Source organism: Mytilus trossulus, chromosome 2 (assembly GCF_036588685.1).
Source record: "Mytilus trossulus isolate FHL-02 chromosome 2, PNRI_Mtr1.1.1.hap1, whole genome shotgun sequence".
Taxonomy (NCBI): Eukaryota; Metazoa; Mollusca; class Bivalvia; order Mytilida; family Mytilidae; genus Mytilus; species Mytilus trossulus.
In genome coordinates, this window is record NC_086374.1 from 1,912,884 (window position 1) to 2,049,624 (window position 136,741).

The 136,741-nt window shown below is 31.7% G+C and overlaps 6 protein-coding genes across 11 annotated transcripts in view; 2 read left to right on the top strand and 4 right to left on the bottom strand.

Annotated features, from left to right (window-relative positions):
- Positions 1-9,138: 9,138 nt before the first annotated feature.
- LOC134704852 (perlucin-like protein) lies at positions 9,139-14,867 on the bottom strand. Its single transcript, XM_063563635.1, has 6 exons — positions 14,774-14,867; positions 14,253-14,431; positions 11,610-11,695; positions 10,953-11,034; positions 10,277-10,488; positions 9,139-9,265 (listed from the first exon to the last, which is right to left on the bottom strand). Exons 2-6 carry the CDS (start codon positions 14,398-14,400, stop codon positions 9,257-9,259), a joined length of 537 nt encoding a protein of 178 aa, XP_063419705.1. The 5' UTR covers positions 14,401-14,431; positions 14,774-14,867; the 3' UTR covers positions 9,139-9,256.
- An 8,773-nt stretch (positions 14,868-23,640) lies between these two features.
- LOC134706228 (heat shock 70 kDa protein 12A-like) lies at positions 23,641-30,924 on the bottom strand. Of its 2 annotated transcripts, none has more exons than XM_063564975.1 (5): positions 30,867-30,924; positions 27,311-27,668; positions 26,762-26,989; positions 26,154-26,310; positions 23,641-24,904 (listed from the first exon to the last, which is right to left on the bottom strand). In XM_063564975.1, exons 2-5 carry the CDS (start codon positions 27,644-27,646, stop codon positions 23,832-23,834), a joined length of 1,794 nt encoding a protein of 597 aa, XP_063421045.1. In that variant the 5' UTR covers positions 27,647-27,668; positions 30,867-30,924; the 3' UTR covers positions 23,641-23,831. The 2 variants fall into 2 exon arrangements, with proteins under 2 accessions (XP_063421045.1, XP_063421046.1); XM_063564976.1 differs by having other exon boundaries at positions 30,796-30,899.
- Positions 30,925-45,078: 14,154 nt separating this feature from the next.
- On the top strand, positions 45,079-79,634 carry LOC134706229 (ATP-citrate synthase-like). The gene is made up of 29 exons (XM_063564977.1): positions 45,079-45,214; positions 46,978-47,133; positions 48,177-48,299; positions 49,994-50,056; positions 51,125-51,223; positions 51,688-51,779; positions 53,362-53,441; positions 55,685-55,815; positions 56,244-56,362; positions 58,116-58,252; positions 60,638-60,699; positions 61,574-61,691; positions 62,230-62,375; positions 66,820-67,061; positions 67,639-67,691; positions 68,071-68,186; positions 68,663-68,767; positions 69,284-69,375; positions 69,818-69,922; positions 70,323-70,404; positions 70,919-71,157; positions 73,404-73,497; positions 73,738-73,892; positions 74,563-74,713; positions 75,253-75,396; positions 75,803-75,916; positions 76,232-76,314; positions 76,942-77,018; positions 77,722-79,634. The coding sequence occupies exons 2-29, from the start codon at positions 46,987-46,989 to the stop codon at positions 77,838-77,840; spliced, it is 3,288 nt and encodes a 1,095-aa protein (XP_063421047.1). The 5' UTR covers positions 45,079-45,214; positions 46,978-46,986; the 3' UTR covers positions 77,841-79,634.
- Positions 79,635-83,180: 3,546 nt separating this feature from the next.
- Positions 83,181-108,620, bottom strand: LOC134706230 (natural resistance-associated macrophage protein 2-like). Of its 4 annotated transcripts, none has more exons than XM_063564978.1 (15): positions 108,501-108,620; positions 105,750-105,943; positions 104,265-104,387; positions 103,678-103,843; positions 102,868-102,928; positions 102,121-102,259; positions 101,367-101,522; positions 99,774-99,932; positions 99,188-99,235; positions 98,104-98,136; positions 97,568-97,687; positions 96,071-96,294; positions 94,791-94,947; positions 93,908-93,958; positions 83,181-85,789 (listed from the first exon to the last, which is right to left on the bottom strand). In XM_063564978.1, exons 2-15 carry the CDS (start codon positions 105,924-105,926, stop codon positions 85,685-85,687), a joined length of 1,719 nt encoding a protein of 572 aa, XP_063421048.1. In that variant the 5' UTR covers positions 105,927-105,943; positions 108,501-108,620; the 3' UTR covers positions 83,181-85,684. The 4 variants fall into 4 exon arrangements, with proteins under 4 accessions (XP_063421048.1, XP_063421049.1, XP_063421051.1 ...); XM_063564979.1 differs by having other exon boundaries at positions 108,585-108,609; XM_063564980.1 differs by lacking the exon at positions 83,181-85,789 and adding an exon at positions 89,263-92,561.
- Positions 108,621-108,627: 7 nt separating this feature from the next.
- Positions 108,628-121,090, top strand: LOC134706232 (proteasome activator complex subunit 3-like). The gene is made up of 10 exons (XM_063564982.1): positions 108,628-108,777; positions 111,429-111,461; positions 112,534-112,596; positions 113,013-113,105; positions 113,956-114,025; positions 114,999-115,111; positions 115,505-115,573; positions 116,193-116,315; positions 120,058-120,144; positions 120,767-121,090. The coding sequence occupies exons 1-10, from the start codon at positions 108,724-108,726 to the stop codon at positions 120,848-120,850; spliced, it is 789 nt and encodes a 262-aa protein (XP_063421052.1). The 5' UTR covers positions 108,628-108,723; the 3' UTR covers positions 120,851-121,090.
- Positions 121,091-124,061: 2,971 nt separating this feature from the next.
- The window catches only part of LOC134706233 (leucine-rich repeat flightless-interacting protein 2-like), a 21,089-nt gene continuing 8,409 nt past the window's right edge, over positions 124,062-136,741 (bottom strand). For both annotated transcript variants that reach the window (XM_063564985.1, XM_063564983.1), the window contains 9 exons: positions 136,002-136,100; positions 134,949-135,119; positions 133,565-133,657; positions 132,724-132,874; positions 130,814-130,863; positions 130,200-130,305; positions 129,310-129,389; positions 128,962-129,066; positions 124,062-127,945 (listed from right to left, as the gene is read on the bottom strand). In XM_063564985.1, coding sequence (XP_063421055.1) covers positions 127,838-127,945; positions 128,962-129,066; positions 129,310-129,389; positions 130,200-130,305; positions 130,814-130,863; positions 132,724-132,874; positions 133,565-133,657; positions 134,949-135,119; positions 136,002-136,100 — 963 coding nt within the window. In that variant the 3' untranslated portion in view covers positions 124,062-127,837. The remainder of the gene's footprint in view (positions 127,946-128,961; positions 129,067-129,309; positions 129,390-130,199; positions 130,306-130,813; positions 130,864-132,723; positions 132,875-133,564; positions 133,658-134,948; positions 135,120-136,001; positions 136,101-136,741) is intronic.

Genomic DNA, 136,741 nt, shown 5'->3' on the forward strand with positions numbered 1-136,741 from the left:
GAGATACTAACACGATCATTTAACCTTGTCAAAGATTAATTCAGAAATCTCAACATAAGTTGTTTCAGGTCATATCTTAATGTGTTACTCGAAGAGTATGCCTCAATCAAAGTGAAACGTAAATGAATTTTGCAACATTCTACGAAGAGAAACAAATTGTCCTCAGTTTTGAACAAAGGACAAGTTGACGTAATAGTGGTTCTTAAATTTTCTTTTATATTTCATTATTTTTATATAAACCAAGTTATCAATTAAGTAAACTTACCTTTTCAGTTTATTCTGTTGCTAGAAACGATATGATCGGATTTTATTGAAATATTTTTCCTTTATATATTTTTTTTCTAGGGGAACCATCCCCCTGATTTGGGTTTTTTTGTTGTTTTTTTTCTGTCGTTTATTTTTTAAAAGACATAATTCCAGGAAATGTTTTTATCATAACAATATTGTCGTGATTGTTCAGGTATATTCTTACCTTCACCTACATAACAAAGTATGTTTTATTACTTATAATATACAAACAAAAGTACATTTGTATTGTTTCATAAACGAATTTATAGAGTTAGTACTAAATCTCTGAAGATAGGTTGGTCATTGAAACTTGATAAAGAAACAAGCAAAGGGTTGCTTTAATTGTTTTTGCTTATAATCACAAAAGTCTCTGGCGTTTTAAGTGTGTTTCTTTGTGTCATGTTATGCTACTTCTATTGTAATGATGTGATCCTGCTTTTGTCATAGGTTGCTATTTGTAATTACTGCTGTTTCTCAAACCACGACCCTTTTGGGAAGATATATAATATTCATGGATAATTGATTTTGTTTAAGTACTGGTTCCCAGTTATGATCTTAATTGTTCATCTCGTAGAGATATAACACGGGAAAGTTACCAGTAAATGTGCATATGCATATCAGTCATATTGAAATATATGGTAATCCTTAAGTCAATGTAGGGGTAGTACAACATTTAGAAGTTCGGGACAAGTAAACGTTGAACATATGCCTTATACGTGGTTGATTTTGTTATTTTAATCTGTATTGAAAACTGTAATTCTTAGTGTAATGGTCGAATTAGTTTTTCTCTTATATCCCTATTTTTAGTTTTTGAAATATAAGATATACAAGAAAATGTGTCGCTTTAACATAGTTCTGACTTTTATCTAAACTGATGTAAAACTACTGTCATCTCTTTTTGAAAACGCATTCTGGTTAACCTGTCTTTTCGAGCTTGAACATTAATATATATCAACGTTTAAATGAGCAACAAAGTTTGCTTAAGCTTTCATAACTATGTAGATGGTAACACAGTTATACCTAGAACATATTTTTTTTTTTATCGTTTTCAGGTTTTACAGAATAACATTTTCTATCAAACAACAAGTGAGATATTTGTTTAGCATATCATATATGGTTTATGTATACACATATTAGTGTTTGCAGTATTTGGTCGACGACAGCCGAATTAAAAGGTTGGGTAATAATTTTTTACAAATATTTTAATAAAGTTTGAATTTCTATCGTCTGAATTAATTTTGAATCCAAGCATTACTTTCTATTTCATATACTTGTTCAGTAACGATACTTCCGTTAAATATGAAAAAGATGATGTTAATTAATCATCAATTACATAGGACACTAAAGGACATTGGCCATGTCACAAAGTGTACAATAACATGTCATAAGGGATTGAATCGGTTTTCATTTCTTAGAATTGTTTTCCATCTACAGAAAGATTAGCAGATGACTGAATCTTAAATAATTTCTTCTAAATAGATACATCTCTTGATCCGAAGTTAGAAAACAACATGACTGTCAGTTCATTTTACTGTATTCCTACGCATTGTCGTCGGAATTCCTTTGCTGACGGGTTTTGTAACTAATGAGCTCAAGTTGTGTAGTTTCACTCCTTATTTAGTCTCAGCATCCTGAAAGTCTGCCCTCTGATATTGACAGTTTTTTTATGGATTTCCCCTTTATAAATATGCGTTTGCTTTCGATATTTTTGTTTTATTTTTTTCTTCTACTAATAATATTCTTAAATATGTCTTAATGTTTCTTTTTATCATCTATGTAAGTTAGATGCTTAATGCTTAATAAATACAATAGGAAAGTATTTGTTTTATAAATAGCGTCATCAAGAAAAGTCTCCTAGAGAGAATTCAGTTTATTTCCTCTTTGTCAATTAAGACTCCTAGTGAGGCTCCACTAAATTTACTCTATGTATATAGTTATTAAATTGAAGATGATAAATAATTATAGAGCTATAATTTTTTAATTGATGTGTTTCATCGACAGCTGAAATTCTTAAGGTAGGCATTTTTTTTATATATTTCTCCATTTAACTTCAAATTTATATATTAGTAGATATAGGAAGATGTGGTGTGAGTGCCAATGAGACAACTCTCCATCCAAATAACAATTTAAAAATTAAACCATTATAGGTTAAAGGCATGCTACACTCTGTAACTAGAATAAAGTTGAGCCATATAAGATGGATTTAAGGAAAGTACAAATGCAAAGCTTTAGGATTCAGAGAGATATTTGCATTGTAAATGCTTTTTTTATACGCCCGTCTTTAGACGGAACGTATTATGGTATACCGTTGTCCGTCCGTCTGTCCGTCCGTCTATCCGTCCATCGTCCACACTTCGGACAATAACTCAAAAACACTTTCACAAATTTCTATGAAAATTAAGTGAATTGTTTATATCTATTGACGTAAGCTCCCTTTCGGTTTTTTTTAATTTCAGATTTTTAGTTTTGGATGTATGGGGCTTTATTCATAAAAAAAAGGGGTCCGTCGTCCACACTTCGGACAATAACTCAAAAACACTTTCACCAATTTCCATGAAACTTAAGTGAATTGTTTATATCTATTGACGTAAGCTCCCTTTCGGTTTTTTTTTAATTTCAGATTTTAAGTTTTTGATTTATGGGGCTTTATTCATAAAAAAAAGGGGGGTCCGTCGTCCACACTTCGGACAATAACTCAAAAACACTTTCACCAATTTTCATGAAACATCAGTAGATTGTTTATATCTATTGACGTAAGCTCCCTTTCGTTTTTTTTTTAATTTCTGATTTAAAGTTTTGGATTTATGGGGCTTTTTTCATAAAAAAAAAAGGGGGGGGGTCCGTCGTCCACACTTTGGACAATAACTCAAAAACTGGTGAATTGTTTATATCTATTGATGAAAGCTCCCTTTCAATTTTTAAAAATTTTAGATTTTACATTTCCGTGTTATGAATTTTTATGCTTAAAAAAGGGGAGATTTTCCAATTTTTGGACAATAACTAACACTTTCACAAAATTTTATGCAACTTTGATAAATTGTTTATATCTATTGACATAAGCTCCCTTTCCATTTTTATAAATTTTAGATTTTACGTTTTCTTAAGTAATAAATTTTTATACTTAAAAAGGGGGGATTTTATGCAATTTTGGTGAAACTTTGGTGAATATATTGATGTAACAGTTAAAAGAGCAACGGGCGAATCATGGGCTAAAGCGCAGCCCTTTATTTATTATCAAATCAGAAATATTCTACCATTCAATCAAAAGTATTGATTACATGGGTTTCCTTAAAATTAAGTTATTTTGTTTCTTTAATAAATGGGAAAAAAACAACAGTGAAAATCCTTCTTAGTTCTCGGAAGTATTTTCAGTAAAAGCGCCTCTGACGTACACAATTGTAATCATGGTATCTATGTTGAGTGTATGTACGCTTAATACTAAGGGTCGTCAAGTTGGTTACTTATTCCTTATTCCCTTCTTATAGCGTATTCCTGTTTGTTCCCTATTCGTTACTTAATCGTATTCGTTACTTATTCCTTACTTTTTCGTTACTTATTTGAATCTTAAATGTTTCCCCCTTTTAATATATGTGATAATAGTTGTTAGTGTATCGAGGTACAAATACTCTTTTAGCGCATCGGAATCTGTTTTTGCCCTCGACTGATCCATTTAATAGTATTTATTTCATACTTATTTGTTCCTTGTTCGACGCTTGTACGTTGAACCTTTGATTTGTTTTATGTTCGTGACACTGGTGTTGGTTCTTAATTTGTAGAGGTGAAACTTTGAAAACAACACGTTTAAAAATGTCTAGGTCCGAAGCGCTTTTCTTGATTTACCTTCATCAGGAACGCTCAAAGCAAAACATTTGTAATCCGAATATGTATAAGTACCGAAACCGTTGAGGAGCTATATGTAAAACAATACCAAAAAATGAATAGCCAAATTCATCTTAAGTCAAATTTGCCAGAGGGAGTTGAAACCTAAGTTTCTTAATAATTTCAAAATTTATAAACGGACAATTTTAGTAAAGTTTGTTAAATTTGTCAGTACCATAGTACTGACTACTAAGCTGATGATACCCTCGGGGAATGATAGTCCACCAGCAGAGGTATCGAGCCAGTGAAAACAATAATTTCTTGCGTCCGAAGCGTTTTTCTGGATTTACCTTCATCAGGAAGTTACCTTATTAGCGTATGAAGACTGCATGTTTACAAGTCATTTTATTGACACACATATTGTTTAATACTCTAAGTTAACAAATATGTAAAATAATTGTGATATTATTCATTAAAATAATGACCGTCTAGTTTCTTTACTAACTTAATTTCGTTTAATGTCAGACTACAGAACGACAGCACAGTCACAATTGATATGACAAGAAAGTTTTGATTTAGGAATGGGGATGTGATCTGACAATTATGATAACTTAAAATAAAGGCAGCAGTATACTCCTGTTCAAAAATTATAGATCGATTGAGAGAAAACAGATCCGGGTTCTTATAGACAAAACACTAGGGAAACACATCAACTATAAAGGGAAAAAGGTGGGTTGGATCAGGAATATATATTGACAAATTAAATAACTTGAAATCACACTTATATTGGAACTTTTATAAGACATAATATATCTACATTAAGATATAATTTGTGGTTGTTTTATTAAGCAACCTCGATCGTTATGCAGTCAGACGTTTCTAAAATCAAGAAATCTTGCGAAGAATCGTGAAGTTCGAGATTTTATCAATTTCATACTGTAAAGGCTATCAGATTCATTGACCGTTAGATATACTGTTCCAAGATTTTATGGCTAGCCAATACCATCCGCTTATATGGCAATGTCAAAAAATATATTAAAAAAAACACTGCGAGAACTGATAATAATTTTACGCTTAATTAGCATGTATGACTTTTTTTGACAAAAAGCTACGTTCATTCTAAAGAAAAGAATATAAGTACACATTCATCAAAAATACCAGTGAGATATTCAAATTACAAAGTATGTTATTTTAAATGTATCATTAAACGCTAGAAAAGAGTGCGTTTGATGACAAAGTTGAAATTTAATGACAGAAGTAATCATAATTGATGTAAAAAAAACTTATTTAAAGAATTTTACAAAAAAATCTTTCTCTTCTGTAAATGAGAAATAAGCAACAAACAACATTGTTATGTAATTGTTGTTTGTCAACATAACTGTTTGATTTCTTTTTTTGTCAATAAATCCCAGAGAAACTATACTTATTTAACAAACATAGAAACAAATGAAGTCGTATTAATGATGTTAAAGTAATGTTTGTATAATTATCAATTAACGATGCGCTTTCTTGCTCTAATGAGCAAAAATAATTTCAAACAAAATTTATAACTGTAGTCATTTTCATGTTTGTCAAAATATTGCAGTTTTGTAAGCTTTTTTTTACTGAAATTGTATTGTTTATTTCTTTGTTGAATCATTGCAAAAGTATTTTTACAAATGATGTAAGTTGCATTAATCTAAATTTAATTTTTAGAGTAGCGTGTATTTTATTGTTACTTTATCGAATGTTGTGTCCGTTTGCTGCTTTTATGGTAAAAAAATTATCTATCTACAGAAACATTGTTCTGATAAATCTAGAATAACCATAACAGGATTAACGTGAAGTATATGTTTCTATCTGTTTTCAGGTTACAATGCTAGTTCTTGTTTTAATATGTGTACTGAAAACTGGCATGGTTCGAACACTAGGAAGTGATTTGTTATTAAAAACAACAAACCTGTTTTTGTCCAATCAAAAAAATCACTCACAGATCAATGGTTTAACAAGTATGATCATCGAAGACAAATTTCATTCGGAATTGACCACGGTACAGACTGCATCAAATAGTCACTCACTGACCAATAGTTTAACAAGTGTGATGGTCGAGGACAAAATTCATTCGGAATTGCCACTGTACAGACTGCTTCAAACAATCACTCACTGACCAATAGTTTAACAAGTACAATGGTCGAGGACAAAATGCATTTGGTATTTACCACTGTACAGACTGCTTCAAACAATCACTCACTGACCAATAGTTTAGCAAGTATAATGGCCAAAACAAAATACGCTCGGAATCAACCACTATACTGACTGCGTCATTAGGCATACACTATCCATCTTCAACTCTCACTGTGACCTCGGAAGATGTCACAGTTTCCATAATAGCCAATGATTCAAATAATGAACTAAAAGAGAAAAATGGCAATAGAAGAAACGGAAACAATATGAATGACGTAATTGATTACGTAAAATATGTACAAAACGTGTATGTCTTACCTCCACTCTGCATGACTGGAATAGCTGGAAACACGGTCGTTGGAACAGTTTTATTTAAACAAAGAAGCCTGAATTCGTCTTTTATTTACATGTTTGCAATGGTTGTCTCTGACATATTAAGTTTGATAGCAGACCTGTTCATTTCTGCGGGAACTATAATCGAATGTTATACCACATCTGAAAGTCTACGGAAATATGCAATTGAACTGAGTCATTGGAGCGGAGCGTTAGTGTCGTTTACATTTCGCTGCACGGCTATAAATATTGTGTGCATTCTTTCCGTTGAAAGGTTCATTGCAATATCTTATCCTTTTCATCTCAAATCCGCGTTAACTGTCAGATTTCCTCGTACATTTGTTTCCCTTGCGTTTCTCATTGGTATATTTGCTAATGTAGCAAAACCGATTAATATTAAATTCATGGATATCCAGAAAGGTAATACAAGTGTTTATGGAGCTGTAAGATGAGACTTTTATTTAGCCAATAAGAAGATAATGAATACAGTGGTATTTTCCAAAAGACTGTTCACCGGACCTGTCCAGATTATTATGTTTTGTGTGATGAACGCGCTCATAATACGCGGCATGTTTCGAAGTAGAAAAAACATGGGCGCAATAAAGGAGGTAAATTCAACATTGATAAGTGACAGAAAGCATTTACAGGTCAAGCTTTGCAAACTATTCCTTGTTCTCTGTGCTTGGAACATACTGGCATTTTTACCCAATTCTATTTTATTGATCATTGCAAGGTTTTTCCCAAAGCTTGGACTAAGTAATTTAAGATCGTACACAGCATGGCGTATTGGAGACAGTGGTGATATTCTTCGCGTTATAAATAGTGCTAGTGATTTCATTGTTATTATTCTTATGTCATCGGATATTAGAAAATCTTTTTGTAGTACATTTAAGCGCAAAACTAAGTAACCTAAACAATAACGTTTATCACTTTCAACATCACAGCTCACTCCTTTAACAATAAGACACCAACTATAGCATATCTGGGCATAATAACCCAATTGATGGATTAAAATGCATGATGCATGGAGCTGATCTGAAAACAAATTTCGTATCAAGCTATCAATTGCTCACACTGTTCCAAAGAAAAAGGAAGAGATAAACAAATGTTCATAGATGACGTAGTCTTTTTAAAGAAAAATAGTAAAATAAAATTATATAAATCTGTCTTTTCTCAGATTGAATTTGGTTATGACTTATATGTTCAATGGCTGTTCTTACAGTGTGAAAATCTTGTAGCTAATAACTTCTTCCGTAGACTGTAGATCAAGAGTTCTGCCAGTAGTTTTCTGTATGTTGAGGTTGGTTTTTTTTCTGTATGATAATAAATGTTGTAAAGCAACTCAATATTTTTTTTATTTTTTTTGGCAACACAATAATTTAGATATTTTTTTAGTTAATGTTCTACATAACAAAATACCTGTACATGCTCAGGAATATGACAGTTCATTCGTTTAATGTGTTTGGGATTTTGATTTTGCCTTTGGATTGAAGCCTTTCCGTTTTGATTTTTTTTCAGAATTTTGATAGTTGTAATTTTACTTTTTTCAAAAAACATGTTATGAACCAAAATAAAACAGTGAAGTTCAATTTACAGTTATCATAATCAGCTTATATTTAACGATAGCAATTATTTTTTTAATCTCAGTTCATTTTTTGATACGGTCGATTTTAATTACCGTTGTTTGTCGTACGTAATGCCAATAGCTCACTTATAGAGGTTCGTGTATTTAACTAGCTTAGTTATTTTCCTCTTATGTTTGATGTGTGTCCCTCAGTTTTAGTTTGTAACCCGATTTGTTTTTTCTCAATCCCTTTATGACTTTCTAACAGCAGTCTACTACTGTTGCCTTTGATGTATGATCAAAATAAGGATTCATCAAATAAACAAATACCGAAGTCCAAGTTAATTTCAAAATGTTGGGTCTATAAAATCAAAGATAAGACAATATCAACTAATGGAGCATATAGAAATCAGCAGCTAACACCGGACTTGGTACATACGTTGGTGGGTTAAACCTGGTTTTATAGCTAGCGCAACTTACCACAAGTATGACAGTTGTTTATGATACTTCCATTAAAAACTTGGCCTAGGAACCCATACGGTGACCTATAGTTGTTAATATTTGTGTCATTTTGGTCTTTTGTGGATAGTTGTCTCATTGGCAATTATACCACATATTATTTTTTATAACATATCAAAGTGACTATCATTGGAATCAAGAAGCCAACACTGTATAAATTAATTATTCGTCATAGGCATACAACACAACTGACTTAAAAAAAGGTTCATGTGTTTTCAAAGATAAACTGGTTTTACAGTTGGCTGTTTAGTATCATTTTGTTTGTATCTTTGTAGTTTATATCTTCTGCCATAGAAAGACCAGTTCGTTGTGGTTACCCACTCTGTAACGGCTTTTGGAATTTCTCTGAGTAATAGTGGGCAATTTCAAATATGGTCATGGCAAATTCTCTAGTACAAATATTTTAGATGGAAAAAAATAATCCTAGGCTTCTGTTAATTAATACAACAAAGTAAAAAAAAAATCTTTATTTTTCGTAAATTCATAGTTTGCGCTATACATAATATAGAAAAAAATCATAGGTATAAATTTCAGGTTGCTTCAGTGACAAGTTGTTGTGTGAAAATCGTCTTATTGTCCCTAAAATAGAACAAATAAAGCATAATATGTTATTGTCGTTAATGCAAAACGTTTGACCTTACCTGGGGCAGCATTAAATAAATAGCACAGCATTTGCTATTTCATTCACAAATTTATTTCAAATCAATTTCTTTCATCTGGGAGTATTAATGAACAGTTGCTATTCCATTAGCAAATTGTTTAAATCCACTCATTTTATTTCAAAATGACATTTTAATGATATAAATAATAACTTATTCATTTAGTGCGTTCGAAACCTTTTCTACATAAAAGTTTACCAGGAAAACCAAAACCAGAAAATGACAAAGCCGATGTTTGAACATTTGAACATTCAAGCTTTATGACGAAGAAGATATCAAAATAACATTAGCCATAAGTTTGTCAGGGAAGCCTTAGTTTTGTAACAACTACATGCATCGACTATCGTTAGATAATTAAACATATAGGTAAGTTTAAAGTCATTGCAATAGCAGTTCTGGCTACTAAACTTCTCTGTAAAATGTATATTTATTGTATTTTCGTGTTAAACAAATAATTTTACCAAAGTTCTTAATACTTTATACGAGAAATGATTTTGAAAAAAAAATGTTTTAAGATGCAAAAGCCGATCTAACCTCTTACCCGAAAAAAGCAACAATAGTGATAAATATAGCTGGCAATGCAGTATGGGCTTTACTCATTGTTGAAGGCCGTACGATAGTTTGTAATTTCTGTGTCATTTTGGTCTCTTGTGGAGAGTTGTTTCATTGGCAATCATACCACATCTTTTTTTTTTTTGCTAAACTGTTAAAAAAATCCGTGCTTGATTTTGTCGATTATATGGTTTTGTAAGGTACCACGTACTTTCCCATTGTTTTGATATACCTTGGAGTTATTTGTTATGTTTATTTTTCTTTTAATCGTATTTCACGTCTTCAGATTAATATTATTTAAAGCCTAATGTAGATATTAAGTCTATGCGAATAATTTAAACATAATGAGTCTACTTTGATTTTCTCTAATTAAACTTACAGCCGGTTTTTCACAAATAAAGTTGAAACGCATGTTACATTTATGATCATTCCAGTTGTATGAAATGACCTGATGAATATGGGCGCAGTTTTCCTTTGCATTATTTGGTTCATTTTTAGCCCATGAAGTGAAGGTCAGTTGAGATAAATCGGACACCCATTCCCATTGTCCATGTACCTCACGTGCGCCTATCCATCGTTGTTTATGTGTGACTGGAAACAAAATAATCGCTATCATTATTTCTTCCCATAGTTAAATCGTGCCTTATATAGATAAGTTCAACCTGTGTGTGCTAGTTGATTAGTTTTGCAGTTACTAAAATCAAATTCCAGTTATTCGCAAAATTTCTAATATGTATATGCATGGAATCTATAATTTCGATGAGGGTTGTCAGAAAGAAATGATTTTCCTTTCTGGTTTTTATTTTTACAATATTGAACATATTACATTTTTCCTTTGAAATATATCTATAATCATTTATGACTCAACAAACCAAGAAAGAAAAAGTAAATGAAGTAACATATAAATTACGAATAGTACGTTTCTTATTATCATTATTATTTCTTTCTTTTGAATATTTTTTCTATCTAAATAAAAGCAAAAAACTCAAGCAGAGAAAAAAGTAACTCGTGTAACACTTTAGAAATCAGCAACTTTATATAACTCCTCTACAAACCTCTAGCCTGTCGTTTTATCCAATTATTTTCTGAGGCACTTTCAATTTTTACCAGATTACTGGACTTCTGTCTACATTCACGCTGAAAAACACATTGTTATTTAGATTTAAATTCAGACACACACACAAATATTCAACATATATGTAATATTCTTAAAGGTGCCCATACCACTAAACATGTATAATTCCGTCTATTTCCTATTGTTGACCTACCGAATTAGACTTGATTTGTACTATTATGAGTAACAAGACGTATGCCACAAGTGGAGCAGATTCTACTTACCTTTCTGGAGCACCTTAGATCACGCTCGGTGTCATATTGTTCAGTCTTTAGTTTTCTGTTTTGTGTATTATTGCTTGTCTGTTTGGTTTTTTTTTCAATGATATATTTATGTTACACTTGGCTTCAAAGACAAAAAAAAAATATGAAAACTTTCAATCAATGACGGCAGGAAAGAGGCACACAATTCCCAAGAAATTAAAGAGTTAATAGGTTACTTCATTGAAGCACCTGGTCACGTTTGTTGGATGAGTTATATAAATATGTAATTCTGCTACAATCATGAATCTTTTTTTTTTCTTTAGATCTTTTGCAAGAAGAAGTAAATGTGCACTATTCCAATGAAAAGAAGTTTGTAAGTCATTTTACGTGTTTACCTCAGCATTTATCCAAGTGTTTGAGTTCTTACTGAAAAAGTAACAGCTTCCTTTGTACTTGAGCCATCCTGGTTCACAAGTCTTATCTGTATATGAAAAAGAAAATTCCGTATTACTTTAAACTGAAATATCTAACGTTCATACAAAAACACCAAATTGAATTCTATAATAAATTAGAGGCAACGACAGTTTAACGATGTCCAAATCTATGTATTCATTAACTACATACAAACCATTGTAAAACCACCTGAAGTAAAAACATGTTTTCCGAAAGTGGGAGACCAAGTGCGTCGACAACTCCTGCCGCGCCTGTATCGTTCGCCATCCAAATCCATGGAAACCTGTATTGGTACCTCATGGTTTGTAAAGACACCGAAGAACATTTTAAATATAAGGATATGCTACAAGAGTGATAAATTCAAATGTTCTATAGTTAATTATCACCAGCCGCGTAAGATCACTTATGTGTCATCATGTATTGCTTTATAATATCATACTCTTCTATAGAGAAATCGTTACGCTGCAATACATTGTATGCAGATAAAAATAAGGAGCAGTGATATATGTATCCACCTGAATCCAAACGATTAGGGTGTAAGCCACTTAGGGTCCTAGTGCAGTTTAAACATATATACTCATCTTTCGTTATCCATAACTGTGGAATATTAACTGCAACTCTTATTACTTGTTATGTCTAATATGTGCAATTTAAATTGTTCCCTTTTTGTCCATCTCGGTATTTCTGAAACTTTACAATTGTCGCCCATGTCGTTGAATACTTTAGATATCAAACACGACAAACTTGTTTTTTCTCATATATATTCAAATGTTAGACTTTTAAGGAATCACTTATGTTAATGAAGAGTCGCATGAAGACATGGCGTGCTTACGTGATAAGTTCTTGATGAGTTTCATTCCAAGTCAATATTATTTATCAATCATACACACATATCAAAATTATAAATTACTATTTTCTTGAAAATTTCGTATGTCTCCTTTTTGATTTAAATCGTTAAATTTTAGCCTTTGATGTAATTGGAACTTAAACCAAAGAATTGGAATAAAGTATAGAAAAAAATTGTTTATCCAATTAGGGAGCTCTATCTTTTTTATTTCAGTTAAGCTACATTCAGATTTGAAACACTATAAATTAAAATTGTGTATGTGTGTCAGAATTCACAATACGCTGCTGCGTTTGTTATGACACCGTACGATGACCTTTATGTATTTGATAGAAAAGACATATACTTTAACCCTAGGCTTGATAACTTTATACATTATTAATCAAATATAGTTTTATTAATTAGTTCATTTATTCATAAATAAAAATAAATGCATATAACATTTATGGAATATAAAGAAATAACATCAATCGTAGCGGGTTATTTTAAAAGAGGGACGAAAGACACCACCGGGAGAGTCATACTCAAAAATCGAAAATTAACTGACAAAGCCTGGCTAAAAATGAAAGAGACAAACAGACAAACAAAAGTTCACATGACACAACATAGACAACTAAAGAATAATCAACACAAACCCCTTCAAAATTTAGGGGTGATCTCGGGTGCTCCGGAAGGGTAAGCAGATCCTGCTCCACATGTGGCATCCGTCGTGTTGCTTATGTTATTACACGACGGTACATAGTCTTATTCGGTAGGTCACATTCATGAAAGGGAAGGGGATTTTAGGTACGACGTAAGGAACATATCCGATATCATTTGTGAAACGGTTATTCCATAACGGTCAATCAACTCGTGATGGCGTCCGTAAAATTTACGAAGGGATGATTTCAACTTCACCATTTGGAACTCTTGGTTTAATAGCTTCCTTGTAAGCAGCCAATCCTCTATCAAGAATATCATGAGAGGAAAAACAAGCACGGGAAAATCGTATCAAATGGAAGATATATTCCCTATATGCAGCTGCTGTTTGAATGTTGTTACTTAGGAATGGAAAGTTCACAATTAGAAAGCCCAAATCATCTCTTTTGTGGTAAAGTTTTGTTTTCAACCGACCCTCATTGTCAATTTCTAGATATAAAGTGTGCACAACATTTTTTATGTTATTTCAATAAAGCAGATAAAAAACTAAACCGAGTAAATCATGAAAAAACGTTAATGACATCACGGTCACATGACAAAATTATGTCTATGAGCTGATAAACAAAACAACGTCAGCAATATGGGAGGATCTTTTCATCCAAAATTAGATTATTCGTGCATGAAGAATCATGATGATAAATTATTACCTTGTTACGATAAGATCATCTTTACCTGTTTTTTATCGTTTGTTTACAAATTATCATAATATTGATTATTCTTTCATAAAATGTTATACAACTACTGAGGTAAATGTGTGTTTAATTGACTTTTGCCAAACTGATATTCACCGAGGCCAACGGTGTATGTAATAGAAAATATTTACCAAAACCAATTGAAACTAAAGTTTTTTTTACCAAAATTAAACACGTAAAAGCACGTGACATTTTGCGCGGTGAATATACTTTTCCGCAGGTGACTATGGTTATTTTTTTCAAAAACACATTCATATATAAAAACCTACTAAAGTTTTAGCAATATGGAATAATACTTTGTATTCCCCACTTAAGCATTGCTGTATCATATGTGAATGTTATTTACTTACCTTTCAGCTTGTTTTCCAGTGAAGTGAGTTGTCCTCTTACTTGTTCCAAAGTATCAATTACTGTTTCGTCTACTTTTGAAATACATTGACAGGCGACAAGCGGAAATAATACACACAGCACTAATGTTAGAAATTCTATAGCACCCATGTTACAAATCAGAAAGGTTTGTAAGGTTTATCTAAAAAAAAAAATTGATAAAGTGAAAAACCTAATAATTTACTTATATTTGAATAACATTTGTTTTTTATGCTCCCTAATGCATATTTTGTTTATCCTCTGGTAGAGATGAATAGGGTAGGGTCAGGAAAAGAAAAGCTCATTTCATCCTGTCATAGATTAATAAACTTCTATAAATCAGAAATCTCAACATTTGTTGTCTCATATCATATCTTAATGGGTTCCTCAAAGATTCCACTTCAATCAAACATATTTTTTTATGAATTTTGCAACATTCTACAAAGAGAAAACATAATGCCCGCAGTTTTAAACGAAGAACGAGTTATTAAATAAGTTAGCTTACCTTTTCAGTTTATTCTGTTGCTAGAAATGATATGTAATCGTTTACTTGAAATATTTTCCCTTTATATATATTTGTTGGGGGAACCATCCCCCTGATTTGGGTTTTTTGTTTTTTTTTTTCTGTCTTTTATTTTTCAAAAGACATAATTCCGGGAAATGTTTTTATCATAATAATATTGTCGTGATTGTTCAGGTATGTTCTTATTTTCACCTATATAACAAAGTATGTCTATTACTCATTATATACAAACAAAAGTACATTTGTATTGTTTTATAAACGAATTTATAGAGTAAGTACTAAATCTATGAAAATATATTGGTCAATGAAAGATTTGCTTTAATTTTTATATAACCATAAAGTCTGTTGCGTTTTAAGTGTGTTACTTTGGGTCATGTTAGGCGGCTTCTATTGTAATGATGTAATCCTGCTTTTGTCATAGGTTGCATTTTGTAAATACTGCTGTTTCTCAAACCACGACCCTTTTGGGGAGATAAATAAAATATTCATGGATAATTGATTTTGTTTAAGTACTGGTTCCCAGTTATGATCTTAATGTTTCATCTCGTATAGATATAACATGGGAAAGTTACTAGTAAATATGCATATACATATCAGTCATATTGAAATCTATTGTTATCCTCAAGTCAAGGTAGGGGAAGTACAACATTTAAAAGTTCAGGACATTTAAACGTTGAACATATGCCTTATACGTGGTTGAGTTGGTTGTTTTAATCTGTATTGAAAACTGTAATTCTTAGTGTTATGGTCGAATTAGTTTTTCTCATATATCCCTATTTTTAGTTTTTGAAATATAAGATATACCAGAAAATGTGTCGCTTTAACATAGTTCTGACTTTTATCTAAACTGAAGTAAAACTACAAATAGAAATTTAGTTTTACTTTTAACAAAAGAATACAGAGCTAACTGGATAAAGAGACACATTTCACATTTTCTTGTATATATTTCTTTGATTTGGTTCCAAGTAACATATAAAACAGAGTTTAACGTCTTTATGATAGGAAAGAAATGATAAAATGTTCGATTTAAAAGTTTTCCGCACTGGGACCGAATGTCTTCAGTTTTTACTAATATAAGTGATTTGGATCAAAGCACAATGTTGAATACTGTTTTATTGACATGTTTACCTATTATATATTTTTGTTTTGTTCGTGCATCGTTGTCAATGCAATGAAATTATATGCAACTGTTATACAAGTAAGAGGTTTAGTTAGCTATACAACCAGGTTCAATCCACCATTTTCTACATATGAAAATGCTTTTAACAAGTCAGGAATGTGACAGTTGTTTACTATTCGTTTGATGTGTTTGATGTTTTGATTTTGCCATTCGATTAGGAATGAATTATTCTCGGGGTTCAGTATTTTTGTGATTTTATTTTTTGCTATTCTATGTCATCTCTTTTTGAAAACGCATTCTGGTTAACCTGTTTTTTACGAACTTGTACATAAATATATATCAACGTTTAAATGAGCACCAACGTTTGCTTAAGCTTTCAAAACTATGTAGCTGGTAACGCAGTTATACCTAAAATATATTTTTTTTATCGTTTTCAGGTTTTACAGAAAAACATTTTCTCTCAAACAACAAGTGAGATATTTGTTTAGCATATCATATATGGTTTATTTATACACCTTTTAGTGTTTGCAGTATTTGGTCGACGACAGCCGAATAAAAATGTTTGGAAATAATTTTTTACAAATATTTTAATAAATTTTGAATTTCTATCTTCTGAATTAATTTTGAATCTTAGCATTTCTTTCTATTTCATATACTTGTTCAGTAAAGATACTTCCATTAAATATGAAAAAGGAGGATGTTAATTAATCATCAATTACACAGAACACTAAAGGACATTGCCCATGTCACTTAGTGTACAAATATCATGTCATAAGTGACTGAATCGGATTTCGTTTCTTAGAATTGTTTTCCATCTTCAGAGAAAGATTAGCAGATGACTGAATCTTAAATAATTTCTTCTAAAACGTTATATCTCATGATCCAAAGTTAGAAAACAACATGACTGTCAGTTCATTTTACCCTATTCCTACGCATTGTCGTCGGAATTCCTTTGCTGATGGGTTTTGTAACTAATGAGCTCAAGTTGTGTAGTTTCACTCCTTATTTAGTCTCAGCATCCTGAAAGTCTACCCTCTGATATTGTCAGTTTTTAAGGAATTTATGAATTTGCGTTTGCTTTCGGTATCTTTGTTTACTTTTTTCCTTCTATTAATAATTTTCTGAAATATGTCTTAATGTTTCCTTTTATCATCTATATAAGTTAGATGCTTAATGCTTAATAAATACAATAGGAAATTATTTGTTGTATAAATAGCGTCATCAAAGAAAGTCTCCTAGAGAGAATTCAGTTGATTTCCTGTTTGTCAATTAAGACTCCTGGTGAGGCTCCACTAAATTTACTCTATGTATTTAGTTATTAAATTTAAGATGATAAATAATTATAGATCTATAGTTTTTTAACTGAAGTCTTAGGTGTTTAAGGTAGGCATTGTAATTTTATATTTCTCTATTTAACTTCAAATATATATATTAAGCATACTATACTCTTTAACCAGAATAAAGTTGAGCCATATAAGATGGATTTAAGGAAAGTACAAATGCACAACTTTAGGATTCAGAAAGATATTTGCATTGTAAATACTCTTTTTTATTATTAAATCAGAAATATTCTACCATTCAATCAAAGTATTGATTACATGGATTTCCTTAAAGTTAAGTTATTTTGTTTCTCTTTTCTCTAATAAATTGGGAAAAAACAACAGTAAAAATCCTTCAAAGTTCTCGGAAGTATTTTCAGTAATAGCGCCTCTCACGTACACAATTCTAATCATGTTATCTATGTTGAGTGTATGTATCGCTTAATACTAAGGGTCGTCAAGTTGGTTACTTATTCCTTATTCCCTTCTTATAGCGTATTCCTGGTTGTTCCCTATTCATTACTTAATCGTATTCGTTACTCATTCCTTATTCCTTACCTTTTCGTTACTTATTTGAATCTTAAATGTTTCCCCCTTTTAATATATGTGGTAATAGTTGTTAGTGTATCGAGGTACAAATACTCTTTTAGCGTTTCGGAATCTGTTTTTGCCCTCGACTGATCAATTTAATAGTATTTATTTCATACTAGTACCTTGTTCGACGCTTGTACTTTGAACCTTTGATTTGCTTTATGTTCGTGACACTGGTGTTGGTTCCTAATTTGTAGAGGTGAAAACTTTGAAAAAAACACGTTTAAAAATTTATAGGTCCGAAGTGCTTTTTTGGATTTACCTTCATCAGGAACGCTCAAAGCAAAACATTTCTAATCTGAATATGTATAAGTACCGAAACCGTTGAAGAGCTATACGTCAAAAATACCAAAAAATTAATAGCTAAATTCATCTTAAGTCAAATTTGCCAGAGAGAGTTGAAACCTAAGTTTCATAATAATTTCAAAATTTATAAACGGTCAATTTTAGTAAAGTTTGTTCAATCATGTCAGTACTATAGTACTGACTACTGAGCTGGTGATACCCTCGGGGAATGATAGTCCACCAGCAGAGGTATCGAACCAGTAAAAATTGAAAACAACATGTTTAATAATTTCTTGCGGCCGAAGCGCTTTTCTGGATTAACCTCCATCAGGAAGTTACCTTATTAGCTTATGAAGACTGCATATTAACAAGTCAATTTTATTGACACGCATATTGTTAAATACTCTAAGTTAACAAATATGTAAAACAATTGTGATATTATTCATTAAAATAATGACCGTCTAGTTTCTTTACTAACTTTATATCGTTTAATGCCAGACTACAGAGCGACAGCACAGTCATGATTGATATGACAAGAAAGTTTTGATTTAGGAATGGTGATGTGATCTGTCAATTATGAAAACTTAAAATAAAGGCAGCAGTATACTCCTGTTCAAAAATTATAAATCGATTCAAAGATAACATAACCGGGTTCTTATAGACAAAACACTAGGGAAACACATCAACTATACAAGGCAAATACACTGAAGTTCAAAAACAACGCTAACATAGATATAGGAAGATGTGGTGTGAGTGCCAATGAGACAACTCTCCATCCAAATAACAATTTAAAAATTAAACCATTATAGGTTAAAGTACGGCCTTCAACACGGAGCCTTGGCTCACACCAAACAACAAGCTATACACATACATATAAACAACTGTCATATTCCTGACTTGAAACATGCCATTTTAAGATAAATGGTTGGTTGGACCAGGAACATATATTGTCGAATCAAATAACTTGAAATCACACTTATATTGGAACTTTTATAAGACACAATATATCTACTTTAAGATAAAATGTGTGGTTGTTTTATTTAACAACCTTGATCATTATGCAGTCAGACGTTTCAATTATCAATAATTCTTGCGAAGTTTCGTGAAGTTCGAGATTTCATCAATTTCATACTGTAAAGGCTATCAGATTCAATGACCGTTAAATATACTGTTCCAAGATTTTATGGCTAGCCAAACCATCCGCGTATATGGCAATGTTAAAAAATATCGCTAAACTGACAACACTACGTGAACTGATAATAATTTGACGCTTAATTAGTATGTATAACCTTCTTTTTACAAAAATCTACGTTAATTCTAAAGAATAGAATATAAGTACACATTCATCATTTAGAATACCAGTTAGATATCCAAATTACAAATATAGAAAAGAAGATGTGGTATGATTGCCAATGAGACAACTATCCACAAAAGACCAAAATGACAGTAAGTTATTTAAAATGTATCATTAAACGCTAGAACAGAGATCGTTTGTCGACAATGTTGAAATTTAATAACAGAAGTAATCATAATTAATGTAAAGAAACACTTTTTAAAAGAATTAAAAATAATAATCTTTCTCTACTGTAAGTGAGAAATAATCAACAAACAACATTGCGCTGTAATTGGTAAAATTGTTGTTTGTCAACATAGCTGTTTGATTTTCTTTTTTTGTCAATAATTCCCAGAGAAACTATACTAATTTAACAAACATAGAGACTAATGAAGTCGTATTAATGATGTTTAAGTAATGTTTGCATAATTATCAATTAACGATGCGCTTCCTTGCTATAATGAGCCAAAAACAAATCAAACAAAATTTATTACTGTCGTCATTTTCATGTTTGTCAAAATATTGCAGATTTGTAAGCTTTTTTAAAATTACTGAAACGGTATTGTTTTTTCTTTTCTTTGTAGAATCATTGCAAAAGTCTTTTACAAATTCTATAAGTTGCATTAATCTAAATTTGATTTTTAGAGTAGCGTGTGTTTTAGTGTTACTTTATCGAATGGTGTTTCCGTTTGCTGCTTTTATGGTAAAAAATATATACAAAAACAAAGTTCTGTAAATCTAGAATAACAATAACAGGATTAACTTGAAGTATCTGTTTCTATTCATTTACAGGTTACAATGCTAATTCTTATTTTGATATGCGTAACAGACATGGTTCCAACACAGGGAAGCGATTCTTTACTTGAAACAACAAACCTGGTTTTATCCAATCAAAACAATCACTCACTGATCAATGGTTACACAAGTATGATGATCGAAGATAAAATTCATTCGGAATTGACTACGGTACTGACTGCATCAATTAATCACTCACTGATCAATGGTTACACAAGTATGATGATCGAAGATAAAATTCATTCGGAATTGACTACGGTACAGACTGCATCAATTAATCACTCACTGATCAATGGTTACACAAGTATGATGATCGAGGACAAAACTCATTCGGAATTGACCACGGTACTGACTGCATCAAATAATCACTCACTGACCAATATTTTAGCAAGTATAATGGTCAAGGACAAAATTCATTCGGAATTTACCACTGTACAGACTGCTTCAAACAATCACACACTAATCAATAGTTTAGCAAGTATAATGGCCGAGGACAAAATATTTTTGGAATCAACCACTATACTGACTGCGTCAACGGACATACTCTATCCATCTTCAACTCTCACTGTTACCTTGGAAGATGTCACAATTTCCTTAATAGCCAATGATTCAAATAATGAACTAAAAGAGAAAAATAGCAATAGAAAAAACGGAAACAATATGAATGACATTATTGATTACGTAAAATATGTACAAAACGTGTATGTCTTACCTCCACTCTGCATGACTGGAATAGCGGGTAACACAGTTGTTGGAACTGTTTTATTTAAACAAAGAAGCCTGAATTTGTCTTTTATTTACATGTTCGCTATGGTTGTCGCTGACATATTAAGTTTGATAGCAGACCTGTTCATTTCTGCGGGAACTATAATCGAACGTTATACCACATCTGAAAGTCTGCGGAAATATGCAATTGAACTGAGTCATTGGAGCGGAGCGTTAGTGTCGTTTACATTTCGCTGCACGGCTATAAATATTGTGTGCATTTCTTCCGTAGAAAGGTTCATTGCAATATCTTATCCATTTCATCTCAAATCTGCGTTAACCGTCAGATTTCCTCGTACGTTTGTATCCATTGCGTTTCTCGTTGGTATTTTTGCTAATATAGCAAAACCAATTAATATTAAATTCATGGATATCTAGAAAGGCAATACAAGTGTTTATGGAGCTGTAAGATCGGACTTTTATTTAGCCAATAAGAAGATAATGAATACAGTGGTATTTTCCCAAAGACTGTTCACCGGACCTGTCCAGATTATTATGTTTTGTGTGATGAACGCTCTCATAATACGCGGCATGTTTCGAAGTAGAAAAAACATGGGCGCTAAAAGGCGGTAAATTCAGCATTGATAAGTGACAGAAAGCATTTACAGGTCAAGCTTTGCAAACTATTCCTTGTTCTCTGTGCTTGGAACATTCTAGCATTTTTACCAAATTCTATTTTATTGATTATTTCAAGGTTTTTTCCCAAAGCTTGGATTAAGTAATTTTATATCGTACACAGCATGGCTTATTGGCGACAGTGGTGATATTCTTCGCGTTATAAATAGTGCTAGTGATTTCATTGTTATTATTCTTATGTCATCGGATATTAGAAAATCTTTTTGTAGTGCATTTAAGCGAAAAACGAAGTAATCAAAACAATAACGTTAATCACTTTCAACATTACAGCTCACTCCTTTAACAATAAGACACCATCTATAGCATATCTGGGCCTACTAACCCAATTGATGGATTAAAATGCATGATGCGTGGAGCTGATCTGAAAACGAATTTCGTATTAAGCTATTAATTGCTCACACTGTTCCAAAGAAAAAGGAAGAGATATACAAATGTTCAGAGATGTCGTAGTGTTTTGGGAGAAAAAATGGCAAAAAAAGTGTATAACGTCCATTAAAATCTGTCTTTTCTCATTTTGAATTTGGGTATGACTTATATGTTCAATGGTTGTTCTTACAATGTGAAAGTCTTTTAGCTAATAACTTCTTCCGTAGACTGTAGATCAAGAGTTCTGCCAGTAGTTTTATGTGTGTTGAGGTTGTTTTTCTTCTGTATGATAATAAATGTTGTAAAGCAACACAAAACAATAATACGGTAGTGTTGTCATTTTACTTTTTTCAAATAACATGTTATGAACCAAAATATAACAGTGAATTTCAATTTTACAGTTATCATAATCAGCTTATATTCAACGATAGCATTTTTTATCTCAGTAATGTTTTTGATATGGTAGATTATAATTAACGTTGTTTGTCGTGCGTAAGTCCAATAGCTCACTTATAGAGGTTCGTGTATTAAACTAGCTTAGTTGCTTTCCTTTTATATTTGATGTGTTTCTTCAGTTTTAGTTTGTAACCCGGGTTAGTTTTTTCTCAATCTTTTTATGACTTTCTAACAGCGGTCTACTACTTTTGCCTTCATTTAACCTCTCAACATGTTGTGTGTCTGTAAAATATCGGGAACTTAAATGCTTCTTTTTTTGGAGTTAAATTAAGCATTTCTTCTGGTAGTTTGTTTTTCTTTGCATTATTTTAACGTTGTTACGGAGATTACATTCTTGTATAGATGTTTGATTTTAAACGGAAATAATATAACCTATGATGCATGTTTGTTTCGCTCTCATATTTCTGTTAATCTAATGGAAGTGTATGCGACTTTCATACACATGAAAGGTTTAGATAACTATAAATAAAGGCAAAAGTAGTATACAGCTTTTCAAAATTCATAAATCGATAGAGGAAAAACCAAATCCGTGTTACAAACTAAAACTGAGTGAAACACATCAAATATAAGAGGAGAACAAAGACACGACAGAAACACAGCACTAAAATGCAACACACACAGAAAAACAGGTTAAATCCACCAGTTTTTACATAAGAAAATGCGTTTACCAAATCAGGAATATGACAGTTGTTTTCCATTCATTTGATGTGTTTGAGCTTTTGGTTTTGCCATTTGATATGTAACTTGTAGTTTTCAATTTTCTTTGGTATTTTTGTTATTTTACTATATTCATCTTTTGGAATCTTTCAGTAAATTACAACTAGGAAATCGTTAAAATCAATTAGGGAACAACAAACTTAAGATCTAAGATTATTCAGAATAATAAATATATCCTTCTTGGTATTAGAAAATCCCGAGACACGATCCATGTACACAATTGGCAATAAACTCTCGTAGCCATGTACAGTTTAGAAAGAAATGTTTTGACTGAACCAGAATTTAAAATCGCAGATATCCCACTTTAGTATCGTCAACAATAGTTTATGTTCCAGTTATTTGCTTAAAAGTTATGAGACGTGTAACATTGTATCTGCATCCCACATAATCCAAACCAGACTTCCTTTACAAGGGGTTCGTGCTTTCGGAAATTCTGGCATACTCACAAACGTATTACAAATAACACTCAACATATAACAAGCTTTACTGTAAAATAACATGAGCATTTTTCCTAAAATATAAATTAAAAAAATCTTAACAGGTTTTAATCATTTTTTGTCCATTTTTATAAGATAATTTCATTACCAAGAATATGTATACGTTTTCAGGGGGAAATCCTCTTTCCGTCAACGTTTTGTAAAACTGATAGATTATATTTCATTTCATTAGGCATTCAAAGGTAGCTTCAGCTTTCCGATTTGTGTCTTCTTCAGAGGCTGTTACCTGTAGTTCTGTGTACCCAAAATGCATTTCTACTTTAATACGCCTACTCTTACCACGTTCAACGTCCGGAATAGGAACAGTTAATATTCCTAAACGACTAACACCTTTATCGATGGTGTATATTGGGTTTACGTTTTCAGACTGATACACTTCAACCGTTGCCTCAGTGTCAGTTGACCTAGTCGGACTACACAACATCGTATACGTAGTTTTCCCAACTGTAAGAGGGTCACCTTTCCTTGCCATTGTTTTGAATATGTCGCTGCATATTTCTCGTCCTTCAATTAAACATTTAAGCATTGCTGGATGTCTCCGGTCGTCATATGGCATGTTTACAGTTATGCCATATGTTCGCGGACAAATGCGCTCACTGATTAGTTCCGGATTGTGTCCAAACATAACTGCTCCTTTTAGAACAGCTAAAACTGCATCTTGTGGACTAATAATTACGAGATTTGAAAATTCCCTTTTTACTCGTTCAACTAATATTGGTGAATCAGAAAAGCCTCCAACCATTAGTATAGAGTCTATATGTCTTCTCTGTCGCTTAGATGTTGCTAACAGATCTCTAACATGTGAAATTATCGAATCAATTGATTTTGCAAAGAACTGTTTAATGATTTTATGCTCATATCGAAGCTTTTCATTGGAAACAGTGACTGTTTTGCTATGAACTGATTTCTTTAGGTCTTCTTGTATGGAGTCAGATTTGCGAATATCACAGTATGTACGAAATAGAGATGCAGGATATGGAATAGTTGTCTTTGTTTTTTGTGATTCTTTAGTACCTCTTTTCTTTGCTTCAAACTTTCTTTTGATTTCTAAGATATCTTCTGGACATTCTTTAGTGTACGTTTCCCATACATCCTTACCAAATAAATCCTTTAAAAAACTTTCATACTCTTGATCAACATAAGTTCCTCCCCAAGGACCTCCGCTTGGTTCGCTTAGTTCTTTAAGGACAGAATCATTTTGTACTTCATATGTCGTCACATCAATGGTTCCACCTGCAATGGTTAGACAACTAAATTATCTGTGGTATTATACAATAAGATCGTTGAAAATAAGAGTAATTGACATATGGAAATTGGCTCCTTATTACTAAAATACAGAGAAAGCTTTTACTGTTGGTATTGATAAAATAAAGAATATAGCAATAACGAAAGGTATTTTAAAATTGGCTTTTGAAATCCATTAGAGGTATTAGCTACGAAGAATAGCTGTCAAAATACTAATAAGCTACGAAACATAGCTGATAAATTATTTACTTACAAGTAAATAATTCGATCTCATTGAATCCGTATTCATATGACCTTCAATGTAACCCCTTATCTGTAGATAGGTTAAGCCTGCATTTATATATTTAAACGTAAAGAATGTTAAAATACTGAACATTGCACATGGTCGCTATTTATATTCATATCTATATTCACATCGGGTTATATTTCCGTCGGAAATTTTCAAGGGTCATTTCGACGGTTAATAATATGACGTCTAGACAAAAATACACACCAAATGCTGATATATATATCATTGAGACCATGCATTGTTAATTGATTATTTTGAACCTCTTTGTGATATGAATATAACTTTAAATATGCTTTTAATCAAATTTGAGAATTTTAGTTCAAATCGGTGAACATGAATTCGACATCTAATGCTCTCGTAAAACGTCATTTGATTAAACAACTCAACCGGCACACCGAACGGACGGACTCTCGTCTCAAATATTTGACAACTGTATATAGAGTATTTACCACAACTTTAATAATATTATATTTGCAACATCCTCTTTTGCAATATGATTTATATTTTTAAGTAGCAATTTTATTCCGGATTGATTTCATTTTTATCTTGTTGTGAACTACACATCGATGTGCTTAATCAAAATAAAAAGTTAGTAAATCTCATTTTATATCAGGTATGGAAAAGGGTTTATATTAGATTAATAAGCCCGTTATTTTTTCATTTGAATTGTTCTGAATTTGTGATTTCGAGGTCTGTTCCAGTTGACAATGCAGTATTGGTTTTGCTCATTGTTGAAGGATGTATGCCACGGTGACCTATAATTGTTAATGTCTGTGTCATTTTGGTCTCTTGTGGACAGTTGTCTCATTGGCAATCATACCAGATCTTCTTTTTTATATTTATAGAGGTGGTACGATTGTCAATGCGGCAACTCTCCGCAAAAGACCAAATGATACTTAGTAGCCACGCTTAAAAGGAATAGTTATATTTAAATAAAACAATAAATACCTCCACAGTCTAGAACCAAGAACTGATGACCTGGTTCAAAAGATTGAAGACTACATCCCTCTGTTCCTTCTTTTCTCTGCACAGTTGCCTCTTTGCAATAAATGGCGGCCGCTTCCGGTTCATAAGCAAGAGTCAGGAGGTCTTCGTTTATACCAGCCTTAAATATATTGCAAGGAGATGTGGTATGATTTCGAATTTGCGACTTGAAACTTGCATTTCTCTCTTTTTTAAATCAACTTAGAATTTAAAAAAAAATCTATTTACACTTAGACGCACCCAAGTGATTTGATTATCACGAGTGTTTTGCCTTACAGGCAGACAGGACTCAATACAAGTGTGTAACCCAAATTGAATTTTAAAAAGATAACAACACTGTGCATGATTTTCATGATTTTAACAAAATATAAGATCTTGTAATTTTGGTATATATAATTTCTCATGGAAGAAAAGAAATAACATTTCAAACATAGATCCACACAGGAATGGTCATTGACCGATACGTTACAAATAAAGAAAAAAATATTGAGTTTGAGCTTTAAAAGCAAAACCAAAATGGAACCAGATTCAATAGTTTCTTGTGTTCAAATTATGAAGTATATATATATTACCTCCTTTGCTGCTTCCCTCATGAATTGTTTTGCGTTGTCTTTCCAAATCGCCGGTACTGTTAAGACCCAGTGAATATCACTTTCATTCAATTTGAAATTGGCTACTTTGCAGGACTGTAGAAAATGGTTTTTCAAAAATCCAATTGACTCCGAGAAAACTTTAAGCGCTTTCATCCCTTTACCGGTAACGTCTTCTAAAATCAGGTCTCTTGATATTCTGTTTTTTCTCTAAAAATAAACACTTTTTTTTATACCTCACCGTAAAAAACGGATTTAGCTCATAGTTGAAGGTCGTTTGGTGATTTATTGTTCACATCTTTTTCCTTTGGTCTGTAAAACAAGCATACCAAATATATCATATAAAGTATATAACGGTTAAGTCTAGTTTTCGAATCAGTAATGGTCAAATAAATTTACTCCTTAAGAAGAATTAACATACATTCCATTTTGTGTAAATAGTGATTAATTCTTATAATAAAGGAGGCTAACATTGAAAATATAAAACTATCACTTAAAGTTAAGTTATCATTCAAACAATTTAGCACTAACTCTTGATATTGGAAGCTGTAGGACAGACTCATCTTGAAACAACTTCATTTTAAACCTTGAGAAATAACTGTATCCATCGGCATCTCCTCCCTCTAGGAGCTCGGAATATGTTCTTTCTGCATCGTATCCAAAACTATCAAGTTTTCCATCCTCGTCAAACAATATAGCTGTTGGTGCCTTTGCTGTTATAAGTCCGTCTCCTGACTGCCAGTTTTCGTTACTGTATATCTTTGTGTGATCTTTCTTGTATTCATCACGAAATGAATAAGCATATCCAGAATATGTTGTTCCAAAGTCTATAGCTACAACGACTAACGCGTTTTGTTTTCTTCCCATATCAACTTCAAAAACATAACTTCTGCAAGAGATGATATCAAGAGAGTTCACCATTAAACATGTATTTCACGATGTAATGGTATGAATTGGATATGAAATATGGATGATAGTTGACGTTAGAACTAAAAAATGAAAACAACACGTTAAATATTTTCTTGCATCCGAAGCGCTTTTCTGGATTTACCTTCATCCGAAACGCTCTAAGCCACACATTTGAAATCCGAAGATGTATAAGTACCGAAACCGTTGAAGAGCTATATTTCAAAAGTACCCAAAATAAATAGCCAAATTCATCTAAAGCCAGCTTTGCCTGAGGGAATTGAAACCTTAGTTTCTTAATAATTTCAAAATTTATAAACGGACAATTTTAGTAAAGTTTGTTAATTCATGTCAGTACTACGGGGCGCCGAATGGGACTCTTGTGGTTTTGTACAAAATTCAATTCTGTCATAACAAAATCATTTTTGTCTTACAAAACTATGTGCTACAGACTTGTTTTGTGAGAACTTCAATGTTGTGATGACAAAATTCATTTGTGTAGACAAAATTCATTTTTTTCATGACAAAATTCATTTTTTTCATGACAAAATTCATTTTTGTAGACAAAATTCATTTTTGTAGACAAAATTCATATTTGTCATGACAAAAGTCAATTTTATCTAAAAGGTATGCAAATATGAGGTATGCAAATATGTTTGCATACAAAATTGACTTTTGTTACCTGATATGGAAATTAAATCACAAAAGTCAATTGTGTGAGACAAAATTGACTTTTGTGAGACAAAATTGACTTTTGTTACCTGATATGGAAATTAAATCACAAAAGTCAATTGTGTGAGACAAAATTGACTTTTGTGAGACAAAATTAACTTTTGTGAGACAAAATTGACTTAAATTGAGACAAAATTTAATTTTGTCAATTTTGTTGAGACAAAATTCAATTTTGTGAGACAAAATTTAATTTTGTCAATTTTGTTGAGACAAAAGTCAATTTTGTTGAGACAAAAGTCAATTTTGTTGAGACAAAAGTCAATTTTGTCAATTTTGTTGAGACAAAAGTCATTTTTGTTACGACAAAATTCAATTTTGTAACGACAAAATTCAATATTGTACCAACAAAATTGACTTTTATGAGACAAAATTGACTTTCGTGAGACAAAAATCAATTTTGTTGAGACAAAATTCAATTTTGTCAATTTTGTTGAGACAAAAGTCAATTTTGTCAATTTTGTTCAGACAATTTTGTCAATTTTGTCTCACAAAAGTCAATTTTGTCTCACATTGGTCAATTTTGTCTCACAAAAGTCAATTTTGTCAATTTTGTTGATCACATTGGTCAATTTTGTCAATTTTGTTGATCACATTGGTCAATTTTGTCTCACAAAAGTCAATTTTGTCAATTTTGTCTCACAAAAGTCAATTTTGTCAATTTTGTCTCACAAAAGTCAATTTTGTCAATTTTGTTGAGACAAAAGTCAATTTTGGCAATTTTGTCTCACAAATGTCAATTTTGTCAATTTTGTCTCACAACAGTCAATTTTGTGTAACAAAAGTCGATTTTGTATGCAAATTAGTTCACAGAAACCAAACTAAACTAATTTGAATACAAAATTGACTTTTGTCGCCCAATTTTCAAATTAGGTAGCGAAAGTCAAGTCTGTGTAACAAAAATGAATTTTGTCATGACAAAAGTGACTTTTGTCCGCTGATATACAAAATTTTAAATTTGTAGTATGATACAAATTTTGCTAAACTGAACTCATTTTTGTTGAACAAAAGTCACTTTTGTCCGTACAAAATTGAATTTTGAGTACAAAACCACAAGAGTCCCATTCGGCGCCCCGTAAGTACTGAAGTACTGACTACTGAGCTGATGATACCCTCGACTATACCCGACTACTGAGCTGATGATACTCTCGACTATACCCGACTTCTGAGATGATGATACCCTCGACAATACCCGACTACTGAGCTGATGATACCCTCGACTATATCCGACTACTGAGCTGATGATACCCTCGACTATACCCGACTACTGAGCTTATGATACCCTCGACTATACCCGACTACTGAGATGATGATACCCTCAACTATACCCGACTACTGAGCTGGTGATACCCTCGACTATACCCGACTACTGAGCTGATGATACCCTCGACTATACCCGTCTACTGATCTGGTGATACCCTCGACTATACCCGTGTACTGATCTGGTGATACCCTCGACTATACCCGACTACTGAGCTGATGATACCCTCGACTATACCCGACTACTGAGCTGATGATACCCTCGACTATACCCGACTACTGAGCTGGTGATACCCTGGACTATACCCGACTACTGAACTGATGATACCCTCAACTATACCCGACTACTGAGCTGATGATACCCTCAACTATACCAGTCTACCGAGATGGTGATACCCTCGACTATTCCCGACTACTGAGCTGATGATGCCTGCTAAAATTTTCTTACAATAGACTGTATCTCAAAGACAGTAGAACAACGATATCTATAGAAGTCTTCAACAATGTATGTGCGCTTAATTGACCCAAGTCTAATCAAAGTTGAGAATCAACTCATAAAATTTCGTTTTTTATTTCAGCTTCCGATCTAAGTACGCTACTAGTTATATACTATTTGACTGGCTATACATTATAATAAGTTATCGTAGTAAAGCATTTTAAAAAGCATAACTTTTAAAATGTATGAATAAACCCTTGGGTGCTTTAGATAAATGAAATGATTTTGATAGATGAAATGATTTTGATAGTCGTTTCAACTAGGTTGACATTTAACACTTTTCAATATCAACACTATACCTCCAGACAATGTTAGCCAACAGAAGCTCTCTCACTTATTGAAATGGTTCTCCTAAGAAAAAAAATGCAATAAGCGTCATAAATAAAGAAAAAATCGAAACCGCCCCCGCCGTATTGTTTATCAATTATTGCAATCAACAATGAGTGTTCGTTTATTTGCTGTACAAACCTAACTAAATCTCTGAATTCTCTCAATAGTTTAAAATGTTCAACACGATTTCTACCAATGTAATAAAAACGAAAGTCGAAAGTTGACCACTTGTTATCTCGAAATAACACATTTGATATGCATTATGTTACCTTATCTTACCTTAATAAAAACTTACGCTCAAGTTATGTCTGTTAAGAATGAAGTCATGCAAAAAGTTCAATAAAAATCATAAAAATATCATAATACCTGAATGAAAGGATTTACTTCCTTCATTTTGTTATCTTTAACCTTTAGGGATTATCCCCCTTTGAGAGAAAAGTAAGTAATTCACTAAATAAATACCAATAAAAATATATAATTACATGTAGTACAGTATAAGCATCCGCTCAGATGTAATTTGGACATTAACGAACTACCACAACAGATGTACGTTGTGCATGCAATATTTTACTCTTAAATGAGAACACAAAAAAAGAATTAAGCCCAAAAACAAATATAAATATATGACGTACTTGTTGTAATCATAAGGGTATTTTTCTTTGGTAAAAACAATAACCTTCTCAATAGTAGCGGTGATTAGTATTATTGAGCAACGTCAACGGTTAGCATAATCATGATTTGTATGATAAAAGTAGTAGGGAAAGTGGGGGTTCTGGCGACTTAACCGTATGGGGAAAAGATAGCCTCCTGAGAGGTAGCCTCCCTCGGGGGGGGGGGGGGGGGCAATCCTCTTAGGTATTTTGACATTAATTAATTAAATTAATTAATTTCTGTGAAGATAAGATCTTTATAAAGTCTCAACTTGTACGATTCGCTTGTGTATGTTACCACGTTTACATTTTAATGTTTTACTGAAAAATTATTACACCAGGGTTTTCGATATCACAAACTAGTCAAAACATTTACTAAATTTTATCATCGGTATAAGGACATCATTCGTAAATATAGCTCAACATGCAGACTTCTTATACGTTCAAATATTTTACATCCATTTTTTTATGGAAATAGTCTTTATAAAGCACAAACATATCAGTATTCACCTCAGAAACTAACAAAACCTTTAAATAGACTTATCAAGAAGGGACATAGTTACGATACTGTTGTCAGGTCATTAAAGATTGCATATTTTGGCGTTAATATTGATTCACTTATAGGGTCTTTGCATCGGAACTAAACACATTGATTCAAAAACCAGTTGTTGGCATGACACGGATTATCTTCTTCTCATCGAGCTTCTCATATATGTTATGATGGTATGATACTAAACCCGTAACGGGAAGGATTGTGCCTGATATTCATATGATGAAATCATAATCTTTCAATCAGTATAATTGAAGTCTGGAGCTGGCATGTCAGTTAACTGCTAGTAGTCTGTTGTTATTTATGTATTATTGTCATTTTGTTTATTTTCTTTGGTTACATCTTCTGACATCGACTAGGAATGCTCTTGAATTGAATTTTAAATGTGCGTATTGTTATGCGTTTACTTTTCTACATTGGCTAGAGGTATAGGGGGAGGGTTGAGATCGCATAAACATGTTTAACCCCGACGTATTTTTGCGCCTGTCCCGTCAAGAGCCTCTGGCCTATGTTAGTCTTGTATTATTTTAATTTTAGTTTCTTGTGTACAATTTGGAAATTAGGATGGCGTTCGTTATCGCTGAAATATATTTTTTAGGGGCCAGCTGAAGGACGCCTCCGAGTGCGGGAAATATCTCGCTACATTGAAGACCTGTTGGTGACCTTCTGCTGTTGTTTTTTCTATGGTCGGGTTGTTGTCTCTTTGACACATTCCCCATTTCCATTCTCAATTTTATATGTCCATTGGTTGTATTGTCCTGGCAGTGCATCGATTGGCTATGTCGATGAGTTGTATTGTCCCGACAGTACATCGATAGGTTATGTCAATGAGTTGTATTGTCATGGCACTGTATCGATTGGCTCTGTCGACTACTTGTATTGTCATGGCAGTGTATCTATCGGCTCTTTCGATTGGTAACGTCAATTGGTTTATATTGTCTAGGCAGTGCACCGATTGGCTCTGTCTATTTGGTTTATTGTCATGGCGGTTTATCGATTGGCTCTATCTTTTGGTTGCTTTGTCATGTCACTGTATTGATTTGCTCTGTCGATTGGTTGTATTTGGTTGTATCGTCCTAGCACTTTTATTTTGTTGTATTGTCCTTGCAGTATATCGAGAGGCCCTGTTGATTGGTTGTATTGTCCTGGCAGTTCATCAGTTGGCTCTGTCGACTGGTTGTATTGTCTTGGCAGTGCACCGATTGGTTCTGTCGACTGGTGGTATTGTCATGGCACTGTATCGAATGGCTCTGTCGAATGGTTGTATTGTCGTGGCAGTGTATCGATTGGCTCTGTCGACTGGTTGTATTGTCGTGGCACTGTATCGATTGGCTCTGTCGAATGGTTGTATTGTCGTGGCAGTGTATCGATTGGCTCTGTCGACTGGTTGTATTGTCGTGGCACTGTATCGATTGGCTCTGTCGAATGGTTGTATTGTCGTGGCAGTGTATCGATTGGCTCTGTCGACTGGTTGTATTGTCGTGGCACTGTATCGATTGGCTCTGTCGACTGGTTGTATTGTCGTTGCAGTGTATCGATTGGCTCTGTCGACTGGTTGTATTGTCGTGGCAGTGTATCGATTGGCTCTGTCGAATGGTTGTATTGTCGTGGCAGTGTATCGATTGGCTCTGTCGACTGGTGGTATTGTCGTGGCACTGTATCGATTGGCTCTGTCGAATGGTTGTATTGTCGTGGCAGTGTATCGATTGGCTCTGTCGACTGGTTGTATTGTCCTGGCGGTGTATCGATTGGCTCTGTCGACTGGTGGTATTGTCCTGGCGGTGTATCGATTGGCTCTGTCGACTGGTTGTATTGTCCTGGCAGTGCATCGATTGGTTATGTCTACTGGTTGTATTGTCCTGGCAGTGTGTCGATTGGTTGATTTGGTTGTATTGTCCTTGCAGTGCCTCGTTTTGCTATGTCGATTGGTTGTGTTGTCTTTGCACTGTGTCAATTGGCTCTGTCGACTGGTGGTATTGTCCTGGTACTGTATCGATTGGCTCTGTCGATTGGTTGTATTGTCTTGGCAGTGCACCGATTGGCTCTGTTTATTGGTGTTATTGTCCTGGCAGTGTATCGATTGGCTCTGTCTTTTGGTTGTATTGTCCTGGCAGTGTATCGATTGGATTGATTGGCTCTGTCGATTGGTTGTATTGTCCTGGCGGTGTATCGATTTGCTCTGTCGACTGGTTGTATTGTCATGGCACTGTATCGATTGGCTCTGTCGACTGGTGGTATTTTCCTGGCAGTGTATCGATTGGCTCTGTCGACTGGTTGTATTGTCATGGCACTGTATCGATTGGCTCTGTCGACTGGTAGTATTGTCCCGGCAGTGTATCGATTGGCTCTGTCGACTGGTTGTATTGTCCTGGCAGTGTATCGATTGGTTATGTCTATTGGTTGTATTGTCCTGGCAGTGTATCGATTGGCTCTGTCGACTGGTTGTATTGTCCTGGCAGTGTATCGATTGGCTCTGTCGACTGGTTGTTTTGTCTTGGCACTGTATCGATTGGTTATGTCTATTGGTTGTATTGTCCTGGCAGTGTATCGATTGGCTCTGTCGACTGGTTGTATTGTCATGGCACTGTATCGATTGGCTCTGTCGACTGGTTGTATTGTCCTGGCAGTGTATCGATTGGCTCTGTCGACTGGTTGTATTGTCATTGCACTGTATCGATTGGCTCTGTCGACTCGTGGTATTGTCCTGGCAGTGTATCGATTGGCTCTGTCGACTGGTTGTATTGGCATGGCACTGTATCGTTTGGCTCTGTCGACTGGTGGTATTGTCCCGGCAGTGTATCGATTAGCTCTGTCGACTGGTTGTATTGTCTTGGCAGTGCATCGATTGGCTCTGTCGACTGGTTGTATTGTCATGGCAGTGTATCTATTGGCTCTGTCAATTGGTTGTATAGTCCTGCAGTAAATCGATTGGTTATGTCAATTGGTTATATTATCTTGGCAGTGCCTCGATGGGCTCTGTCGATTATTTTTATTGTCATGGCGGTTTATCGATTGGTTCTATCTATTGGTTGCTTTGTCATGGCACTGTATCGATTTGCTCTGTCGATTGGTTGTACTGATTGTCCTAGCAGTGCATCGATCGATTTTATTGTCCTAGCAGTGCATAGATTGGCTATGTTATCCCTAGTTTTGTTTGAAAGGTCTTTGTCTTGCTTTATCTATAGTCGTAAGTGTTGTTTTTTATGCTTTTAATATTTTTTCAATGTCATTGTAGGTGTTATTTATGCAAGCAACAGTCTCGTCTATTCTTTGTTTCTCAAATAAATCGGGATTGTCTGAGTTATTTCACAGTAGTAACTCTAGGGTAAGGCCCTGACCAAGCATAACAAATAAAATATTCTCATTGGTTTGACGTCATTTGAGAGTTTCTCGAGTTTAACCCTGTCTCGGTGAGGGTTGGAACCAGAGTACTTACGAGTGGTTCAAGTAAAATCGCATTGTTGAAACCCGAGTTAGTAAAGTAAACTCGAGAGTTTCAAGTGAATTCGGCCAGTGTATATTTAGTTGAGACAAACGACCATTGGTTTTTCCGTTTGAATGGTTTTACACAGTCATGTTTTAGTCCTTTATAACTGCTTGATGTTCGGTGTGAGCAAAGGCTCCGAGTTGAAGACCGTACTTTGACCTATAATGGTTTACATGTACAAATTGTACTTGGACAGTGCGTTATCTCATTAGCACTCATACCACATCTTCTTACATCTACTAACTAACTCTGCGAGAATATCCAGGATTGTCGCAGATCCTCCCTTTTTAAACATCCGCGCATTAATAATATTCTTATTAAAAAAAGTAAAATCACAAAAAAAAAACGAACTCCGAAGAATTTCAAAACGCAAAGTAACTAATCGAATGAAAAAATCAAAAGCTCAAACCCATCAAACGAATGGATAACAACTCTTACTGTCATATTCCTGACTTGGTACAGGCATTTTCTTATGTAAATAATGGTTGCTTTAACCTGGTTTCAAAGCTAGCTAAACCACGAACTTGTATGACAGTCACATCAAATTCCATCATGTATATTGACAACGATGTGTGAACTAAATAAACAGACACAATAGGTAAAAAAAAGTCACAAATAGGGCTACAAAAGCAACACAAATCCCACCAAAACTGGGGGTGATATATTAGGGGCTTCGGAAGGGTAAGTATATCCTTCTCCACACGTGGCACCCGTCGTGTGTCTCCTCAATGTTATTACAAAGCCGGTAAATAGTCTATTTCGGTAGGTCACATTCGTGAAAACTCATTGATCAGCTCTAGCTGTAATTTGTTGTATATATTCTGGTAATGATGAAGTAAACCTCTTCTAAGTATTTTGGTTCACAATATGAATAAAAATTTCTTATTGCTGTACAATAATTACATCATATAATGAAAAATTATTTAGACAGAAATGAAAAATAAAAAAGGGGGACTGTAGTCTACAAATTGTGGTACAAGTATGATTTTACCGTTACGGATTGACTTTACCTGTGGAACATCCATAATATTTACATGCCTGAAAGAATACTTAGATTTTTTGACACTCATCAAATGTTGTAAGCCCACAGGAGCTATACATAATCTTGAAATTTTCTAGAGTCATTATTCTTATCCGTCTCAGATCTGTAATGAAGCCACTTTAGCTTTAAGTAAGAGGTACTCGTAGGAGCTGTTAAAATCCTCGTATACAAAATGGAGTGCTCTTTCCTGTACCCTTATCCATTTTTTTGGCATTTAAAAAAAAAAAAAAATGGCAGTGCAAAAATGCCAAGCCAAAGGCGGTCGTACCAGAAGCGCCCGGGAAAAGAAAAAGCGCCCGGGAGAATAGAATATAATAAATGCTTTCCTGAAAAAAAAATCATTGCTTGTTTTGTCCTTAATAGAAAAGGGGATATTTACGATGCTACATCTAAATTAGTGTGTAGATAGTTTAGTTGTTCTTTTACATTTTAGATTTCAAAATTGTATTTAAGTAAGTAAGTAAATAAACAAGTGTATACGTATAGAATAATCACAAAGGATATTTTTTCTCCATCAAAACTTAAAATTCGTTATTTTAACAGCTGTGCCCTCGAAGGTCTAATATTTGCAACTGGATGGTGAACACTTTTCCAAGTTTTGTATTTTATTAAACACACTTGAATAGTCCATTTCCCAATTACCGATTTCATTCTGTTATTTCACAAAAAATATTTATCTGTGAAAAATAAGTTGTTTTTGCATTTTTCATTTTGATATCGTTTTTGAAAAACATGTATTTTGATGTCTAACATAAATGATTTTATAAATCTTTAGGATAAACTGATCCATTATTATCTGTCTTTCGAAATAGTTAGTATTCATATATTATTGTTAAAATCAGAGACATATAATTGTATATGTCTCTGTTAAAATTAAACATTCATTCTCAAGTTGTTTTGTGCTTATAATACAAATGTCTATTTACTGAATTTTGCAAAATACTTGTTTGAAATAAAAAAAAAAACCAGCAACAATGTGCATAACTTATATAATCGACACAAAATTGTCTCATACCAATACAAAATCTATATATTTTCCCCGGGCGCTTTTTCTTTTCCTCGGGGGCTTTTTCTTTACCCGGGCGCTTTTTCGTAGAACCCACCAAAGGGCAAGAATTTAAATAACTAAGAATAAAAGTAGGAAAAATAGTCAGTTTACCAAGTCCATCAAAAACTGAGCCTATACGCTTTAGAACATGTTAATGGCTGTGAGGTCCTCCTACAAATTCAGCTGATAGGAACATCATTATTTTAACTGATATTCAATTTCAATGCCTAAGAAAAAAAATGAAATTTGTCAGGCTTTGCTAGCATTTTATTCATCCCGAGACTCAAATTATCTAAATTTTATAAATGTCGCCAATATTTTTAAAAGCATGGCACCGTCTGCACCGACAACATTAATTTTAATAGGCCGAGTTTGTTTTAGGCCGAGTTAACCAGCAGCGTGCAAATGAAATAACTTCCGGTTTTGTTTCCTCGCTCCCTTCGAAGGTAGTGTGTTAATTTGTGATATTTTGCTTTGACAGTTGATACGAGTACGATAAAAAGTATTGTCACAGGTATATGATGCATTGCGTTTGTATGTTTAGTCCTTAAAAATCCACTATGTCGCCGTCAGCTAAAATTCGTAGCGGTTATCGGTAAAAATAATCTAAACTATCAACCGCGTTCTCTCGAGATATAGTTTTTCTCATTCCATTCATAAATCGCAAAAAGAAAAACCACTACTGACCTACCTTTTAAGTGATCGCACTGTAATAATCCTGACCTTCACATTTTCCAGAATGTTTTCCATTGTAATTCCGCCATCTTCGTTTCTATGAGGATCATTTGTTTACATGTGAAATTCGTCATTTACGCAGTTTCCTGAAATGTTCTTTTCATTGATGTGATACGGTTTCCCGCGCTTTATGCAAATGTTATGAAATTGAACTCCAGGGGAACACTTCCGGAAAAAACAATGGCGGATTCCACCATTGAAAATAGTCTTGGAAAATGTGAAGGTCAGGATTATCACAGTGCAATCACTTAAAAGGTAGGTCAGTGGTGGTTTTTCTTTTTGCGATTTATGAATGGAATGTGAAAAACTATATCTCGAGTGAACGTGGTTGATAGTTTAGATTATTTTAATTGATAACCGCTACGAATTTCAGCTGACGGCGACTATAAACGCCTGTAATTTGGACAAATTGCACTTCCGGCGCGTTGTTGGCGACGCACGAATGCCGGGTGGTGTGATATCGTATGATCATTGGAAGTTTTTATTACCTGATTTGCAGTTTTATTTATCTGCATATTTTTAGTAATTGGTTAACCTAAAAGATATTCCAGTCGCACGGGTGAGGCTCAACTTTTTTTTTTTAAAGCTGCATATATATATGCATATTTTAGACATTAGCAGTTTTAGTACTCGTTAGTCATTTAATACTGAGTTTAGTTTAGTTTAAACATATTTATTTATAGTGGATTGGGAAACAAGTTTTACAACTTATATTAATCCCTTTCCACTTTGCGGGTGCGAGTGCTGCCTTGTAGCGGCATTAGCCTACTCTTTTTCGACTGAGTTTAGCTACTGTATCAAAGAAGAACAAGCTTTATTTTTTATACGACAGCAAACATTTTTTGCGTTCATTATGATGTTGTCGTTGTATGATGTAGTCATCTGCGTCTTCGTTTGGAGACACATTTGGTGTCTGGGCAATAACTTTAGTTTAAGAGTTTAATGGATCTCTAATCTAAAGACTCTATGAAATTTTATAAAAAGGTTCAATACCTCAAAAGGTTGGGGATGATGGTCTATCAGGTTTAGAAATTAGGGCCCAAAGGGACCCAACACAAGCATTTATCTAGTGTCAGGACAATAAGTTGTGTATAAGTATTTCAATAGGGCTCTTCAACCATGAAGGTTGGGATATATTTTAAGGGTTATGGGACAAACCGTCTAGGAATAGAGGACCAAAAATAAGCATTTTTGTAGTTTCAAGACAATAAATTGAATATTCACTTTTACTACCAACTGATAAATTAAAGCAATCTTTACCATTCAGTATTTACAAGCACTTTGATTACCCTTCTGGGGTTATGCCTCTTTACAAGTGGATAAATTGAAGATTTTTTTCGTATCTGTTCTCTTAACTTAAGTTTGTCTCAACTAAATTTAATGAAATGTGTATATTTTTGAGAGTATATATTTTCAACATAGTGAATTACTCAAAAGCAAAAAAAAATTTTTTTAAGTTCATAAGACCACATTCATTCTGTGACAGAAACCTATGCTGTGTCAACTATTTAATCACAATACAAATTCAGAGCTGTATCCAGCTTGAATGTTGTGTTCATACTTGCCCCAACCGTTTAGAGTTCAATCTCTGTGCTCGTATAAAGCTGCGCCCTGGGGAGCGTCTGGTTTAACTGTGTAAAAATGCCTAGACCATGCCAGGAATATGCCAGTTGTTATCCATTTGTTTTATGTGCATAGATGCCAACCATTATGATTTTCTGTAATTTTTATGAATTTGCGCTCAAAACTTTGCTAATGTGGTCAATAGTCTATTAGGTATGGATTCCCCATTTGCTGCCGTTCAATTTTGTAAAACTCAAATTTTTATCATTGCTTTTCCAGTCTGGTATTTAGAAAACACCAATGTACAAAATGATGTAATGCTTCCGGTTTCTCAGGAGTTATCGACTTATCGTTTGGTAACTACATGTAACTCACTTCTGAAGAGGCATACAACCATTTTGGTTTTCTCTACTTCTCCTTGACAAAACAAAAATGTCCAAGTCCGGTCCGTCTGCACGTAACACTTTATTGCACACCAATTTGCAACCATTCGACAGTAATTTATTTGGTAAATATAAAAAAGAAGATGTGGTATGATTGCCAATGAGATTACTATCAACAAAAGACCAAAATGATACAAACATTAACCACTTTAGGTCACCGTACGGCCTTCAACGCACATTTTTGAATGATTACTGCTGAAAATTTGATAGATTCTTACTGATTGTGTCAAAAGGGGATTGGCATCTATGCATGTTTGAACTTTTGATTCTACCATTTGCCTCATTAGGGTCTTAGCATGACGAGGGATTTGCCGATTTTTTTTTCAAGTGTGACATGTTGATGTCGTATAATAAAACATGAAAATGGGAACAAAGTCTGGTGGGATATGGAAAATTACAAAATGTGACACCCATTTGGTTATGGATTTTCTGTTTTGAATAGTCCTTTATATACCAGGCCACTCACAGAAAACGGAGATATTGAATCCGGGTCCGTTCGCCCTGGTAGCTTTAATTTTGGCCCTAATACCTGTCGCTCTGAGTCAATTCACCATTATTTTTTATTTTTTTATTGTTGCAAAATGTTCATTATTTGAACCAGAGACATATATACACTTTGGTTACATCTTCTGACATCAGACTCGGACTTCTCTTGAACTGAATTTTAATGTGCATATTGTTATGCTTTTACTTTTCTACACTGGTTAGAGGTATAGGGGGAGGGTTGAGATCTCACAAACATGTTTAACCCCGCCGCATTTTTGCGCCTGTCCCAAGTCAGGAGCCTCTGGCCTTTGTTAGTCTTGTATTATTTAAATTTTAGTTTCTTGTGTACAATTTGGAAATTAGTATGGCGTTCATTATCACTGAACTAGTATATATTTGTTTAGGGGCCAGCTGAAGGACGCCTCCGGGTGCGGGAATTTCTCGCTACATTGAAGACCTGATGGTGACCTTCTGCTGTTGTGTTTTTTTTATTTTGGTCGGGTTGTTGTCTCTTTGACACATTCCCCATTTCCATTCTCAATTTTACACTTGTATATAAACATCTCTGTTTGAACATAGTATCTTAAAATTTGATGAAAAAAATCACAGAATATTTGTATAGCCTGCAACCAAATAATTAATTTCCTTTGCTCTGGGTAATTACAGCTGTGTATCATCGTACAGCAGATATAGGTACTAACCTATGATAATTTTTAACCAGATTTTTGGGACAAAAATGTCGGTTATTGATTTGGGGATGTAAGGCGGGCGGTCTGGTGGCCGGGCAGTTTGGCAGTCAGTAATGGTTCTTGTGATATTGCCAGGACACAAATAAATGTTAATAAATCTGGTTTGCGGTCGTTGTGACAGCCTCTTGTTGTTTTTAAAAGAGATTTGGTCATAGGTTGATGATTACAGATGTCTCATTATTTTCCAAAAACAAGAACGATTGCTTAAAACATGTGCAAATACTTGTCAAAGAAGTTGGCGCTTGTCTTGTCCGATTTAATTCTATATTCATTGCAACTCTTTTTATGATAGAATGCCACTGTGTGTATAATAAGTATAGCTGTTTCAATAATTGGCATTGTCTTAGAGGCATGATTTTTTTTATTAGTTGTTAGTGGCTTTGAACTAGCTGTCAGATAACTGTGAGTACTCTCGGATCTATTTATTGTGTCTTTTTGTGTTGAGATGTTTAAGTATCGGGCCACGTCCATTTGTATTTTTTGTCTATCTGATGCTTTGGATTTCAAATTTTTTGGCCACGAGCATCACTGAAGAGACATGTATTGTCGAAATGCGCATCTGGTGCAACAAAATTGGTACCGTTGATTTTATTACTACCACTGGGTCGATGCCTCTGCTGGTGGACTATTAGTCCCCGAGGGTATCACCTGCCCAGTAGCCAGTACTTCGGTACTGGCATGAAAATACGGATTTTTGTGTTATTAAAATTTGCTGTTACAAAATATTAAAAATTATTATAAATTAAGGAATGTATCTCCCTCATGCAAAGCTCTGATTCCTTTCACGAATTTGGCTATACTTTTTGGACCTTTTGGATTATAGCTCTTCATCTTTTATATAAGCTTTGGATTTCAAATTTTTTGGCCACGAGCATCACTGAAGAGACATGTATTGTCGAAATGCGCATCTGGTGCAACAAAATTGGTACCGTTGATTTTATTACTACCACTGGGTCGATGCCTCTGCTGGTGGACTATTAGTCCCCGAGGGTATCACCTGCCCAGTAGCCAGTACTTCGGTACTGGCATGAAAATACGGATTTTTGTGTTATTAAAATTTGCTGTTACAAAATATTAAAAATTATTATAAATTAAGGAATGTATCTCCCTCATGCAAAGCTCTGATTCCTTTCACGAATTTGGCTATACTTTTTGGACCTTTTGGATTATAGCTCTTCATCTTTTATATAAGCTTTGGATTTCAAATTTTTTGGCCACGAGCATCACTGAAGAGACATGTATTGTCGAAATGCGCATCTGGTGCAACAAAATTGGTACCGTTGATTTTATTACTACCACTGGGTCGATGCCTCTGCTGGTGGACTATTAGTCCCCGAGGGTATCACCTGCCCAGTAGCCAGTACTTCGGTACTGGCATGAAAATACGGATTTTTGTGTTATTAAAATTTGCTGTTACAAAATATTAAAAATTATTATAAATTAAGGAATGTATCTCCCTCATGCAAAGCTCTGATTCCTTTCACGAATTTGGCTATACTTTTTGGACCTTTTGGATTATAGCTCTTCATCTTTTATATAAGCTTTGGATTTCAAATTTTTTGGCCACGAGCATCACTGAAGAGACATGTATTGTCGAAATGCGCATCTGGTGCAACAAAATTGGTACCGTTGATTTTATTACTACCACTGGGTCGATGCCTCTGCTGGTGGACTATGAGTCCCCGAGGGTATCACCTGCCAAGTAGCCAGTACTTCGGTACTGGCATGAAAATACGGATTTTTGTGTTATTAAAATTTGCTGTTACAAAATATTAAAAATTATTATAAATTAAGGAATGTATCTCCCTCATGCAAAGCTCTGATTCCTTTCACGAATTTGGCTATACTTTTTGGACCTTTTGGATTATAGCTCTTCATCTTTTATATAAGCTTTGGATTTCAAATTTTTTGGCCACGAGCATCACTGAAGAGACATGTATTGTCGAAATGCGCATCTGGTGCAACAAAATTGGTACCGTTGATTTTATTAAGCCTTTTTCAACTGATTTTTATAGTTCGTTCTTATGTGGTACTGTTATACCACTGTCCCAGGTTAGGGGGAGGGTTGGGATCCCGCTAACATGTTTAACCCCGCCACATTATTTATGTATGTGCCTGTCCCAAGTCAGGCGCCTGTAATTCAGTGTTTGTCGTTTGTTTATGTGTTACATATTTGTTTTTAGTTCATTTTTTTACATAAATATGGCCGTTAGTTTTCTCGTTTGAATTGTTTTACATAGTCTTATCGGGGCCTTTTATAGCTGACTATGCGGTATGGGCTTTGCTCATTGTTGAAGGCCGTACGGTGACCTATAGTTGTTAATGTTTGTGTTATTTTGGTCTTTTGTGGATAGTTGTCTCATTGGCAATCATACCACATCTTCTTTTTTATATTGAAACCTTTCATACATATATATTTTTCGATATTTTATTCCGAAAAGAAGCCTTGTGTACGATGTTTAGCTGACCACATAAATCCTTCTGTACGGTGCATAGTTAAGTTGCTGTACACCGTACACAAACACATTATTTTTATACTCGTTTATTACCCAAAAAGATTTAAGGAATGAGTAATGACAGGTAGGTTTGTGATTGGTAGCTACTACTTTTGCCCTGTATTAGCTTTCTTTCAGATAAAACATGTAAACGTCATGACAACTGTTTCGAAATAGAAGTTGGTGTTGACATTCATTTCTATTTGCGCATTTACAGATAAATTGTTCTAATAAAATATCAAAGATGTTTATAAATAGGAAAAAATCAATGCGAAAATCATTTGGAGCAGGAATTTCAAATGTGTAGCAATGTACATTGAATATTGTTAAAGGAGCACAAAAATTTCATTACCGTGTAAGGTCAAAATCGATCATGCCCACTTGGTTAGTACCTATATGATATATCCGCTGTACTTGTGTTTAATGATAAACCTCTATGAAATTATACCGCAAGTTTCCATACTACAAAGGGATGGTTATGGGGGGGTAATGGCTCAAATCATTAAGCAATTAGGTGCATAATAGGGGGAAAACAAGAGTTTATCTGGTTTAAGGACAATTTAAACAATTTAAAAGCAGTGTATAAATGCAATTAAAATTTAAAAAACTGTTATATATGTTTGATTACTTGATTACCTCCCTTATACTGCTTGTTTTCAAAAGTTTTAAGAAGAAATCTTCAATTGCACAGTATTGTGCAATAGATTTGTTAGATCTTTATTTTGTCCACATTTATTTTGTGACAAAAACCTATATTATGTCAAAAATTTGATCACAAACCAAATTCAGACAGTATCAAGTTTTAATATTGTGACCAAATTTGCACCACCTGTTCAGGGTTCGGCCACTGTGGTCGTATAAGGCTGTGCACTGCGGAGCACCTGGTTCTCATTGTTGAAGGCCGTACAGTGACACAAAGATGTTAATTTCTGTATCATTTGTTCTTTTGTGGAAGGTGGTCTCATTGGCAATCTGAATCATACCACATCTTCTTTTTTATAAATAAGCAACTGAAAAATTCACATTCAGATATTCATTTTTTTTTATGATGGTCTTTGCTAAATGATCATTGTTTTTATGTTATTTGTATTTAAACACAACAGTAATTTGATAAGGTCATCTGCAAACAAAAGACTTCCTATATATATATTTAGAATTTAATATTTTCAGGGGTTTTGAATCTTTATTATCAATTATCATTTACAAATAATTATTGATCCTAAGTAAATGATTACAGACCCACCCCTAGGATTTGCAGAACCTCATTAATGATCTAGATATTGACCCTTATCAGCTGATTGCTAGTATCCAGCAGCTGTATATTGATGAATGAGATAGTAGGGATTGATTTCCTGTATTGATCCCTAATGGATTTGTTAAGTGTGAAATGACATTTCTGGTTAACTGAACAGTCTGACTCTCTAAGTAGACTTTTTGTTAGGATTTCCACCAACATTTACAGACAGGTATGAAATGACCTAAAGCTCTAATTACATTTTAAATAGCATTAAAAGGATGCATATAAGTAACATTCTTTTCTTAGTAATTCTTTGTTATTTAAATGTATTTTGATTGTTTTGTTACAGATATCATACATTGTATAATCATATGTACATATCATACAATCTTTACTGGGGTTATAAGTATCAACATAGGGATATATTGATTGTTGGTTTCTTCAGTTATTAAGTGGAAGAAAGCTTTGTATTTCAATGTCTTAGAACTTAGAATAAAATATTCCGTTGTGAGACTGCTTTTACAATATCAAACAATCTCAATTCAAATATTTACAAATGATCAAAAAGATTGATACTTAAGATGAAATAAAGACTTTTTAGTTATATATGCAGAAGTCACTTTTTTTCATTTTTATGCTCCATTTATTTTTTCTGGTCTGTGCATCCAGCTGTTCATTGGTTCGTCTGTCTGTCTGTTCCACTTCAGGTTAAAGTTTTTGGTCAAGGTAATTTTTGATGAAGTTGAAGTCCAATCAACTTGAAACTTAGCAAACATGTTCCCTATCAAGTTCAATGAAGTCACTAAAAGTTTGTTTAAATACCAAAGTTTTATTACTTATTTGTTTTGATTACTAAATAGATCTAGTTATCACAACTGGACAGAAGTTTAAACTTTGGATAAAAAAGAAAAAACATTTTCAAAAATATATCAATAATTATGCATGAGTGATTTTATAGTAATTTTACATCAAACTATTTGAATAGCCAAGGACATATATCATGTATATTAGTTATATTATAATGTCCTTGGAAAAAGTCATATTTCTTTATCATTTGATAATTTGATCAAACCAAGGACAAGGTATACGTAGTAGACTATACAGATTGATGTATTAATTATCATGCTTATTTGACAAGGTTAAATAACAATAAAAATGTAAGTGTCCCTGACCAGATGAATACCTGATTTATACCTGATTTATAGATGTTCAACGTCTACATGTACTTTCTATGATAACTATTACAGATAGGTGTAGGTAAGACAATCTCAGGTGTTTTATCGTATACGACAGAAAGTATCAGTCGTATAAGTTGAAGGTCTGTAATTTTTCAAGTAGCATTAATGGAAGATTTTACATCTTTTTTGTTTTATTTTCTTTCCTAAAGTTTGAATTTACATTGTATAACTGATTTTTGTTTACATATTGACAAAAATCGTTGATCATGTTTATTAGGTAATTTCCTAATATTTTTTAACATATTACTGTGATATTGGTTGGTGTAAAATATTAATCTGTGTTAGGACTGATTGTATTTTGTAATATAACAAATATGAATGTCAGTTACATATTGATTTAGGAATTGATTTATTTCCAGGAAGAAAACTTTCTGTCTATACCATGTACTGATAACAATGTTTTGTTAACATACCAAATTCTTATGGTGTGCAATGGCTAACAACTTTTTGCTAGCAATAAACTTTTCACAAGTTGATTTCTTAAGTCAAATAAGACGTTGAAAGGACTTTAGGATATAATTAGTTATAATCAATGGTGGAGACTTCAGTGAATATTTAACCTTTATCTTTAAAACTACTTCCAAGAAAATATAAAGAATATTATATATACATGTACATTTCAATTTACTATTTAAATGTTACATATAAATGCATTGTTATAGGATAGTTGATACCAGGAACTTTAAAGTATTTGTGTTGAGTTTGGAATATTGAATATGGAGGTTATTTAACTTACATCCCCATTATTTTCCAGCAGTAAAGAATGTCTGCCAAAGCTATAAGTGAAGCCAAGGGGAAGGAGCTACTCAACAAATTCCTCAATGGATCTGTAAAGAACAAGTTTGCTGTAGTTAAAGAAGATACTGACTTAGAATTACTGACATCACAACATTCATGGCTAGAATCTGAGGTTTGTCCAGAATTTATGTCTAAAAAGTTTAAATTGTATCAATGGAATCTGAATGTTATATAAATACTAAGTGGGCATCAATCGAATCTGTTACAGTAGCTGGGGCAAATGACAACACTTCCAAAAGTAACTGCTTGTGTTTCTTTTACTTTGTTAATAACTGCTGGCATACTAAATGTAAAAAGAATCCCTGTCATTACCATCTTCAGTTGTATAATGTAAAATGATGACATACACGTGCCATTTATGTAAGCATAAGAAATCGACCACAGGCCATGTAACTTAATGTAAATTAGGTTTGTGATTACCTTTCTGTCACCATTAAATTTTAATTAAAATGATAAATTGTAATAATTAGTTTATGTAACTCTTATATATGTGTAAGTGGAAATTACTTTGTTGCATAAGAATATACTGTGATGTTATAAAAAAGGGGCAAAATGAAAAGGGATCTCCAGCTTCTGCGAGCAAATCAGTTACATGTAGCTAAAACAAAACACATGGGCCTTGACTTTTCTCTATCAATAAGTCAGAATTGCATCAATGTTAACTTTTTTTCCTTACATGTTTATTTAATCTCATTATGATAGTTTGCATTTAATGTCAGTTTGGAAATAAAAAATTCTTGTTCCTAAATTCCAAACAAAAATTATGTCGTTTTCTTCTCATGTTTCAAATGTGCATTCATACGTGCAATATATTTATTAATACATTTTTAAATTGACTCTGTGTCAAAAATTCTTGAAAAAATAAATGTAAGATTTCTTTTGTATTACAATGTGTATACCCTTAAATAGGTCACTTAAAAAAGAAGGCCGTTTAAAGAACCAAGAAAATACTACCTTTTCTTTGATTGTTTTGTATTTATGGAACATTGTTGACACATACTGATATATAAGACTGCTTTTTGATTTATTTGTATTTCTTACAAATATTTCAAAGAACAAAATACAAAAAAATGTCATTATTGTTTATAGTTTAACTTATAATTATTATCATGATAACATCGTCATTGTGTTATAAAGGTAAAATAACTTTTTCAGAAGCTTGTATGTAAACCAGATCAATTGATCAAACGTAGAGGGAAACTTGGTTTGATTAAAGCAGGAGCTGATATTAATGGAATAAAAGAATGGCTGGGCAACAAACTAGGCAAAGAATTTCATGTAAGGCATAAACATTTAGTGTAGGGTTGTCTAAGACATTCCTTATATTTAAAGGAACTACTTCATCAGTCTTGTTGAAGAGCACCACTCCAATTGGGGAGGTCGTGGGTGTGATCTTGACCTGATCAAACCAAAGACTAAAAAATTGGTATCTCCTGTCTCTGCTAAGCACCAGTATATAGGTATGGGCTGGACAAAATAATTTGTCCAGGTAAATTGACATGTCTTTCTGTGGTCTGTTTTCTTGAGAACTAGCAAGACTGTGCAGTATGAATTTTGCTCATTGTTGAGGGCGGTATGCTGACCTTGAAAATATGACACTGCATGATGAGTCTAGCTCAAAGCAGAGTTATCATTCATATCATGTTAACATCTTCTTATCCTAAATGCATTAGAGATTTAAAAAAGAAAGTCTAGAAGATTGATGACATAGACATGAAGTATAAAAGGAGCCTATGGCTATGTTTGGTGTGTCTGGATGATTATTTACCACTTAAAGTATTGATTAGTCAGTTTGATTAAATATTATATAAGAACATCAATTTGTTGAAATAAAGATTTAATGACCAACATAAGGGATGTCAACTTCTTTCCTTGTTTGATTCTCAAACAAATGACATTGATTTCTGTATATAATCAATTCAGTACCTTAAGCTGGAACTCAAATACAATATATTGAGTATATATCACAGCACCTGCCAAATTTTTCCTTATTTCAAAACATTTTATCCTAAATAAAACCAATTATTTAAGAGTTGTAAAAAGGTTGTGAGCAGTGAAGGAAAAGTAAAATGTATTGATTAATCCTATAATGACTAGAACTTATCAGACATTCTTGTTACAGCTAACTACACTACAAACCTACACACATTGATCCAGTTAATGAAGCCAAAGATTTCTTACTTTCATCTAAAAATCTATAATTGGTGAAATATAAAATTAAAGACATATTTTAGATTTCCGATACAAGCAGTTAAGTTTGTTTCGGATAGCATTGATTTTGTACCATACTGGTTATTACTGTTTAACAAGGATGATTAATTGTTTAGAATCTGTGTAATTACTGATCCAGAGACAAAGATTAAACTTATCCTTCCAGAGTATTGGTTGGCATCTTACTGGAAACTTTCAATTACACTGTAATTTCTTCAGACCTTATATGTAATAAAATTATAATGTAATTTTAACATCTCACACTAGCTTCAGTTTCACAACATTAAGTACTGTTGTATATTTAAAGCAACATACCAATAGATCAATCTAAGTTAGATTACTATACATAATGTAAAATCAACATAGTTGTTAACTTCTACTCATTTGGTTCCTGACAGGGAGTTGTCTCATTGACAATCATACCACATCTTCTTTTTATACACACCATTGAACACAGCCTTCAACAAAGAGCAAAAACCAATACACCATAGTCAGCTATAAAAGGCCCCAAAATGACAAATGAAAAAGACTTATTTAAAAATTGACCCATGTACTCAATTTTATATGAGATTTTTGGGTATGTGAGCGTGCTAACTAAAGATTCTTAATAAATTACCATCAGTTATTAGCTAGGATACTTTGATAAGACTCAGCAGCTACAAAGTAAATAGTGTTTTTTTTTGTTTTGTTTTTTTTTTTCATTTAAAAATTCTAATTATATTTATATTCATTTTGTAATTTTAAGTTAATTTTCTTTATAGATTGGAGCTTGCAAAGGAAGACTAAAGAATTTCATCATAGAACCATTTGTACAACATCAACAGGTAAAAATGTCAACAATATTTCTAGGAAAATTTATAATTATCAGTAAATATGCTAGTGCAGTCATAACCTAAAAAAAAATATCTTCTGCATAATATGATAATAGTTTCAGCTATTCAAATACACAGCAGAGTTTTCTTATTCTGTAGGTATATATTTTACATATTTTATACATGTAGCAAGAAACCAAGTAAAACATGTGTTACATAATTAAGACACAGGTGTGAAATATATTGCATTTGTACGTGTATTAATATTCCAGTAAAGATATTCAGAATAAACTTGTTGAAAAAAATTACATTTTAAAAAAAAATTGACTTTTAAACAACCAGCATCGCATTTTAGCAGAGTTTGAAACTTTTTTTCCTTGTTTTTGTGTCCCAATTAAGGGCATTTTGTTTTTCAGTGTGTGTGTCCCTTCGTCCTTCCATTCATTTGTCCATCCATCTGTCCCACAATTGGTCATGGTTGTTTTTGATGAAGTTGAAGTCCAATCAACTTGAAACTTAGTACACATATAAAAAAAGAAGATGTGGTATAATTGCCAATGAGACAACTCTCCTCAAGAGACTAAAATGACACAGAAATTAACAACTATAGATCACTGTACGGCCTTCGACAATGAGCAAAGCCCATACCACATAGTAAGCTATAAAAGGCCCTGAAATGACAATGTAAAACAATTCAAACGAGAAAACAAACAGCCTTATTAACGTTAAAAAGATTAATGAGAAACAAATATGTAACACATAAACAAACCACAACCACTGAATTACAGGCTCCTGACTTGGGACAGACATACATAATGTGGCAGGGTTAAATGTTCCCTATGGTTAGAGTATTTTACCACAATTTCACTGTCCATTGAAAACACAAAATGATACAGCAAGTGGGGCATCCTTGTACTATGGACACATTCTTGTTTTTTTAATGTATTTGAATAGAATTATAGCATATATGTTCACTCTTATTCTTTCTCACATAAAACAGATAATTGTTTCAGTTGAATCAGAGGCTCTTGTGAGCATCAGATACTTGAATTATATCTGACATATTCTTGTATTTTACAGAATGAAGAGTTTTATATATGTATCTATTCCCATCGTACGGCAGACACCATCTTGTTTCACCATGAAGGAGGAATTGATATTGGTGATGTTGATGCTAAGGTGAGTGGTACTACAATAAGGTATGATATTTCACCATGAAGGAGGAATTGATATTGGTGATGTTGATGCTAAGGTAAGTGGTACTACAATAAGGTATGATAAATATAGATTGTCATCGTTTTTCGCTAAATTCAGTGAATATTTGCAGTTCAGGTTTTATTTATATTTTTGAGGACAGATAAATCTTCAGATTAATATGAATAATAGATGAGGGATAAGGGTCACCAGGGTAGCATACCTACTATAATACAGACATCCAAACAATATTAAATACATGTTTATATAACACTTTAAATGCAAGAGAGCTTTCAGGTTAAGTTGAGCATGTATAATATGAGTGCACACAAAAAAGATATTGTATGATTGCATGATTGTATAATAAAATGAATGGATGTTAATTTTATAAACAGGTTCTTAAAATAAATTTGAGAGCTTTAATGATAGAATATTTTATGTCATAACAGGCTGTTAAGTTAGAAGTACCAGTAGGAAGCGATCTAACGGAGGATAAAATTAAATCTACACTACTGACCAAGGCCCCAGATAACAGTAAAGAGTAAGTATAATGTAAAGGCATCCTATAATGTTAGGGCTGTATTATCACTGTTATTATTAAAGAATAAGACAACAGAGACTAAATTATGTAGAAGTAAACAATTAGCAAAACCCATACCAAAAAGTAAGCCATAAAAGACCAGAAAAGACAAATATAAAACAATTTAATTTAGAAACTAATGACCTTACTTATAAACACAATTAATGAAAGGTCATTGATTTTGATAAAGTTGGATCCATACATCAAAATTCTGGAACAATATACTGGTATTATAGGTGAAGTGCAATATAATGTCTGTACCGTAGATACTCGCCTATTAGTCGATCCGACTATAAGTCGGATGCCCTTTTCAGCTCCAAATTCTGAGGATTTAGTCTTGACCCTCGTATAAGTCGGACGAAATTGGGACATTTTTTTTGCAGCTGACAGTTACTGAACGCCGGTAAAAACCAATGCAAGTACAGGAATAATATTCATTTTCAGCATGAATGTTCGTTTGATTTGAATTTAGTTGATGTTGATATTGATAATTTATATAGCTTTTAATAATAAAGATGTATTTATTCCTGTTGTTTTGTTCACTGTTTGATTACAGATTGGCCATGTGTTGTTTACGTAATGCATCAATGATTTTGTAGGGTATGACTAACAACCTATTGTTTGAGAAAAGCGAACATAAACCAATATGAACCTAACAAAAATTAAAGTCAATCAATATTTTTTCCAGCACACATAACTCAGTGTTAAAAAAGCATGTAGACTTCATAATTCTTTTTATATTGTGATGATTAAAAGATTAAAAATATTAAGTGAAGCTAATCAACTTTATATTGAAATAACTCCCAACTCATTAGTGTCATCTGTTCACCTATCACTGATATTTTTCACACCTTTAGTGAATACAACTCTTTGTCTCTTAATTAGGGGTTATCAATGGATTATATTGGCTTGCCAATTAAATTTGTAATCTTTGTGTTTACCCGAGACATTTTAATGAATAATATTTTGATCTTAGGAATGACTATCAAAATTATTTTTTTATTATTGTATGATTTATAAGTATTGAATTGATATCATTATATCACAACAATGACACAATAACTCCACTGAATACATCCTTTTACATAGTTGGTACATTGTAATCTCGTTTACATTTTTGGTTCTTGGTTCTTTCTTTTGGGTTTATGCACAAACCATTTGACCATGAAAATCAATACACAAACCGGAAATAGTCGGCAATTCAACACAAATTGTCAGAAAAAGGTTAACAGAGAACAAATAAAACACAAAGACAGTATTGTAGTCATTTATTTTCGCCAAAAACTTTCAATTTAGGGATTTATGTAGGTTTGGTAATCACAAACGTAGTTTTGACCAGGAAATTCACTCCTGACCACTTTTCTTGAGCTTGGATTTTTCCTCTGGTCTCTAGATCTCGCTTATAAGTCGGTACCCCTCTCTGGGTTCTGAATTTTACTCCCAAACTTCCGACCTATAAGCGAGTATCTACGGTAGTTAAGAAGTATTTGGATATTAATTTTTCTAAAGAAATGAATAATTTAGTTTTTTTCTTTATTTTCAGATGTTTAACCAAGTTTATCGTATCATTATACACAGCATATAGAGATCTACATTTTACTTACTTAGAAATAAATCCACTTGGTAAGATTATTATAGATATATCGAGCAGGGTTTAATTTTTGTGTTTTTTGGAGGGTTATATACACTATATTCAGTTTTTATACGACCGCAAATTTTTCAAAATTTTCGTCGTATATTGCTATCACGTTGGCGTCGTCGTCGGCGTCCGAATACTTTTAGGTTCGCAATCTAACTTTAGTAAAAGTGAATAGAAATCTATGAAATTTTAACACCAGGTTTATGACCATAAAAGGATGGTTGGTATTGATTTTGGGAGTTTGGGTCCTAACATTTTAGGAATTAGGGGCCAAAAAGGGACCAAATAAGCATTTTCTTGCTTTTCGCACTATAACTTTAGTTTAAGTTAAAAGAAATCTATGAAATTTTGACACAAGGTTTGTGACCACAAAAGAAAGGTTGGGATTGATTTTGGGAGTTTTGGTTTCAACAGTTTAGGAATTAGGGGCCAAAAAAGGGCCCAAATAAGCATTATTCTTGGTTTTTGCACAATGACTTTAGGTTAAGTAAATAGAAATCAATGAAATTTAAACACAATGTTTATGACCACAAAAGGAAGATTGGTATTGATTTTGGGAGTTTAGGTCCCAACAGTTTAGGAATTAGGGGCCAAAAAGGGACCCAAATAAGCATTTTTCTTGGTTTTCGCACCATAACGTTAGTATAAGTAAATAGAAATCTATGAAATTTAAACACAAGGTTTATGACCATTAAAGGAAGGTTGGTATTGATTTTGGGAGTTTTGGTCCCAACAGTTTAGGAAAAAGGGGCCCAAAGGGTCCAAAATTAAACTTTGTTTGATTCCATCAAAATTGAATAATTGGGGTTCTTTGATATGCCGAATCTTACTGTGTATGTAGATTCTTAACTTTTGGTCATGTTTTCAAATTGGTCTACATTAAGGTCCAAAGGGTCCAAAATTAAACTTAGTTTGATTTTGACAAAAATGAATCGGTTGGGTTCTTTGATATGTTGAATCTAAAAATGTACTTAGATTCTTGATTATTGGCCCAGTTTTCAAGTTGGTCCAAATCTGGGTCCAAAATTAAACTTTATTTGATTTCATCAAAAATTGAATAAATGGGGTTCTTTGATATGCCAAATCTAACTGTGTATGTAGATTCTTCATTTTTGGTCCCGTTTTCAAATTGGCCTACATTAAGGTCCAAAGGGTCCAAAATTAAACTAAGTTTGATTTTAACAAAAATTAAAATCTTGGGCCTCTTTGATATGCCGAATCTAAACATGTACTTAGATTTTTGATTATGGGCCTAGTTTTCAATTTGGACCAAATCAGGATCTAAAATTATTATATTCAGTATTGTGCAATAGCAAGTCTTTTCAATTGCACAGTATTGTGCAATGGCAAGAAATATCTAATTTCACAATATTGTGAAATAGCAATTTTTTTTTTAATTAGAGTTATCTTTCTTTGTCCAGAATAGTAAGCAAGAAATATCTTATTGCAAGAATTTTTTTTAATTGGAGTTGTCTTTCTTTGTCCAGAATCAACTTAAATCTTTGTTATATACAATATACAATGTATATTTACTTTTTACTACCAACTGATAAATTTAAATAATCTTTACCATTCAGTGATAACAAGCAGTTTTTTTACATCTTAATATTTAATGATGTATTTAAATGAGTAGTTATTGTTGCAAACTCCATTAGAATATTTAATTGAGATTAGTTTTGGATAAGGGAAAGGGGGATGTGATTAAAAAATTGGGTTCAATTTTTCTCATTTGAAATTTCATAAATAAAAAGAAAATTTCTTCAAACATTTTTTTGAGAGGATTAATATTCAACAGCATAGTGAATTGCTCTAAGAGAAAACACAAAATTTAAGTTCATTAGAACACATTCATTCTATGTCAGAAACCTATGCTGAGTCAACTATTAAATCACAATCCAAATTTAGAGCTGAATCCAGTTTGAATGTTGTGTCCATACTTGCCCCAACCGTTCAGGGTTCAACCTCTGCGGTCGTATAAAGCTACGCTCTGCGGAGCATCTGGTTAAAATACTCATTTACATCTAAAGCTCTGAATGTTCCAAAGACTAAAAACTAAAGAAATTGGGAATCCACCTTACAAAAATAATAATGAGTTGCTTTCAACACCATTTCACCTAAAGGGGAAGACATGGCTAAATAGAACCACACATTAAGCCTTGATAGACACATGAATATTTAGCTGGGTTTGAAATTGTATTTTAAGCATAGATTTTTAATTTATTTTCAGTTTTCACTGGAGGAAAGATCTATATTCTTGACTTAGCGGCTAAAATTGACCAGTGTGCAGAATATTTATGTAAAGCCAAATGGGGAGAAGTAGAATTCCCTCCTCCTTTTGGTAGAGATGCACTTCCTGAGGTAAGCAAAAATGAGAAAATTAAAAACGTAATTATTTTTTAAAACAATGAACTATATTCTAAAGTAATAAAGAGAAATAGAATTTCAACTATTTGATGAGATGCACAACTTACATTGGGTAAATTTGTATTATGTAGTAAGGATCACCTACATAATACAAGTATATATATAGCTTACAACTTTTGTTTCCTTTACAATACTAAGAGGTATAGATTCACATTCACTTTCTGAGGTTAGGTACAATAATGAGAACAAAAACTTTTCTATATATAAGAAATTTTATACGAACATAAAGTTAATAATGTTTAATTTTCTTTAACATTTAAATTTTCACAAAAAGTGAAAGATGGAGTAAGGTAGTCTTAAAACTAAATTGTAGATTGTTCTGCTATTTTAAAATGATGTCTCCTCTATATTTTATTTTTTAGGAGGCCTATATAGCCGAGTTAGATGCCAAAAGTGGGGCTTCATTAAAGTTGACAATTCTGAATAAATCTGGAAGGATCTGGACAATGGTTGCTGGGGGTGGAGCTTCAGTAATTTATGCGTAAGTAATATCTGGACAATGGTTGCTGGGGGTGGAGCTTCAGTAACTTATGCGTAAGTAATATTTTACAGGCACTTGTCTCAAAAAATATTTCCTATATACCTTTATATAACACAAGGTACTTGACTAAATTTTTGAATAATGACACCCAGTCCCAAATTCATGTTATTTTGTTTATTTCTCGGTTGTCAAACCTACTTACACTTAATATGCCGTAAATCTAAATTGATTTATCTACACAATGGTATATGACACGACTATCATTGTTGTCGGGATCATTAGTAGCAGGCCTCGGAAGTCGGTCAACGAGATATTTTTTTACATTCGTCTTGATTTTTGGCAACACACAGTCCGCATGTAATTTTATACTGGTTTCTCATTGGTCAATCGTCTAGCTAAAAATAAATGTGGGAAATTTTGGTCAATTTATAGCTCTACATTAGTGTCGTTGTGTACACGTGAGTTTCATAACAAACGTATTTGGGTTTGTTTCACATAATCTGTAAAGAATTTACAATAAAGGTAATAATTCTTAGTCAGAGGGAAGCTGACAGTTTTTATTTTAATAATTTTTTATAATAATTCAATCACTGCGGGCTGGGTGTTGCCAAAAAATGAGACGAATGCAAAAAAACATCCCGTTGACCGACTTCTGAGGCCTGCTACTAATGATCCCGACAACAATGATAGTCGTGTCATATACCATTGTGTAGATAAGTCAATTTAGATTTACGGCATATTAAATTTAAGTCGGTTTGACAACCGAGAAATAAAAAAATAACGTGAATTTGGGACTGGGTGTCATTATTCAAAAATTTAGTTAAGTACCTTGTGTTATATTAAGGTATATAAGAAAAAAAAATTTGAGACAAGTGCCTGTGTTATTTATGCGTAAGTAATATCTGGACAATGGTTGCTGGGGGTGGAGCTTCAGTAATTTATGCGTAAGTAATATCTGGACAATGGTTGCTGAGGTTGGAGCTTCAGTAATTTATGCGTAAGTAATATCTGGACAATGGTTGCTGGGGATGGAGCTTCAGTAATTTATGCGTAAGTAATATCTGGACAATGGTTGCTGGGGGTGGAGCTTCAGTTATTTATGCGTAAGTAATATCTGGACAATGGTTGCTGGGGTGGAGCTTCAGTTATTTATGCGTAAGTTATATCTGGACAATGGTGGATGGGGATGGAGCTTCAGTTATTTATGCGTAAGTTATATCTGGACAATGGTGGATGGGGGTGGAGCTTCAGTTATTTATGCGTAAGTTTCTCTACAAATTTTATCAATAAGTTGTGACTACAAAAGAAGTTTCAAAAAAGCAAAAGTGAAAATATAAGAAGTAATTAAATGTCAGAGTTTAAATATGATGTAAAATTACTCCAGTTCATTGTATGAAGAAAAAAGATACATCAATGAGACGGCTATCCCAAAGTAAGGAAAACAAATGAAGTATGTCACGGAGGAAGCAACACTACAGTAAAAGAAAAGCAAAATTATATGTCAATAAGATAACATTGTAACTACATAAAAAGAAAAGAAATCTAGTTCTCAACATACAGACTAAAATAAAGTGTTTATATAACCTATAAAAACACTTTTGATTCCAAACAAGTTGTGAATTTATTGTGGACTACATAGTGCATCAAACATTTTTTTCACAATAAAAATAGATTAGCAAATGTTTTATGAAATCCCAAAACTGACAACGTTTGATGCCATAAAAACTGATATGCTTTCCATATTTATTTTCAGTGATACAATATGTGATCTAGGAGGAACATCAGAGTTAGCAAACTATGGAGAATATTCCGGTGCACCCAGTGAACAACAAACTTATGAATATGCTAATACATTACTTGGTTTAATGACAGAACAAATCCATCCCGACGGTTAGTATATAACACCCAGTGAACAACAAACTTATGAATATGCTAATACATTACTGGGTCTAATGGCAGAACAAATCCATCCCGACGGTTAGTTTATAACACCCAGTGAACAACAAATTTATGAATATGCTAATACATTACTGGGTCTAATGACAGAACAAATCCATCCTGATGGTTATTATATAACACCCAGTGAACAACAAACTTATGAATATGCTAATACATTACTGGGTCTAATGAAAGAACAAATCCATCCTGATGGTTATTATATAACACCCAGTGAACAACAAACTTATGAATATGCTAATACATTACTGGGTCTAATGACAGAACAAATCCATCCTGATGGTTAGTATATAACACCCAGTGAACAACAAACTTATGAATATGCTAATACATTACTGGGTCTAATGACAGAACAAATCCATCCCGATGGTTAGTATATAACACCCAGTGAACAACAAACTTATGAATATGCTAATACATTACTGGGTCTAATGACAGAACAAATCCATCCTGACGGTTAGTATATAACACCCAGTGAACAACAAACTTATGAATATGCTAATACATTACTGGGTCTAATGACAGAACAAATCCATCCTGATGGTTAGTATATAACACCCAGTGAACAACAAACTTATGAATATGCTAATACATTACTGGGTCTAATGACAGAACAAATCCATCCTGACAGTTGGTATATAACACCCAGTGAACAACAAACTTATGAATATGCTAATACATTACTCGGTCTAATGACAGAACAAATCCATCCTGATGGTTAATATATAACACCCAGTGAACAACAAACTTATGAATATGCTAATACATTACTGGGTCTAATGGCAGAACAAATCCATCCTGATGGTTAGTATATAACACCCAGTGAACAACAAACTTATGAATATGCTAATACATTACTGGGTCTTATGACAGAACAAATCCATCCCGATGGTTAGTATATAACACCCAGTGAACAACAAACTTATGAATATGCTAATACATTACTGGGTCTAATGACAGAACAAATCCATCCTGATGTTTAGTGTATAACACCCAGTGAACAAACATATGAATACACTGGCATGTAACTTGGTCTAATAATAATTAGTAACAATGAGCAAAAAACTATACATTGTCAAACAATAACCTGTAATGCTTAGCGAACAGCAATACATATCCATATGCTGGCATGTTACTTGATGTAGGGAAAGAAAAAATCCATCCTGTTAGTTTGTAAGCATAGATATTAACACCTAGAAAACAACAATATCATACCTGTCAACTCACCCGTTTTTTGCAGGTGACACCCGTTATTTTCACCTCTCACCTGGGAGTTTTTCTTTACCCGGCGGGTCCCGGGAATTTCTAACATTACCCGTTTCACCCGGATTTCTGACCGGAATTGTTTCCGGTATTTAGAAGTAATACGACCTTCGGTTTTATCGGTCTTTTTCAATGTAACCAAAAGTCAAAATGTAGGACTTGTTTACCTGAGCTACGTAACGATATTTTCAACAAGCTACAAGATGAGTTCAGTGACTATCAGTTGACTCCATTAGATGAACTTCCACTTTGCACTTCCCCTGAAACTGACATTGGTACATTTTGGGGAGAAATGTCCAAGTTGCATGACATTTTTCTTAACAAGCCAAGATTTTTTGTTTTGTCAAAACTTGCTAAAACATTACTGGTTTTGCCAAACAGCAATGCAGACAGTGAGAGGGCATTTTCTTTAGTAAAGAAAATAGCTACAGAGTTTAGGGCTGATCTTAATAAGGATACACTGTGTGCTCTTCTTTCTTGTAAAATGAATACACATTTGCATTGCTATGAACTGAAACCAAGTGCAGTTCTTTTAAAGAATGCCAAGTCTGCTACTATGGAATATAACAATAGTCTGAAATAAACTTGTATACATGTTCTAACTGTTTTATATACATATTGACTATATAAATTATATGTAAACATATTTTTGTTCTTCAATTGAGCCCGCAAAATGTCGTACGCGTTATGACCTGAGATTTTTTTTCTCAATGCAGGTCATGACCTGACTTTTCATTTTCAGAGGTTGACAGGTATGAATATATGAATATATACCAACACAGAACTTGGTCTAACAACAATATACTGTGGATTCATTTATTTTCGTGGGTACCAATTTTCGTGGATTCAGGAAAACTTGCATGTTCGTGGTTATTTAACTTTTTGGTTTCATCGAAGTCTGCATACTAGCCTATGGAACATTTGTCATTCGTTAAAAATTAAATTTCGTGGTTTACCTGCACCCACGAAATCCACGAAAATTGGTATCCAACGAATAATAATGAATCCACAGTAGATTTGCTGTATACATGATGATATTTATGACTTTTTTTACAGGTAAAATATTAATAGTAGGAGGAGGAATAGCTAACTTTACCAATGTAGCTGCAACATTTAAGGTAAAACATTTGTATGACCCCACCATAACGGAATTGGCATTAAGTTTTTCCTTGTCCGTCTGTATGTCCATACATACATACATACCAAAATGTCTCTACCAAATGTTAAGAAACTTTAACACAATGCTTATTAATACATAACACAGATCATGTTTGAATTTTTGTGGTATCCCTTTTCCCATTCTTGAGTTATGCTCCTATACAAATGTAAAAAATTGATGATTTTTTTGGTTTCCATTCTCTTATGTTACTTTGCCTCAACCTTATGTTTTGAAACTTGTACACAATGCTATAAATAAATGATAAGAAATGTATATACAATTCTTATTACCACAAACCTCAGATCAGGTACAAATTTGGTAGCGTCACTTTTAAAGTTCTTGAGCAATGTCCCTTTATAACTTTATATGCAAGTGGTTGCATCATATGTGTCCATGTGACACATTCCCTGTTTATTACTATTGTATCAGCAAATAATCGGATTGATGACAAACCCTAATCAAGGAAACAGAAAAGTGAGGAAAAATCCCCAGCTAATAATGAACATGATCACCCCCAGCTACAATAGAGTGTTTCTTCATTATAGAACATGAATTTTTAATCTTTTACAATTTAAAGTGCAAAAAAAAACTTTTAAGTAGGTGTGACTATAAGGATATCTGTGGTATACCTCAATGAGAAAGCAACCAAACAAGGCAAACAAACAGACATCTAATTACATGTATGTGTAAAGATACCGGAAACACAAATATTTTATTATGGTATACAAGTTTTGTTTAGCTATCGGTACCATGTTTATTTATATTAATATTCTACATTCATTAATTTCTGGAATAATTCTATGTTATTTTGACTATGTTGTACTTTGTTGTAGGGTATTGTTAGAGCTTTGAGAGAATACCAACAGAAGTTAATAGAAGGAAAGGTTGCTATATATGTACGAAGGGCAGGACCTAATTACCAGGAAGGATTAAGAATAATGAGAGAATTAGGTAATCAATGATATGTTTATAGATTTAGTTAAAAAAAAATACCATGAATTTTTGTAAAAATATGAAAAAGAAGAAGTGCACATCCAAATAGAAACAGATATTTAGAAAAGTATTGTCATAAAGTAACCCCATTCACATGATGTTAAATGGTATCTAATATATTATCTAGTCCAATGAAAAACATAACAGAGATCCAGGTGTAAAATGCATGTATTGGTTATTCCTTACAAGTCATAAGAACTTCAGCTCCAGTCTAAACAAAACTGACTGCCATACAATTTTTAAAAGATGTATGAAATGTAGCAACTGACTTGAACAAGTAAACATTTAAGTATCCTTTTTAGTTACACTAAGAAATACAAAACAATTGTAAATTTGAAAAAATAATTGATTAATGTATATTAATAGATTTGTATATAGATATAATATTAAAAAATGTCTTCCCCTCTGTAATGCATGCCTCTTCAGAAGAGGAGAGATATTTGTATTAATGTATGACTTCTGCGACCTCTAGGTAATATTTTGTGTTTTTGATAAGGTAACACCTTGGGAGTACCAATCCACGTGTTTGGACCTGAGACTCACATGACATCAATAGTCAGTATGGCATTAGGGAAGAAAGAAATTCCACAATCACCAAAACAGATGCACACTACAGCTAACTTCTTATTGCCAACTGGAGGGGTTAGTAATTATACCCCCGCTTTAAAAAAAGGGGAGGGGGGTATACTGTTTTACCTCTGTCAGTCCGTCCGTCCGTCAGTCCGTCCCATGAATATTTTTCGTCGCATTTTTCTCAGGAACTACCATACAAGGATTTTCTGTAATTTGGTTTCAGGGTTTATCTAAGTCAGCTATACCATGTGATGCATTTTCAGATTGATCACTAGACAACTTCCTGTTACCGAACACTTGTATGAATTTACACATGATAGCCAAGTTGAAAATTTTCGTCACATTTTTCTCAGGAACTACAATACCAGGATTTCTGAAATTTGGTTTCAGGATTTATATAAGTCAGCTATACTGTGTGATGCGTTTTCAGATTCATCACTCGACAACTTCCTGTTTACCGAACACTTGCATATTTTTACACTATTAATATTATCCACTTGCGGCGGGGGTATCATCAGTGAGCAGTAGCTTGCAGTTTGACTTGTTATACATATCTAGATACATTCAGTTTTGTTGTGTTTGTGTTTTATTTAACATTAGATTTTAATAGGCTCTCCAATTCATAAATAAATAATATCTACATAAAATTGAGAATGGAAATGGGGAATGTGTCAAAGAGACAACAACCCGACCAAAATGAAAAAACACAACAGCAGAAGGTCACCAACAGGTCTTCAATGTAGCGAGAAATTCCCGCACCCGGAGGCGTCCTTCAGCTGGCCCCTAAACAAATATATACTAGTTCAGTGATAATGAACGCCATACTAATTTCCAAATTGTACACAAGAAACTAAAATTTAAATAATACAAGACTAACAAAGGCCAGAGGCTCCTGACTTGGGACAGGCGCAAAAATGCGGCGGGGTTAAACATGTTTGTGAGATCTCAACCCTCCCCCTATACCTCTAACCAGTGTAGAAAAGTAAAAGCATAACAATACGCACATTAAAATTCAGTTCAAGAGAAGTCCGAGTCTGATGTCAGAAGATGTAACCAAAGAAAATAAACAAAATGACAATAATACATAAATAACAACAGACTACTAGCAGTTAACTGACATGCCAGCTCCAGACTTCAATTAAACTGACTGAAAGATTATGATTTCATCATATGAACATCAGGCACAATCCTTCCCGTAAGGGGTTTAGTATCATACCATCATAACATATATGAGAAGAACATAACCCGTGTCATGCCAACAACTGTTTTTAGAATAAATGTGTTTAGTTCCGACGCAAAGATCTTATCAGTGACTCAATATTAACGCCAAAATATGCAATCTTTAATGACTTGACAACAGTATCGTAATTATATCCCTTCTTAATAAGTCTATTCAAAGGTTTTGTAAGTTTATGAGGTGAATACTGACACCTTTGTGCTTTATAAAGAATATTTCCATAAAAAATTGGATGTGAAATACCTGAACGTATAAAAAGTCTGCATGTTGAGCTATATTTACGAATGATGTCTTTATACCGATGATAAAATTTAGTAAATGTTTTGACTAGTTTGTGATATCGAAAACCCTGGTGTAATAATTTTTCAGTAATACATAAATTTCTCTCGTTAAAATCTAAAACATTGTTACATACACGAGCGAATCGTACAAGTTGAGATATATAAACACCGTAAGATGGTGACAAGGGAACGTCACCATCTAAAAACGGATAATTAACGATAGGAAATGAAAAATCATCCCTTTTATCATAAATTTTAGTATTCAGCTTTCCGTTAGTGATATAGATATCAAGATCGAGGAAAGGGCAGTGGTCATTGTTAGTATTAGCTTTATTTAAAGTGAGTTCACCAGGATAAATTTCATTAATATACATACTGAAGTCGTCATTATTGAGAGCCAAAATATCATCCAAATATCTAAAAGTATTATTAAATTTGTTTATCAGATGTTGTTTTGATGGGTCTTTGCTTATTTTTGTCATAAATTGTAACATTGATGAAAGTTATCTGATTCTAACAGTGTGAGTTTTAAATGATATATATGGATACGACTTCAAACTTTTCAGAAAATTTCAGGAGTACATGATTATTTATCGCATAAACAGAGAATTTTAAAGTATTTCTTATAGCTCCTACATGTCACTTTTGAAGAATAAACATAATTTTAATCCTGGAGTCTATGATGAGTTATTCCAAGGAGAGTAACTAATAAGTCAAGTTAACACTACAGTTATAGAAAATTTACCAAGAATTTAAAAACACTTTTGTTGTTAATGAAAGGCCTCAGATAGGCATATCAACTATGCCACCTTATATATAATAGATATGATAAAAGTACAATTGCCACTTTATGATATTTTGACATGTTTCAGGTAGTACAGGTAAATACATGTTGTTGTCTCCACTTTATATTCCGTATGCTTCAACAGCATTACTAACAGTCAAATGTGTTACTAAATATACATGTAGATACACCAACAGTCAAATCTGTTACTAAATATAGATGTAGATACACCAACAGTATAAAGTGTCAACACATAATACACATGATAAAAAGTAACAATGAGGTGTAAAGATATATTGTCACTAAACCATAGGATACACAAAATTAACAGTAAAGTGTCATATGTTTAGCACCAACAGTCACTTCTCAACGTGGTGGTATTGGTGGAGATCCATTAATTGCTAAAAAAAAAAAATTTGTTAAAAAGAACATCTCTAGATTCTGTTGTTTGTCTGTTGGACGCTGTTGTGTTATTGTACAGTTTTCAATTTATATAAAGCTTGTCTCGGACAATCAGCACTTTTTTGCCCTCTATTCTTGCTTTTTTCATAACTGGATAGAGTGACAATAAGGAGTCAAAATCACATGATAACAGTTCCAGAAAAAGTAAAGATCACAAGATCCACAAAATTAATGGTTATAAGTGCTATAGTTAGGTGTTTAAAATCACATAAAAAAAATAAACAGTAATAGTTTGGAGTAAAAATCACATGATACTCAAACAAACAGTTATAGTAAGGAGTTATAATTACAAAAAACACAAGTCAGTTATATCTAGGAGTAAAGATAAAAAAAATATGCACAATTTACCTAAATATGATATTATAAACAAAAAATTTCTCATATTTATTCATGATATGGTGATTTTAAAAAAAATATCTTAAAATTCTTTGTTTTTATGACATTTTTAATCCAAGGGAAAAAAATCTGATTTATTATCATCATTTATATATATCATTATTTAATTAGTTTGATTATTTTAAAATTTGCTGCTTATTTTCAAATAAGTTTTTTTTGGGTGTATTTGGTGTTTATATACATTGATGGTTATAACAAATATATAAACCTGTTTCAGACACCAATGGTTAATAGGAGTATAAGTTCGGTATGTCATTTGAGTGGGAATGTTGTCACTTTACTTTATTTATACATCTTTTACATCCATTTTTGCTTTTTATATCATTACTACTACTGGGCATCATATATTTAAAAGTTGTCATTGCAAAAGCCTTTTTAAAAGCCCATTGCAGTTGAAAAATTTTCAATGTTTTAAATTTGCTTTACCATGCTGAATCATTTTAATTTTTTATAGTTTGATTTTTCTCAAACTTTATAAGCCATATTAAAACTATAAAAATATAGCCCAACATTTCAAGTATATGCTATTTGATTTATACAATGTTGTACATGATAGTTATTTATTTTAGACTGAAAAGTGTAACTGAAATATTCTTCTCTTCTTGTTGTTTTGTAAATCTGAGTGTATTAAGCATGACCTTGTCTGTATCAACATGACCTTGTGATTTAATGACCTTGAAGTCAGTTTTATATTGGATGTTTGTAACTTGAAAGTGTGAGCATGTTTGTTTTAGTTGTAGTCTGTAAATGTGTAAAATCACCTCAAATCTCCCACTAGAAATGTTTTTTAAGTTCATGTCTGGTAAATTTTATATTATTGCGTGATACTTTCTCCATGAAGTAGTTTGAAATGAATAAACATAGTTATGTACTATTTCTTAGTTTGATATGAACCCTATGACACAAAACAAAAGACATATATATTGCTGTTTCCATTCATAATGTCTGTTTATATTTTTGCCATCAGTTAATGAATTCCACAGATGAGATATTTTATGTATATTAAAAAGAAGATGTGGTATGATTGCCAATGAGACAACTCTCAACAAGAGACAAAATGACACAGTAATTAACAAGTTATGCTTATTTGGTGTAAAAATTCATAAGGAATGTTTATTAAAAATAATAATAATACATAATGTATTGAAAATTCACTTTACATACCTGCTTTACCTTTACAGTTCGTGTTTTAATAGAAAATATGTTAATCAGGAGTTACACTGTAAGAGATATGTGAAAAGGATTATGTTATCCCCTGACATTAACATTTAACCTTTAATCTTAGTATAAATGTGAAAATGGTGTTGTATGTGATGTTATATAAGTAACATATATTTCGTGTATTTTGTATAGTCACCAAGTTCCAGTAGAAGAGAATCATTATCTGAAGTAAGAACCCCCTCAAAGACTAGTTCCTTGTCACAAGTTGTTACTGGTGATGAGTCGGGTACCAGGGTAGCCAGAACATTGTTTACAAACAGAACAAAATGTATAATATGGGGAATGCAACAGAGAGCAGTCCAAGGGATGTTAGATTTTGATTATGTCTGTTCCAGAAAAGATCCCTCTGTTGTAGCTATGATTTATCCTTTCACGTATGTATTGAAACTCACATATAAAAATGTTCTGGCGTTTGCTTTCATGGTATTTTAAATAAACAGTATGCTCAAGCATCACAATTGCAGATCAAGGTTTTTCAGGTGTTCAGCAATATGTATTGGATTTTAAGGTTAGCTTTCTGTTTGTTTACTCTACAACTGAATTATTGAGAGAGAAAAACTACTGCATTGTTTAATTTTTTTCAGCATAACTGCCTTTTCTTCCTAAGAAACATGTTTGTTGATCACATAATCTTCAGAATGCAAAATCTCTTACAGTCTCATTCAAATTAAACTTCATCTGTATGTGTTTGATTTCAGAGTTACTCCCCCTTTGTAACATAGACAATCTTCTCTTACACTATTAATACAAAATGCACATGTATTTGTTGAATGGAATACAATATCTTGAGATATGATGCACTTTGGCATCTTAACTTTTCAATGAAATGTTCAGACAAAAATAATGGAAACAAACTTATTTTCTGGTAAAAAAAAATCTTTTTTTTTCTGATAAAATTGCAATGCACATGTTTTCTGTGATTTAAAAGAATAAGTTTATATTTGATTTTAGTGGTGATCACAAACAGAAGTTTTATTGGGGACATAAAGAAATATTGATACCAGGTAAATATTGGTAAAATATAGTACTGTTGTGAATGCTAGTAAGTGCGGAACAGGTACTGTTAAAATGTAAGTAAATGTAGTATTGTTGCATTACTATTAGTACACTTTATGGTTTTACTGTTTGACAACTTAATGTAATGATAGGCACATTTCTATTATTTTTTTGCAAAATGAACTTATTGTATTACCCCAAAACAGGACAATTGATCTGGTCCCAATGAAATTATTAGATAAAACATTCTATAGTGTTTCAAGAATGCTTCGAAAAATGTGTGAAGATACATTCAATATGATAATAGGGAGATAATAAAACAAATATCCTCTATGTATGAGGACCAGTTTAGTTCATTTGATACAAATGTTATTTTATTTATTTCAGTATACAAGAGTATGAGTGATGCTATGGGGAAACACCCCACTGCAGATGTGTTAGTCAGTTTTGCTTCATTAAGATCTGCCTATGACAGTACTGTGGAAGTTATGTCATATCGGCAGGTAAGTTAAAATAAAGGTTAATTACCTGGTTGACTTAACAGTAAGCAGGTAACTGTACTGCCTTCAACAATGAGCAAAATCCATATGACATAGCTATAAAAGGCATCGAAATGGCAAATGTTAATAATTCAAACAAGAAAACTAACGGGCTGATTAATGTACAAAGCAATAATCATATATGATATACAGCAACAAGCAACCACTCAATATAAGCTTCTGACTTGAGACCAGAACAAAGAATGTTGCAGAATTTAACATATCAGCGTGTGGTCAACCCTCCACCTAACCTGGGACAGTGGTGTAACAGCGCATCATAACAACAAACTGAGAAGGACTTTACCCATCTGATTGATATAAAACAAGAGCATACTAGAGAGAGTTCCCTTTTAAATTTATACACTTTTAATTCTAAATTAAGATGTTTATATGTCAACACTTTATGTTAAATTTCCTATAATTTTACAATATCATTACAGATAAAAACAATAGCAATAATAGCTGAAGGTATTCCTGAAAATCTAACAAGACAGTTAATCAAGATTGCTGACGAGAGAGGTGTATCGATCATTGGTCCTGCAACTGTAAGTTTTCAGTGTAGATATTATTGTGTAATTCAGAATTATGGGCAGGATAGCAATTTTCCTGGATTTCATGAGTATAGGTAAGCCATGAATTTAGGCTTTCAATGAAGTACACATTTTCTCAAGGCTTGAATATAGACTGACAGGTCAACAAAGTAAATCTAAATACATGTCTTCCTTAATTCATGAAAATAGTAAATAACAAATAATGAATGAATACATACATGTAATAGATTTTAAAAATCTGTTTAAAAAATAACAGTATTATTGCTGCTGATTTTAATAACTCATTGATTTTTTTGTCTGATTTTTTCTTCTTCAGACAATTGAAGATATTCATTATATATTTAGCATTGAAATAATGCAAAAAGGTATATTGCCAGTTTGAAGGAGACTATTGTATTTTCTACTTTCTTTATTTACTCCTGGAGTAAAATCACATGTTGATTATTTTAAAAATTCTCAGCTAAACCTTGTTTTTCAGTATGATACATGTTTTATATCTCAATTCCACAGGTTGGTGGTGTTAAGCCTGGATGTTTTAAGATTGGTAATACAGGAGGGATGTTGGACAATATTCTTGCTTCTAAACTTTATAGACCTGGCAGGTAAGTTGAAACAAAACTAATTGCTATTTATCTGGTTAACTTACTGTTTGACGCAATGTATACATGAAACAATACTCTCAATTCAGAAATTATTGCAGTGCCAAAAATGCAACAATTTAAACATGCATTATGCATTTTCATATGAATTATTCAGGATTTTTGGCAAAAATTGAATTTGTATTTTAGTTTAAAATAAATGACAAAACTTGCTGTAATTTCTGAATTTACAGTACTTTACATGGTTTATCCTTCTGAAAATGAATCTTAGATATTGATACGTTCTAGAGTTAAGCTTCAGAAATGTGACAGTTTCGTTTTCTTTGTCTAATCAATTATATTGATTTTTTACTGTACTAAAACCTTCTACAAAAGGGATAATAAAAATGTGTTTAAAATCTCATATATGGATCATCTGTATTAAATCAAACTTTTATATTTTTAGTGTTTCCTATGTGTCAAGATCTGGTGGAATGTCCAATGAGTTAAATAACATTATATCACTGAATACTAATGGTGTGTTTGAAGGTGTAGCCATTGGCGGCGATAGGTAAGTCATGTATATCTATAAAAATATGATATGTAAAGCTAGGAGCATTATATCACTGAATACTAATGGTGTGTTTGAAGGTGTAGCTATTGGCGGAGATAGGTAAGTCAAAAATGTTATTATATTCTGATGTCACAAGTCTTTATAAATATGAAAATAGTCTATTATAATGTAAGTTTAAAGTTTATTAAATTTGAAACTTTTTTCTTTGATATATGCTATAGAAAATGTTAAATATTTCTAACAGTATTGAATTTCTGACTTAACAAAATTAATATTCATTTAATATATTATTTAACCTGCTAAAGAAACTATAAAAAATGCTTTCAATTAATTCACATTTTCACATAAATGAAAATAGCATTATATCAGTATTTTTTCATGCTTTTCTTGTTTACAGATATCCAGGAACAGTATTTTTGGACCATATTATGAGATACCAGAATGAAGAAGATGTCAAAATGATCGTTGTTTTAGGAGAGGTATGTCAGTATACAGTTATCATTGGAAAATGCTGAACATTTTAATAGAAAGTTAACTTTGTTGGCTTACTTTCAATAGGGATAAAGGGATATATGAGGAAGCAACCTAGCAACACCAATATCATCTCTGAAGTGAAGACAGTATGAGATTAAAATCAATGAGACAGCCAACTAAACACACTAATGGATAACAAAATTATCTAGGAATATTGATGAAATCATAAAACATTGAAAGTGATATCATATAAAAAAGAAGATGTGGTATGATTGCCAATGAGACAACTGTCCACAAGAGACCAAAATGACACAAACATTAACAATTATAGGTCACAGAACGGCCTTCAGTCTATTTAATGTATGCCCACAATTAGCCATAATTTTTAAGTCTGATCAGATATTATTACCTCCAACAGAAAAAGTTAAATTGTATAAACCTGATATAAATCAGAAGGTATAATTTTGTAAAGAAGTTAGATCTATAAAACATTAATGATATGGTGGTTTTTATTGCTAGGTTGGAGGTACAGAGGAATACAGAATTATCCAGGCTATCAAAGATGGTCAGATAACTAAACCTATAGTGGCATGGTGTATAGGAACATGTGCTAAAATGTTTACATCTGAGGTACAGTTTGGTCACGCTGGGGCATGTGCTAACGCGGAGGCAGAGACAGCCGTGGAGAAAAACAAAGCTTTGAAAGAAGTAGGATGTCATGTACCAACTAGCTTTGATGAATTAGGACAAGTTATTGGGTAGGTTTATGTATATAAGGGCCAGTCTTCTTTTTATACGACCGCAAATTTTGAAAAAAATTTCGTCGTATATTGCTATCACGTTGGCGTCGTCGTCGTCGTCGTCGTCGTCGTCGTCGTCGTCGTCCGAATACTTTTAGTTTTCGCACTCTAACTTTAGTAAAAGTGAATAGAAATCTATGAAATTTTAACACAAGGTTTATGACCATAAAAGGAAGGCTGGTATTGATTTTGGGAGTTTTGGTCCCAATATTTTAGGAATTAGGGGCCAAAAAGGGCCCAAATAAGCATTTTCTTGGTTTTCGCACTATAACTTTAGTTTAAGTTAATAGAAATCTATGAAATTTTGACACAAGGTTTATGACCACAAAAGATAGGTTGGGATTGATTTTGGGAGTTTTGGTTTCAACAGTTTAGGAATTAGGGGCCAAAAAAGGGCCCAAATAAGCATTTATCTTGGTTTTCGCACAATAACTTTAGTTAAAGTAAATAGAAATCAATGAAATTTAAACACAATGTTTATGACCACAAAAGGAAGGTTGGTATTGATTTTGGGAGTTTCGGTCCCAACAGTTTAGGAATTAGGGGCCAAAAAGGGACCCAAATAAGCATTTTTCTTGGTTTTCCCACCATAGCGTTAGTATAAGTGAATAGAAATCTATGAAATTTAAACACAAGGTTTATGACTATAAAAGGAAGGTTGGTATTGATTTTGGGAGTTTTGGTCCCAACAGTTAAGGAAAAAGGGGCCCAAAGGGTCCAAAATTAAACTTTGTTTGATTTCATCAAAATTGAATAATTGGGGTTCTTTAATATGTCGAATCTAATTGTGTATGTAGATTCTTAATTTTTGGTCCCGTTTTCAAATTGGTCTACATTAAGGTCCAAAGGGTCCAAAATTAAACTTAGTTTGATTTTAACAAAAATTGAAACCTTGGGGTTCTTTGATATGCTGAATCTAAAAATGTACTTAGATTTTTGATTATTGGCCCAGTTTTCAAGTTGGCCCAAATCGGGGTCCAAAATTAAACATTGTTTGATTTCATCAAAAATTGAATAATTGGGGTTCTTTGATATGCCAAATCTAACTGTGTATGTAGATTCTTAATTTTTGGTCCAGTTTTAAAATTGGTCTAAATTAAAGTGCAAAGGGTCCAAAATTAAACTAAGTTTGATTTTAACAAAAATCAAATTCTTGGGCCTCTTTGATATGCTGAATCTAAACATGTACTTAGATTTTTGATTATAGGCCCAGTTTTCAAGTTGGTCTAAATCAGGATCTAAAATTATTATATTAAGTATTGTGCAATATCAAGTCTTTTCAATTGCACAGTATTGTGCAATGGCAAGAAATACCTAATTTCACAATATTGTGAAATAGAAATTTTTTTTTTAATTAAGAGTTATCTTTCTTTGTCCAGTAAAGTAAGCAAGAAATATCTGCAAGATTTTTTTTTAATGGAGTTATCTTTCTTAGTCCAGAATCAACTTAAATCTTTGTTATATACAATATACAATGTATATTCACTTTTTACTACCAACTGATAAATTTAAATAATCTTTACCATTCAGTGATAACAAGCAGTTTTTTTACATCTTAATATTTTATGATGTATTTAAATGAGTAGTAATTGTTGCAAACTCCATTAGAATATTTTAATTGAAATTAGTTTTGGAATAAGGGAAAGGGGGATGTGATTAAAAAATTGGGTTCAATTTTTCTCATTTGAAATTTCATAAATAAAAAGAAAATTTCTTCAAACATTTTTTTGAGAGGATTAATATTCAACAGCATAGTGAATTGCTCTAAGAGAAAACAAAAATTTTAAGTTCATTTGAATACATTCATTCTGTGTCAGAAACCTATGCTGTGTCAACTATTTAATCACAATCCAAATTTAGAGCGGAATCCAGCTTGAATGTTGTGTCCATACTTGCCCCAACTGTTCAGGGTTCAACCTCTGCGGTCGTATAAAGCTACGCCCTGCGGAGCATCTGGTTTATCTGAATAAAGGAGATACATGTCTAGTTCTTGGTTGTCAAGAATCTAAAGTAGTCAATTTAGACTATACTGCCAGCAACACTAAATTCTCTCTCAGTATAAAAAATCCTTAAATACTAACATTCAAAAAAATTATATTCACTGTATGAGTTGAAAATTGAATTTGAATTGAAAGACACTATATAGATATATGATCACATTCCTACTCATTTGAAATTGAATTGGTTTTACTTATTTTTTACAGCGATTTATATAAGAAATTGGTTAGTGATGGTGTCATAGTCCCACAGGAAGAGGTCCCTCCTCCTACAGTGCCTATGGATTTCACCTGGGCAAGGGTAAGCATAGAATTTCTTTATAGACAGTTAATTCACAAGCCTTCCTACAATTTATTTTTGATTTTACTTTTGCAAGTGTAAGCATAAAGTGTGTCTCTATAGATAGATAATATGCAACCCCTGGACATTTACTATCCATCAATTAAGCATCATTCAATCAATCAATCATTAATCAATCAATCAATCATTCAAAATGTAACATATTCAGTTAGGTAAAATCTTAACATGTGTATTGTTTAGGAATTGGGATTGATCCGAAAGCCAGCTTCCTTTATGACGAGTATATGTGACGAGAGAGGACAGGAACTGTTGTATGCTGGGATACCTATAACAGATATATTTAAAGAGGACATGGGTATCGGTGGAGTGTTGAGTCTGCTTTGGTTCCAGAGAAGGCAAGTAAACACAGATTGTAATAAAATTATAAAGAGCTATCTAAATGAATTTAAATCACAGATCATATTCTTAAGAAGAAAAAAAATGTCTTCAACATTATCTTTTAGTTTTCATGGATTTTGAGGTCAGCCTCTACCAACATGTGCATGTGTTTCCCTTGAACGTTATCCCAGGATCTGTTTCATTAATTTGTACATGCTGTTGATCTTTAATTTACAATTAATCCCATAATTAAAATAGACCACCATGACCTATTTTGACACTACTGTGACTGACATTTTAAACAAACTTGGTGAAATAGTAAATATCATTTTCAAGATTGTCAAAGATTGCATACAGATATCTTTTTGTGGATAGTTGTCTCATTGGCAATCATACCACATCTTATTTTTTATATGCCCTAGTTTGAAGTGGGAAGCTATAATGCATTTGCTTGAAGTAGTGAGCTATCTTTCTTTCAAGATGCTATAACAAATGAGACCATCTTTTAGAAAGTTGCTTCCATGGTCTGTTTGTGAAAAGGTCAACATCCTCCCAAAAAATGGATAATAAATTGACTTGTTTTTATGCTTTGTTGTGGTTTATATAGAAAATTTCATCCTCTAATAATAAATTGGTTTGCATTCTGGCAGAAGTGATTTAAAGTGTTTACTTGTATTTGTATGACAGACTTCCACGATATGCTACAAAGTTTATAGAGATGTGTCTGATGGTAACAGCTGATCATGGTCCGGCAGTGTCTGGTGCCCATAATACCATTGTATGTGCTCGAGCTGGTAAAGATCTGGTTTCCAGTCTGGCATCTGGATTGTTGACAATTGTAAGTTTGGAATAAGAGTAGATCTGCATTTGAATTTAAAGTGTAATTATGAGAGGAAATTTAGATGATTGCACTGAAACCGCTTATCATATTTTTATCTTTGGTAACTTTGTAAAATTTAAAACCCTTTAGATGATGAAATTACCAGTACCTTTTTTACTGAACCATCTGGGCCTATTTTACAACTAATGTTTCTTCATTGGTGTTTGAGTCCAAAACGTTTGAAAATCAAAACACTTCTATTCCTACAATTGTCGATGAGATGATAACACCTAAATGCTAATATTACGTTCCTCAAGTGGTTTGAATAAACGGCTGTGGTAAAATAGGAATGTATTGTGTGTTAGATGATTTGCAAAGTCATGATTTCTTTTGGCTGCTCCAATCATATTCCCATATTGTATACTTTTTATGAACGAATGGCTCATATTAATATATCAACATAAAGAGCCAACCTGGGGTGAATTCAATATAAATTCAAGCCCCATAGATTTTTTTTCTAAAATGACCAAAGGTATAGCTATTCAGTATCTTTATAGGGAGATAGATTTGGAGGGGCGTTAGATGCAGCAGCCAAGCAGTTTAGTGATGCATATGAAAGTAAACTTATTCCAATGGAGTTTGTCAACCAGATGAGAAAAGAAGGCAAACTTATAATGGGTATAGGACATAGAGTCAAGTCGGTAAGTAAAACAGTAAAATGAAATTAAGTCTAACTTTGCTTTTAACGTTTCAAATCAAGAAAGACATAAAAAAGAGACAAATATGGTTTATTGGTATTTGTTTTTGGATGTAGTTTTTGCCAATTTAGGATTTAATAGACATTTATGATTGAATATTTGGAATAAGTGACGATATAAACTCATCAAAGAGATTTAATTTTGTATATATGCCAGAAGCATGTTTTGTCTACAAAAGACTCATCAGATAATGCATTGAATAAGGCCTTTTCTGTACGTAAAAATGAAAGTTTTATTTATACATAGTGAAGTTCATTCAGTTGCACTTTTATCATTATAATCTGAACTTACAAAATTTAAAATACTAGGCATAATTACCATAGATACATGATTGACTTAATATTTCTAGATCAATAATCCTGACAAGAGAGTGGTGATATTAAGAGATTACGCTCAGAAGAATTTCCCCTCAACACCAATGTTAGACTACGCTAGTGAAGTAGAGAAAATAACGACATCTAAGGTACGTATACACTGGGACTATTATACTAATAGTTGGTCTAATAGTCCCATGTATACACTTTATTCAGTTAGAGGACAACAAATTCAAAATGTGCAAAAATAAATAATATTTTCGTAAAAGATAATGAATATTCCTTGGCAATTACAAAAAACATTGATGCTGTTACACTTACAATTAGTACTGTTGTGAAAAACTCCTTTATAAGTTGTTTTAATATAATATATAGACGTTTTGGTTACACATTGGTATTTGTTAAAACATTGATGTACTATTTTTTTTCAACAGTAATATACCATGTTTATGATTTATTTGCAGAAACCCAACTTGATATTGAATGTTGATGGATTCATTGGAGTTGCATTTGTAGATCTGTTAAATAATTGTGGCTGTTTTACAAGGTAACTTACTCATATTTCTGGAGATAACAGTTGGTGGTTCTGAAGGGTTATAAGCTTAACTTCTGATATGGTAGATTTTGAAGATACTGATGATCCAATATCAGAAAGCCTTTGTTGATTGTTTAATAAGTTGTGACCTATTTACCAGAGAAGTGTTTGGATTTTTTTATCATTGTGTAGAAAGGTGTGGGGGTATACTTTGCACATCATCAAGTTTAACTTCTTGTTAAACTTTTACAACCCTTCTTTTTAGCAGTCCTGGTCCAAAGAGCCAGTGGAGCTTAACACATCACTTTGCATCTATCATAGTCTTATATTTTGTTTTACAAAATTCTTCATCTAACTCAGTAGCCAATTGAAACCAAATAAGAAATGATCAGCAAGACAACGTCTAAAAATATGTTAACAATATGGAAATTGGCAGGCAATTTCTTCCATGAGTTATTGCCCTAAATCAAGGATTTTCACCAATTTTCTTGTGTAAAATAATAAAAGATAAGAAAAAAACTATACTGAATAAATTGATCAGAAATATGGGATACATCAAAAAGATTGAGTCCAGAAATAAATAACTAGTCTACAATGAAAAGTTTTGTTTTAAATCTGATTATAAATCTTTTTTTACAGAGAGGAATCAAAAGACTTTGTAGATATAGGCGCTTTGAATGGATTATTTGTATTAGGAAGAAGCATGGGATTTATAGGTATATTTACTTTTTAAATTTCATTTGATTAGGCATTTAAGTCATTACATAGGATACAATATGATTGATAATTTACATCCTTAAATACTGTAATATGTATCTGACTGAAGCTTTGAAGGCCTTGAGGACCTTTGATTAACATTATGTGGGTAATAGATATTTCAAAAAATCAACAACTACAAAAAATCAATTGCATAATAAAAAATGGCTAGAACATGATCTCTTGCTAAAAAACACATTGTAATTAACCAGGATGAAGTATCAAGGGGAAGCAATCTTGTACAAGGTGTTATCAGTTATGTACAATGAGAGTTACCTCCCATTGAACACAATTATTATGTAGATCAGTGACTATCGACTTAGTTTAGAATTCTATTCATCAATTAACTGCTTATCTTCATATGGTTGCCACAGATGTAGATTTGGTTGCTATTTTGTCGCTTTTAAAGAGAAGACTTATAAATCAAATTTGTAGACAGTTTAAAGGACGGAAATTAGTAGACATTGTTTTGTTACTGTGTTTGGGCTATGTTAATTATAATTCAATTATCATTGCATCTTTAAAACTTCCATAAGCATCCAGTGCATAATTTACAGGCATTTATTTTGATGTATGAGTTGCAGACATTTTTATAAACACAATCATAGGCAGATAAACTGTCAAAGTGAATTCTTAAACATCTATAAATATTTTGTTTTTCAGGTCATTTCTTGGACCAGAAGAGATTAAAGCAAGGTTTGTACAGACATCCGTGGGATGATATATCTTATATCATGCCAGAAACAACAGGACTGATGGGGACAGACACGGACAATGTATAATTATCATATCTTAGGTTTATCAAACATTACTTAAATTATGCTGGTCTTTATTTTGATTTTGTACAATGTGGTTTTTATTAAAATTGTTACTGTCTATTATATCAGAAGGATAAGAATATATGTTATTATAAATGATAATTTATGTTAGTTTTAAGTTTTTTTGTGATGGCTTGATAGGACCAATACAAAACTAGAATTTTCAATTTATACTCAAAAAGTATAAGATATATTAGAGATTTATAGTCAACTGAGAATCTCATAATTTATTTTATATCAAAACATGTAACTATGGTAACATTCCTCACATTTCTTATAAATGTTGATTACTAATAAAAAAGACATAATCATACATTTACAAGTGATCTTCTTAATTTTATTTAGATTAGTTACTTTGTTAAAGATAGTATAAGATTCATTTGAGTTGAATACATTTGTTATTTTTGTATTTTTTATTATTGCAAAATATCAAGAATGATTGTATTTCCCAAACCAACTTGTTATAATACATTGATAAATAACTTGTTTGATTCGTTATTAGTTGTACTATGCAAATTTGTTTGTTATTGATGTCATCATTTGACACATAAGTCTTTTAGTCTTATATAAGGTTGTAAAAGTCACATGGATATAAAGGGAAAATAATCATTATTACCATAATACATGTTATAGCCTATATGAACAACAACAAAAAGTTCTTAATTTTCCCTTATTCTTACCCCATTTATACCTTTCCAGAATTAACATTAAGTTCTGTTTGATCTCCTTTCTTCATTGGTCAAAATTGAAAGATGAAGTAAAATTTTCTTCTTGTGATGTCACAAAAAGAATAAACCATTCCATTTGATTTCATATATAAAGAACACTTCTTTTCACGATTCATTAAAAGATAACGATAAAATTTGTCTTCATATAGTCTAAAATCCAATGCCGCCACCAAAACTTGTGCAATATGATATTTCTCCACACTTGTTAGATAGATTTTATAGATTTGAAAAAAACTAAACAAGCCTAGTGTTTTAGATAAAAAAAACTATTTTTAGAAGAGAAATATAGTATTTTAGGAGTTGTTCTAGGTATTACAAAGCAAGTAAATAATTACTGCTCTTCTCTGTATTGGTATATTGAGTAGTATCCTTAACCTTTTAACATAAACTAACTTATTCAATTATACTTTACTCACAATTGTCCATGACCTTTGACATAAAAGTGCTGACTAATTAAATCATCAAACTCATTATCATATTCGGCCTGAAAGTGTTGAAACCATTAAAGTGTGCCATAACTGTAATAACTGGGGTTATACTATTTATTGATAATGATAAAACTGCTGCCTATGTAACAATCATGTGAATAAAAGAAAAATACAATTAATAGGCTAAAATATTTAGGTCACTAAGGTTTGTTTGATTCCTTAATAAACCACACAATGAAGTTTTAGATAAAACATATCTACTGGTTTTAAGATTTGTGTAAAGATGTTTTAGAGATAGAATTTGTGATCACATTCAAAACGTTTAAATATTTGTGTAAAGTTGTTTTAGAGATAGAATTTGTGATCAAATTCAAAACGTTTAAATATTTGTGTAAAGTTGTTTTAGAGTTAGAATTTGTGATCACATTATTTGTCTTTATATAACTTGTCTCTCGTATTAGAACTGTACAATCTGTTATTGTCTATGTTTTGTAGAAGTTATGTTGTTAAGGTTTCAGTGAAATCAAGTATTTATACAAGATGTATTTATGTGGTTGACCTTGTATATTGGGTTTAAATAAAATATACAATAGTGGGCTCCATTTTATTGACTTAGTTTCTTTTAGCCATTGTTTTCATCTCAAGAATGTAAACACAAGAGTTGAAAAAAAAACAATGGATATTTTTTGTCATAGACAAAATATCACCATATGTAATGTGTTATCACCTCCAAAACACTGTTATAACATAATAAATCAAAAGGCTTAGACCACAAATGTTGTCCCTTGATTTTCGTTGTCCACGAATATAGTCCCTAGTGTTGACATTGGGTTACTTGCCAATATTTTTAATACCCTTTTCAAATTTATTTCTCCATGTTTTATGCCTCAAATTGCAAGTAGGGGGGTGAAATTACACTGTAAAAAAATTTGGGTCCAGAATTTAACAGGAAAGTAGTGATTTGGTCCAGTTAAAAAAAGGTTAAAAATAAGCACTTGGGAAGCTGTCAAAAGATTTCAAGACGTCCTAAATATAGAATTGTCTGTATTTTGAGTTAGAGCCAAAAACGTTATTTATAATTTTGATATAATTTGTACAACACACTGTGAAAATTTCATTGAGAAAGGGCAGGTGAGATTTTTTTAATTTTCATTTATGTTCTAAAAGAAATGCATTACGAAATAATTGTGGTCTCGGACCAAAAGAATAACAAAATTTTGAAAACTCAGAAAACACAAAGCAACCATGCAGTAGTTCACTACTGGAGATGTTTAACGACCTTGACTACCTGATCTGATAAGCCAATCACAAAACAAGACAGGATAACTCTTAAAAGCAATGGCAACCTTACAATGAATTATGAAACAAGAACAGATAACTTAGAATAAACAAACACAAACACTCAGTGAAGCAAAAAACAGATATCTCAGATAGAATAATGGCAACAATTCATTGAATCACAAAACAAAAACAGATAGCTCAGATAGAATAATGGCAACAATCCAATGAATCGCAAAACAAAAACAGATAGCTCAGATAGAATAATGGCAACAATTCATTGAATCACAAAACAAAAACAGATAGCTCAGATAGAATAATGGCAACAATCCAATGAATCACAAAACAAAAACAGATAGCTCAGATAGAATAATGGCAACAATTCATTGAATCACAAAACAAAAACAGATAGCTCAGATAGAATAATGGCAACAATTCAATGAATCACAAAACAAAAACAGATAGCTCAGATAGAATAATGGCAACAATCCAATGAATCACAAAACAAAAACGATAGCTCAGATAGAATAATGGCAACAATTCAATGAATCGCAAAACAATGAAAGAAAAATCAGAAAAAAGGTAACCATGCAGAGAATCACAAGAACAGATAAATGAGACTAAAGCCTCAGTAGGCAGTACAATCACATTAAAGCGTCAGTAATAATGAATTCTTCAGAATTTTTCATGACAAACTACATGAATATATAATAAGAGTGCACACACTGAAATGTCTTGCCTTCTTTACTAATCATTGATATTATGTTGATAGTCCTAAATATAAGGCTTTTATTACAACTGTCACCCAAACTCAACATTAACCAAGAAAACTTAAAACATTGATCAATGAACCATGAAAATGAGGTCAAGGTCAGATGAACCATGCCAGGCAGACATATACAGCTAACAATTCTTCCATACAACAAATATATTTGACATATTGCTTATAAATTAAGAAAAACAGACTAAAATGCAAAAACTTACACTTAGTAATGAACCGTAAAAATGAGGTCAAGGTCAAATAAAACCTGTGCGACAGACATTAAGATCATAAAATATTTTCATACACCAAATATAAGTGACCTATTGCAATTGGTATTAGAAAAAAAGATCAAAACTCGCAAACTTAACTTTGACTACTGAACCATGAAAATGAGGTCAAGGTCAAATGACACCTGTCAGCTAGACATGTACACCTTACAATTATTCCATACACCAAATATAGTAGACCTATTGCATATAGTATAAGAAAAAAAGACCTAAACACAAAAACTTAACTATAACCACTGAATCATGAAAATGAGGTCAAGGTTAGATGACACCTGCCAATTTGAGGTAAAGGTCGAGTGAAAACTGTGACAGGCATGAGGACCTTGCAAGGTACGCACATACCAAATGTATTTATCCTATTACTAAGAGAATTTAACATTACAAAAAATCTTTACTTTTTTTCTAGTAGTCACTGAACCATGAAAATGAGGTCAATGACATTGGACATGTGACTGACGGAAACTTCATAACATGAGGCATCTATATACAAAGTATAAAGCATCCAGGTCTACCAACTTCTAAAATATAAATCTTTTTAGAAGTTAACTAAAGATGCCGCAACTGGATCACTATCCCTATGTCGAACATTCTGCAACAAAAAATGCAGGCTCGACAAAAACTACAAGCTCCATTTGGTTAATTAGCTAAATTGCAATCTTATTGTTTATTAGTAGAAGAAAAAAACACTTTATTTGAAGGGATGAGTGTCATAGTGATGATTATTAAGTCTTCTGACTATTTATGTTCAACATTCCCAAAAAACATTTTCAAATGATGGTGAAATTGGACATATGATTTAAAAGATGTCTGGAAACCAAATTTGTCCAATATCAGTTTACCAATTCCTCTGACTGATCTTTTACATAGTGACCTAAACATTAATCTGGGTCTTCTCTTCTTGATCATTATCAAACCAAGCTTGGTATCGCATGGACCAGTGTTTCAAAAGTAGCTCCTTTGTATTTAATACATTCTCAACATCATTACAGATCTGAACTTGCGGTCATAAAACTTTCATGCACTATTTTTGTACTCAGACTCGAGAATCAACCAATCGAAATGCTGGATTTCATGTTTCAAGCATGATTTGTGTGCTCAAAGCACTTAGCAAAGTTTTATGACCTTTTATGATCTTCCCTTATTTGTCATTATCAAACAAATTTCTTTTAAGATATTGATCATGACTTGAAAGATTTTATCCTGAAATAAATCCTGTCTTGTGTGTGTCACCTTTTCTACATGTTAATCATTGTTGTTGGCCACTGATGGACTTATTTTATATGTTCAAGGGCAATAACTGAAAAGCCTTTTTTCTTGTTTTTTTAAACTTGGGTCATAATATCCTACTGTAATAAGAAATGTAGGCTTGAGAGCACTTTAAATGCAGTTTCCATTACAACTTACAGTTCCAAGGATCATAACTCCTTTTAATATAATAGATTTTGTAGCTTGTCACAAGACAGAAGACCTGTAATTCAGTGGTGGTTGTTTGTGGCTATATACTGTCACATATTTGATTTTTGTTAATCATTTTGTACATAAATTAGGTTGTTGGTTTTCTTATTTGAATTGTTATTTCTGGGCCTTTATATAGCTGACTATACTGCATAGGCTTTGCTCATTGTTGAAGGCCAAACAGTAAAGTAAAATTATTACAAACAATTATTCAACTTCGTTACCAAAATTTATTTTGCAGACACATCAGAACGTCACAATATATTGGCAATAATTTAAATGTGCAAGTCCACGAGCAGTAATTCCATGTTGTCTTCATATTGTCTGGCTTCAATATGGGTATTAAAGATAACGCAAAAAAACACTTAAGATATACCAAAACAAAATATAATTTTATTTCTTAGAAATATTTTAACAAGTAACATTTGTGAATATGGTATAACATAAAAGTTATAAAAGTAAAGACACTTTACTTGTAAATATATAGTATATCATGTATATTAATTAATAAGAGAAATTAAAATGCTAGTTTTACAAATTTATCAAATTGAATAAAAATAAAATATATTTAAGTTTATACCTTTAGTCTGATAATAAGAAAAGTTTGACCTCTTGACAAAAGAATAACTTATATGCCATGTTTCTACCACCTAAATCTACTTATGCACCTTTTCTAATTATTGCCTAAAAAGCAGATTCTGTTCATGTGTAATAAGTGTGGACACAAAAACTTGTCTATCCTAAATATTTAGTTGGATAAACATATTTGTCTAATACAATCACCAAACCATATTTATTTTATTCCACAACAATATTGCACTCACTGTAAACAATTACCTTTCTATCATAAAGCTATCTCAGTGACAGTCCCTGTTTATTAATAACAAAAGCCCAATGAATCCTTGGGTACATAAACTGCATTTAAAACATGTAACTTCATTGTGAAGAGTTAAATACAGTAACATCATAATATTGCCCAATTTTAATTTCATAGACTAAAATTCATTAAAATATGTTTACCAATGTAAATTATCCAAGATTTCTCCCAAAAACTCATTTAAAAAGACGTGATTTATTGTTATATGTTGTACTGTATTTTTTTTAGAGAAGACTTAAATAAACTAAATTTGTGATGTCACTTATATTCAATATCCCCTGTTTTAGTGATTGCAATCCCTCCTATGTACAATTTTTTTTCCTTTTTTTATAGTCTCACTACATAAAATTACATTAACAGGTCAATTTGTCACCTTACAAACACAGTTATATAATAAAATATCATGGCTAAGTTAACTGTAAAGTAATTAAAGCCAATGTCAGAAGGTACGTTATGAGCCCTTATAGAGGTGTCTTTACGCAAAATTGGTAAGTCTCTGCGTTTCATTTATAAACTTTATACATTTTACTAAAAGCACTTGAATATTAAAAAGAAGTCAAGCATTTTGATATTTCATAACGATCTGTCATGGGTCAAGGTATATATATACAAACAATATGTAACATCACTATTTTGTATATTTTTCTTTTAAATCTTTTTTTGAGATTAAAGGCCTGTTACCAATAATATATTTTTTTTCTCAACAACTGAGAAAAAGGATGTACGAGGTCATGAGCCTGTGTTATTGAAGGTGCGTAGGAAAACAGCAATAAACAGATTATCATAGATCTTCAAACTCTAGCATGTTTCTTGGCTGATATCAGGTTATCACCTTTCACAAGATTATAGCTAAGAAACATAATTTTGTTTGGAAGACAGAAAGTCACTTCATCTTCGGCAAAAAAATATTTTCTAAAGTTTTTAGCCGTAATGTAAGTAATGTCTTAGTGATGCAAGCAATAACATTATACACTTTTACTTATTACTTTAAAGTGTCTGATGCCCTTTATTTTTTGACCCCTTATCATTAAATATCTAATAAAATTCATTGCCACTCGTTTGCTTTATACTTATTTAGAGGACAATAATAAACAACTTTTATAAATCCCCTTAAAAAAAAAATTTTGATGTAACATTTGGAAAAAAAAGGTAAATTGCTTTATATTTGGTCTTGCTGCAGTAACACTCATAAATATATAGTATAAATATGTACAACATACAAAAGACTGAAGTAATAATATCACTGTGTTAAGGACAAATCTAATGGTTCTATCAAAAAAAAAATTAACCAAAAACTAAACTTGCAAAAGTTGTCATGAATTTTATCATTTTTAAAAACATCAATTTAAATGATTACCTCACACACTATCAGTGTTTTTTTCTAATTTGATATATTGTAACACAAAAAATCAAACATTTATAAAAGTATTTGGGTTGGGTTTTGAGAAAGATAATTTAGTTTTTGAAAACTCTGACACATACACTTTTATAAATAAACAGTATAGCCCTGAATCTGGTGAATATGCACTTCATTTTAAATAGTTCACATAATTTGTTTTTAAAATAAATCACAAAGATATAGAGTATAAAAAAAATCTCAATGATTACAAAAAATATAAATTGGTACAACAATATCTGAATATTCATAAGAAAGTAGTAATACAAATTGATTAAAGAAATAAAATTGATTTGAGTATTTTACTTTCAGTTCACACAGTTATAACTTATCTAATTTCAATGTAGTTGTCTTCTTCCATGAAAAATTGTGCTCATTTTAAAGTATGCCATCTGACCGACAATTTAATTCATGACTGTATGTGAAAAATAACAAACAGACATTAATTAAAGTTATCATGAAAGACATTAAATCATAAGTTGAATAGATTTTACTATTCCTAAGTACCTAGAAATCTGTACTGTTCTATAGCAATAAGAAATCCTGATTGTTGACAGATATGTGGTATCTTTGAAAGATCACTGGCTATAGTTATTTCATTCCTGTATATTCAGCCCTCTTTCCCCACTAAGTTCAAAGTCCACTTCATCTTGGAATTCTTCATATGTATCATTTGGCACTGTTCTTAAGAATGACGGGCACTGCAACAGAAAAATGTTATGTAAGATTAATTAATTGATTCTTATTGCTTAAAATGTCCAGAGACAAACTTCTTTGTGTATTCAGGTTCTGCAAAGAGGGTCAATCGAGATGTATAGATGAAATTGAAAAAAACTGTAGATTACATAGGACACAATAAGGCACCTACCATGGGAAGGAATAGAAGGGACCCTTTCATGGGTTATTGTAAGCTATATGAATTGCTTTGCTCTAACCTAATTTAAGGTAATATGTGTGCATGTGGTATTTTTAGATATTGATTAATTTAAAATGGGTGTACTGTAAGTCAGTTCGATATACACCCATGCTTTTCAGTAAATTTTTTAAATTACTTGTATGAAATTATAACAATTATAAATATATAGACACGACTCTTGAGGTGTATCTAGATTGTCAGAAGTTATAAAATACAGATAATGAATTTTTGCAAACATTGTATAGGACATTGTTTAGCAAAGCAATAGTGCAAATTGCAAACCAGATGCTCCGCAGGGCGTAGCTTTATACGACCGCAGAGGTTGAACCCTGAACGGTTGGGGCAAGTATGGACACAACATTCAAGCTGGATTCAGCTCTAAATTTGGATTGTGATTAAATAGTTGACACAGCATAGGTTTCTGACACAGAATGAATGTGTTCTAATGAACTTAAAATTTTTGTTTTCTCTTAGAGCAATTCACTATGCTGTTGAATATTAATCCTCTCAAAAATATGTTTGAAGAAATTTTCTTTTTATTTATGAAATTTCAAATGAGAAAAATTGAACCCAATTTTTTAATCACATCCCCCTTTCCCTTATTCCAAAACTAATCTCAATTAAAATATTCTAATGGAGTTTGCAACAATAACTACTCATTTAAATACATCATAAAATATTAAGATGTAAAAAAACTGCTTGTTATCACTGAATGGTAAAGATCATTTAAATTTATCAGTTGGTAGTAAAAAGTGAATATACATTGTATATTGTATATAACAAAAATTTAAGTTGATTCTGGACAAAGAAAGATAACTCCAATTAAAAAAAATTCTTGCAATAAGATATTTCTTGCTTACTATTCTGGACAAAGAAAGATAACTCTAATTAAAAAAAAATTTGCTATTTCACAATATTGTGAAATTAGATATTTCTTGCTATTGCACAATACTGTGCAATTGAAAAGACTTGCTATTGCACAATACTTAATATAATAATTTTAGATCCTGATTTGGACCAACTTGAAAACTGGGCCCATAATCAAAAATCTAAGTACATGTTTAGATTCAGCATATCAAAGAGGCCCAAGAATTTAATTTTTGTTAAAATCAAACTTAGTTTAATTATGGACCCTTTGGACCTTAATGTAGGCCAATTTGAAAACGGGACCAAAAATGAAGAATCTACATACACAGTTAGATTTGGCATATCAACGAACCCCATTTATTCAATTTTTGATGAAATCAAATAAAGTTTAATTTTGGACCCAGATTTGGACCAACTCGAAAACTGGGCCAATAATCAAGAATCTAAGTACATTTTTAGATTCAACATATCAAAGAACCCAACCGATTCATTGTTTGTCAAAATCAAACTAAGTTTAATTTTGGACCCTTTGGACCTTAATGTAGACCAATTTGAAAACATGACTAAAAGTTAAGAATCTACATACACAGTTAGATTCGGCATATCAAAGAACCCCAATAATTCAATTTTGATGAAATCAAACAAAGTTTAATTTTGGACCCTTTGGGCCCCTTTTTCCTAAACTGTTGGGACCAAAACTCCCAAAATCAATACCAACCTTCCTTTTATGGTCATAAACCTTGTGTTTAAATTTCATAGATTTCTATTTACTTATACTAACGTTATGGTGCGAAAACCAAGAAAAATGCTTATTTGGGTCCCTTTTTGGCCCCTAATTCCTAAACTGTTGGGACCTAAACTCCCAAAATCAATACCAACCTTCCTTTTGTGGTCATAAACATTGTGTTTAAATTTCATTGATTTCTATTTACTTAAACCAAAGTTATTGTGCGAAAACCAAGAATAATGCTTATTTGGGCCCTTTTTTGGCCCCTAATTCCTAAACTGTTGAAACCAAAACTCCCAAAATCTATCCCAACCTTCCTTTTATGGTCATATACCTTGTGTTAAAATTTCATAGATTTCTATTCACTTTTACTAAAGTTAGAGTGCGAAAACTAAAAGTATTCGGACGCCGCTGACGACGACGCAGACGACGACGCCAACGTGATAGCAATATACGACGAAAAATTTTTCAAAATTTGCGGTCGTATAATAAAAAAGCAAATAAACACACATTAATAATAGATATTTCAATATTGAATTTATCTGAGAAATATATGCATAAAAATGTGAACATGAATTAATGACAGTTAATTGAAACTGAAATACACATAGTTAATTTTCCAGCATTTGATGTCTTATCCTGACCGAGAAAAGTCTGTAATTCTTTATCTCATTAAAGCCAGTAGCTGTTGCTTTATCTCAGTTGCATCATAAAGCAACCAATCAGAAAATTCTTTATCTCATTAAAGCCAGTAGCTGTTGCTTTATCTCAGTTGCATCATAAAGCAACCAATCAGAAAATTCTTTATCTCATTAAAGCCAGTAGCTGTTGCTTTATCTCAGTTGCATCATAAAGCAACAAATCAGAATCTATCATGTGATTAGTTATTAATTCAAGATGGCATGTATATTGACTGAAACTAATAGCTCTGCACCCTGATGCAAAGCAACCAGGAGGTAAAACATTAAAAGGAAAGAGATCTTTCTTTGTTAGCCAAAATCTGTTATATAAAAATTAACCTTCATTTTGTCAACAGTGACAACATCAAATTTGAAAAGGGTTGGTTTACAAGTAATTGCACAGAAATGTCATAAAGTGCTATTTTCTAATTAAATAATGTGCACCGTAACTCTTGACAGGTAAAATTGAAAATCTTCAATACCAAAATCTACCTCCATTTGTCAACAGTAAAATGAGAAAGGCATTGTCCAAATGATTCACAAGTTATTTCTATGAAACAGATGGCAGCCACCCCCCAAATAACATATAAAAGAGAGAAAGCTATGTATTGTTTTGTTGTCACACCACCATCCCAAATTGATGATTAACTTGTATAATCTCATCAAATAGTTAAGGTATACATGCCCCAGACTGCATTTGAGTGTTGATGTTGGCCTCATGTTTTATTGTTTTTTTCATGTTTATTTTTCATTTTATTTTGAAGAAGCGTTTGAAAGATTTTCTTACTATATGATCCTAATTGTTGAAGAAAGGTAGATGTTTGTCCTCTGATTTTATTTGTTTGGAGAAAGGTGTCATTTTTAATTATTTCAGTTATGGATGAAAACAGATGATGCATTTCTTATTACCAATCTTTTATTTCAAATTGTAAAGAGATACTCAGATAGCTATTATATAGACTAAAGACTATAAAAATTGACAAATAGCAATGAAAGACTTTTATTTTGGCATCACCAGTAGAATTTCACATAATCTGTTAATGAAGGTAACACTCTAACAGTCTAAGAAATAAGACAACAATATATGAGTACATGTATATGATATGATAATTCAACATTAAATGTGAAATAACCTTTAATTTTAAATCAGTTAATATTCATTTATTATATGGTCCGAGAACACAATTAATTTGTAGTGCATTTCTTTTAGAACATAAATGAAAATTAAAAAAATCCCACCTGCGCTTTCTCAATGAAATTTTCACAGTGTGTTGGACTACTTTTGGGACAAATTATATCAAAATTATAGAAAACTTCATCGCCTCTAACTCAAAATATGGACAATTTTGTGTTTAGGGTGTCTTGAAATCTTTTGACAGCTTCCGAAGTGCTAATTTTTAACCTTTTTCAGCTGGACCAAATCACTACTTTCCTGTAAAATTCTGGACCCAAATTTTTTACAGTGTAATTTCACCCCCCTACTTACAATTTGAGGCATTAAACATGGAGAAATAAATTTTGAAGCGGTATAAAAATTAATGGCAAGTAACCCACTGTTAACACTAGGGACTATATTCGTGAACAACGAAAATCAAGGGACGACAATTGTGGTCTTGGACCATATTGTCTACATTATTGCTTTCCATATTCCTCATGAGTTTCAGTAAATCATCCAAAAGTTAAACTTTACATCCAACACATTCAGCAAAAAGAAAAATTCACATTAAAGACGACTTACTTTACCTACAAACATACATGAGCACAATTTAAAAAAAAGCTTTAACCTGAAACAGGACAGATGGAATGATGAACAGACAAATGAACAAACGTATGAATAGACCCACAGACCGAAAAACATAATGCCCCTATGTGGGGGCAAAAAAATCAAAGGCTAAAAGAAGTAGGTTCAATAAAGCCAAAAATTAGTTATTTTCAGATAAAAATTAAAACTTAAAATTTAATTACCATTACCACAATGGATAATAGCCATATTTTATATAGGTTCCGTAATAAGTCAATCACAATTTACATTCAGAATTTGATTTTCCCTGACATTCAATGAAAAAATGTTCAATTTCCTTTGGGTTTATGGACTGAAAACATATGTGTTGACAAGAAAGAGCTTTTAATTTTGTGTTTGTTATAACAAATTTCCTTTAATACTTAGTTTGTTAAACCCTGTGCTATAGGTTTTGGGGCCTAAATTGGGTTGACTCTAAAAATGATTTTGTTAACTTTCACAAAAATCTCTATTTTTTGCAAATTCAGAACTAATAGACATCCATCACAGATATCACATTCGGGTCTAATCAGGTTGGAAGCCTCTAGATATCTTTAATTTAAAAGGGGAATATAAAAATAAAAACGTTGAAACCATTAAGCTTGTACAATTTAAGCTGAAGATACAAATATTTTATATCTTAGAGAATAAAACTAATTTCCAGTCAAATGAAAATGATAACAAATTATTACATAAATGTATAAATTTTTAAATGCAAAAAAAATGCACAAGCTGTCAAAAATATGTCAATACAAAAAAGCAGATCTAATAAGTATACATTTACAAAACAAAGCATGAAACTATGTAAATATGTCTATTAAAGGTGTCTATATATGTGTATTGCACTTAGTCTATGAAAATATTTTAAATACAAATATCATTAATATAATACACAGTGAAAGTTAACCACTTGTTTAAACTAGTAACTTAGCATCTAATTCCATAACAACTACTCTTACAATAATTCTTAATAACAATAGGTGTACTCTGCAAAATAGTATACCCTGCTGAAAGTATCAAAACAAATGCCACAAAGAAGAGATCTTTCCCTCTAATGTTGATATCAATAAGTTCAAGAAAATAATAACAGATAAATTCATTTTATAGAACTCACATTGTGTTATTATATAGATTTGCTTTATAATATGTGCATAGAATAACAATCATTTTTTTTCCCGAAATATTATTTTCCACTGCTGATTTCAGGCTGGAAAAAATATCTAAAACCTGTTCAGCTGATAAAGTATTTGTACTTTTCAATATAAATTTATCAATCTAATAAAAGTTATTTTAATATAAATAATATATGTATAAATATCATTGCATTACATTACATTGTAATAAATATAATATATAAATATCATAACATTACTATCTTGATATCATCCTTTAATTATCTATAACAAATGGCACAATATAAGTAAAACTGGTATCCATCAAAAGTATAAATAGATACATATAAATCATGCATATCTCAGAAAAATATCATAGTTGTATTTATGTATTTATGTATTAGAACACAATTTTTCAGAAAAATATTTGTCGCAATTTATGGTTTGATTTAAACAAACCACATTTTGAATTATGATGAATAGTCTAAGTTTTTTGGTTTATTATTGGTCATAATTTTGCTGTCAGTTGTTCACTTTGTCCCAAAAAATCAATAAAGAGTGGTTCTACAATTATCTGTACCCTACATATTTCTAATGCCCAATTCAAAGTTTACATAATAAATCTCGATATTTTGTGGGAAAAAAATCTCAAAAGAACTACTTTAGTACATTTTGTAAATAAATTAACTTGAGAATGCTTGTTACATGTACATTAAACATTTCTTCTTTGAGTTTTATCATCGTCATGTCAACATATAATATCACAAAAGCGTGCTTTCAAACAAAAATCATATTTCTTATCTAGAGTTAAAAAAATCAATGAACAATTGTAAACTAATGTTCCAAACATCAAATGTCTAATTGGCGTCCATTTTTTAAAGCCATGTTTTTTCTTTTTTTTTCTCAGTTGCTGAACAATGCTGAAAACTTCTTTTGACCTTCAGATCTTCCAAAGGTCAACTTATTGTAATAACAGAGAAATATAATATCCAACACATCATCTTTAGAACTTCAAATAGTCATCTTGTTGTACATAATGCCATAGAAATATCACACGTAAAATATCATCTTTGGGTCTTTGGATTATCTGACGGTCATCTTATTGTAAGGTCATAGAAAATATCACAAAATAAAACATTTGTATTTTCTTGGATCTTTAAAACATCTTTTCTTTCAACAGATGTATCAGACAAAATGACAAATTCAAAAGTAAAGCCATCGATCTTAGAACTATTCAAACACACTGTTATCACAAGTAGAGTACTGGTATCTTCCTTGTATCTTCTCATAATAATAAAGTATCATAGCAAATATCAGAATGTAGAATATTGTAGATCTGAGCTAGATTCCGAGAGAAGGAGTTGGTATCGTGGATAAAATCTGCGTAGTAGCTGTAGGATAGAAAAGGTATAACAGGGTAAGGTTATTTGCAGGGGTGTTTTGGAAGAGTGAAGGATTATTAGGGATTCAATATTCTATAGAAACAATATATAAGTCCCTGGGAGTGATAGTTGTTTTTAATAAACTTCTGTATGTCTCTAGAAGATGCCCCTGCTTGCATATAACGTTATAAACGGGCATAACTTGAGAAATGTATAAGAGACAATATTCAAATTTTGTTATAATAAGTATGTGTATAAGTTTCATTTGGGTGTGGCAAATAAAGTTGAAGAACAGAAACCAATTTCGTACATATGGACAGACGTTTATGCTGTGGCATAAAAACTCATGGCCATGGACAGAACACATTGCATAAGCATTGTATAAAAGATAGACAGGTTATTTATGGTCAGTCATGTTCAAATTATACTTGAAGGAAATCTTTAGTAACTGATAAATTGAATGCATAGGCAAAATATATCTCTAAAAACATAAGAAAGAGGACGGAAACAAAAATAAAGCATTTTTTCCATTTGTAAAGGGCCATATCTCTGGAACGGTTGAAGTGACTCAAACAAAATTCAAAATTAATCTGTATTTTATGGTAAAAAGCATTGTGTTTAAGTTTCATAACATTTAGTAAAGTCAAACTCATGTTAGAGAACAGAAACAACGTATGTATAGACGGACAGCAGTACAGATGGACCAGGATAAAACTCAATGACCCCCTCCTCTACTGTGCATGTATAAAAATAGTTTGAATGTTTCATAAGTCCTTGTAAGGAAACAAGACCAAGTGCCATTTTCAAATCAATCAAGAAACTCATAAACCACTAAATGAAATTTGACCTCCAATTTGTCATCAGTAACAACATATAAAAATTTGATAAGAATTTGTTGAACTTTTCAAAAGTTAATGAACAGAATTGACATAAAGTGTCATATTCTATTCAATCCCGATCAAATCTCTCTATTCTCAAAAAGTGTAAAAGAGAAAATCAAATATTGAACTAAACATCCATTTGTCTGATAACAGAAACAAACTTTTAAAATTGGGCAAGCATTAAATAACTCCATTTTCATATTTGTAAAAACAATGTATCTGCAAATCAACTCAAACAAAATCAAAAGATAAAAGTGTATACAGATCTATACAAAAAAGAACCATGCCTGGTACCATTCTAGTATTCCAAAATTACAAACATTGGTAATACTATCTTCAAGGACTAATACTAATTCTAAATAATATAATACATGCGATTCTCCTTTTAATATGTTAAACCTTTCCCATGTAGTGATGATGGACATTAAACTGTGATTTATATAAAAATATTTATGTGATATTTTATTTACTTACCGGTATTCTAGAAAATATTTCTATTTCCATGGTAACAAAACAATGCCATACCTGAAATAATTAAAAGCAATACAAATGTTTTATATAAAAACAAGTCAAGGTAATATTGTATGTATGATTTCCAATGAAACCAATATCCCTAAACATGCTAATAACAAAAGGACCATCAAATCAAATGTATAAATGGCTTCAAAAATTTCAGTATTCAGAAAGCTCGGCAAAAGGCATTGAATATAACACTACGGAGTATCAGATTTAGTATATCATTCATAGGGTCTTTGTATTGGAAAACAAGAATGTGTCCATAGTACACAGATGCCCCACTCGCACTATCATTATCTATGTTTAGTGGATCGTGAAATTGGGGTCAAAACTCTAATTTGGCATTAAAATTAGAAAGACCATATCATAGGGCACATGTGTAGTAAGTTTCAAGTTGATTGGACTTTAACTTCATCAAAACTACCTCGACAAAAAACTTTAACATGAAGTTGTACTCATCCTTAGTACTTTATTCAATACCTAGAGGTGTAGGGGGCGGTATCATAAAACATGTTAAATCCCTCTGCGTTTTGTGTCTGCCCCAAGTCAGGAACCTCTGGCCTTTGCTTTTTATGTTAAACTTGGTTTATTTGTTTAATTGAGTTTATTGTTGCATTATTTTCACTGAACTAGTACACGGTTTTTGAAGTGAGAGACCCATTCGTGGCTATGTGATGGTCTTTGGTCAGATTGTTCTATTTGACAAATTCCCTGTTTCCATTATTTATTTTATCAACCAAAAAGGTTGAGTCACTTTTCCCAAAATAAATATGTTTGTGGTACATGTCTTTTTCAATCAATAAATGAAACTAACTCTAAAAATAATTTTTAGATTACTTACCAGATACAAAACAAATCCAAAATAGAGGAGTATAAGTACAGCTACACCAAGGTATATAGCCCAATGGTGCGGTAACTCTTGTATATACACTGCCACAAAATACATATTTATTCCTATCACAACTAATGCCAAAACACCAGATATTATCTTCATTACTCTACAAAATATAATGAAATTAGTCATAGAAAATAATTCCTATCACAACTCACAACGTCACAAAGGTTACAAAGATACGTGTCTGTATGGATAACCTCTCTTACAAATATTTACTTTATTTTACTTTTACCATACACTTGATATCCCCCACTTACAGAAGTGCATTAAAAGAAAACAAAATCATTTTAGGCCTTCTTTCATACTTCAAACCATAGTGTATATTCAGAACATTAGACAGTAAAAAGGTTCTGTAAAAGCATCACATATTCTATCAATGTTAATTTCTTTAAATTAAACACCAATGTTGGTTTTTTTCTAATTAAAAATAAATACCATCTTGTCACTTAATTTACAACTAAACAAAACAATCAAATGACATATGGGCAAAACAGAAGAATAGTGAGAGTAAAGCCCCCAAATTCAAACTTGATCTGTGTTAGGTGGTAATAAACATTATTTAAAACGTTTCATAACATTTGGTAGAGGCAAAGTAAAGTTAAAGTGGGGAAACTGTAAATTTGCTTTAATTTATTTATTTATAAAGGGGTATAACTGGAGAACAGCAAAAGTGATGCCACACATAAACTTGACCTGTTGTTGGTGGTAATAAGCATTATGTGAAAGTTACAGAACATTTGGTTGTGGCAAAGGAAAATGCAAATTTGTCAATTTTTCCACCTTTAAAGGGACATAACTCGAGACAGTAAAAATGATTCGAATAAGTTTAATAAAATTTGGTTGAGGAAAAGTAAAGTTAGAGAAAACAAAAACTAATTTTGGGATGCACTGACAGACAACAGACAGACAGACAGACAGACAGATGGACAATTCAATCCTCTCTTCATGTGTTCAAATATATATTTGTACTTGAATAAGTTTCCTAAAATTTGGTTGAGGAAAAGTAACAAACAAACATACAAACAGACAGATGGACAACCTAATGCCCTCTTTATGTGTTTCAAATACTTGTATTTCATTTTATTTTCTGTATTTTGTTTACTTAGCTATAAAACATCAATTTACACTATTGTAAATTTCTATAATATGTATAATTTGTACCGAAGTATCTACATTAAATATTCATATATTTAGAATCACCAGTATTTTCACCTCTTTATACTTACATCCCATTTTTAAAATCTCCCATGATATTTGAAGAGCTTGTGAAAGCTAGAATTGGTATCAGTGCGAACGGTAACTGTAGACTCATCAGTACGTTGAGGAGATCATTCATACCACTTAACTGTTCTATACCCTCGTATATAGATATAAATATCGTTGGAGCAATGGCGATACTTCTAGTCAATAAAACTCTCTGCCATCTTTTCCATTTTAAATTTAGGAAACCCTGAAAATACATACAGAAGAAATTTTTTATAAAGTGTCAAACCTAAAAATAACCTTTAGTATTGTGTGGATAGATGTTTAACTGGCAATAGTCCATTTGCCAATTACCGATTTGATTGTATTATTACACACTTTTTAGACAAATTACTTCCCTTTGTCAATCGTAGACTGGTTCCATACCAGACAAGATTCCCTTTTGCCAATGCAAATCATGATGAATTGAAAGTGATGTATTGGCGGTAACTAATTTTTCATGAAAAATAATTTCTGATGTCAAAAGCTAAACAAATTAATGTAATTAAAAGATTTAAAAATGTTATAGATTACGCAAATAAGGCACAGGTAAATTTGATCTGTCTGCTAGCTCTTAATTGTAAATAAAAAATAGTGTCTGTCATAAGGGAGACAACCAAATTAGGGATCTCTAATTACAGGGTCAATTCAGGAATTGGCAAATAGCCTATTACACCACATCTTATTAATATCATAGGTATACTGCAAACCAGAAGTAGATAAGTGAATATAAACTTTGTATCTAATATCTAATATGGTCTGATTTGTAGTTGCTGAAAAAAAATGTGACAAGAAAACCTGCAATTTTTTATCAATAGCTTCAACTTTCTTATGACATCATTTATTACTTGTTACCCCTATATAATTACATTGTATGTATGTTTCATTATAATACGTTATTCTGATTGGCTAATTGCACATCACATGTTATTCCGTAAGCAGTTGCATGAGACAATAACATTTCATTCATGATGACACGAGGTCCCACAATAAAGTGCACAGGTGAATTTAAAAATTTAACTTCATGAAAATCGTGTTTTTATAATCATAGCTAAAAAAGGTAATTATAAGTATTGAATGCTTCTTTTTGTAACTTTATAGGGTTGTAAAAGCGTTGACCGTGCGTACATTTTTAGAATGAAGCGCTTCCTCGCTTCATACAAAATGTTCTTCAGTCAACGCTTTTACACCCCAATAAATTTACAAAAAGAAGCATTCAATTTTTAATTGTTATAAACTACAAAAATGTTCATGATGAATGATTTTTTGGAAGCAATCATCAGATACATTTGAATGAATTAAAAATATACAGATTTTCATCAGTATAAGGTTGAGAACAAAAGCTTTAGATACAAAAAGCTATACCAAAATTCTCTATAAATAATTAGTAAGACTTCTCCTCTGACCTGTTCAATCAAGGTCAAGGTAATAACTACAACAAACAAAACATGTCCGTCTTCTTTTAACGTATGTATACTTACCTCCATAACAAACTGTCCTGTGTAGGTTCCTGTCATAGTAGAACTTTGACCTGCTGCTAAAATTCCTACTGCCCATATATACATTGCTGCTATCCCAAACTGACATCCTAAAAACACACCCTAAAATCGAGAAGTGTGTTGACTAAAAGTGCAAACTACTCATATGAATAAGTATGAACATATTTTGGTTGTTTTAAATTTTCATGGTGTTTTTTTGTAAGGGTATCTTTCTGCATGATTTCTCCATTTCCTACAATCTGACACTAAAAATTGGTATTCTCTCATGTATTTTGACTCATGGCTACCCTCTATCAATTTTCTTGAAAGTTCATTTCATGGTGTTCATAAATTCTGCCACACAGCTGATAAAGATTTTATTTTCTTAATACGTTAGGTTTATGCTAGCCTAACATTATTTTAATTTACACAACCTTTGCTAATATCGAGTACTAAAAAACATTGCAGAGAAAATTTAAAAACTTTTAAAGGGACAAGCTGTCATTGCTGAAATGGTAAAGATAATAACTTATACATACCCCTCTATAAATATCAACTTGGACCTCTGTTACCTACAAATGGATGAAATATTTATAGCTGAAGTTTCATCTTATATAGTATACTCTACATAACTAATCTATACATTAGCTTTAAATAAAGAACACAATAGAAACAGAAAGAGAATGTTGTTCAGGGTGGTTGTTAACATCCATGTCATTTGGTCTATGGTGGAAAGATGTCTCATCTTCAGTCATAGCATCTTGTTTTTATTTTAATAATGTGGATTCATTAATATTCGTTGGATACCAATTTTCGTGGATTTCGTGGGAAAAGGTGAACAACGATTTTAAATGATCAACAAATAACATCTATTCATTAGGCCTTGTATACAGAGATTGGCAAAACCACGAAATCTAATATCCACGAATATACAAGTTTTCAGCATTCCACGAAAATTGATACCCACGAAAATAAATGAATCCACAGTACCTGACCTTTCCCTTATCAATAGATGACACAACACTTCTTTAATGTAAACAAATCTTGATGATAATAGTTTTGAAAGGATGTATTTTTGGAAATGGTTAATATACCTACATGAATTGTGCATGCTAAATATATCTAACATTATTTATACAAGAGGTAGCGTTCACTAAACCAAAGGTTTTATGCTGCTATTTTGTTTGAGCTTGTCATAAGTTCATTGGCAATTTTTCACTCCCAGGAGATATATAAAAAAAATATTCCTGTTGGCAAAAATTCAGAAAAAGACACTTCTATGGACAAAAACATTGCTAATTAATTAAAAGATGCTAGACCATGACATAAAGGGCAGCCTTTCAATTGATTGTCAAAGAAATACATAACCTTATAGAAAATATCATTGTCTATGTTGTTCCTACCAAAGAATTAAGCAAAAAACTTAATATGTAAAATTCAAGTTGAAACATTGAAATAACATAAGGTAATGTTTTCCAATCAATCAAGGCCCATATCTTCTAAACAGCAAACTTCAAAATCCTCAATACCAAACTTAACGGCATCCAACATATCAAAATTTGTAAATGATGAACTTTTTGGTATTCAAGACAATAAACAACTTATATCATTGTTCATACTTACATTAAATAAATATGCATAAGGATTCCCTTCTTCTAAACATTTATTGTACTGAAAGTAAAATTTTAATTTATCAATCCTTTAATATTAGCTACAAATATACATCTTATACATTTTTTCTCTTTCATTTTTTTACATAAATAAGGCAGTTAGTTTTCTCGCTTGAATTTTTTACATTGTCTTATCAGGGCCTTTTATAGCTGACTATATGCAGTATGGGCTTTGCTCATTGTTGAAAGCCGTACGGTGACCTATAATTGGTAATGTTTGTGTCATTTTGGTCTTTTATGGATAGTTGTCTCATTGGCAATCATACCACATCTTCTTTTTTATATCTTATATTATAATTGTCATATTCTTTTAACTTTCAGGGGTACCATTGACACTGACTTGTGGATCTTTCGCTTTTATGCATAAAACATAATAATAAATCTAAATCTATCAATGTTTAAAAGTTAGTTTGTTAAATTTTACTTTTGAAATTATGCTTATATTTCATATTCTATTCTATAAAAATTTGTAAAAAAGCTTAAGAAATTACTAAACTTGAGTTTCTTGTCGTAGAGTAAGTAGGACAACTAATACTCACTATATCTTCAGGACGGCGGCCATAGAATCCTTCAGCAAAAACCGACGTAACAAAGACATTAATGATGAATGAGACAAGTAAGGCGATGGCAGCTTCTATAAAGAAATATTTGTTGGCTTCACTCACTTCTTCTTTCTTCGTCCTATCTACATCTCTAGACTGAAATTATAACAAAATAAAATAATCTTCTTTCTTTGTCCTATCTACATCTCTAGACTGAAATTATAACAAAATAAAATAATCTTCTTTCTTTGTCCTATCTACATCTCTAGACTGAAATTATAACAAAATAAAATAATCAGCCATTCCTTACTCAACTGGTTTACCTACTTTGATTGAAAAGTAGACTATAACTGAAGAATTCATATGAAAATTATGCCATCACAACCTAATTTCTATATATTGATGTTGTTCATAAAGCTGGTAGATATAAATAAGATCCATGTGAATTTATTGATCCTTTTTTTTCTTAAAAATATTAAAGGTTATTAATTTCACATTGAAGCAAAATCTTTAAATATTGTATTTGACAAAATGAAACAAAACTAAATATATATATATATATATATAGATATTAGGAAGATGTGGTATGAGTGCCAATGAGACAACTCTCGATCCAAGTCACAATTTATAAAAGTAAACCATTAAAGGTCAAGGTATGGCCTTCAACATGCAGCCTTGGCTCAAACTGAACAACAAGCTATAAAGGGCCTAAAAAATTACTAGTGTAAAACCATTCAAATGGGAAGACCAACAGTCTAATCTATATAAAAATCTGTATACATAATGTACAGTTATGAGTACTCTTTATTGTTATAGCTGCTTAATTACATTTTCCATTGCACACGGCCATACATTTCTGAGATTGTTTATGACGTCTTTAAACTAACTCCATTGGATGTGTATGGATTGATTCTGTAGTTTGGAAAAACATGACTTATCTTTTTGTGCTTCTTACTCTTCTTTGGACTCCAAAGTTTGGAGTTAAGCAATTTGCAGCTGACTTTTAATTTGTTCATATATTTTACTTTTCCACCTAAATCCTCATTTGAATTGTTTTTCTATTTTTCAGATCAGGGCATTTTACAGCTGACTATATGATATGGGTTATTCTCATTGTTGAAGGGCAGATGGTAATCTATAATTCCTTATATCCACATCTTCTGATCTCTGGTTGATAATTGTCTTATTGGCAATCACATTACATCTTCTTATTTTATATGAAGTTTTACATATGCAACTAAAAGTTTATTAGACATGTGCAAATTCGTTACACTGAATTAATTATAAAAACGTATGGAAAATTACAAAGATTTATAGGCCTAAAATGAACGCGCCAAAGTGATTTTTGTTTACCCAAAGGTAAATTATTTACTTCTGATATATATCAGTCTGTACAAGTATATCCTATTTACATGAGAGAGAAGTGGTTTCCATAAAGATAAATGCTCCATTATTTGTCTATTTTAAATGCCCAAAATTTACAACCACAACCAATATGATTTGTGTTGAAAATTTATCCTTTGAACTATATATGTAAGTGAGTATTGAGATAATTGAAGTTCTGTTTACCTGTAATCAAGTACAACCTACCTTGACAAGAGCAGAATGAAGGTATATATTATGTGGCATGATTATAGCACCAATGATCCCTACAGCTTGTAATATTTGTTTAGGTCCACAATCTGCACAGCCGGGTACAAAAAGTCCCTTTAATAGTGCAGGCTGGTCTGGAGCAACCACCACATACTGAAACAGAAATCATTAACAAATCATAGAAGTTCTTCAGCTTATTACATGTGTTTAGATCCACAATCTGCACAGCCGGGTACAAAAAGTCCCTTTAATAGTGCAGGCTGGTCTGGAGCAACCAACACATACTGAAACAGAAATCATTAACAAATCATAGAAGTTCTACACCTTATTACATGTGTTTAGATCCACAATCTGCACAGCCAGGTAAAAAAAGTCCCTTTAATAGTGAAGGCCAGTCTAGGGAATGATGCATGATGGAAATTTATATATCTTACAATCAATACCATACACCAAATATATTAGCCCAATTGCTTGAAGTACATGTATCTGAGATATGGAGCTACAAAATCTTGTCATTGAAAAATGGAGCATGAAAATCAGGTCAAACTCAAATGAACTCTCACAGATGGACAGGTCCATCCTACAATCACTCAATATGCCAAATATAGTTCCTCATTTTACTATGCATGGTAATCACTTTGTTAAATTTATTACTATCCAATTTAATAATTGACAACTGAGCTAGACTTAAGTCACTTATCCTATTCACTAATTTAAGTATATATATAAGAACAATACTTTTGAAACATACCTCATAACCAAAAGTTACTGCCATCACTGTAATGAGGAATGTGAAGAAAAATTCTAATTTACGTAATCCAAATTTGTCCAAAAACAGGAATGTAAAAGTGTCAAAAATTGTGATCAATACACCAGCATACAATGGTATTCTAAAACATACAAAAAACATGGTCATGATAACAATTCAATACAATTTTATCTTTGCACAATATTGTTTTAAAGCATCAAAATAAAAAAACATCCAAAACCACCCAATGATAACTTTAGTATTTTTAAACCTATAAGTTGACAATCTTTCATATGATAAACCATTAATATTTCTATTCAAATCATTTTGACAAAATGTGTCTCTGTCAAAAAGAATGTAAAATTGAATAATAGATAATGTAGAAATGGCTTCAAAAGAGATAATTTTGGGGTTCTTCAGTGTAGGGTAATTGCACCTTTACTTTCTTTTTTTTTATATTAATGATTTTCCCTTGTTTCTTTTTTGAACTGGGTGGTTTTGTGCACTTGCATGGAGACATATAAATGGACATGGATGTCACATTTGTGGACACCAGATTTACTCTTAATACTGCCTCAACCTTTTGTGCAAAAGTAAAACTGCCATTGATGATTTGAGACAAATATTTGATGAAGTGAAAAACTATTACTAACTTTAAGTGAGAAAAAAGTATTCAAACATTTTGTATTGAACTGATTCAGTCTGAATATATTAATATGCTTTGATAGTGATGCAAATTCTATAACTTACTTTCCATTAGACAGTAAATAAAATGCAATGGCTGTTCCTATAACTTCTTGCATATCAGAACCTAAAACAAATTAAGATTGAAAAGTTTTACATATTCTGTGGTTCAAAATTGTTGGATAAATGATGTCAGACAATAGGAGAGCTCTGTTGGGAAATCAACTACTTTTTCTATTAATCATGAACTCTAGATTCATTATTATTTGTGGGATATCAATTTTCAAAGAGTCTATGGGTTAAGGTGCATCACAAATTTATATATTCAACAAATTTCAATTTTCTATAGGCTAGCATGCAAACATCGACAAATCCACAAAATCACATATCTTTGAAAGCCTTTTTTCTTCAATCCACAAAAATTGTTATCCATAATAATAAACGAATTAACAGTAAACAGGGGCGTTTACCTTCTTCAATTTCAAAATAAAATTAGAATAATCCCTCTGCTTAAATTTTTTCTATATAATGGACAAGAAACATTAAATCTCACCATTATGATTTTTTTTACACCAGAAATCGTGCAATTTAAACTTTACAATCTTCGATCTGTTACTTGGATGAGGTGTAATTTCTAAGATGGGAGATAATTCAAAGTATTCAATTTGGGTTCTTGATTAAAATCATATTCAAGGATTGCATTTGTAATTACCTCAGGTCATGTCGATACCACTTAAAACTTATTTCTCTTTCAATCAATCAAAAATATAAAGCAATAAACAGTGGCTATGAAATCATTGAAACTTTGACTGGAAGAGTAGGTCATAAGATGGCTTGAAAGACATCTTTCAGCAGTAATATAATATAAAACTTTACCTATAATAGCTATCTCTATCATTACCCATAAGATAATACGAGGAACTTTAGCATATTTTTTATAGCAAATTTCTGCCAAGTGAAAGCCTGTCACAACTCCTAATCTGGCAGAAAGTCGTTGCATCAACAATCCCAGAAATGTAGCAGACATCAGCACCCATAAAAGCTATATAAAAAAAGAAATATTAGGATATAAATATGCTTATTTTTAAAATCTACTTGAAAAGTTATTAAAAGGGTTTTAAGACATATCAAAAAAAATCACAATTTTAAAGGGAAGTCAATGGATTAGGCAAATTAAATTTGAAATGATTTATAAGTGGTGAAAGATGTCCAATGCACAAATTTCAACTGTCTGTCTATTAATTGCTGGATACTTCAAAGTTCATGATAAATATTTGAGCAAAATAATAGCAACTTTGAATTATGTTCTTAAATCATTAACAGTCAATTTCAAATCTTTCCAGCAGTTTGAACCAATTGTCAAAGAACTACAAGGGAAACTGGTCTTCATATAAAATTATAAACAAATTGTGTGAGTCTAGAGAAGAAAGGATGATCATCCAAGGGAGATAATCATAACTTACTTTAAATCTAGCAACAGAACCAGCTTGTAAATCTGATTCTATATTTCCAGGGTCAAGATATGCTATACTCATTAGGAAACCAGGTCCTGTGAAAGCCCATAACTTTCTAAAGCTAAAACGTGTCTACAAAAAAGCATACAAAATATTAGATGGTAATTTTCTTTGCTGGTGTCAGACGTTTGACATTCCAAATGATGTCTAAATAATTCAGTATGTATAATCTTATATATAATGTACCCAGCCTTCTCAGCATATAATCATTTAAGTTGTTCCAGAAATGTAACTCTAATGGAAATTTTTATCTTTTCTAATTTGTGCTGACCATATCTATGATCTGCAAATACCTAGTCAAAAATGTTATAATTACTTAGATGAAGATGTTTCAACAAGATAAATAAAGTAAAAGCAAGATCAAAAACTGTCTTTAATTTGAATATAAGTGTGTTCATGACTTATATCCTACTAACTTAAAATAAAATTGATTTCAATTTTTTTATTACATATTTTAAAAATATGTTATTATGAATATGCATCAGACACAAAGAAATTAAAATCAATCAAATGTTTTGAACATATAACCATGATAACACAATTGCTGTAGTTTGAAAAAATTAAAACAATCAATCTTAAAAAATCAAGCATATAGACTTTTGAAATCAATGGCAAAACTCTTCAAATCTGTTTACTTTATACATACAACTTCTAATGGAAAATATTCAATAAGTCTGAACAGATTTCTATTGATTGCCTTTAGATTTTTGCCAATGACTGCTTGAGATTGAACATTTTTAATTTTTAGATATATTTGATTTTCTCTTACCTGAGGGACACCAGGTGTTGGGATTTTCTCTTACCTGAGGAACACCAGGTGTTGGGATTTTCTCGTACCTAAGGAACATCAGGTTTTGGGATTTTCCCTCACCTGTGGAACATCAGATATTGGGATTTTCTCTTACCTGTGGAACATCAGATATTGGGATTTCTCTTACCTGAGGAACATCAGGTATTGGGATTTTCTCTTACCTGAGCCAGAGGAACACCAGGCTTTGGGATTTTCTCGTACCTAAGGAACATCAGGTTTTGGGATTTTCTCTTACCTAAGGAACATCAGGTATTGAGATTTCTTTTACCTGAGGAACATCAGGTATTGGGATTTTTTCTTACCTCAGGAACATCTGATATTGGGATTTCTCTTACCTGAGGAACATGGGGTATTGGGATTTTCTCTTAGCTGAGGAACATCAGGTATCAGGTCATAAAACATTCGAGCATGATTTTTGTACTCAGACTCGAAAATTAACCAATCAAATTGCTGGATTTCATGTTTCGAGCAGGATTTTTGTGCTCCGAGCACTGAGCAAAGTTTTTAGCTGCGGAACTGTAGCTCATAGGTTCTTATGTTATTTTTTGACTATTTGCGAACCATAGGTCTAATAACATAAGGACCTATGAGCTTCAAGGCCTGGTATAGGAATTTTCTCTTACCTGAGGAACATCAGGTATTGGGATTTTCTGGTCAAAGTATGTTGATGCCACAGAACTAAAATGTTGTTTCTCCTCTTCTCCATCCTGTGGAACATCTCCAATGCCAGAATCATTCTTCTCCATTACATCTCCATTCCCAGGATCAGTCCTCTCAATCACATCTGATGAATCTGCCATTATCTATTACATCAGATCTAAATTAGAAGAAAAAACATGTTATCCCCTACTGTATTCAGTTATTAAAGTTTGAATTTTGGCATGGTAGCAAAAAGCATAAATTTTGTAGCCTTGGAATAAAATATAGTTCTATACAAAGTTGAAATTAAAGTAGCCCACAACAATTTAAGGGGCCATTGGCGAGTGGGCCCTGCTAATTGCAATCCATGGACTATTACATCTGCATCCATAGAAAAATTTAAAACTATATATGGATGATAGTTAAAACATATTTATTTATAGTGGATTGGGAAACAAGTTTTGCAACTTATATTAATCCCTTTCCACTTTGAGGGTGCAAGTGCTGCCTTGTAGCGGCATTAGCCTACTCTTTTTCGAATTCTACAAGGGTGTCTTTAATGTGCAAGAGATATGGCTCTTTCTTAACACGGGTCAGCCATTTATCGTCCCCTTCCGAAGGACTATCATCGTTTCCTCAAGACCATACTCGCAAATGGTGTCAAGGGAGAGCCGAAAATTGAGGTCCTGAAATTTTTATCTCAAACGGGAATAGAACCAGGAACCTTTGAGTTAGTAGTCCAATGCACTATTATAAACCACTACACCACGGCTCTCTATAATGCCCCCTTCTGGTCTGAGAACACAATTAATTCGTAGTGCATTTCTTTTAGAACATAAATGAAAATTTAAAAAATCCCACCTGTGCTTTCTCAATGAAACTTTTACAGTGTGTTGTACTACTTTTGGGACAAATTATATCAAAATTATAGAAAACTTCGTCTCTAACTCAAAATATGGACAATTTTTTCTTTAGGGCATCTTGAAATCTTTTGACAGCTTCGGAAGTGCTATTTTTAAACCTTTTTCACCTGGACCAAATCACTACTTTCCTTTAAAATTCTGGACTTAAATTTTTTTAGTGTAATTTTACCCCCCTTCTTACAATTTGAGGCATTAAACATGGAGAAATAAATTTGGAAGGGGTATAAAAATTAATGGCAAGTAACCCACTGTTAACACTAGGGACTATATTCGTGAACAACGAAAATCAAGGGACGACAATTGTGGTCTCGGACCTTCTGCTCTGCCTTATGCACCAGTATAGTTCCACAAACTTTAGATTTGACAAACAGTGCATTTGAAGTATGCCTTCAATCTCTTGTTTTAGAGGTTTTCATATACATCCGAGAAATATACAGTAATAACTGGAGCTGAAAAGCTAACACATATAAAACAAGTTTATCTTTCAGACATGTGGTCATTATTACAATTAAAAGTAATAAATTATAAATGGATTACAATTACAAAAAAGCTTCAATTAAAATAAAATATTATTACCTTTGTACAGAGTAATTATTTACAATAACTTAGAAATGTAAATTACTACTGTTAATTTTGAACTGTAATAAAATACAATTACAAGTACTTTAGAAATGTATTTATCAATCAATTTATCAAATTTAACAATTACTTTTTGTAACTTAATTAATTACAATTACAATGGCTTTTGAAACTGAATTAATTACAATTTCTCTTTCAATTTAATTAATTACAACTACTTTTGCAACTCAATCAATTACAATTTAGAATTACAATTATTTTTGCAATGACCATGATGACAGTGTGTAAATAATTACTTTAGAAATGTAGTGTAATTAATTACAATTTCAATTACTTCAGAAATTATTTTCTGTATACAAAACTGATTGTTATTAATGATAATCTGTAGCACAGATTGTATTGTGTACTGTAGTGATATCCGGTAATAGATGGACATTTCATTAAACAAGTGTCTGTTGTTGATATGCAATACAAATGCTGCACACACAAATAAAATCATATATGAAAGTCAAAATAATGAAAATAAAAATTCACGTGTATCAATATATAAATAACACATAGCTGAGAGGGTGATAGAGCAGATTGGTACCCCGAGAAAACATTGTCAACCGCGGCGAAGCCAAGGTTGACAATGCCTTTTCGAGGGGTTCCAATCTGCTCTATCACCCTCTCAGCTATGTGCTATTTAATTTATTATACTGAATGTCCTGTCATTATTGGCTTTTACAGATTACTTTTATTTTAAAATAGTTTGTATGACGTCACGTTCATAACAACGTTACGGTCATTAGAAAACAAAAAAAAAGTCAAGCAAGATGTTTTATTTTATTTATTTTAACAGTTGATAATAAAATCTGAGCCAAAACGTAGAACTTAAGCATTGTATTTAATTCCTTGATGTAAATTCAATTCATTGTTCTATGAATTATCGATTTCTGATTGGTCTAAACGAGAGGGTAACATTAAAAAAAATTGTCACCCGCTCAGCCATGTGATAGAGTAAAATGACACCCTCGTCTTAGCCAATCAAAATATGGCATTTTAGCGTGAAGTATAATAAAAACTATTAATACATTAATGACAAATACACTCCGTTTAAACCTAGTGAACTAGACAACTAATGTCCTAATGACTGACAGTCATGACACGACACTCAAAGTCAAAATAAAAAGGTTTATAAATTGCATGATATTCTGTAATTTGTCTTTAAATACCATTAAAACATAACAATACCTGAATAGCTGAATTTAAAATCACTATATTACATTTTGTCGAGATTTTTACTAGGAAGCAGCGCCAGTTAAATACAGGATCTACCTTTGAACATGCAGACGGGCACCTGATCGGGTGATTAATAATTACCTCCCCTTGATTGACTCTTTTAAGAGAAGGCCGAAAAAGACTTTAACTTCTGGGACCGCATTGGGCGCTCAGAAAACATATTTCTCATAACAAAATGCCAACTGATGGTAAAAAATCTGCAAAACAAAGGGAAGAATTGGACAAAAAGGTTGTATTAATTTGGCAACTTTCAATATTTTATAACATTTGTTCAAATTAGTGGACAGTTTGATCAAATTATTTAAATTTCTGTCTACAAACTGAACAGCTGAAGCTTTATAATTTCATCATTTATAGGGTAAGATGACTTTTGCTACTAAGTGACCCTTGCCACTGCCACAACACTAAAAATTCTAAAGATCCCACTCAATTTGACTATGTTTTTAGTTTTCAAAAGATCAAATTCAGTGATCTGGAAGGATTTTTCTCTAGATGCATGTGGGCCCTGGTCAGGGCCCCAAAAAATTAAAAAAATGGGCCAATTTTAGAATTAGGCCATGTACTAGTTGTTGAATAAGTGCACCATAGATTTATAGCGGAAAAAAAATGGAAAATGTATAGCAAAGAGGTACTTATCATGCAAACTTATTTATGTCGGTTAAAAGCTCATTAGAGCTTATGTTTGTCTATGTTTTATATACCATGCAGACTCTAAATAAAGCTTATTTATTTATTTATATTATTTATTTACTTGCCCCAAACTTGGTATGACTATGAGCATACCTGTAGCCAGGGGGGTTCGGACGAACACCCCTTGAAAACTAATAAGCACTGTTAAAGTCGATGTTCTGTTTGAATTGTGACTGTTAATAAAGCCGAGTTTGTGAGTCAAACGAACTCCCCTTTGGAAATTCCTGGCTACGGGCCTGATGAGTGTATACATGTATGTATACTTCTCTTTTCAACTTTTATTCTATTAATTATTATTACGAAAAGTAACTTAGTAAGTCTAGATCATGGAGCAGAATCTGATTACGCTTCCCAAGCACCTGAGATTACCCCCAGCTTTTGGTTAGGTTCTATAGCTAAGTCTTTAGTTTTCTATGTTGTGTCATGTGTACTTATGTAAAAGCCAGTTTCTTGAGGCTTTCAGTAATAAAGAGCTTAAACTTCTGACAAGAATCTGTAACTTTTATCCAGTAACGAAGTTCAATAATGGTAATGTAATAATTACATTTTTTGTAAAACTAATGTTCGTAATTCATTATCATGCAAACTTATTTAGCTGCATTCACATGTATCTGATCACAAAAATATATAATGTGGATACCATAGCAATTACTTGTCTCAATTACAGTTATACCAATTTGACTTTAAGTTATTATAGTACATGTTCTCATATGCTGTCTCATACCAAAGTCTATTGAGCAATACTTGTGTTGGTAATATAAACTACACAAAACGTAAGCTGCATGCTTGTTAAATCAAAAAGCAACTAATCACAAAAAGTAACAATAAAAGCAAGTATTAAAAATTAAAGCTAAGCGAAACAAAAATACAAATACACTTAGCTTACCTCACATATCGTGCAAGTGGCACATTTCCATATAACCATTATATAGCACACTACATTTTTAGTATTAACCCTTTCGCCGATGAGTCCCGGTTTACCGGGATTCACGCTTCAGACGGCTGACGATGAGTCCCATTTTACCGGGATCGGAATACCTCTTTTATGTTTCCCGCTCAAAACAGTGCAAGCATGAGTTATCTTTCTTTGATGAATACCCGGATGAAAGTGTAAACATGGCGGTTCCGTTTGTTGAAAACCGTGCCAAAATCAGAGGAAATTTACGGAATTTATGAGAATTTGAAATGAGGGGGAAAAATTTTTTGAAAGAATATGGAAGAATTGAAGCCAAACTAGTATTCTTTTTTGACATGAAACGTCGTTTTATGTTGTTGTGAAATGACAGAATTCAGTTGAGTTTTAGATAATTAGCTATCAACTTTAATCAAATGTTAAGATTTAGAAGATACAGATCTCTTCCATTGGTCCAAATTGAATCCTAAACTAAGGAAATGAAATTACATAAACAACAATTGATTTCAATATTGTCAACCTTTCTACATGTTCTAGCTGTTCTCTTTTTCATTCTTCATTTGAAAACTATCAAAAGATACCCTTTCCAAAAACATAATTAAATAGAAACAAGGGCCGTCTTTCCCCTCAGAGCTATTCAGCTCTTTGATTATTTTTAGCCATGTATTTGTCAGTTTATTTTCTTTCTATGTGTTTGACTGTCCTTCTGGTATCTTTTGCCCCTCTTTAAGACTTTTAAGAATGACATTCATGAAATGTAATTCACTCAGAAATTATACATTTTAGTTGTCTATCGAAGAAGTTATTATAGTAGATATATATATAGATAAATATTGTAAAAAACATTTTGTTCCATTAATTTGGTAAAAGTCATAAAATTCATTAATATTTTTTGGTTGTGACTAAAATCTTTACTTTCAGACACATTTGACATGACCAAATACCGACTGTAAACATACATTTTTATATGTAGCCTTATAGGACACACAAAACTACCAGCCAAAATTGTAACTTAGACTGGACCTGTCTGTCTCTTTTCTGTATAACCAAATTGCCTACATGAGGCCAAGAAAATATATGTCTGCTTAAGGTTACATCCTTTAAAAATAGTATGATAGGGTAAGTAGGTAGGTATTTCCATTTTATTTTTGTTTCCATATGTGTAATGAGTTTTATCAGGTACATGTATTAATCCTTTAATATACAAGTTTAAAGGCTATTTACCCTGTGTTGGATGCAAGTTTGTCAATATATAATGTTTGAATTTTTTTTTGTAGGTTGAAGATTTTAAGGAGAAATTTAAAACAGATGTGAGTACAGAAGGAAAGAATGGTCGAAAAGCAAAACATGAACAATATAAGTTTATAGTATAATCTACTGTCCAGTAATTCTTATTATGAAAATAAGAAAAATAGTGTATGCTTGCAAATGAGACCAAATAATGTATAATATAGCATATAAAGCATTTATAGATATGATCTGAGGTATATATGCCTTCAATAATTTGCAAAACCCACACCACATAGCAAGCTTTTAAAGGCCCTGAAATGACAAATGTAAAATTATTCAAGCAAAAAGCTAACAGCCTAGATTACGTACTTAAAAAATTAATAATGATGAATAAAAAACAAATTTGATATAGATTGTCTTTGTAAAATGACAAATGCTGAATTGGAGGTAATTTTACCTTCACTAAATAGCAAACTTTTCACACGCATATATATATATACAGCATGTTGTGAGTTTAAACAAAGAATGAATTACATTAGATTCAACTACATGTACTTAAATCGGTTGAAAAAGGCATAATTCATCAGATCGATACACAGCAAAAAACAACTAACAAAAACGCAACCTTCAACTCTTTAAATTGTCAAAATACTTGCTGAACATCTAAAAACGAGGTTATTTTGCTTAAAGACTCAAAGTATAGACCTTAGAGTACTCACAGTTACTAAAAGCTAGCTCAAAGCCAATAACTAATGATCAGAAGTCTAAACACTAAATGTATCATAGATCATGTATATATATCTTTATGTATTGCATATATGTAAGTGAATTGATCTCTAAATTCTCTTAAAGATTCAAAATAGAAATAAGAAGATGTGGTATGATTGGCAACAAGGCAACTCTCCAACCAGCATTCCGGATTCATATTATTCAATTTTACCAACACTAGTCTAGTTGAAAATTACATTAATTAGGAGATCAAACTGATGAAAATTAATCATGCATGAAATCAATTTAATAAGGTTCTTTGTAACTAACAAGAATTATTGTATAAATGAGTAAGCAAAAATAATTGTATATCAATATGTTGACTTACAATGTACATTGATAACTTGATATGGTTACTAATGTTAATAACCTGATATGTTATAGGGAGATCATCTTGTACATCATGTCTTCCCAAGCAAAATATTAGAACTTGAAGATATATATCAGGTAAGAAATTAATATAAGAACTTTTTAATTGCATTCATAGTTTGAATCAGATGTTGGCACTAAAATTGTGGTAGATATTAGTCTTTAACTCAGTTTGACAGCTTCAGATATTCTTTAGTTTGACAGCTTCAGATATTCTTTAGTTTGACCTTATGTTGTCTGTTCTATGGTCAGGTTGTTGTCTCTTTGACACATTCCCCATTTCAATTCTCAATTTTATTATAAACTGGACATTTCCATATTGACTATATTTGCAGATGATACTTTTGTTTTTGGACCTTACAGGCATAAGCTGATTTTAATGATATGTAACATGTTTGTTAGATACAGTACAGTCGTCAATAGCGATATGTCTTACAATGTATACCAATCAACTTAGTCATTGTTATTTTGTAATACTTTATTTCTGTTTGCAGTCTTTACATGTAAAAGATGCTGCTACTTACCACACAGATTTAAATATACCTGTTCCTGATCCAGTTCTCTTCTACAACAATGATACATCAGAGGTTTGTGTTTACTATAAAATAACTAGATATCTGGACAATACACAGACTGATAGGAACTGCTATATAGAGGTAGATACTTCAAAGTGAAGTAGCAGGATTTAAGGGCAAAAAATGCATGTTTTCAATGGTGAATAAAAGAGTATTTTGTGTTTTGAAGAAAGTTTGACAAACAAACAATCTAGTATTTGCAGGAGTTCTTTTACATCCTACAGAATGTTTTTCTGTCCTTACACGCGGCATAGTCAGATAATGAAAATTGTTAAGGGGATCGACCCAAATTTTAAAAGGAATACACTTGCTATTATATTTCATTTATAAATATTAAAATATCTATAAATATTAGTCTTTATAATTTAGGTAAAAGGCACGATATCAATAAATGATTCTTGTTCAACATATATGAATAATCATCAGAATCCATGCAATAATCTTTTTATTGTATTGCTAGTCTCACAAAAATGACATAAGTACCAAGTTAACCTACCAATGATATAGTTTCACACCATAAGACAATACCATAGAATAAAATATGTTAGCTTAAGATGACAATGTATATTGAAATGTTATATACAATATATAAAAGACCGCTGAAAACCCTGCATACTATCTGGTATCCACTTAAGGGAACTCTACCAGCACTAAACATAAGAGGCGTTGGTTCAGTAGCTCTTTTTTTTATCTCTTATTATATAAAAGAGTAAAATCATTGATAATTGATAATGATATCCTACTAGTAATTTCCTTTAATTTCCAGTATTAACTTTTTTTAATGAGAAAACTGTTTAGAATTCCATTTATCAAGTAACAATTCAGCAGAATATTTATTTTATCTGTTGTTTTTCTTTCTCAGCCTTCTCAGCCAGACCGTAAAAGAAAGAAGTTAGAACACAATAATGATGATAAAGTAGAAGATATAGCAGGTAATGTAACGAAAAACTAATTAGGCAAAACATATTTTATATATTTACAGTGATGTCCCTTCCCTGTCTAAATATAATGAATTGTTATAAAGGACCACTTTCAACAGATTCTAGATTCTGTTTTACTTTTTATCATGATTAATGCCCAATAAGAGAACAATTGATGAATTATTACTTTAAAACACAAGATAGCCTCCAAAAATCATCTGAAATTTGGCAATTCTGTCAAAGACCACTATCCCCAAGGCTATATAAAAATTTATGATTTACATTTTTATTTTTATGCCCCACTTAGGTGTTTTTGGTCAGTTTGTTCATCTGTCTGTTTGTCTGTACCGCTTCAGGATAGTTTTTGGTCAAAGTAGTTTTTGATTAAGTTGAAGTCTAATCAATTTGAAACTTAGTACAAATTTTCAGTATGTTATGATCTTTCTAATTTTAATGCCAAATTAGAGTTTTGACCTCAATTACATGAGGAAGGGTAGGAGGGGTCCTGATCCCAAATCCTGGGCTTAAAACCCATAATCCTGAGGTTCTTAATTTAAATGAATTTAAATCTCGAAATCCCAAAATTTGAAAAGAGAATTCCGAAAGGGTCAATCCCAAAATCCTGAGCTTAAAACCAACCGATCCTGGAGTCCCGATAAAGGTCCTATTTCCCCTCTTTCATGGTCCACTGAACATGATAATAATAGTGTGAGTGAGGCATCCCTGTACTATGGACACATTCTTCTTGTTATTTATTTTAACCAAACTAAATAGCATCTTTCACTTTGAAGATGATAAACATAAAAAAGCACAAGTTCTAAATTGTAAACATTCACAGTTTATTCATGCATAGAAAATAATGATATGTTAAAAGAAACCTTTACTATAAATGCTTTCATTTTTCCATATACCATCAAAGTATGAACCATTTTAGGATGATGTGTTCGTTTATTATAACTTGTGAAAAATAATTGAATTATTTTAGGTACAAAAGTTCAGATTTTACCTAATGGACCAGTTCCTTGTAATAAAAGATTAGCAGTGTTAGCAGATCAAATAAAGCCTTATATACAAGAACTCATTGACCATGCTAACATTGTAAGTACTAGATGCAGTCTTCTCATATCTAAGGGGGTAGATAGCTATTTTATTGCAGGAGAAGTAACTCTTTATTCAATGATTTTTAATGTTTCGTGTTTCGGAAAATGATTTAACAAATTGATTGAATTGTTTTAAGTCATTTGAAAAACATATAATTGCCATTACCAAACAGATACTTTACCTTCAGAGATCAACAATTAAATATTTACAAATTAGTTACTTGATTTGTATTTAATGCTGACTTTGAAATTTTAAATGTCGTCATTCTTAACTATTAGAAATAACCTTTTTAAGCTGAAAATAAAATCAATGGAAACAAGGTGAAATTTATTTTATTTTCATTATTTTTTTTATTGACATTATTTATTTGATTTACAATATTTATTTTAGTTGAAGATGTGGATTACACTGTTGATACCTAAGATAGAAGATGGCAACAATTTTGGTGTATCAGTGCAGGTATGTTAACTTGTTGTCAGTCAAAATAGCTATAATTATTGTTGGAATTCTTTTCTGAGGCATCAGCCTTACCAACCAAGAGAAACCATATATATTTTAATACAGAAAATGCTTTTTCACAATGAAGAATGAACACACCATTTTGATTATAAGAAATTTTTACCTAATTTTTTGGTTGATAGAAAAATATAATTGTCAATGCTCTATTAAAGAGAAAATGTGTTTTGACATTACACCATACTTGAAATTTTCTCTTCCATCCATATCAAAACCAATGACAAATGTTTTAGAAAATAGTTGTTAAAAGATTTGTGCACCGGCACCTTCTTTCAAAAATGGAAATTATTTTACATTCAAAGATTTTCAAAAAGATGTTGCACAACTCTCCATCTTTAATAATGAAATAAAAATCTTAATAGAATGTTGTGGAAATAAAAAAAATAAACATGGAACACTACGACTAATCATATTCATAGAAAACTTATTTTTTATAAAAGAAAAAATAACAAACAATTCTATAATATATTCCTAAGTCAACAGTTTATTAATAGTCCAGATGTCATTGCTGAATAAATATTATTACCTGTTTAATTTATTTGTACATTTACTTGTATTTTAGGAAGACACTCTTGGTGAAGCTAGACAAGTAGAAAGTGAAGCAGCATCATATTTAGACCAAATCTCTAGATATTATATAACTAGAGCTAAATTAGTATCTAAAGTAGCAAAGTACCCTCATCTTGTAAGTACTGTAAACCACCATGACTTCTGAATCTCTAGATATTATATAACTAGAGCTAAATTAGTAACTAAAGTAGCAAAGTACCCTCATCTTGTAAGTACTGTAATCCACCATGACTTCTGAATCTCTAGATATTATATAATTAGAGCTAAATTAGTATCTAAAGTAGCAAAGTACCCTCATCTTGTAAGTACTGTAATCCACCATGACTTCTGAATCTCTAGATATTATATAACTAGAGCTAATTTAGTATTTAAAGTAGCAAAGTACCCCCATCTTGTAAGTACTGTAATCCACCATGACTTCTGAATCTCTAGATATCATATAACTAGAGCTAAATTAGTATCTAAAGTAGCAAAGTACCCTCATCTTGTAAGTACTGTAATCCACCATGACTTCTGAATCTCTAGATATTATATAACTAGAGCTAAATTAGTATCTAAAGTAGCAAAGTACCCTCATCTTGTAAGTACTGTAATCCACCATGACTTCTGAATCTCTAGATATTATATAACTAGAGCTAAATTAGTATCTAAAGTAGCAAAGTACCCCCATCTTGTAAGTACTGTAATCCACCATGACTTCTGAATCTCTAGATATTATATAACTAGAGCTAAATTAGTATCTAAAGTAGCAAAGTACCCCCATCTTGTAAGTACTGTAATCCACCATGACTTCTGAATCTCTAGATATCATATAACTAGAGCTAAATTAGTATCTAAAGTAGCAAAGTACCCTCATCTTGTAAGTACTGTAATCCACCATGACTTCTGAATCTCTAGATATTATATAACTAGAGCTAAATTAGTATCTAAAGTAGCAAAGTACCCTCATCTTGTAAGTACTGTAATCCACCATGACTTCTGAATCTCTAGATATTATATAACTAGAGCTAAATTAGTATCTAAAGTAGCAAAGTACCCCCATCTTGTAAGTACTGTAATCCACCATGACTTCTGAATCTCTAGATATTATATAACTAGAGCTAAATTAGTATCTAAAGTAGCAAAGTACCCCCATCTTGTAAGTACTGTAATCCACCATGACTTCTGAATCTCTAGATATTATATAACTAGAGCTAAATTAGTATCTAAAGTAGCAAAGTACCCTCATCTTGTAAGTACTGTAATCCACCATGACTTCTGAATCTCTAGATATTATATAACTAGAGCTAAATTAGTATCTAAAGTAGCAAAGTACCCCCATCTTGTAAGTACTGTAATCCACCATGACTTCTGAATCTCTAGATATTATATAACTAGAGCTAAATTAGTATCTAAAGTAGCAAAGTACCCTCATCTTGTAAGTACTGTAATCCACCATGACTTCTGAATCTCTAGATATTATATAACTAGAGCTAAATTAGTATCTAAAGTAGCAAAGTACCCCCATCTTGTAAGTACTGTAATCCACCATGACTTCTGAATCTCTAGATATTATATAACTAGAGCTAAATTAGTATATAAAGTAGCAAAGTACCCCCATCTTGTAAGTACTGTAATCCACCATGACTTCTGAATCTCTAGATATTATATAACTAGAGCTAAATTAGTATATAAAGTAGCAAAGTACCCCCATCTTGTAAGTACTGTAATCCACCATGACTTCTGAATCTCTAGATATTATATAACTAGAGCTAAATTAGTATCTAAAGTATCAAAGTACCCTCATCTTGTAAGTACTGTAATCCACCATGACTTCTGAATCTCTAGATATTATATAACTAGAGCTAAATTAGTATCTAAAGTAGCAAAGTACCCCCATCTTGTAAGTACTGTAATCCACCATGACTTCTGAATCTCTAGATATTATATAACTAGAGCTAAATTAGTATCTAAAGTAGCAAAGTACCCTCATCTTGTAAGTACTGTAATCCACCATGACTTCTGAATCTCTAGATATTATATAACTAGAGCTAAATTAGTATCTAAAGTAGCAAAGTACCCCCATCTTGTAAGTACTGTAATCCACCATGACTTCTGAATCTCTAGATATTATATAACTAGAGCTAAATTAGTATCTAAAGTAGCAAAGTACCCTCATCTTGTAAGTACTGTAATCCACCATGACTTCTGAATCTCTAGATATTATATAACTAGAGCTAAATTAGTATCTAAAGTAGCAAAGTACCCCCATCTTGTAAGTACTGTAATCCACCATGACTTCTGAATCTCTAGATATTATATAACTAGAGCTAAATTAGTATCTAAAGTAGCAAAGTACCCTCATCTTGTAAGTACTGTAATCCACCATGACTTCTGAATCTCTAGATATTATATAACTAGAGCTAAATTAGTATCTAAAGTAGCAAAGTACCCCCATCTTGTAAGTACTGTAATCCACCATGACTTCTGAATCTCTAGATATTATATAACTAGAGCTAAATTAGTATCTAAAGTAGCAAAGTACCCCCATCTTGTAAGTACTGTAATCCACCATGACTTCTGAATCTCTAGATATTATATAACTAGAGCTAAATTAGTATCTAAAGTAGCAAAGTACCCCCATCTTGTAAGTACTGTAATCCACCATGACTTCTGAATCTCTAGATATTATATAACTAGAGCTAAATTAGTATCTAAAGTAGCAAAGTACCCCCATCTTGTAAGTACTTTTATGGGTTCTGTATTCTGAACTTATTTCATTACAAATTTTTTTCTGGGCTTAGATTTAGAAAATGGTAGCAAGATGTACTGGATTCTGGAAGAGATATTAAAATGACTCCTTCCAGAACTTATTTTATCCATATCAAGAAAAATTTACAAAAGGAAGCTATATAACAGAAATAAAGTCATTCATCTAATCTATAATACTAAAATTACGAGGTCCAATTTGTCAGCCATCATCACGTAAAAACAACGAATCAAAGAATTTGACTTTATATATAACTAATATAGTACAAAGATGTAGATTATAAATTACACAACTCCAGTTCCTTTTGTTTTCCACGTAATTAATATTGCCAATAATTAAGAAGTTCCGGATCAAGTCCGATACTGATACCCATAGTATATTCACCTGTTACCTATTACCTTATTTGTATGTTCCGCATTTGACAGGCGCACCACCAAACAGTGTATTCAGGATTAATATGCTATATCCACAGGGTTGAAACTACTAAATCGTCAAATTTTAATCAGTTTAGACTTTCTAAGATAACAATACAAATACTAAAATCTGGACTTAAAATAAGGCGTATAGGTACAGTTTTCAATTTGTTAGCAGGCATGACTTAAAACAGCGAAACAAAGAATTCAACTTTATTTAGAACTAATATATGACAATGCTGTTGATTAAAAAATACTCCATTCCAGGACCTTTTGTTTTTCAAATAATTAATATTACCAATAATTGATTAGTTCCAGTTCGACGGGTTCAAACAGAAAGATTTGAAAACAGAGAAAATTGTGTATCGTATAATCAACATAACTTTATCAGATAAAAAAACTAATACTAAGATAAGGCTTGCACATAGTTATATAATTTAATTCAGTCAGGGACCCGCGATACCACAGGTGTGTTCCAGTATAATTGATTTAGATTTACAGGGTATAATTGTTAAACAAACAAAAAAAGCATGCAACATGATGGGATATGATTTACTGGATTTTATTTAGAAAGATTTTAAGACAACATGTTGACATCTTGATGTCTTGCTTATTTTTTCATTGAGTTGAACTTGAAACTTTTTAATTCATGTGATAAATACAATGGTTTCATGGTTAATTTTTGTTTTATGTAGGATGATTACAGACAATCCGTGAGAGAGCTTGATGAGAAGGAATTTATCAGCATACGACTCATTTCCTGTGAATTACGTAACCATTACGTAAGTAATTCTCTCGTGTTTTCTTCCTCATTTGATCATTAGCAGTTTCTATCACACTGTTTTGTGTTTGTTTGTTGTTCCTTCAAAAAATCAAAACTATTATAGCAACAGTTCATTATCAAACAACTATTAAATTGTTTCTGTTAGAAAAAAAAAATGTAAAGGGAAATAACTTGTATATAGGTGTGACCATGCTTTTATAAATCATGTTGCACTAGATTAAAACATGTGCTAACTCTTTAAAAAAATAAAAAAATATCACTAGGAACACCATCAGTCTCAAGAGTTGTAAATAATTCTAAAATTGGAAACTGTCTGTACTTTGAAAAAAAAAGTAGAATTGGAACAGATGTTTTCTTTAATCAATTGTGTCTCATATTTACCATGAGCCAGCTAACCAACAGTTTACAATAATATACTGTAATTTTAGAAATTATTGAATGCATTTATTTTGTGATTAATGAAGAATGAACAAAGATGCAAGACTGCTTTAATTATTTCAATTTCATGAAAATCTGTAGAATATGAGTTCTTATTACTGAGATACTCACATAGTCGCTAAGTTCCCATTAATGTAAATAATTTCTGAATTTACAATAATTGACTATATTTTTCTTTGTAGGCAAGTCTACATGATATTATATTGAAGAATATGGAAAAGATCAAGAAACCAAAAAATGATAATGCACATCAAAACTTGTACTAAATATTTATTGATTTAGATTGGTGCAGGACATTTCTCTACAGTTGAATTGTTGTTGTTTATTTTACTAAAATATGTTATTTAAAAACATCCAGACAGAATTTTCGAAGAAACAAAACCCCTAAAATATAGTGCTATGGAAATGAAGATGGAAGTAAAAAAATTATATTCAATGATTTTAAGCTTAAAAACAGAAACAGAAATAAATATGTATATTAAAGAAAATACTAGTTGAAAATGAAAGTATTTACTTTTTAGTAACTTTAAGTATTATATACAAAAAAAAAACCTGAAATGGCATTTATTTTTTATGTGTCAAAATGTGGAAAATTTGGAAAATAGAAAATTTACTTGCACTGAATATATGTAACTCATGAGTAATTTAAGAAACCAGTATGAAAATTAATGTTTTACCGTTAAAACTTGTTATATCTTCAAATCCAATATAAATATCAAAGATAATGATATATTTTGCAGTGGTAGAATTTATTCCAGTTTCAAATACGTAAACATTGAAAGACATACAAGATTTGAAGTTTTTAAGAAAGCATATCAAATTATAATGGTTGTCAGTAATTAAGAGTTAATTTTGTGCTTTGATTTAAACATTTAACATTTGGGGGCAAGTTTGAGAATGTTGAAAACAATTGTAACTGTAGCCTCTGATTGCAAGGATGCATTTAATGTTTTCAACTCAGCATTAGGTGTATATGTGTAACATAGTGTACACTATCATTATTACATTGGTAATTGCCATGATATAAACACAGAAATGTGATAGTTTCTACTCATATAAATTCAACAAATATACAAAATTTTAAAAGCAAAACATGTTTGAATAAATCTGTTCAGAATTCTTTAAGAAATTAGCAGAAAAATAATTAAATAATATAATTCATACAAATATTTAACATTTTCATGGTCTCTTTAAATAGAAGTAACTTGTACATTTGTTTCTATAAATTCATTGTTGACTGAGGAAGAAGTTAATTGATATTATTCAGGGCATTCTTATACATTAAAAAAAGATCTTAAAGATGAATGTGTTTTAATACAATGATACAAAACTCAACATATTATATAAAATTAATTCGAGCAAAAATACAGCGTTTGAATTCCACTAAGGAATAGAGATAATTAGATTTAATGATACTGTATGGTTTAATTTACTAACTTTTGTTCTGGTGTTCAATTCTAGTCAATTATTTGCAAGAGCTTTTAAAAAGAATGTTTAGATAAAGATTGTGCAGGTAGAGTTTCTATAAATCTATATTATAGTTACCTGTAACACCTGCATGATTTAAGATGTTGTAAACAAACCAGTAATAACCATTTTGGTATGATTGCATTTATCTTCTGAATACACAATGGATTAGTGTAATGTGAGAAAATGTACACACTTAACCTCTCCAAAACCTAGGTATGAAATCATTGTCTGTTCATTTCATTGAATCTTCAAAGTGCTATTTATATCTTGAATGTTTCAAGATATTCTAGATTTGTATGGTGTTTTGAATATTTCATTTCATAATAAAAATAAGTCTTACTGTAAAATATTGGTTAAATACTTGAGAGTTTAAGTCTTCCAAATTAATTCATTCTATAACTGCAATATTATCTCAACTGTTCCAAAATTTTATGCTACATACAGTTTTTCAATGAGGAAATAATCTGTTTACATCTGTGCAACACACCATATTTTAAAGTTTTTAGTGCTATGACAGAAATTTTTATCTGTGTTATATACATTTTCAGTTCATTGCTTGATATTATCATTTTCATCTACCAGGCTGTCATCTTGTTTATAGTTCATTATGTTATACCAATAAAGTTGTTGCAAAAAAATTGAAGTTGATGTTAGATTCCTTGAAATAAAACTGATTTAAGTATGTGTCAATGACACAGCAACCAATCAAAACAAGCCAAAACATGTTTAGAATCTATGTACAGTTGTAATTTCCTCATCTACATTAAAAGGTTGTAAATGAATTAAACAGACAAAATAATATCTGTGAACAACACCTTATTCTATTAGAAGTAAAGACATCAGTATGGAGATAGCCGCTGTTCGAGTTAATGGCTGACTATGCATATAAACATAAGAGAGGTTCAACTTACTTTTTGTGTTCCCGCTTCATAGTGAAGGGGGATTTTAAAAGTGTTACCCTCTCATCTGTCTGTCGCAAACATCCACCAAGGTTACCATTATATAATTTAAGTTTGCCTTGACAAAATGTTTTAAAAATAACTTGCAGTATAAACTGCTTTTTACCAAAAAAACACAGTTCAAGTCTGAAATTGGGTAAAGTCACTTTTATCGTCAAGAGTTATGCCCCTTTATAAACATGAACCTTGCTGTATTTTAAGTTTTTTAACTTCAGTTTGCCTCATAGAATGGGTTTTACAAAATGTTGAAGGCTGTACATTGACTTATAGTGGTGATAATCAATAAAATGATGGCAAGTAGCAAGGTCAACTGAGCATTGAAACTAAATCTGATTGAAGACTTCAATCACATATATACATACAGGACTAATTATCTTTCAATCTTGTTTGATTTGTACTTTTTATTATCAATTTACAGTGAAAGGCACCTGGTCTTTTTCCTCCTCATGTTATTTCATTGTTATTGTGCCTCGAAATGATCTGATGTCGAACCCTTCTGATAATTATAGTGGGTTCTTATGGTGTGTTTTTCATCACTTTCCCACATTATGCCTGTGTCAAGTCTGGAGCCTGTAGTCATTTGATGTTGTCATTACTTCTCCAGTAATAATCATGCCATTTGGTTTCACATTTGGTCTTCCTAAGGCCTTTCATAGCTTACTTATCTTTATTAGGCTGTACAAGAGTAACTGGTAGATTTTACATCATTGTTCTTTGGTCTTTCATGTATAAATGTATCAATGGCAATCATACACAATCTTCTCATTCAGCAACATGACGGGTGCCACATGCGGAGCTGGATCTGCTTACCCTTCTGGAGCACCTGAGATCACCCCTAGTTTTTGGTAGGGTTCGTGTTGTTTATTCTTTAGTTTTCTATGTTGTGTCATGTGCACTATTGTTTGTCTTTTTCATTTTCAGCCATGGCATTGTCAGTTTGTTTTAGATTTATGAGTTTGACTGCCCCTTTGGTATCTTTCGTTCCTCTTTTATTTATAACTATGGAAAATACTTGATATCCCTCCTAATAATAACCATCAACACAACGTTTGATAAATATTTTTATTTTTATCTTATGCATTGCACTTCTGCATTCATAACATATAAATCATTTGTCTATTGAAGCAATGGACATGGAATTCAGGAGGCATACAATCCAGAAACATACAATCCTTTCTTTAATGATTAAGGTGATTATACATGATTAAACACTGGAAACAGATGAGCATACAATCATAGCATAATCATGATTGTAGTGATTAACCACAAGAAAGCAATTGATAACATGGCATAGAAAAAATGAAGCCTATTTTAATCATTTAACAGCATTATAGGGTTACCATAAGAAGCTGATCTATGATCTGACAATACATTGTATCTTTTCATTATAATTATTTAATACTTTAACTTTTCCATTATGTTACCTTTCATAGTATTAAAATATTCATCAATATTTGTTACGAAACAATTGTTGAAAAGTATTAAATGTTAACTCACAAGTTTTGTCTTGAATTCATTTCACAGTTGAATAGGAATGTAAAAACGTTTTGTGCCAATGTAACTTAGAGTACCAAATTATCAAATAGGTGTGCATAGGCATACAATATAGAACTAACTCGAAGCATAGCAAGTACAAGCAAATACTATCGCTTAAGTTTATACAGTTAAAATCACAAAAGTAATTCTTTTCATATTGTTGAAGAGCTAAAAAAAAAAGTCACTCAAATCAAACAGTTAGTATCATGAGGAATCAATAAAATAAGCAATTTCATTCTAATTGGGTCATTTATGTTTTAAGAGCTACACAGTTTAAGAGAAAAGACAACTCACAAGACAACTGATTAAAAAACGAAAATAGACGAAATATTGTGAACAACCTGTTTGGATCTGTGAATGCTTTAATATGTGTTTTCTTATCATTACAATGAGGTGATAACCATGCAGTACTCTCAACTCCTTATACAACAAGTCTGTCACATGAATTTTAATAATCAGAATACCTTCAACACTCTATTGTCTCTTCAAAGTATATAATATACATAGTAATGTTTTACTATAGCTTTGGGACCAGTATTTTACCACCTTTATCATTGATAACAAAATCTTGATATTTCAACAACTGTTCAATATGACATATAGCGTGTATATGAAAGTTGTATATTATAATTGATGGTAAGGAAGAATCATATCACACAGTCACACAAACACATAACAATCCTACATAAATACATAGTACAAGATACAACTCTCTTACAAAACATTTTCTCCTTAAAAGTTAAATCATCTGTGCTGTCGAAAGTTGTCATCTTTTAATCAAACTGATTTTATATGTAAAATACAGTTTATAAAACAAGACTTCTATTCTGTTTTATGGTCAAATCTTTTTCATATCTCGAAATCTTAACAAATCTTCAAATGTTCAATTCTTCAAACAAACAAAAAGCACACACATTCTTCTCATCTTTGCCTTATTTCTCAAAATCATTTCAGATTTTAAATTATACCACTTTCGTAGAAAATAACAGTCTACATATATTCTAAACTTATCAGTCATTTTACCAACTAATCCCTTCTATTAGTACAAACCTATCAAGTTCTAACTTGGAAAAAATTATGCTAAATAACATTATGAGACAAAAGTACTGAAAAACTAGTCTTTTCACACATGACATTCATTCTATAAATAGGGAAAGGAAGTCAAGCTCACAAATAGACATGGGGCAACATTTAATATATTTATAGCACCAAATATTAATGTGTAATAATTATATATCTAGGTTTAACAAAAACTCTATCCTATGATTTGATGTTGATCTTAGTAACCTCAATGGTGACAGATGTAGAGATAGTTTTCATGTAGGAACTGTTTAAGTTATTTAACTTATCAATTTTCAGAAATAATTCAATTATTCCTGGAAATTTAGAAATTACAGAAGTTTTTCATAGAAATATATTAATTCGTAATCCTACAATGAGCTTGTAGCTTTATAAAGTAATTACAATTGAGCTTCTAATATTTCTTTTGATAAAAACCAATTGCATTGATAGATCTTTAAAATAAAACTCTCCCCGACAGTAATCCTTCAACATAATGAAGATAACCCTCTTATTCCTGACCTACCATTTTTGAAACTCATAAATAATACAAAACAAAACAATATGAAATGCACCAATTATTGTCTTGTAATTAACAATAGAAAAACAATTTTGTTCCATAACACAGCAAGAGGCAAACATTATATGAAGAATCTGCTTACATCTGTACATAATGTTTAAATAAACAATACAAATTTTACATCTATGGAATATATGTCTTATAATAATACACCTTATAGTTTAATGCCATTGACAGTGATCAATAAATACTGAAATGGATCTTCATTAGTTATCCATTTCTTTGAACCAGTTTCAAACGGTAAATGTAAATTTTTCTGAGTTGTTGGTTATCACAATTATCTCCTTACATAAAATTGGCAGACACAGGTTTGAATGAAACAGGACTAAAAGCAAGAAATAAAAGAAGATGATAATTTTACAATAATTGTTTAGGTCCTCCTTCTCCTTATTTCTAATTAAATTTTTGAATCATTATAATCATTTGTCTAATCAATATCATTATGCAGTTTTGAGAAAAACTACTTATATTAAATAAGTACTGATCAAAATTAAAATCTAATGCTTCAATTCAAATTTCTTCATTCTTCTTGTGGCATTGAAATATCTCATTCAAATCTGCCTTACAATGTCAGTTGTTCAAATATTAAAGTGTAAAAAAAAATATTTTCCCAGAATTACTGTAGTTTTGCTTCCAAGTAGCATGGTTAATTTATCTCCCCATAAATAATTTCGCTTGGTGATTGAACACTAAATTCTTCTGCCGTTATAACAATCTTTGGTCCAGCAGTACCACATTATCACACTAATATCTGAGCATTAACACACTATGATATGTCTAAATAATAAGGCCATTAACACATCAAAAACGGTCTTCTAGAAATCTACATCAAATGCTAAACATATTTTCTACACCATTTATAAAATGTGCATTTAACAGGTTTACCTCAATTGTTTTGCCAAACAGATTAAAAATACATTAATTGACTTAATGTTTATGTCAATTGAAAATCAAATGTTATTTTATATTGTAGAAGATGAGATTTATTCTTCCCTTTCTGTAAATGAATTGTTAATCAAAGCTATCAAAACGTTTGCTCAATTTTGTTTTATTTATCATCCAAATGAATTATTTCATTCAATAAAGTTATGTGGCAAGTGAAGGCAGTATTGCAAACTTCCATTTAGTAAACTGATATAATGAAATAATAGTTTTCTTATACTTTTTTTTATAATGTGCAACTCCTCCAATGAATTAAAATGAAACCCTTTCTATAGAAATTACAATGAAATAGCTAGGAAAGCAAAGTAAATAGTTAGTTCAGTAAGTAAATGGTGTGTATAATTCCTATCATGAAATCTAGAAACATTAAGTCATTATAGAAAGCTTTGAAATATCATGAACTTATAAAAATCATGGCCATATAATTCCAGGCTTTGAATGCCAATATTATCTCTTTTGCACCAATTGTTATTTTTTTCACAACATGGAAGTCCAATATGTAACATGAATTTATAAAATTCACAATGAGACAAAAATATTATGGATCACAGGAGAATCATTAAAAAGATTTAAAAATTAAATATACAAGGCTTTAAAAGCATCAGCATCTCTATAAAAACAATGGACTGATCCAAATATAACTTGGACCCATCCTCGTCACTGGCTGTGGCTGACTTTTGGAGGTACAGCAATGATAACAGATGCTGTTATTGGTTCACTAACGCACTTCTGGCCGCTACTTTTCTATCTAGTCTGTTTTGTAAATGTCTATTTGAATTTGTTAATTCCTCTACACGATTTTGACATTCTCTCAACTAAAATAAAAGAAAATATTTTAATAAAAGACAATTCATTGCAAGTTCAAACATTAAATTACATATCATTTATCAGATACATTTAATGTCCATGGAAATTCAATTTTCATGATATTCATAATTTCATACAGTGTTCTTCTGTAGAAATGAAGACATGAATGAGTGTCCTTGTTTTAGTTGTACCCTTTATACAGATAGATATGTAATTTTCTATAGAATTACAATTTCTAAGGGCATAACTCCTTTCAAAATAGTTCTTTGTCACTGATATTAGAAATTGATTAAAACATTGCCTGTATATTAAAACCTATGATTTAAATTTCATAAAAAATCTTACAAGAGTTGTACAGGTGGTAAATTCTACAGGACTGGACAGAAATGCAAAGACACCTTTTTTTTTATGTCCCCCACAACAAGTAATATTATTAATTCATATGATTTAACTAATTTGATTCCTTCAGGGGTAGACAAATATTAAACTAAATTTGAAGGTAAATAGAAAATGGCAGGTAGCAAAAAGCATACTGCAGTTATTTTTAGAATTTATAAAAAAAAACAATATACTTTGAGACGTCATGTAATTAATTTCATGATAAGTTTTTATTTATTGATTATTTAAAAAATATACATAAGATATGCACAAAAAAAACACATAATAAATAAATGAAATAACTTCTTTTATGTTGTTATTGTCTAGGGGACAATAAGATATCTATTCCAAAACTATCAAATGGTCGAATATATTATACTGACACTTTTGATACAAATATGGTCAGAAATTAATAATATAACAATTCTAGCCTTTATATGAGGTCAATACAGGATATATTGACCCAAAGAAGTATCTCAACCTCAGTCTTTGTCCTCAGTCAATAATCTTCTTTCAGGTCAATATATCCTTGTATCGACCTCATACAAAGGCTATAATTGTATAATGTGGACAACAGAAATTTTATCAAAATACTGAAATCTTTTAATTAAGCCTATAAATTATTGTTTTCAAATAAAACTTTTACCTCTCTTTGCAGTTTTCTTCGTTCTGTTTTTAATTCATCCTCCAGTTTTTCATAATCTTCTGCCTCAGTTTTATATCTTTTAACTTGAGAATCTAATCTGTTTACCTTTAATTGTAAATGAAATATTGTAATATTTCATAGAGCATTATTACACAAGTATCATTCCAATGTTAAATGTGACACTTAATTTGTTCAGGTTTATAATGTCCATTATCGTTATGAATATCAAATTTATGTTGTTATGAAGTATAATGTCAAAATATATTAAGACTTAAAAGTGTGCATGATTTCCAAATTATAACGGCGTGCATAATGAGAATAAATACAAATGTATATTTAATAACTCACAGTTCCTTCTAAATTAGTCATATCTTGTTCAGCTTTCTGTAATTTTAATTTATATTCATGAATCTGTTTACTGGCCTCTCCTGAAATTTCAGAATATCATTTAATTAATCATGCAAACTTATTTTATAACTGAAAATAAAAGCAATGTATGTTAAACCAAATTTTCAACTTTTTATCTTATTAACATATATATGTTCTGTATATTTAATCAGGTGAATAAATTCTCAGGCTGTCACCATTGACAAAAATATTCAGGATATTGGTATTCAGAGAATGACTTAAAACAGAAATTCAAAGTACCTAATGAAAACTATACAGAGGACAATACCTATTGTACTTACTCAATGGGACAGCTCAACTGGCAAAAAATTATATTGCAAAATGAAGAACAGCTGATTCTGGTAAAAGGTTTTATTTCTCAATTTTGCAATAAATTCTAAACTACTGTAAATTCATAAATTATTGCGTGCATTTAATTTTGAGATTTTGTCATTTTAGACTTAAATGCGATTTTAATTTTTACGATTTTGAGAAAAATCCTGTTAAATTCGTATAAAATATTTCAAAATGTGAGTTTTAATTATTTCGTTTACAACTCAGTCGCATTTTTCGCAATAATAAAAACCTCACATTAATATTTGAATTTACAGTAGTCTATTTAAAGTGTATTTATTATTCTCTCAAGACTATGAAGTCTTAATTATGCAAATGAGAATTTCTGGCTGTATCTTTTTTTATGGGGAATGTGTGAAACTAGACAGGTTAACTATATTTCCCTATGGGAAAATAAACTAAACCAATTTCTAAAATAGAGTATAATTTATTTTTGTTTCTCCCTGACATTTACTCAACTAATATTTTCCTTCATCACCAAACATAGTGATACATACTTTGTACTTCATATAATTGCATTTCTGGTCCATTTACTTCAGGAACTTCTTTACTTTTATATCGTTTAGATTTTTCTTCATGTAATTCGTCTTGAGAACTCTGAAGCTGTAAAACAATTATGTTTGTTTTAAATAATTCTGTAGACATGTACATATTCAAACTAGTATGCTCTTAAATGGCTTAATATAAATTAATTCTATATATAAACTGGACTGACATTGATGACAGGTCTCTATACTCATTCTATATTTCTTTAAAAATGTTTATGGTATGTGAATATTTGTCTAAGGTTATATATTGTTTTTTTTTTATATTTTTTAAAGAAAGTGATAAATCAAATTTCATAGATCTACATCATGTACATTGTCAAAGATTTAAATCAGTAATTTGTAAAATTTGTTTATTACTTGTTCAGGCCCACTGACCAAACCTTGAGATCAGTAGCCTGCTAGAGCATCCATTATCTCTTTTCTTGTGTAAACGGGTTTTAAAGACGTTAAGTTTATACATTAAGATTGTTATTTTGTTGCTTAAATTTCTTCAGTTTATTAATATTTCTTACTAATATTCACATTTTTCTAACTTGATGTGAACATCATGATTTAGAACTTACATCCTTTTTTAAATTTGAAATTTCTTCTGATAATTTCTTTATTTTGTCATCTGAAATAGACAAAATGCAATGGCATTGTAATCAAATAACTTGTTTTACATGTAATCATAGAGAAAAGAGACAAACAATTCATATAAATAAAAACAACAACAGCAAATTGATATGCATTGAAAAATTAGTGCTTTTATTTCTTTTCTTTTAAAATCTCAGTCACAGTAAAACCTTAAACATGGAGCCAAAAAATACCCTCACCTCACTGCCAGTTTAAGATGGCCCCTAGTACTATCTGCACACTTGTATCACACTTTGACAAAAGTAAGAAATCAAGTTTCCACAGATTAATTCTATCTTCAATCAAAGATAATTTAATCCAACAGTAATAAATGAATTCATTTTATGTATAATGTTCAACTTTTAGCATAGGTTGATGACTGTAATTAAGGTCTTTCCTTTTACAAAAGGGAAAGACCTTACTGTATTTCTTCTGTTTATTATTATTATTCTTCCGCCAAACTTTGACGAAGTTAGCAGCCTAAACCGTAAGACGTGTCGCTTTCATGTTCACACTTTGTATCGGTGTCATGAATACCTATCTGGAACTCACCCTGTTAGTCGAAATATTTTGTCGGTTCGGAGTAATCCCTCCGAAACCAAAAAACCTTGTTATCGTTCCAACACCGTAACCATAATAGATAGAAAAAAAACAAAGGGTGAAATTTGTTCAGGACCAGGCCCCGGTTCTTCGTTACATTTGGATTGAAAAGATTCAACGACTCATTGGTAGGGTTATGCCCCTATGAAAATTAACCGGTGTCGGTGGACCACCAAAACTCAGAAACCGTAAGTCGTAGAGACCTAGGATCTTCACCATTCATCATCAATTCATGTATCTTCGAAAAATATCTCACGGTCAAATTTGTATGTTGACCTTGACCTTTGACCTAACACCTTGTTATGGAATAATCTCAGCAACCATTATACTAACAGAAGTTTTAAATAGTGGAAAATGTTTGGGTCATTACCGCGCAACTTTGTTACATTTGACCGAAGAGATTTGACCTTTTTTTAAGGGGCATAAAGCCTGTTTTAGGTTTCTGAAAACACAAAATCAGCTTTTTCTATATAACCAAAGGTCCTAGACCCTTGGGGCCTTCAGTAATGGCATTGGGGACTAATGACCTTGCCAAAGGTCAAAAGGTCAAAGGTCAAGGTCATGTCCCAGAGTGCGAATTTAGTGTTTTTAACCTTATATAAAGGATTTTTAGTGTGTTTTCGAGCTTTTTATGGTTGACCTTGACCTTTTCAATACATTCTACGTCTGTTAGAACATGTATTTTACATTACAAAAGGAAAGACCTCTCAATTGTTCAAGAACAATTGACAGTTTAATTTTTATATGTAATTCCAGTAGTGAATGAATTGTTTTGCTAAAAATAAACAATTTCAAACACCAACAAAGTAAACTAATCTTATTGAATATAAACTTCTTTTGAATCATCCTTTATTAACAGCGAAAAAATCTTTATTTATTTTATCCCTTGCAAACTTGTTCTATAGCAAAGTATTTGTGCTCTTAATCTAGCAAACTGTCGAACTGTTCACAAAACTTCAGCTGATGATGGCAATACCAAAAGTTAAGAGTAATATCTCATACAAAATCGTGGATGTTCAGTGGCTGAAGTTTTTTGGTGTGGTTCATAGGTGTTTCTAGCCTTTTATATAAATATTTTCCTGTTTGAATTAATTTACACTAGTTGTTTTGGGGTACTTTATAGCTTGCTGTTTGGTGTGAGCCAAGGCTCTGAGTTGAAGGCCTTATTAAAACCAAAAATTAACTTTTAATACATTGTGACTTTACGGAGAGTGGTTACATTGACAAGCATGCCACATCTAATTTATAATTACATTACCTAATGAGCCTTCTATCTTATCAAGGATATCAGCTGTTTCAGAAGATATTAATAAACTTCCCGTCGTCGATGTAATTGTTCCATTTAATGTTGCACATTTTTCTATAGAAAATTCTCCTTCTTCACTTGTTACAAGAGCAAATCCACTTTCCTACAAAATAAAATACTTACGATTTATTTATATACTATTTTTAAATTAAATTCATATGCGAGTGACTGCGTTCAAATTAACTTATTATTGAGGTATAAACCACACTTGTTTTGTCATATTATAATTATTGAGGTATAAATCACACTTGTTTTGTCATATTAAAACAAATGAATCAGAACTGAAATATAATAAACTTTTCCAACAGCATTTCATAGTTTGATTTCTTTCACATTTTTTTTTTAGTTTTTCAAATTACATCTCATGAAATTTATGAGTGTTAACTCAAACTTAATCTAATTCTTTTCAGATCTGACATTCTTGCAACATAAATCTATTTCTTAACATTATTGACTTACTATTATTCACATAGAACTTTATTTAAGGAATGACTGTAATATTTTTCATGTCTATGAAGAAATAACATGAAAAATTTGGTGCACACTGATTAAAGCGTGTAGCGGGTTATTTAACAGTGTGCACCACATTTTTTATGTTATTTCGAATAGACAGAAAAATTATTACAGTCATTTCTTATGATTTAATTCTAAATTCCATTTTAAACCATAGAAAACCATGGTCACATGACTAAATTATGTCTATGGGCTCATAACAAAATAATGTCAGCCAATCAGAAGACACGTTACATCCAAAATTAAATGATAAATAAATAAAAAAATAACATCAACCCACCTTTACTAGTTTGTCTCTTAGTTCTAACTGTTCTTTTACACAAGAGAAATTTGTATTTAATTCTGAATAATTTCTTTTCTGGTTTTCTAATTCCTGCAAGAAAATAATATTCACCATTAACTATTCTACACTAATATGTTCATGCTGTGAGCAACTACTCAATAGTGATACCTTCACTATAAGTTATCAGTGAATTGACTCTGTAATTGTCAATGTTTACTACTTTATTCTTTTTTTATTACTTTATAAAGTCTGAAAGATTGTCAGTTTAATTTACCTGTGCCTTTTTTATATTGTCTCGGATTTATTTACCTGTGTTCTGTTTCATATTTTCAGTGTAATTGTCAGTATTCACTGATGTGTAAGTATTTACCTGTGATTTATCTTTATGTTGTGTAAGTATTTACCCGTGATTTATCTTTATATTGTCTGTGATTGTGTCAGTTTTTACCAGTTTTATATTGTCAGTATTTACCTGTGATTTATCTTTATATTACCTGTTTGTGTGCCAGTATTTACCCGTGATTTACCTTTATATTGCCTGTTTGTGTGTCAGTATTTACCCGTGATTTATCTTTATATTGAGTAAGTATTTACCCCTGATTTATCTTTATATTGTGTAAGTATTTACCTGTGATTTATCTTTATATTGCCTGTTTGTGTGACAGTATTTACCCGTGATTTATCTATATACTGTGTTATTATTTACCTGTGATTTATCTTTATATTGTGTCAGTATTTACCCGTGATTTATCTTTATATTGTGTCAGTACTTTCCCGTGATTTATCTTTGTATTGTGTCAGTATTTACCCATGTTTTATCTTTGTATTGTGTCAGTATTTACCAGTGATTTATCTTTATATTGTGTCAGTATTTACCCGTGAATTATCTTTATATTGTCTGTGATTGTGTCAGTATTTACCCATGATTTATCTTTGTATTGTGTCAGTATTTACCCATGTTTTATCTTTGTATTGTGTCAGTATTTACCAGTGATTTATCTTTAAATTGTGTCAGTATTTACCTGTGATTTATCTTTGTATTGCCTGTGATTTGTCGTTTTGTTTATGTCAGTATTTACCTGTGATTTATCTTTGAATTGCCTGTGATGTGTTGTTTTGTTTATGTCAGTATTTACCCATGACCTATCTATATATTGTGTCAGTATTTACATAAAGGCAACAGTAGTATACCGCTGTTCAAAACTCATAAATCCATGGACATGCCTGTTTGTGTGACAGTATTTACCCGTGATTTATCTATATACTGTGTTATTATTTACCCATGATTTATCTATATACTGTGTTATTATTTACCAGTGATTTATCTATATATTGTGTATTATTTACCCGTGATCTATCTTTATATTGTGTCAGTATTTACCCGTGATTTATCTTTATACTGCCTCTGTAAGTCTGTCAGAGATTCCTCTTGTTCTTCCATTTGATCTTTCAGAAGTTCTACTTGATACACCAGTGAATGTTTTTCATTATCAAGTTGAGCATTTGTCATCATAGCTTTTTTAAATTTTTCTTCCATTTCTCGTAACTTTGACTGTAATTAAAAAATAGAAACATAACTATGGTTTTGGGCCAGGAGAGCTAAAAATACTACACTTTTTCAAAGAAAATTGAAATCATGTAGGTAATTTATGAGGCCATACATCATTCGTTTTACAATTGCATAAGAACTTTGCATCAGCTTCATAGTTTTTAGTGTTTAATATTTACCAGACTACTGTGCATCACAATTCACGAGTGTAGTTTGTGTTTTAAGTTGGATGAAAATCCTTCCATATTAAGTATGTGGTCTTCGAGATACACCAATCAGAACTGCTTGAGAGTAAGATACACCAATCAGAATTGCTTTAGAGTAAGATACACCAATCAAAACTGCTTGAGAGTAAGATACACCAATCAGAACTGCTTGAGAGTAAGATACACCAATCAGAACTGCTTGACTCCTTGATAGAAAGATACACCAATCAGAACTGCTTGAGAATAAGATACAACAATCAGAACTGCTTGAGAGTAAGATACACCAATCAGAACTGCTTGGGAGTAAGATACACCAATCAAAACTGCTTGAGAGTAAAATACACCAATCAGAACTGCTTGAGAGTAAGATACACCAATCAGAACTGCTTGAGAGTAAGATACAACAATCAGAACTGCTTGAGAGTAAGATACACCAATCAGAACTGCTTGAGAGTAAGATACACCAATCAGAATTGCTTGGGAGTAAGATACACCAATCAAAACTGCTTGAGAGTAAAATACACCAATCAGAACTGCTTGAGAGTAAGATACACCAATCAGAACTGCTTGATAGAAAGATCCACCAATCAGAACTGCTTGAGAGTAAGATACAACAATCAGAACTGCTTTATAGTAAGATCAATGTATGAGTATTTATAGCGTGACTGTAATACTTTACCTTGAGTTCCCTTGTAAAATCTTTAGCGTTTTGGGACAGGTCAAGGTCATCAATAGTTGACGTAGATTCTTCACTTCCTCTTCTGTGTTCAACGCGTGTCTGAAATATAAAAGCCATTACTAAGACATGGAAGTCTAATAGAAGTTTTGGTTAAAATTAAAGTTGGTTTGACTGATCAGTCAATTTGTTCCCCTGCAGTTTCAATGGGATGAAAGTTAAACAAAACTAACGCTAAGTTTTATAACTGTATTGCTATAATTCTGTCAGAAATATTTAAGAACAAAGATCTACAGAAGTGATCAGTGTAACAAGTGATGTAAGCTGAAGAAAGAAAAAAGACAGTAATAAATGTTGTACTTGTGTAATATTTCCAAACAATTAAAAGAGAAAAAAAACCTGCAAAATATGTGTTAATATGTAAGCGTAGTTCATCAAAATAACATGTGCATTTCTTTTTAAATATCTATCGCATTGAAAAGTTACTAGTACAAACTAAATGAAATGTTCAATTATAAATTTTCTGCTACTTTGTGGAACTCTGATATTGAAGAATACAAATAAAGAGTACTTTTTTTCCACACTCCCTGTTCACTACATTGCATGGGGGGAAATTATTTCATAATCATGTTGTCTTCATTTAGTAACTGTCTCCACAATTGCTGATTGGATCCCCAAAAGTACTTGTGACATCACAAGTTTTAGAAATATGATAGCTGTCAGTTACCAGGCATTGCCAGGAA

Bases quoted from the DNA above. Each gene is read 5' to 3' on its own strand.
- LOC134704852 (XM_063563635.1), bottom strand. From the start codon at position 14,400: ATGGGTGCTATAGAATTTCTAACATTAGTGCTGTGTGTATTATTTCCG. The intron at 11,035-11,609 runs GTAAACACGTAA...TGTGTTTTTCAG, and splicing joins ACACTTGGATAAATGCTGAG to CGTGAATGTAGACAGAAGTC. The intron at 10,489-10,952 runs GTTTGTAGAGGA...TTTTGTTTCCAG, and splicing joins GATAAAACGACAGGCTAGAG to TCACACATAAACAACGATGG.
- LOC134706228 (XM_063564975.1), bottom strand. From the start codon at position 27,646: ATGGGAAGAAAACAAAACGCGTTAGTCGTTGTAGCTATAGACTTTGGA. The intron at 26,311-26,761 runs GTAATATATATA...AATATATTTAAG, and splicing joins TGAGGGAAGCAGCAAAGGAG to GCTGGTATAAACGAAGACCT. The intron at 24,905-26,153 runs GTATTTATTGTT...TAACCATTGCAG, and splicing joins CTTGGTTCTAGACTGTGGAG to GTGGAACCATTGATGTGACG.
- LOC134706229 (XM_063564977.1), top strand. From the start codon at position 46,987: ATGTCTGCCAAAGCTATAAGTGAAGCCAAGGGGAAGGAGCTACTCAAC. The intron at 53,442-55,684 runs GTAAGATTATTA...ATTTATTTTCAG, and splicing joins CTTAGAAATAAATCCACTTG to TTTTCACTGGAGGAAAGATC. The intron at 75,397-75,802 runs GTAAGTAAAACA...TAATATTTCTAG, and splicing joins TAGGACATAGAGTCAAGTCG to ATCAATAATCCTGACAAGAG.
- LOC134706230 (XM_063564978.1), bottom strand. From the start codon at position 105,926: ATGGCAGATTCATCAGATGTGATTGAGAGGACTGATCCTGGGAATGGA. The intron at 103,844-104,264 runs GTAAGTTATGAT...TTTTTTATATAG, and splicing joins GTTCTGTTGCTAGATTTAAA to CTTTTATGGGTGCTGATGTC. The intron at 99,933-101,366 runs GTAGGTTGTACT...TTATAATTTCAG, and splicing joins TTCATTCTGCTCTTGTCAAG to TCTAGAGATGTAGATAGGAC.
- LOC134706232 (XM_063564982.1), top strand. From the start codon at position 108,724: ATGCCAACTGATGGTAAAAAATCTGCAAAACAAAGGGAAGAATTGGAC. The intron at 115,112-115,504 runs GTAAGTACTAGA...TATTTATTTTAG, and splicing joins TCATTGACCATGCTAACATT to TTGAAGATGTGGATTACACT. The intron at 116,316-120,057 runs GTAAGTACTGTA...TGTTTTATGTAG, and splicing joins TAGCAAAGTACCCTCATCTT to GATGATTACAGACAATCCGT.